A 144,179-nucleotide genomic window follows, 5' to 3' on the forward strand; every position below is an offset into this window, starting at 1 on the left:
TAATGTAAAGAATGTAGTGAGGCTGAGGCTGTAATAAATGCAGAGGCAGCAGCCACTCATCCAAGAAGAAGACATATCTGGTTATATTTGAGGTTTAGACAATGTTCTTTTTCTTATCTAAGTTTAACCATAATTATGAAGTAATCTTACTTCTGTCTTAATCAGAGTGGCCTTGCATGATCGTGTTATTTTGCAAAATTCACACAGTCAAAGTGAGTACCAGCACCTAGCTGTGAGACCCAACTGTCCCCTGCGACACCAACACCTAACCGAGAATGCTAGGGTAGCTGTTGAAGGTGAAGGGGTGGCTTTTCTTTTTCTCAAGCGTTCAGAGTATTAAAAGCATTCCTAATAACCCATATTGCATCATCTCTGCTTTAATGTAATATATATGGTTGAAAATCACACAGGTCTTATTTCTTTTTTGTGCATATGGAAAATGGTAGTATAAAGAACACAACCTGTATTAACCCTAATGTATTAAAGTATATTGCTGAGCAGAGAAACAAGGATTTTGAAAGAAATATTGCACAATTATAAAATAACCACAGATAGAGTCAGTTTGCATGTTTTCTCTGCAAAAAATGGAGAATACTTAATAAAAATAAAACCTTGATAGAAAAATCCAATTTTACATATGAACCTGGTTACTACCTCCAGTTTCATGTGGTTGCTTGTCTGCTGCATATTTTCCCTTCAAAAATCAACAATATCCTCCTCATAAAGGGTAATGTGAATTCTATCTTTTGTAGAAGTTTAGAGTCAAAATTATTGGATGTGTATTTTGCTATAAACTGGTGGCCTGGTTTAAGAAGTTTCTATACATGGATATTATAGTTTGGGGTTACAGTTGAACAATTTAAAAGGCCATTATTAGGGACTTCCCTGGCAGTCCAGTACTTAAGACTCCACAATTCCACTACAGGAAGTACGGGTTTGGTCCCTGGTTGGGAAACTAAGATCTCACATGCCATGCAGCCAAAAAAAAAACCAAAACAAAAAACAGAGGCCATTATTATATGAAGCAAAAAAAAAAAAAAAAAAAAAAAAATCAAAGTGATATTGATATATCAGCAGCCAAAATGTTTCTATTAAAATTCAAATATAGAAGATGGTGGTGTGGGAAGACACGGAGTTAGCATCTCTCCGCAGCTAGGGCACCTGCCGGCCGCTAGTGGAGTACTCTGATGCCCAAGGAGAATGGAGAAACCCCCAAGTGAACCGGTAGGACATGCGGGGACTGAGGGGGGAGGAGAAGTGGAGGCCAGACAGGATCGGCACCCCTGAGGCCGGGGAGATCAGGAGAGGCAGGTGGGAGGGGTCCTCCGGGAGGAGTGGCAGAGGAGAGGAGGGCATTTGCCCTGCCCCCTAGAGCCCAGGAAGCCTGCTGGGCTCCTAGGTGAGGTCCCCTGCCCTCTGAGACAAGGGGTGGGGGGCAAACCGGGGCCCCTCCTGTTCTGTTGAACCTAAGTCCCACCCCCCACAGCCCCCAGGATCTTTTCCAACCCTGTGGGTCCTGAGCATTGGCCTCGCCCACCACCCAAACCTCAACTTTGCTTAGGCTCCGTGCTCCACAGCCAAGGCTTTCCCTCCCCCTTTTCTTTTTTTTCTTTTCCCTCCTCCTCTTTTTTACTATTGTGGTACTGTTGTACCTTCTGGTTGTTGATTCATCTATATTTTTATTTTTATATTATTTCTAACATATGTTAGTTTCCTATTCTAATTTTATTTTTTACTTTGTTATCGTTCTCTTTTTTTTTTTCCCCCCACCCTATGCGGCTTGCAGGATCTTGGTTCATGAGCTGGGGGTCGGGCCGAAGCTCCTTAGGCGGGAGCTGTGATTCCGAACCACTGTACTAACAGAGAACCTCAGACCCCAGGGAATATTCATCAGAGTGAGGTCTCACAGAGGTCCTCATCTCAGCACCAAGACCCAGCTCTACTCAACAGCCAACAAACTCCAGTGTTGGAAGCCTCAGGCCAAACAACCAGTAAGACAGGAACACAATCCCACTCATTAAAAAAAAAAAAAAAAATGAGATGGCAAAAAAATATGTCACAGATGAAGGAGCAAGGTAAAAACCTACAAGACCAAATAAATGAAGAGGAAATAGGCAATCTACCTGAAAAAGAATTCAAAGTAATAATAGTAAAGGTGATCCAGAATCTTGAAAATAAAATGGAGGAATGGATTGAGAAAATACAAGAAGTGTTTAATAAAGATCTAGAAGAACTAAAGAACAAACAAACACAGATGAACAACACAATAACTGAAATTAAAAATACACTAGAAGGAATCAATAATAGAATAACTGAGGCAGAAGAACGAATAAGTGAGCTGGAAGACAAAATGGTGGAAATAACTGCTGAGGAGCAGAATAAAGAAAAAAGAATGAAAAGAACTGAAGACAATCTCAGAGGCCTCTGGGACAACACTAAATGCACCAACATTCGAATTATAGGGGTCCCAGAAGAAGAAGAGAAAAAGAAAGGGTCTGAGAAAATATTTGAAGAGATTATAGTGGAAAACTTCCCTAACATGGGAAAGGAAATAGTCACCGAAATCCAGGAAGCACAGAGAGTCCCATACAGGATAAACCCTAGGAAAAACACACCAAGACACGTATTAATCAACTAACAAAAATTAAATTCAAAGAAAACATATTAAAAACAGCAAGGGAAAAACAAAAAAGAACATACAAAGGAATCCGCATAAGGTTATCAACTGATTTCTCACAGAAACTCTTCAGGCCAGAAACAGTGGCATGATATATTTAAAGTGATGAAAGGGAAAAACCTATAACCAATAACACTATATGCAGCAAGGCTCTCCTTCAGATTTGACAGAGAAATCAAAAGCTTTTCAGACAAGCAAAAGCTAAGAGAATTCAGCACCACCAAACCAACTTTCCAACAAATGCTAAAAAAACTTCTCTAGGCGGGAAACACAAGAGAAGAAAAAGACCCACAAAAACAAACCCAAAACAATTAAGAAAATGGTAATAGGAACATACATATCGATAATAACCTTGAATGTAAATGGATTAAATGCCCCAACCAAAAGACATAGACTGGCTGAATGGATACAAAAACAAGACCCATACATATGCTGTCCACAAGAGACCCACAGACCTAGGGACACATACACACTGATAGAGAAGGGATGGAAAAAGATATTCCATGCAAATGGAAATCAAAAGAAAGCTGGAGTAGCAATACTCGTATCAGATAAAATAGACTTAAAAATAAAGACTGTTACAAGAGATAAGGAGGGACACTACATAATGATCAAAGGATCAATCCAAGAAGAAGATATAACAATTATAAATGTTTATGCACCCAACATAGGAGCACCTCAGTACATAAGGCAAATGTTAACAGCCATAAAAGGGGAAATCGACAGTAACACAATAATAGTAGGGGACTTTAACACTCCACTTACACCAATGGACAGATCATCCAAACAGAAAATAAATAAGGAATCACAAGCTTTAAATGACACAATAGACCAGATAGATTTAATTGATATTTATAGAACATTCCACCCAAAAGTGGCAGAATACACTTTCTTCTCAAGTGCACACAGAACATTCTCCAGGATAGATCACATCTTGGGTCACAAATCAAGCCTCAGAAAACTTAAGAAAATTGAAATCGTATCAAGCATCTTTTCTTACCACAGCGGTATGAGATTGGAAATCAATTACAGGAAAAAAAACTGTAAAAAACACACTAAACAGTGTGCTACTAAATAACCAAGAGATCACTGAAGAAATCAAAGAGGAAATTTAAAAAAATACATAGAAACAAATGACAAACAAAAACACAACAACCCAAAACCTATGGGACTCAGTAAAAGCAGTCCTAAGAGGGAAGTTTTTAGCAGTTCGATCTCACCTCAAGAAACAAGAAAAATCTCAAATAAACAATCTAACCCTACACTTAAAACATCTAGGGAAAGAACAAAGAAAACCCAAAGTCAGTAGAAGGAAAGAAATCATAAATATTCGAGCAGAAATAAATGAAATAGAAACAAAGAAAACAATAGCAAAGATTAATAAACCTATAAGCTGGTTCTTTGAGAAGATAAACAAAATTGATAAACCCTTAGCCAGACTCATCAAGAAAAAAAGGGAGAGGATGTAAATCAATAAAATTAGAAATGAAAAAGGAGAATTCACAACTGACACTGCAGAAATACAAAGGATTACAAGAGACTACTACAAACAATTATATGCCAATAAAACGGACAGCCACAAAGAAAAGGACAAATTCTTGGAAAGGTACAATTTTCCAAGACTGAACCAGGAAGAATTAGAAAATATAAACAGACCTATCACAAGTAATGAAATTGAAATCGTAATTAAAAATCTTCCAACAAACGAAAGTCCAGGACCAGGTGGCTTCACAGGTGAATTCTATCAAACATTTAGAGAAGAGCTAACACCGATCCTTCTCAAACTCTTCCAAAAAATTGCAGAGGGAGGAGCACTCCCAAATTCATTCTACAAAGCCACAATCCCCCTGACACCAAAACCAGAAAAAGATATCACAAAAAAAGAAAATTATAGACCAACATCACTGATGAACATATATGCAAAAATCCTCAACAAAATACTAGCAAACAGAATACAAGAACACATTAGAAGGATCATACACGATGATCAAGTGGGATTTATCCCAGGGATGCAAGGATTGTTCAATACATGCAAATCAATAAATGTGATACACCACATTAACTAAGGAATAAAAACCATTCAATCATCTCAATAGATGCAGGAAAAAGCTTTTGACAAAATTCAACACCCATTTATGATAAAAACTCTCCAGAAAATGGGCATAGAGGGAACCTACCTCAACATAATAAAGGCCATATTGACAAACCCACAGCAAGCATCATACTCAATGGTGAAAAATGGAAAGAATTTCCACTAGGATCAGGAACAAGACAGGGATGTCCACTCTCGCTACTCTTATTCAACATAGTTTGCAAGTCCTAGCCACGGCAATCAGAGAAGAAAAAGAAATAAAAGGAATACAAATTGGAAAAGAAGAAATAAAACTGTCACTGTTTGCAGATGACATAATACTATACATAGAAAATCCTAAAGATGCTACCAGAACACTACTAGAACTAATCAATGAATTCGGTAAGGTTTCAGGATACAAAATTAATGCACAGAAATCTCTGGCATTCCTATACACCAACAATGAAAAATCAGAAAGAGATATTAAGGAAATACTCTCATTTAGAGAAATTAAGGAAATACACCATTCCAACAAAAAGAATAAAATACCTAGGAATAAGCCTTCCTAAGGAGGCAAAAGACTTGTACTCAGAAAACTATAAAACACTGATGAAAGAAATCAAAGATGACATAAACAGATGAAGAAATATACCATGTTCTTGGATTGGAAGAATCAATATTGTGAAAATGACTATACTACCCAAAGCAATCTACAGATTCAATGCAATCCCTATCAAACTACCAATGGCATTCTTCACATAATTAGAACAAAAAATTTTACAATTCATATGGAAACACAAAAGGCCCCGAATAGCCAAAGCAATCTTGAGAAAGAAAAACGGAGTTGGAAGAATCAGCCTCCCCAAATTCAAACTATATCCCAAAGCTACAATAATCAAGACAGTATGGTACTGGCACAAAAACAGAAATATAGATCAATGGTACAGAACAGAAAGCCGAGATAAACCCACACACATATGGGCACCTAATTTATGACAAAGCAGGCAAGAATATACAATGGAGAAAAGACAGCCTCTTCAATAAGTGGTGCTGTGAAAACTAGACAGCTACATGTAAAAGAATGAAATTAGAACACTACCTAACACCATACACAAAAATCAACTCCAAATGGATTGAAGACTTAAATGTAAGACCAGACACTATAAAACTCTTAGAGAAAAACATAGGAAAAACACTCTTTGACATAAACCACAGCAAGATCTTTTTTGACCCACCTCCTAGAGTAACAGAAATAATAAAAACAAAAATAAACAAATGGGACTTAATTAAACTTAAAAGCTTTTGCACAGCAAAGGAAACCATAAACAAGACCAAAAGACAACCCTCAGAATGGGAGAAAATATTTACAAATGAAAAAACAGACAAAGGATTAATCTCCAAAATATTCAAATAGCTCATGGAGCTCAGTATCAAAAAAATAAACAATCCAATTAAAAAATGGGCAGAAGACCTAAATAGACATTTCACCAAGGAAGACATACATATGGCCAAGAGGCACATGAAAAGATGCTCAACATCACTAATCATTAGAGAAATGCAAATCAAAACTACAATGAGGTATCACCTCACACCAGTCAGAATGGCCATTATCAAAAAATCTACAAACAATAAGTGGTGGAAAGGGTGTGGAGAAAAGGGAACCCTCTTGCACTGTTGGTGGGAATGTAAATTGATACAGCCACTATGGAGGACAGTATGGAGGTTCCTTAAAAAACTAAAAATAGAACTACCATATGACCCAGCAATCCCACTACTGGGCATATACCCTGAGAAAACCATAATTCAGAAAGAGTCATGTACCACAATGTTCATTGCAGCTCTATTTACAATAGCCAGGACATGAAAGCAACGTAAGTGTCTATCAACAGATGAATGGATAAAGAAGATGTGGTACATGTATACAATGGAATATTACTCAGGCATAAAAAGGAATGAAATTGAGTTATTTGTAGTGAGGTGGATGGGCCTAGAGTCTGTCGTACCGAGTGAAGGAAGTCAGAAAGAGAAGAACAAATACCATATGCTAACACATATATATGGAATGTAAAAAAATACATGGTACTGATGAACCTAGTTGCAGGGAAGGAATAAAGATATAGAAATAGAGAATGGACTTGAGGGCATGGGGTGGGAGGGGGAACCTGGGGCAAAGTGAGAGTAGCATTGACATATATACACTACAGAATGTAAAATAGATAGTTAGTGGGAAGCAGCAGCATAGCACAGGGAGTTCAGCTCAGTGCTTTGCGGTGACCTAGAGGGGTGGGATAGGGAGGATGGGAAGGAGGCTTAAGAGGGAGGGGATATGGGGACATATGTATGCATATGGCTGATTCACTTTGGTGTACAACAGAAACTAACACAGTATAGTGAAGCAATTATACTCCAATAAAGATCTATTTAAAAAATTCAAATATAGATGCCATTTGAAAATTAGCAAATATATTTCTAATATCATTGTTAAATCCTACTAGTCATGTCCAAAATATGTTTTTAAAATGTACTTCAATAAAATAAATAAATCTGGGATACTGCTCCCCCAAATCAGAAAATCATAGCCTTTAAATTTAACAGCTAAATTGATGATGTCATTCATCTAAAAAATATTTAATTGTAACAGTAATTTACACACACACACACACACACACACACACATACAGAAGAGATAGAGAGCAAAAAAGCATGATGTGACATTTGCAAATTTTCAGCCCCATGTCATGTATCTACCTGCAGACAACACATTTTCTCATGGACAACTTAGGTTATTTAGAGCAAATACTAAACTATTCCTTCTACAACCAAGTTGGTGCATTTTGGGGTTGAATTCAGGTGTGCCCCCCTCTCCCCCCACTCCCGCCCAGGGCTCACGTGAGACTCCAACTTGAGCTTCTACATCTATTTCCTGTCTGTGACTCATGGGTCTCACAGGTCAAGTCCCAATGTCAGGTTCTGCAAAGAACGGATTTTTAGATCTTACCCTCAGCTGGTAGAGTTGACTTTCTCACCTATCACTGTCCTCTTGAATATGCCATGATTCTTACTACCAGATTAAGAGTCTGTATCTCTCTCTGGCACTAAGAATTGCTGTCCTCCTCAAAGTTTAGTACTGTTTTCTATGTCAGATTAAACAGATCTTGAGGCAGATGCATTTAGATGCTTTTTCTGAATTTCTGGTCATTCAAATGATACTTTAGTTTTATATGAAAATTCCAATTTGCTGTATGTTTTTCCCTTAAAATTTTTAGATTTTCTTTTGGTTGGGAATAAGTCATTGACAGTTCAGAGACCTCAGTGTAATTATTAGTTGTATATTTTATTAAGATTGTCAAAGTGAATTTTTAAAAAATAGTATGTGCTTACTAATGAAAATGAGATGCTATTCTCAATTTTTAATGCAAATTCTACACTGAAAGAAAAAAACTACTTTGCCTATTTGAGCCATTACACATATTTCATTGATAAATAATTTTAACAATATAAAAATTACTGAAAATTTAAATATAGACCTCAAATTACAATTAAGAGTTTTCACATATTAAAAGAGAGAGATTTAATTTTCCTTTCTTGTAGTCATCTGATTTTAATACTAACTACCTAGATAACAGTGTGAGTTTAAATCTCATTCTTAACAGTTGAAGCCTGTAGTTTAGTGTTATTTTTCTGATAAAAGCTATTTAAAATAAATTAGTCTGATTTTCAAAACATTAAAACAAATTAATCCTAATATAAAAGTCAGTTGCAAACAATCTGTTTTATAAGAACCTGAATAATACAATAGATTATTTCAAAGCTAGTATATCATACATGATATATAATTGCAGATGTGTTCAAATCTAATAGGACTTTTTCACCTGAACAAACTAAAGTGATATTGAAAAGTATTGAATTTTCTTTATAAAATCATAAATGAAATCCTGGCATATCATGATGTTTAGATAACTGCAACAGAGGCATGTTGACTAACTAAAGTATAAATGAGCTGTAGCATAAAAACTAAATTTATATGTAACAATCTGATCAACCAAAATAGCAATTGTATTTCCCTTTGGGAAAACAAACTAAAAAAGTGCTTCTTCCTCCTGCTTTGTCAATTCCCTGGCTAGGAAACAGATTGAGAGGGAGTTGAAAAGATTTGCTGAGGACCCAATATAACAGGGTGGGATTAAATTCACAGGCAGAACCTGGTATACCAGATGTGGGGATCAAAAAATCAATAGAAAAAGGAACTGTGTCTTAAATTTAATACTCTAACAATTAGAGAATATAGTGAATGAATGATAAAACATTTGCAAAAAAGAAAGTAGATCTGTAGAACCTCAATAGATAAGGCTAATCATTGGCAAAACACTGTGAATTAGAAAAGTAAAAATATATTTTTTTAACCTGGGAAATACACCAAGGTCAGAAATGAAACTTTGTTCTGTTGTCTTTTATCACTTTTTCGTTCATGATTTTTGGCCTATTCACCAATTAAAGGGGTGAGTGGGCAAGGTTTCTGGTATTTTCTGATTTTTTTCTACTATCTGCTTCTTAAAATGCAGTCATATCCACAGGTCTCTGTCCACAGATACTCTGGTGGTAATTTTCTAAAATAATCTCCACTTTCTAGGCTTCATTTATCACTTCCAGTCAAACCATTATCAAATTTGTATTTCAAAACTTGACCTTTAGTTCTTGTTCCCCAATGCCTGATAAGCATCTCCCACAGGGTATCTTAAAGACACCTCAAACTTAATACATCATCCACTAAGTTTTCTAATTTTTGAAAGTTTTTAGATGTTCTTAAAAATAAAAATAAAGATATAAGAAAAAGAAGAATAATATCCATCTTTCCACCAGCTGATTTAATCTCTACTAACAATGTGGTATAATTGCTACTAGTTTTATTTTTTTCTATTGTAAAGCAAAACTACTCAATTGTTTTTGCAAAAATGGTATATACTTACGGTAAAAATTTCAAACATTACCAAAAATGCAGGAGGACGAAAGTGAAATATCAGACCAAATCCCATGACCCAAATTAGAAAGTATCATTGCAGAGAACTTGTATTGATTCAAAATTTACCACAGTTTTTAACACGGCTACGTTTTACCTGCCTCAATATTTAAATTCATCTTTTATTTGTGTAAATGTGGTGGTCAAGTAGGTAATCTCCCACTTCATCCCAAGGAAGAACTCAAGCATGCTATGTTTACTGAGTTTGTTCATTCTATTCCTGAATGGCCTGTATTCTGGTGATAAACTTCTCAAGGCATTCTTGCTCTCAGATTTTGTAGACATTCTTCCAATGTCTTTTGACATTCATTATGCTCTTTGCTTCTTTTTTTTTTTTAAAAAAAAGAGAAATGAGACCAGTCTGATGCATTTCACCTATGTAATAATTTGCTTTTCTACCTGTATTACCAAATTATTTTTTTCTTTCTTCCATCTTTGAAAAATAATTTTGCTGTATTGGAATATGTCTAAGTTTTATTAAATTCATTAGAACATGGGACAATTTTTGATATTCAGTTCCTTCTTCATTTTCTTAAAATGCATTTGATTTTCCATTTTGTGTCTCTGCACTCTGAAAATGTATCCCTTTATTTGTTTGAAATTTTTTTTTTTAATGTTTTTGCAACAATTGCCAACATCTTAAGCCTTTCCACTATGACAGTGATTTGATTTTTAGTAGTACCTTGTCTCTTTCTTGTTCTTACTAGCTGTAAAGTTCAAATTGGAGTTGTGCCAATTCTGGTTATCCTAGGTCTGAAATACCCTTTTTATCTCATTCTGTTGTTTAATCATTTAGTGTTTGAGCCCTTATTTTTCTAAATTATATTCTTATTATGCTGATTTATATACAAGAAACAATTGTGAGAAATTTTTTCTTCCTTGAACTGACTTCTTGGACTTTGGGATACTATGCTTCTTTCTGTTATTTTGTCTGTTTTAACAGTTTTCTTTTTCATTTATTGGCATATGATATTTCCTTTACTGTATGCTATTATTTTTGTAGGCTTACTTTTTTAGTCCAGTTCTACCCAACACTGACATTTGCTTTCATGACTGCATGAGAATTCTTGTCATTCTTCCCATTGTATGTGAGGACAGATTGTTTTGTTTTCCCCTGTGAGCTCTAGTGTGAGGGCTGAGTATGGCCTAGAGAGGATGCTGAGAGGACAGAGAAATTGCAGCTGAGTAGATAAAGCTGGAGTCTATTTAAAAATAAATGGGCTATGCTCTTTTTTCTGAGAGTTTTAAAAATATCTGTACCAAACTTCACTCCCCATAAGTGTCAGGGACAAAGAAGGGAAAACAATTTTTATGTGATCCCAATGATTTACTCAGTTTAAGAATAGCCCTGGAAGGTTTACTTTGTTCAGAAAGAGTCATCTCCGTCATGTGTTTTTCCCCAGCCTACCTACTTATTCCCAGCAGCTGTTTCCACTAATTCTCAAACAAAAAAAAGAAAAACAAATGATTTGTTATTCAGTTTGCTTCTCCCCAGATTTGAAAGTATTTATAAGGATTCTTAGGGTATTGTGAACTCAACTCTGTGGTACCAAGGGGTGGAGTACTGTGCTTGTCTTCTAAGAATCTTCTATTACTTTGAGATTCAGTGTTTAAAAGTAGAAGACATGAGAGCATACTTTGTCCTTTTCTTGGTAACCACTTGAAGTGTTTTATTTAGTTTTGATTCTTCCTATGTTTAGCTTATTTTTATTGGGTTATTTAGGAAAGTCAAATTCTAAGACAGTTTCAAACAAGCTTCCCAAACAGTTTGAATTCCCAAACTTTAATTATCACTATTTATTCCAAAACTTTTTCATTTGTGTTTTTATAGCTAACCTAAGGGTACCATGGGCTTTCCAGTCACAAAAGTTAAAAACTTTGCAGTTCTTTTTGATTCCTTTTCTCATTCTTCTGCAACATAAAATCAGCAATCAAGGTACATCAACTCTATGCCTGAAAATATGTATGACACTTTTCCTTTTTTGCCTCTGAATTACATGTTCTTAGTTCAATCCCACATTCCTTCTATAATAGACTAGTAGGCAAACCACTTAATTGGAATTTTAGCCACTAATCCCCATAACATTTCAAAATAACAGAAACAAGCTTTTACTGATACCAACTATGCAAAATACATTTTACTTATCTCTCTTACCCTCAAATATTTTGGGGTTTTCATTTTATTATAAACATCTACCAAATGACACAGCTAGCTAACCAGGGACAGAAGCAGGATTGGAACTCACGTCTAACAGAATCCATTCCTGTGCCCATTCTACTATTCTAGATATTTTTCTGTTTTCTTCATCTAATTGCCAAGCTAATATATGTAGTGTATGCTTTCCACTTTCAGACAGTTAAGATGATAACAAGTTCATTATATAGACTTCCCTGGTGGCGAAGTGGTTAAGAATCTGCCTGCCAATGCAGGGGACACAGGTTCAAGCCCTGGTCGGGGAAGATCCCACATGCTGTGGAGCAACTAAGCCCATGTGCCACAACTACTGAGCCCATGTGCCACAACTACTGAAGCCCACGCGCCTAGAGCCTGCCCTCCATGAGAAGCCACTGCAGTGAGAAGCCTGTGCACTGCAACAAAGTGTAGCCCCTGCTTGCTGCAACTAGAGAAAGCCCATGTGCAGCAATGAAGACCCAACGCAGCCAAAAATAAATAAATAAATTTATAAATTTATTAAAAATATATATTATAAATCTAAAAGGGCATTATGGACAATTTTTTTTTGAAAAACAGCCTTCCCTATTAGATGAAATCTCAATAAAAAATAATAATCTTGGGGCTTCCCTGGTGGCGCAGTGGTTGAGAGTCTGCCTGTTAATGCAGAGGACATGGGTTCAAGCTCTGGTCTGGGAAGATCCCACGTGCCGCGGAGCAACTGGGCCCGTGGGCCACAACTGCTGAGCCTGCGCGTCTGGAGCCTGTGCTGTGCAACAGGAGAGGCCACGATAGTGAGAGGCCAGCGCACTGCGATGAAGAGTGGCCCCCACTTGCCACAACTAGAGAAAGCCCTCGCACAGAAACAAAGACCCAACACAGCCAAAAATAAATAAATAAATAAATAATTTTAAAAAAAGCATAATAATCTTGCTATATTTGCTTCCTGACTTTATTACCAAAAGCTACTGATAACAAATTGCATTAGAACATAAATAAGGAATAACTACATTTGTTTATTAGAAAATTATTAATATTGAGAAGACCTAATTATTCAGGAATAAAAATAAAATAAAGGAAAGGGAAATTGTCCCTTTTCCTACAACTAAATACTCCCATTGAAAATCAAATTAATGGGTCATCTAAGTGTCATAGCTCACGGAACACTTCCTCTGACCTGTTTCTTCCACTCCTTCCAGTGACTAGTAATTCTATGAACCAATAAAATAGGCCATTTTCATTATAATTTTCTAAAGTATGGTTGAGGCATTTCACGATTTTCATCTAATATCATTTTAATTTGGTATAAATGTTTTCTCATGAGTAAAGGATCTAAAATTCCATGCTTTAGAGTTGCATGTTGTCTAGTGGCCCAGTGGAGTTTGAATTTATTGTACATTCTAATTTTTTTTATTGATGTATCGTTGACCTACAGAATTGTGTTAGTTTCAGGTGTACAGCACAGTGATTCATAGGCTTTTTTTTGCAGATTATATTCCATTATACATTATTACAAGATATTGTGTATGATTTCCTGTGCTATACAGTAAATCCTTGCTGGTTATCTATTTTATGTACAGTAGTTTTTATCTGTTAATCCCATATTCCTAATTTATCCCTCCCCCCATCCCCCACTGGTAAACGGGAAGTCTGTTTTCTATGTCTGTGAGTCTGTTTCTGTTTTGTATATAGATTCATTTGTATTATTTTTTAGATTCCACATATAAGTGATATCATATAGTATCTGTCTTTCTCTGTCTGACATTTCACTAACCATTATACTCTCTAGGTCCATCCATGTCGCTGCAAATGACAATATTTCATTCTGTTTAATATTCCATTGTATATATACATACCACATCTTCTTAAGCCAATTGTCTCTTGATGGGCACGTGGATTGCTTCCATGTCTTGACTATTATAAATAGTGCTGTTATGAACACTGGGGTGCATGTATGTTTTCAAATTTAAGTTTTCTTTTTTTCCAGATATACCCAGGAGTGGATTTGCTGGATCATATGATAGTTATATTTTTAGTTTTTTTAAAGAACCTCAATATTCTTTTCCATAGTGGCTGCACAAATTTACATTGCCACCAGCAGTGTACAATGGTTACCTTTTCTCCACACCCTCTCCAACATTTATTATTTGTAGACTTTTTGATAATAGCCATTCTGACTGGTGTGGGGTGATATCTCATTGTGGTTTTGATTTGCATTTCTCTAATAATAGTGATGTTGAGCATCTTTTCATGTGCCTGTTTCTATCTATATGTCTTCTTCGGAAAAATGTCTATTTAGGTCTTATGCCCATTTTTGATTGGTTTGTTTTTTTGATATTGAGTTGTATGAGCTGTTTTTATATTTTGGATATTAACCCCTTGTTGGTTGTATCTTTTGCAGATATTTTCTCCCATTCAGCAGGTTGTCTTTTCATTTTGTAGATGGTTTCCTTTACTGTGCAAAAGCTTTTATGTTTGATTAGGTCCCATTTGTTTATTTTTGCTTTTATTTCTTTTGCCTTGGGAAACTGATCTAAGGAAATATTTCTTTGATTTATGTTAAAGACTATTTCGCCTATGTGCTCTTCTAAGAGTTTCATGGTCTCGTGTCTTACGTTTAGGTCTTTAAATCATTTTGAGTTTATTTTTGCGTATGGTGTGAGGGAATGTTCTAATTTCGTTGATATGTATGTGGCTGTCCAGCTTTCCCAACACCACTTGTTGAAGAGACTCTTTTCTCCATTGTATATTTTTGCCTCCTTCGTCTTAGATTAATTGGCGGTAAGTGCCTGGGTTTATTTCTGGGCTCTCTCTTCTGTTTCATTGATCTATGTGTCTGTTTTTGTGCCAGTACCACTCTGTTTTGATTACTGTAGCTTTTTAATCAAATGGAGTTTGATTTCACTGTACATCCTAATTTTAAATTTTCTTTCTTTGAAATTATAAATCTACATGTCAGCCAGAGTTGGATGTCATATATGTGTTAGCAAAGTGTTCCATGACTCACTAGGTATACTAAATACTTTTTTTGTTTTTTAAAATGAGTAGCAGTGACTTCTTGCCCTTTGAAGAGCTATAACTCTCTTGGAAGGTAAGTATTATGATAAACTTCTAAATCAGCTTTGTGGTAATAATAAACTAACTTTGCTGTAGATACTGACTTTCAATATCAAATTTCTATCACTGAAATACAAACTGACCATTATTAGATAGCTGAGGAAGGAAAATAAGAAAATAAGTTTTACTCAGTACCCAGTATACGGCAAAAAATATATTCTCAATTTTACATGTACAATCTCATTTAATTCTAAAAAATTTAAAAAGTCCTGTAGAGTCATACAGTATTCCAACTTTAAAGCTGTGGCTGGCTGTAGAAGCTCTCTGAGAATATTAGAAAATAATGCAACTACTACATGATGGAGCGAGCATTGTAACTTAGCCCTAAAGGACTCCAAAGTACATGTTATCTCCACTACTCATTCCCACATTAATGTGGTATAAACAAGCCTTCATCTCCCCACTAGACAGTCATCTCCTATAGATGTGCAAGAACTTTACTGCACTCTAGAGTTTAGCAAAAGCACACAGGGAAAGCACAACACAACACAAAGGCACAAAAACACTCTTCTCAGAATGTTGTATCCATTCAACAAAAGTTTGCTAATTGCCAAATTTAGCTTTGAAAGTATGAATAATTGTTCCTTACTTTATTTTTTATTTTATTTTTTTTAACATCTTTATTGGAGTATAATTGCTTTACAATGGTGTGTTAGCTTCTGCTTTATAACAAAGTGAATCAGTTATACATATACATATGTTCCCATATCTCTTCCCTCTTGCATCTCCTTCCCTCCCACCCTCCCTATCCCACCCCTCTAGGTGGTCACAAAGCACCGAGCTGATCTCCCTGTGCTATGCGGCTGCTTCCCACTAGCTATCTATTTTACGTTTGGTAGTGTATATATGTCCATGCCACTCTCTCACTTTGTCACAGCTTACCCTTCCCCCTCCCCATATCCTCAAGTCCATTCTCTAGTAGGTCTGTGTCTTTATTCCCGTCTTGCCCCTATGTTCTTCATGACCTTTTTTTTTTTCCCTTAGATTCCATATATATGTGTTAGCATATGGTATTTCTTTTTCTCTTTCTGACTTACTTCACTCTGTATGACAGACTCTAGGTCCATCCACCTCACTACAAATAACTCAATTCTTTTTATGGCTGAGTAATATTCCATTGTATATATGTGCCACATCTTCTTTATACATTCATCTGTTGATGGACACTTAGGTTGCTTCCATGTTCTGGCTATTGTAAATAGAGCTGCAATGAACATTTTGGTACATGACTCTTTTCGAATTATGGTTTTCTCAGGGCATATGCCCAGTAGTGGGATTGCTGGGTCGTATGGTAGTTCTATTTTTAGTTTTTTAAAGAACCTCCATACTGTTCTCCATAGTGACTGTATCAATTTACATTCCTACCAAGAGTGCAAGAGTGTTCCCTTTTCTCCACACCCTCTCCAGCATTTATTGTTTGTAGATTTTTTTGATGATGGCCATTCTGACCGGTGTGAGATGATATCTCATTGTAGTTTTGATTTGCATTTCTCCAGTGGAACGGTGCCAGTCCCCTAACTTTGAAATAATATTTACTGCATCTCAGATATACTGAATAAGATGAGTGGTTCATGATAACAGGATTTCCAAGCAGCTGCTTTATGGTGGGCAGAAGAAATCAAATAACTGTATACTGATCCATGACATGAAGCAATGAAGCATTGCTGCTGACTGTTAGCAATTGACAACAATCAATCAGTATGACAAGCAGCAATTAAAAACAAGGTAGCTATAATTGAGGAAATGTGTCAACCAGCTTATAAGTGAAAGGGCAGAGGCACAAATAGTGACAAGATCTAAAAACACTGGGTCTTTTCATTACTCAAAGGGCAGACTTCATAACTACACTCTGTAATGACCCTTCCAAGTAATGTCTTTTCTTATTGTCCAAGTATCATCCAAGTAAAAAATATGGATATATGTAGAGTTATACATAATTAGTGTGCAAAGCTGTGTTTACAAGCAACATCCTGTGGGCTTACCCTTCATTCTTTTAAAACAATACTAAAAACAAGGGTGCTATGGTATGAAATGGTTCAAACAATTTTGTATAGCATTTGTGCAGCATGAAAAATTGGATCTCTCAAGAATGCAGGATGCTTTTTATAAGGAACTGTGCATTTTCAGTCACAGTAATAGGAAAATTGTGAACTGTGTTTGGTGATGCATTTGAAAAGGAAGTCTGTAACATGTTTTTATGCTGTGTCAGTTTTATTGTTTAGTTTATAAGAAAGTTAAGAGAGGTAAAGATAATTTTAGTAGCAAAAGTAATTATAGGTTATTTTAGTATTTTTTCTGTTTGGAGACAAGTTCATGTGAAATTAAAATATTCATATATTAAGGAATCAGTTTTATGTGTTGTTCTTCTTTTACCATTATACACAGGTAAGACAGGATGGTGTGAAGCACATTATGACTTTTAGCCACCTTGACTTTACTGTTTTTATGACTGGGTTATATAATAAGGAAAGGGAGAGTTAATCTTAACCACATGTCAACTAGTTGCTTTATATAAGAGCAGATATATGTAGGAATTTTTAATAAAATGGAATATTTTCAAACCCTGATATGTACTGTTGATATATAATTTAGAAGGTCAAGACACTCTCAGTATCTATGTGCTTTTACTTATTTGCAAAGATAATTATGTGCCGATTCAATATGCACATGTTTGGAGTAGTTTGACTGTGTTGAGCATCATTTTAGACAATGGAATGCACTTGCAAGTTATCTGAATGGCATTAGTAGATGATCTGTGGCCATTGATCATTAAAAAATAAAATAAGTCTTTAGAAACAATTAGGTTAAGCCAAGATATGACCCAGATTTTCTATATCTGATTCATGGCATTCTGCCCATTCTGCTTCACTGTATGATTTGTTCCTTGATAAATATTTGAAAAACTTTTACAGAGTAAAACAAACAACCACAGATTTGAAATTAGGACGTGTAGATTTTATTCTTTAAGAAGAGAATTAGAATGAAGCCATTAAGTTCATCCATCATGGACGCAGGAAATGTGCCAATGGAAAACCACATTGTACCATGACTGCACAGTAATGTTTTGAGTTATAAAATTTTCCTGAAAATGGAAGCGAATGAAACCACTCAAACTGTGGATGGTCCAAGACATGCAGCCCCAAAAGAATCAGTACCCCTAAATCATGGGCAGAGGATACAAACTATTCTTTATGGCTTTTTTCAACTGTTGCTGCTTGAAAACAGAGATGGTAAGCAAAATGTATTCTCAGTAATAAAGTTACCAAAAATTGAAAGGCTAAACTAGGAGTAAAAGTAAAAAAGACAACAACAAAAAATTCCTGTGCTTTTATTTTCTTCTATCTTGATTGGCAATAATTTTCCAAGATGAAAAGATGAGAGAAAAAAAAAAAGAAAAATATATGTACATTTTTCCAACTTGCCACTCTTCCATAAGAGAAAATATTTGAAAAATAATTATTTCATTAATCAAGTAAAAGGTAATGACATTAAATCTTGCTCAATTAATATACCCTATAGACAGTTAAATCTTAAATATCTGATGAATTTGGTGGTGGGTAATCTGCATGATTCAAACAATTATTGATGAGTTATTGTTAAATTTTTACAAGTTTTCTAATCAATGTTTAGACCCTGACTAAAAACAATTAATCCTTATTCATCTTCCTCTTTCTAAATTCACTGCACACATGCTCAATTTTAACTTTTATTTTTCCCATGTTTCCCTGTTTTTGTAAATACCAGTCACTAGGGTGATGGAGAAGTTGAGAGCCTTTACTTTAAATCACGTAAAGGCCATGTCAAAAGGTCATCAGAAATGCGAAATACAGACACACTCTGAAACACTGAACACTGTACTGCTAACCTGCTCTGATAGACACATCAGAAAATATCTTATAAATGCTAATGGCATTCCAGAACAAAAGACTGTCACTTCTTTCTTTGAAAAGTAGCTGTCTAGCTTATCTGTCTTTCCTCACCCTCACAATTACCTTCATAACAGTAGAAGATATACAATATGAATTGAAAGGCACATTCATGTTTATGCAAAAGAAAAAAGTGAATTTATAAAAATGAATATAATGACGTAAATGAGTAAAAAATGCCTATATGCAGCATGAAGCTCTAAGAAATATGAAGTGAACTAAGTAGTCCAAAGTTTTCCAAAGATGTGTAGTTCTTATCCAGAAGCAAAAACAGACCATTTATTTTGGAAACACTATAAATTTTTAAATAAATGACAGCCACAAAACCCAGATTTACTAATCTTTCAAAAAGGTCTCCTTTGGCTAGTCATTTGTACGGGTGCAAGTGCGAGAAATAAGGACTGTCAGCCAGCATAAGGTAATGAAAGGGGAAGGGGCACATTTTATCCAGGGAAGAGATGTCTGAGCATCATAATCCATGTGAACAGTGTGAATATCATTCAAAAAAATATCTATTACTTTGTGTGAGACTTAATTTTACAGGGTGCCTTGATATCTGGTGAAACATTATTCTGTGTGGGTGTTTTAGATGAGATTAATCTTTGAATAGGTAAACTAAGTGAAGCATATTGCTCTCCCTAAGGTGTGTGGGCCTTATCCAATCAGTTGAAGGCCTGAATAGAATAACTGGCTGACCTTCCTATGAGTGATAGAAAACTCCTGCTACCTGACTGCCTTGAGCTAAGACATTGGTTTTTTTCCTGCTTTTTGTCTTAAACTGTAGCATCAGCTCTTGGGTCTCAAATCTGCCAAGTCCATAACTGCATGAGCCAATTCCTTATAATACATCCCTCTTGCACATGCATGCGATATATATATTGAGAGAGAGAGTTGGAGAGATATACATATATAAAGATATAAATGTATATACTGAGAGACATCACTGATTATTGATATACAGAGAGGTCATTGACGGCAAGTGATCATTGGTATGATTAACAAATACATAAACTGCCAGGGTACTTAAAAAAGGAAGTGAGTTAGTCTCCCTAATATGGACACTCAAACATACCTCTTACTGCATCATAAAGAATTCCTTCAGCAGGCAGTTTTGATGCAAACCTGGAAAACTTACCAATGTAGAGACAGTAATATGAAAGAAGTGGCAAGTTAGCACAAAGCTTTTGCAATAGCTCTGCTCTTACCATATTTATTTATAGCTGGTTCACCTTCTCTTATCCCAACCTTGTGGAGCCTTGAGTAAGGGGCTTTGTTTATTCTAGTCAATGGCTCTCTATTACAAGTCTAGACAATTTTTATTGGAGTAGCTCAAGGACTTCCTTACTCTGAGTAGGAGTCAGGCTAACCATAAAAGACCACAGATGTCCTGGTACTTCAAAAACTACACATAAATGAATGAGATTCATGTAGTTTACTTCCCCCAAAAGGCAAACTATAACAATTTAGATTTGTATGACAAATAATATACTAAAGCATATATGGCATTGAGACTACAGTTGTCTCATGTGAACTGAAAATAACTAAAAATTATCTCATAGAAATCTATAGAAGCAACAAATAAATATCAAATTACTTTAACAATACGACCCAGCAATCCCACTACTGGGCATATACCCTGAGAAAACCATAATTCGAAAAGAGTCATGTACCAAAATGTTCATTGCAGCTCTATTTACAATAGCCAGGACATGGAAGCAACCTAAGTGTCCATCAACAGATGAACGGATAAAGAAGATGTGGCACATATATACAATGGAATATTACTCAGCCATAAAAAGAAACGAAATGGAGTTATTTGTAGTGAGGTGGATGGACCTAGAGTCTGTCATACAGAGTGAAGTAAGTCAGAAAGAGAAAAACAAATACCGTATGCTAATACATATATATGGAATCTAAAAAAAAAATGGTCATGAAGAACCTAGGGACAAGATGGGAATAAAGACACAGGCCTACTATAGAACAGACTTGAGGATACGGGGAGGGGGAAGGGTAAGCTGGGACAAAGTGAGAGAGTGGCATGGACATATATACACTACCAAACGTAAAATAGATAGCTAGTGGGAAGCAGCGCATAGCACAGGGAGATCAGCTCGGTGCTTTGTGACCACCTAGAGGGGTGGGATAGGGAGGGTTGGAGGGAGGGAGACGCAAGAGGGAAGAGATATGGGGACATATGTATATGTATAACTGATTCACTTTGTTATAAAGCTGAAACTAACACACCATTGTAAAGCAATTATACTCCAAAAAAGATGTTAAAAAAATATATTGAATGAACTACCATAGGGATGTGACACTGGAAAATACTAATACTTGACCCTTTCATATTTAAGAAATAAAAACCTTTATTTTATGGATATTGACATACTGATTCTAAAGTTTATATAGAAAGGCATAAGATCCAGAATATTTAATACAATATTGAAGGAGAAGAATGAAGTTGGAGGACAGACACTACCCAACTTCAAGACTTATTGTAAAGATAAAGCAATTAAGGCAGTGTAGTATAGGCAAAGGAATAGACAAATAGAACAATAGAACAGAATAGGGAATTCAGAAATAGACCCACATAAATATAATCAACTGACCTTTGACAAAAGAGCAAAGGCAATACAATGGAGCAAAGACAGTGTCCTCAACAAATTATACTGGAATAAATAGACATCCAAATGCAAGAAAAAAAAAATGACTCTTGACATAGACCTAACACCCTTAACAAAAATTAATTGAAAATGGATCATAGACTTAAATGTAAAATGCAAATCTATAAAACCCCTAGAAGATAACATAGGAGAAAACTTCTATGGCCTTAGGTATGGTGATGACTTTTTAGATACAACATCAAAGACAAAAGCCATGAAAGAAATAATTGGTAAACTGGACTTCCCTAAAATTAGAAACTTCTGCTCTATGAAAGACAATGTCAAGGAAATAAGACAAGCAACAGACTGGGAGAAAATATTTGGAAAAGATACATCTGATAAAGGACTGTTATCCAATATGTACAAAGAACTCTTAAAACTCAACATTAAGAAAACAAACAACCTGATTTTAAAATGAGTCAAAAACTTTAATGGATGACTCATCAAAGAAGATATACAGATGGCAAATAAGTATATGAAAAGATGCTCTACATTATATATCATCAGGGAAATGAAATCAAAATAACAATGAGATACCACTACACACCTATTAGGATGGCCAATTCCAGAACACCAACAATACCAAATGCTGGTGAGGATGTGAATCAACATCATACATGATACACTGCTGGTAGGAATGCACAATGGTACAGCCACAGTGGAAGATAGTTTGATAGTTTCTTACAAAATAAACGTACTCTTACCATACAATCCAGCAATCACACTCCTTGATATTTACCCAAGGGAGTTGAACCTGTATGTCCACACAGAAACCTGTACATGGATGTTTATAGCAGCTTTATTCACAATTACCAAAACTTGGAAGCAACCAGGATATCCTTCAGTAGGTGAAAGAATAAACTCTGGTAGATCCAGATGATGGACTATTATTCAGCACTAAAAAGAAATAAGCTATCAGGCCATGAAAAGACATGGAGGAATCTTAAATGCATATTACTAAGTGGAAGAAACCCATCAGAATAGGATACATATTGTTTGATTCCAACTATATGACATCTGTAAAGGGCAAAACTGTGGAGACAGTAAAAAGATTGGGGGGAATGGGGATGAATAGGCAGAGCACAGAGGATTCTTAGGGCAGTGAAAATGCTCTAAAGGATATTACAATGATGGATATATGTCATTATACATTTTCCAAACCCATAGAATGCACAACACCTAGAGCGACCCCTAAGGTAAGCTATGAACTTGGATTATGATGTGTCAACGTAGGTTAATCCTTAGTAAAAAATGTACCTTTCTGGTGAATGATGTTGATAATGGGCAAGGCTATGCCGGTGGGGTATGGGTTAGGGGTGTATAAGAAATCAGTGTATTTTCCACTTAATTTTGTTGTAAAACTAAAACTGCTCCAAAAAATAAATTAAAAAAAATAACTTTTAAAGCTTCCTAAATAATGGCAATAAAAACTGATTACTTTATCACATATAGTCTTTGAAAATAATTGTTTATCAAATGAAAATAAATTTAAATGAAAATAAAATAAAATGTTAAGATGATATTTACACATTCTTAAGTTTATACAAAAATCATAAATTTGGGGACCCTGTACACTATTTCTAAAATATTTTCACTCATTGTCTATCCCTTTATGCAATACTATATGATACTCTTCCTGAAACACCTCAAAGGCCTAAGCATTGAATCTACAACAAAGGAAAGACAATCAGTATTTCCTTAGAGTTGGCTTTTTATATGTTCTGATTTTGTTTGTTATCTGTCATATGGATTGTAAAACCCAAGGGATCCTACTACCTGGAAAAAACTGTGTTTTCTCCAAGATTTAAAGAATTATGGGTAGTGTACCTACAACATGAGGACTAATCTAGAAATATTTTCCTAAGATCTATGATGCACCAAGAGAAATGCTGAATATTTGTTATGTTTATATTGCTCCTTAGATAAGACTACATACAAACATGTTCCAAAATCCTTATTTGACTGATGTGCAAAATTTGCTGAGTACAGTATTTTGCTTATTGATTTACAGAACAAATTTTTTCCTGCTAGGTGTTGGATATTGCTCTCAGTACTTTCTAGAAGGAAAGGCAGAAAATAACCAGGTAAATATATATCATGCTGCTAGGTGTGGTAGAGGGAGAGGGAGCCATAAGGTAAAGGGATAGGGAGAGACATTAGGGTGTCTTTTATGCAGTAATCAGGGAAGATCATCTTTGGTGGTGACATTGAAAGGTACTGAGAGAGTGAGTGGAAACAGAATTTCAAACAAATGCCTTGAGGTGAAAACAATTTGGTACTCTGGGGCTCACAGGTTTTCCACCAGTTTTCTTTAAACAAGATGCAAAAGAAACTCAACTTATTAAACAGGTATAGGAGAATAGCTAGGATGCAGCAAAGGAGTACATTGTCAGCCGTTGCTTGACTATTTTTTCATTTGCATGTTAAGGGGCTCCCTTGTCTAGAGAATTATCTTTTTTGATGACCAGATGGATAAATTATAGATTCTCATCTGTCAAAAGAAATCCCATGGTCAAAAGAAATTCCAAAGTCCAGTTGGTTCTCACAGCAGCACAGCAGGTTTGTGTGTGTGTGTGAATGTGTTTGTGTTTTGCCTCAAACCTCACTTGCCTAGTTACCAAATCCAGCCTTCCTCTAGTCCAGTCCTTAGGGTATAAGGGTGTATGTTCTCATGTGCTAAGTGCCTTTTCTTTCTGACTTCCACCTGAATTGGCATACTCTGCCCATCTCCCCAAATACCGTAGGTTTTGTGATCATCCCCAAGTCTGGGCAGGAACCAACATGGTTCTTCACCGCACCAAGGTCTTCCCAGCTCTCATTACCCTTCAATCTGATGCTCAACAAGAACAATTAGCACTAAACACAGACGTTAAAGACTCTTTTGAGATCTTATTTGTATTACAAATAAGTAGAGCTTCCTTGTATTCTCATATTTTCAGAGGTTTGGCCCTGTTTTACTTTCATTTGCCATTGATTTCAGCTCCATCTCCTTACAATGTGAATACCAATCCACAACTATAAACTTCCACTCAATATTGTCCTCCTTCCCATCATTAATCTGCATTTCAATGAGCGTCAAAACTGTTGACAGATTCCACTTTATGCCATTCCCATAAGAAGGGTCTTCTGAGACAAAGCCAGTCAGGCTAGCTGTCCTGGAATGACCTATCCAGATAAAAGACCGGGAGTGAAGTAGATAGAGTGAGAACAAAAACTTCCCTGGCAAAAAAAAAAAAAAAAAAAAAAAACTTCCCTGGCCCACCCTATGTAAACTTTTATCCCTACCACAACACTTCTACTTTCCTTCCTTTCTTTCTTTCTTTTCTCTCCTTAATCTCTACTGCACATTTCCTCCCTCTGGCATCTTCCTCTTCTCTCCTATTCTCTTCCTTTTCCCTCTCTCTCTTTTGCCCATTCTTTGTCTCTCTCTTTCTCACTCTCTTTCATCTGCCTTCCCCACTAGATTGTAGATTCCCAAGAGAAAGGATTTTTTTTAATGTGTTTCTTCCCCTCTGTCATATCTCCAGAGTCTAGAACAGCACCTGACTCAATGAATAAATGAATAAATTTATAGAATGAATGAATTAAAGACCATCTAGAAGTCCTATCAGGTGACTGCACAGCCAGGCTATGCAGGGTGGTCCCTCTGCTACCTGGAAAGCTTGTCCTTGTTTGTTGAAGTTGTGATTCAATGGCAATAATGTTTTCTAGGCAAAAGCTTTCCCTGAGCATGGCTATCTCTTTAGATCTCTGATATTCCCAATACATTGCAGTGTGGGTTGTTTAAAACTCAGTGAATGGAAAACTATAAATACTTTAAGGTGCCCCTCCTTATCTGAAATGGTAAAATTTAGTTGCCCATGGCAAAAACTGTCTGAGTTCATCCACCCAGATGAGCCTTTCCTCCTTGAAGATAGCCTTTTATATGCTCCATGTATGGAGACATGGTCTCACCTAAGAACAGCTTTCTGAAGGAGAAGCTGTAGAGACAGATCTTACAGACAATTCTGACAAGATGCATTCATCATTATTGTTTATATGAATGAGGTGATCACCTGTGTTCACTGAAACAAAACTAGGTCTATGATTATAGCAGCTCTTCTGGGGGCAAGTACTCAGCAACTTCAGTTTTTCTAGACTGTGGAATTCTTCTCACCTTCCAAAGTGAGGGCATTTATTGGTATGGCTAAAAGATGCCCTTCAGCTCCCCTGGTGGAAAACTAGTATATGGAAGGGAGGATACACTTAGTTACTATGCTTAAAATTGAGACAAACATTTATTTTCAATTTAAATAGATCCAGTGGCTTAAGGCAAAAACTTAGGGTTTATCTTCAGTTATTACCTTTTCCCCACTTCCTCCTCAGCAAGTCCTGTCTGTCTGTCTGTCTATCTATCTACCTATCTATCTATCTATCTATCTATCTATCTATCTATCTATCTATCATCTATCTATATCTATCATTTATATACTTTTCGCTATATTTGCTGGTATCAGCCACATCTTCTCTCATATTACAATACCACTTCATATAAGAGTGACTATTCACATAGAAATCAGGTAAGTCAGATCTGACAATACCTCTCACACCACCCTCCTTCATATTCACCACCATCCAGTTCAATGGTCATCATTCAGTTTTTTGAACATCTTAAGTAATATTTCAACCCAACTGAAATTCTTCTTCCTGACCCCTTTATATGCTTCAGTTTTAAACTCCAGGCTAATATTTGTGAGACCCAAGACTGAATTACAATAAGGCCCTTACCCTGGAGTTAACCAAACTGTGAAGTTAAGGGCACGGTCCTTCAGACCACAAAGTCTTCCCAAGACTACTGACCCCAGCTGTAAGAAGTAAGGGTTCAACTACAAAGTTAAAGAGTCCATATAAGATCACTCTAATTTCTGACACCAACTTCAAGTTTTGTTGTTTCTCCAAACCACCCTCAGTTTTACTAATTTGCTAATAAGTCTTACAAAACTCAACTCATTGAGACTATTATACTCACATTTACATTTATTACAGGGAAAGGATACATTAAAGTTAGCTGTGGAAAGACACATAGGGAAGAATCCAGGGGGTTCCAAATGGAAGTTTTCATTGTCCTCAAGACGTATTACTCTCCTGGCATGGATGACAATATCCATGGAACACTGCCAATCTGGGAAGTTCACTTGAAGCAAGATGTCCAGAGATTTTATTGAGGTCTCATTACAAAAGCAGAATTGATTGATTGATTGAGCATGTGATGAACTCAGTCTCCAGCATTCCCTCTCCTGGAGGTGGGGCTGATATCACTTGGCCCAAAGCCCTCACCTTAAATCATATGGTTGGTCTTTCTGGTGTGGTCACCTCTCACTCTCAGGCTATTGGGTGTGGCTGGCTGCACCCCAGTCAGATCTAAGAATGGTGATGATGATTAGAAATAAAGAGGTTTTCAGTCAGGGAAATGTTAACTGAGGAGATACCCTTAAGGGTGTACCTATATAATGATCCCAGGAACAATCTGCAAGATTATTTGAGAGTAGGATACACAAGGTAGTTAGAGCTGGGGTTATGGGTAAAAAAATAGTTCCCAGTGCTCCAAAATACCACCAAGCACAGTAGAAATGGCAGAATATGGCAATACTAAAGTTTCCAGCATTTTCATGTTTTATAGAGTACAAAATTTAATTTATTGTTGCATGTAGGCAATTTCTTTGAGATAAGACTACCATAATGGACTTTTACTTAGACAAAGTTCAGCAGCTACCATTTACCGGAACTGCAAGGTTTAGAGACACAGAAGTCTCAAGGAGTTGGCAGAATGTTGTTTTGAAAGTGAGGCATATAGGTAAACTGAATTGTATTTGAAAAAAACATGGGCTATAATTAGAGGTAAAAGGTGCTGGTAGAAGCAATGACATGATAAGTACTACAAATGTGGCTCCTTAAGTTGGATTTCCCTGCTTTGGTTAGAGGGGTAACAGACAGATGTTGACATAGTCTCTAGTGCCGGTTTCACAGGCATGAACACTGTGCAGTTTTATTCATGTACCAAATCACAATTTATCTTTTCTAGAATATTTACATTGTCTAAATATTTTTACTATAATAAAATTTTACAAAATTTTACTATAACACTGATGGCACCACAGATGAAGATGCTGTGTATATATAAATTTATATTCATATATCTATTTTCTTAGGACACATTTATAGTTTACTCACTTAATGAAAGAATGTGTATTGGCTTAACACTTTCTTGTGCTCCTGGATAGAATGTAAATTGGTACTGTTATTTTAAGTACAATATGGTCAGTATGTCCAAAACATAGTACCAAGTTTTTACATCAGGCCATGATACTCTTCTTAACCAGCCAAGAATTTAACAGTCTGATAACATTTCACTTCAACATTTATAAATGTTAACATATAATACTCAAAGTTATAAACTTTTCATTTTTCCAAATTTTTTATCACTTTTATTTCATTCTTTTTTTTTCTTTATAAATTTATTTTCTTTCTTTATTTATTTTTGGCTTCATTGGGTCTTCGCTGCCTCGTGCAGGCTTTTCTTCCGTTGCAGAGAGTGGGGGTCACTACTTGTTGCCGTGCGAGGGCCTCTCACCGCAGTGGCTTCTCCCGTTGTGGAGCACGGGCTCTAGGCACACAGGCTTCAGTAGTTGTGGCACGCGGGATCTAGGGCGCAGGCTCAGTAGTTGTGGCACACGGGCTTAGTTGCTCCGCGGCATGTGGAATCTTCCTGGACCAGGGCTTGAACCCCTGTCCCCTGCATTGGCAGGTGGATTCTTAACCACTGCGCCACCAGGGAAGCCCCTATTTCATTCTTATAATTGGAATGTCTTTGGTTACTAAAAGGTTTTTCTCTCTTTATACATATAATGGATATTTGTATTTCTTCCTTTTTTATTGAAGCATAATTTATATATAACGCTGTATTAATTTCAAATCTACAGCATAATGATTAGATATTTGTATATATTATAAAATGACCACGAAAAATGTCTCATTAACATCCATTCTCTTATGCAGTTACAAATTTTCTTTTCTTGTGATGAGGACTCTGAAGACCTACTCTCCTAGCAACTTTCAAATATACAATATAGTATTATTAACCATAGTCACCATGTGGTACATTACATCCCCATTGCTTATTTATTTTATAACTGGAGTTTGTACTTTTTGACCACCTTCATCCATTTCATACCACCCCCTCCAGTCCCACAACCACCAATCTGTTCTCTGTGTTTATAAGCTTGGTTTTTGTTTTGGTGGGTTTGGGGGGTTTTGTTTGTTTTTTAGATTCCACATATAAGTGAGATTATACAGTATTTGTCTTTCTCTGTCTGACTTATTTCACTTCGCATAACGCCCACAACATTCATCCATGTTGCTTCAAATAGCAAGATTTCATTCTTTTTTATGACTAAATAGTATTCCATTGTGTATGTTTGTATATATACCACATCTTCTTTATCCATTCATCCATTGATGGACACTTAGATTGCTTCCACATCTTCACTATTTTAAATAACATTGCAATGAACATGGGGGGATGCATGTATTTTTCGAATTAGTATTTTCATTTTCTTTGGATAAACACCCAGAATTGATGGATCATATGGTAGTTCTATTTTTAACTTTCTGAGGAATTGCTATACTGTTTTCCATAGTGGCTGCACCAATTTACATTACCCTCAAGAGTGCACAAGTGTTTCTTGTTCTCCACACCCTCTCCAACACTTGTTATTTTTCATCTTTTTAATAACAGAAATTCTAAAAGGTGTGAGGTGATATCTTACAGGGATTTTAATTTGCATTTCCCTGATTTTGAACATCTTTTCATATATCTGCTGGCCGTCTGTATGTCTTCTTTGGAAAAATGTCTATTCAGATTCTTTGCCTATTTTTTTTTTTTAATTGGATTGGTTTTTTTTGCAATTGGATTGTAAGTGTTCTTTATATTTTTTGATATTAAACTCTTATCAGATATAGGATTTTAAATAAATTTTTTGTCCCATTCAGCCAGTAGGTTGCCTTTTCATTTTATTGATGATTTCCTTTGTTGTGATAAAGCTTTTTAGTTTGATGTGGTCCCACTTGTTTATTTTTACTTTTTTAAAAAATTTATTTTATTGAAGTATAGTTGATTTGCAATGTTGTGTTAATTTATGCTGCACAGCAAAGTGATTCAGTTATACATATATATATATTCTTCTTCATATTCTTTTCCATTATGGTTTATCACAGATATTTAATATAGTTCCCTGTGCTATACAGTAGGATGTTGTTGTTTATCTATCTTGTATATAATAGTTTACTTCTGCTAATCCCTACTTTTGCTTTTGCTGCCTTTGCTTTTGGTGTCAGATTAAAAAAAAAATCATCACCAAGTTTACTGCCTATATTTATCTTCTGGGAGTTTTATGATTTAAGGTTTTATATTAAAGTCTTTAATAGGTCTTTAACCCATTGTGAGTGAATTTTTGTATCTGGTATAAGATAGTAGTTTAGTTTCATTCCTTTGCATGTGGCTGTCCAGTTTTCCCAACACTGTCCTTTCCTCTTTGTATATTCTTGGCTCATTTGTTAAAAATTAATTGAACATATTTGCATGGGTTTATTTCTGGAAACTCAATTCTGTTCCACTGATCTATGTACCTATATATTTCTTCTGTTTTGAAATGCTTGTTCTTTCTCTGGTCAAATTTTGTATTGAGATATATGGTTTTGCTCATCATGTTGTATACTTTTATTTATTTAATGTTAGAGTTACATGCTCTAAACTATGTTTCTGTTTGTTATTTGTCTTTAACTTTAATATTTATGTATGTTTCAATACCATAATGTAAAATTCGTAGCTATTCAGGAATATCAATTACCAACACCTCCAGCTTAAAATTTCTTTTGTTGATACTTAGAAAAAAATTTTTTTATACTTCTCAAGTATTCACTTGTATTTACTTTTGGTTTTATATTTCTATGCTTTGTATTTAACTCTTCAACTCTTCTGGAATTTATTTTTGTGATGATGTGACATAGAAATTTGAATTCATTTTTTTCTTCAAAATTTACCATATTTCTTGAACCACCTGAAGAATACTTAATATTCTGCAATTGTTTGAAAATCACTTTTTATTAATAATAAAATTTTAAGTACATATGGTATAAATAAACCTTGGGCTCCTCATAACACAATCTCTTTTCCAAGGTACCACTGTTAAAACCAGAAACCTAATGAGCAATATAGAGCTTTACTCTAAGTCTCCTCAAGGAGATTTGTCTCATGTAGTCTCATTAAGTATCCTATTTATTTAATAGTTCTCATATTATCTAAATGTTTAACTTCAATGTAGATGCTTAAATTTCTCTTTGATATTTTCCCATCATTCCCTGCTCTTTACAGAATATCATTCATCTGCCTGAAGAGAGTTTTGGACAATCAACCTTCCTTTTCTATTTGTCAAAGGATGCATATAGGACCTACCAGAAGAAGTAAATCATTACTTGCTCTCAAAAACTTCCTTCTAAAAAATAACATAGATAATAAACATCTTTTCTTTGGTGCATATAATTGCTAACATTGTTTTCTGAGATTATTCTTTGCTTTCATTGATCTTGTACCTGTAGCATGTCATAATTTTTAGAGCTTTACAATTATTTGGTGAACCATACTGTGCCAGTTCTCTCATTATTCTACTGCTTAAATTGTTTTATAATTGTCACTTGTTCGTTGTTGCAAATGGGTTTTGGAATATTTGCTTGAGGTTAATAAAGATCCATTTGGAGTTTCAGAGAAATCATACTAAATTAATTAATACACAAAGTTAAAATAATTGTGTATCTTTTTAATAATTTTCTTCCAATACATGTCCATGCTATAGCTTTCTTTTGAGTTTAATCTTATTTTAAAGTCATAAATAAAATGGAAATAGAATTGATGAAGAAGATAAAAATTGACTAAGACAAAAAGTTTATAATTCTGAGCATTTTACATTGCCATTTCTATGATTTGAAGCAGAATGTGATGTGATAGTTACCTTCACAGCCTGGTAAGAGAAATTGTTTTCTTTGTTCAGTCCATGCACACTGCTATTATTCAACTTAGAATAGTGACTTAGTTTTAAATCACCTTTGCTCAGTAAGACAATAATTAACCTCTCCCCAAATAATTCTCACCTTCATATTTCTGTAAAATCTGTAAAATTTGTCCTGTAAAATCAGTAATAATATTCCCACTTTTATTTCTGATTTAGTTATTTTTGTCTTCTATTTTTCTTAGCCAATCTTGATAAAGGTTTGCCAATTCTGTTGATATTTTCAAAGAACTAAATCTTGGTTTTATTGATTTTCTTTTTTTTTAATTTTTAAATATTATAATTTACTGACATTAATTTCCTAGTTATGACAAATGTAACAGGGTTACGTAAGTTGTTAACATCAAGGGAAACCGGGTGAAGTGTACACACGAACTCTGTGTACCATTTTGCTACATTTTGGTAAGTCTAAAATTATTCCAAAATATAAAGTTCATTTTATTTTATTTTTTATTTTTTAAATTAATTTTTGTTAGAGTATAGTTGTTTTACAATATTGTGTTAGTTTCTACTGTACAGCAAAATGAATTAGCTATACATATACATATATCCCCTCTTTTTGGGATTTCCTTCCCATTTAGGTCACCACAGTGCATTAAGTAGAGTTCCCTGTGCTCTACAGTATGTTCTCATTAGTTATCTATTTTATACATAGTATCAGTAGTGTATACGTGCCAATCCCAATCTCCCAATTCCTCCCACCCCACCCCTTTCCCCCTTGGTATCCATACATTTGTTCTCTACATCTGTGTCTATTTCTGCTTTGCAAATAAGATCATCTATACCATTTTTCTAGATTCCACATATATGCGTTAATATATTTGATTTTCTCTTTCTGACTTACTTCACTCTGTATGACAGTCTCTAGGTCCATCCACATCTCTACAAATGATCCAATTTCATTCCTTTTTATGGCTAAGTAATATTCCATTGTATATATGTACCACATCTTCTTTATCCATTCTTCTGTCGATGGACATTTAGGTTGTTTCCATGTCCTGTCTACTGTAAATAGTGCCGCTATGAACATTGGGGTGCATGTGTGTTTTTGAATTATGGTTTTCTCTGGGTATATGTCCAGGAGTGCAATTGCTGAGTCATAGGGTAGTTCTATTTTTAGTTTTTTAAGGATTGGTTTTATTGATTCTCTTTATTGTTTTTCTGTTTTCTACGTTATTTACCTCTGAACTGATCTTTATTATTTCCTTCCTCTGGTAGATCTGGCTTAGTTTGTTCTTTCTTTACTTCCTTAAGGTGTAAACTTAAGTTGCTGATTTATCTTTCTTCTTTCTTAATGTAAATGTTTATAGGTATAAATTTCCCTCCTAACATTGTTTTCACTGAATCCCATAAATTTTGTATGTTGTATTTTCCTTTTCACTTATCTCAATATATTTTCTAGCTTCCCTCATGCCTCCTTCTTTGATTCATTGGTTGTTTAAGAATGTGTTGTTTAATTTCCACATATACGTGAATTTCCCAGTCTTCTGCTGTTAATTTCTAGTTCCATTCCACTGTGATCAAAAAAGATATTTTATATGATTTCAATCTTTTTAAATTTATTAAGACATTTTGTGGCCTAATATGATTTATCCTGGAAAATATTCCATATGCTCTTTTCCTTCTTTCTTAACCCCTCTAGTCCCCTTTCTTTTATTACTTTTAAGATGTAATTAAGGCTATAATCTTTATTTATTGCATTTCTTCTTTTAAAAGGAAAAAAATAACATATATACATGTTATTTTCAAGTATATTTTTCTAGGCTGTAGTTTTCAAAATATTCTTAAAAGTATGGCCAAATAATTTTTTTAGTGATGCATTCTCCTGCCAGAGCTCCACTTGTTTTTAAGGAATTGCTGAAGAGGTATTAATGACTAGGTCCACTTGAAAAATAAGCAATCTAAATTTTCAAGTCAGAAAAATATGTTAAGTTCACAACACCTAAATGTACTGATTATGCTTTTGTTGCAAGCAAATAGATCTCCAGGCATAATTTCATTGTGTCTCTAACCTCTATTATTTCAAGTGAGGTAAAACTAAATAAAGTACACTGTAAGAAAAAAAGTAAGCACTATGACTCAGTCTTGAATCAGAGTTCATAAGTAAATTATAAAGATGTATTAATCAGCTAAATATAAGGGGAACTTCAAGTGTTTTAAATTTTATATCATGATAATTAAATACATTTTTTTTCCCCCAAAAGTGCCTTTAGTTGCTTTTATGGAATTTTACAGACATTGCTAAAATTTCTTTTCAGTAGCAATTTATATTTTCTACCACTAGGCAAATAGAAAGGCTTAGGGTTTTCATGTCTCTAGTTTTATTATTTACATATTGTACCTGCATATTTTACTCATGAATACTGAAGTGTTCAAAAAGAAATATGCAAAATAGAACTTTTGATGACAATTGATTTTGTTTGAAAAGATCACATGCCATAATCCCTTAGGTAACCTCTCAGTGAAAGGCCAAAACAATACAAGATTCTGATGCTGTGTTGTATCAGAATTCAACACTTATTTTTAAAACATGCTACATTATCCTTTTCTTTGTGGTATTCAAAATCACTGTAAATTCCCCTGCAAGTATTTATAAAAATATTTGATCATTAGAATTCAGTTCACATAGCAACAACTTTGTAAAAGAAAGTGATAGAAAATTGGGTTCAACTGAACAATTGTAGTAGGCATAATGGTATCTCCTTATCATTATCCCTATACTTCCCTATTTTCTAGCACATAAAATATAATCTTTACTTGAATTTTCCATAGGTAGACACAGCTATTAAATATTCTCTGTGTATTTATCACCATCTATCTAACTGGTTATATAAATTATACTTGAAAAGACACAAATTTACTTTTAATATGTATCTATTGATTTCATACATCATATTTATAATTAAATTGTCATCCAACTGAGGCAGGGACACAGAAAAAAATGAAACAGCTTAATGAGCTTTCTCTAAGCCATTGCCCACCAGCTTAAAAAGCAGTTCAGTCTTGTATACATGAAGGAAATACTTCTTTAGACCTACTATAAACTATGGATTTACAGTTATAATTAATTTTCTCATTGACTTTTCTATTGTACTAATGACCCTGCTGTGATTCAGGATCTGCTTTTAGATGTACTTTCATCTGACATTTTTCAAAGTATATTTGCATATCTTAATTCAATTACATTAAAATTATTTTAAATCTAAACTACATCTTTTAGTTCCTTTTTTCCCCTTCTAATCTGAATCATTCGGCCCTTGTTTATATAAAAATCCATGCTGACTTTTTCATTTTTTCCTTGTTTATGATTTGAGAACCAACTTTGATCCACCTAATTAAAACTTCTATAAAGGACAAAACAGAAAATGACTGCCAGGAGGTAGTCTAAAGTTATTTGAAATGATTTGAACATCAATGCTCTAACTTTCCACAGCACCCTCAAGTGTTTGCAGACCCAAGTAAACAAATTGCATGATCTTTCCCAACTATAGTTAGTATTCAGTTATACTATACTCCGGTGTCTTAGTGAGCCTACCTGACATACTGCCATTCTAAGATGTTAGCAAAAATAATTCAGATGATAGGCTGTCTGTAGGTAAATATTGTTAGGATGGGTAAATATTGTTATGATGGAACAAAGGACTTTAAAAGAAAGTAAACAAGATAAAAGAGATTGCCGTCTTTACTACTATTTAGAAAAGAAAAAGGAAAAGGAGTAAAGGTAAGTGGAGAAATGTAGGCTAACATAAACAACAAATAAAGGAATAGAGCTAAGTCCCAGAAGGATGTTGATAGAAATGAAAATAGGGATTTAAAAAAAATGTAAATCTCGAGCTATTGCTTAATCTTCCTGTCCATGTATAGCTTATTTCCTTCTATGAAACAAGTTCTGCAGTATTGCTGAGTGAATAAGCCAAATGTAAATGAGATTATTGAAGCACATACAGAGCCTAAGAGGTGAGAAAATGTTATGCTAATAATCAAAGAGGTCTCTGAAGGTCTGGGGAGAAAAGTACATAAGGGCCAAGATGGAGTTATCCATTTGGTCTCTGGGGTTTGTTAGAAATTACACTAATATTTTAAAAAATCGGATTCCTAATACTTTTTAAAATGTCTGTTTACATGAAGTGAATAACATGTTTTTCTATGATAGCATTTCATAGATAGTGTAATTCTTTAGACCTATAATAAATATTTATTATATCCATTATATCAAACAGGCATATCCCTGCTATTAGACATTTAGAAACATTTAATTTGGTGAATTTTTAATGCAAGCGTGAAGAAATTGTTGAAAAGTTGGTTCTAAAATAACAACCATTTCACAGTGTTAAATATACATTGAATTATGGGGTAGTGAATATCTAAACCTTCCTAAGACATAATATAGTTGTGGATTTATTTTGTATTGGGAAATGCTTTTTTATTTGGATAACAAATGTAGTGAAATGTACATGTAGAGATACACACATATTTTATTCAGTTTATGTCAGTCAAAATTCTGATAGTTTTAATTTTGGGTATACCTTGGCTTTGTGTATCATTTCTTAACTTAATAACAATTATAGTAATCGCTCCACAGTTTACATTCATAAAATACAAACACTAGATAAAAAATAGGTGATGCATTCATTTGAACTTCCTTAATCATTAAAGTGGATCAACTGCATAGATAATATAATCTATTCAAGTTTGAACATTCATTTTAATTCAGGTTTAAACATTCTCATGTCTAATGGCCATATTACATATAAGAAATTTATTATGAAAAAAATACATGAAAACCTGGAATTATCAACTCAGTGAAGTATGCTTTATTTTCGCCTTGCTAAAGAACACAACAAAAACATTATCATTAAAAAGCAATACACTTTTGTTCCATAAATCAGTGTTTCTCACGTAACCAATTGTGCTGTTTATTTTCTTCCTTCATATTTGAACTACAAATTCTAGCTTGTGTCAGTTAGTAAGCAACAAGTCATAATTCTATATTTTTTAACTTCTTTAACTTAATCCCAAAACACACTTCTGATCCTACACAATTGACCAAAGACTTAACTACTCTGTGAATGCTTATCCTTAAGGAATGAAATTTGAAAAATTTCTGGGCAACTAAAGTAAAGGAAGTAATCAAGATAACCTTTATCTTATCACAGAAGTTTTTTATTATATAAGAAATAATATTTGTACAATTTAAACCCACATTCATATATATATATATTCATGAATTAAAATAGATAAGAAAATTCAATTTGATCTAAAAATATCATTCTATCAGGATCTTTAGAAAATTATACAGATGACTATTATTTTGTATAACATAGAGATTTAGAAATTACTTCCTTCTTACACAGTCAATTGTCAGAAGTCATATTGTATATGTGTGATTTTGTTTTTTCCTAGAAGCAGATGTTAAGATTAAAAAAACTTGAATGCAAATAATTATTTTGGAGTACAAATGTCACTGGTGGAGACGTGAGAAAACCAGAGGAAAAAAAGGCAGTCATAAAAGGTGCATTTCTGTCATGGCAGGCTAATGGAATTTAATCCACTGGGGAAACTCTAAAAACTGGTATAAAATCACACTTTAAAATTCTCTCACTTAAGAGGAGAGGCAGTTGTGTATTTATTCCTCAACTCCCAGAATGATGTGAATCCCCTGATCATTCCCAGAACTAAGAGTGCACAGAGAACAAACAGCCTTCTGTGCTTCCAGAAAGTGTCCTGAGGTACCAGGATGCGGAGATTGACATTTGGAGACTAGTCATAATATAGGGAACTACTTGCGGTATTGGGAAGGGCATGGCAATAAATGTCTTCACTTTACATTGTTCAGGTCTTCCTCAGGCCCTACATTAAACGCACAGTTCTATTAATGTCACTGCTTCTTAGAGGTTGGTCACGATTTTTTTTTAAAAAAAACAACAACAAAAAACAACAAATTACAAGATGATGGTAAGGAGCCCTGCTGCTGTAATTGGTCCTGAGGCTGACCACAGCTGATATTCTTTATATTCCTCTTCTACTTCTCAAACTAGATTTCTCACAACTTGAGTCAGCACTTCAGCTAGCCAAGAGTGCTTGTCCAGTGTGATAAATCATACTTTCATGCCTGAGAATTCTGATACTTTGGTTACCATATCTTTGTCAGATTGTGTTTCCTGCAATTGCCATGTAAGGTTTTGACTCAATAAGAGCACTAAGAGGTACCCTAAGGAATCTCCTTAACTCCAGACATACTTCTCCCTGTCCCATTACACAGCAGCCACCCCACTTCCTCATGATAAACGTGGTCAGTTATCCCTGCCAGTATAGTAACTCTCTTTCTGTTCCTTGTTTTACTGGCATGAGGGACTCAACATAACTTAGTTGGATCAATAATTTCAAGTTTAGTGGAATCCTTTATATGTTCTTGTGTAAACATGTCCCTTCCCTCAGAACCAGGACCTCTAGTGCAGAGGCCAAAAGTTGCTCAATGAGGAAAAGTTAATCAATTGTGTCCCTGAGAGCAATGGTGAAAGGGCACTCAGACAAAGGTATTCTATCTATCAGGAATATTAAGAGTATTAGGTTCACAGAATTTCTTGGAACTGTACTTATTGTTGCATCATCTTCACCATATTGTTGATTGCTTTTCTAAGGCACTGTTCATAATCTTATTACAATAAATCAATTTGTTAGCCCATGAGTAGACTTGCTGGCCAAGCCACTGCAGACAGACAAGGAAAACACTTAGCCACACCCATGTCAAAGCAAAAATTGCATCAGGCAAAGTTAAGCAGGACAAAAAGAGCTTATTCAAGACTATTACAACAGGGAAGGAGACTGAATTCAACTCCACTGAAACAAAAGATGGGAAAGATTTCAAGCATTGGGATGAGCTAGTGGAAAAGTATTGGAGGACTTTGGGGGTGGGGTTGATCAATGGTATGTGTCCAACACATTGAGCTTTTCCTGAGTTTGCAAAGTTTTTTCTCTTTAATTAGGCTATTTGTGTTTGCTAAGTGTTGCCTCGGAAAGTTAGGCTCCTACCTTCCCTCAGAGACTAGGAAATAGGGGTGTTATCTCCTTTGATGTTTACATTTCAAAGAGATGGTTTCCAGGTCCTTGAGAAAGACATTTCCTGAGCTATAAAACTGGCAAGAGGTTAGAAGCAGATTTGCATACATTTCAAAGGAACAGAACAAGAATTTACAGTTGAAAGTTTCTGAAGTAAATGCTCTACGAAAAGCCAGGTCAGTGGTCTGTAGTTAGAAAAAACTTGTCCAAAGCTTCATTAAACTGAGGAGAAGTTTAAAGTCATCTTGGTTACCCAGAATATGTATCAATCCAGCACGGGGATAATTATTTACCCTTCCAGGATGGAAAGGATCCAATGTAATCAGTCTATCCTATGGTGGCTAGCTAAGCTGCTCAAAGGATGATGCCTTACCAAGGGTTTAACTTTAGTCCCTATTGCTAATTGGTTGAGCACTCAGCAGTCACCTATTATAGGTTCAGTGAGAGGGAGTTCTTATTGTTGGGTCCTGGCATATCACCAAGCCTGCTATTATGGCTATTCCTTTCATTATAACCAAGTGTTAAGCACTAGGATGACTAAGGACAGAACATTTTTGTTGTTTTCTATTTTGCTGTTGTTATTTGTTTTTTGGCTCTATTATTTGGTATTTTAGCAAATGTTACAATCAATAAACATGTGATATATCTTTGCTCATTTATGCAGGCCTATCTATAGAACTAAGTTTTACCTGAGTTGTTTGGTAAATTATGCTTATACTAATAATTTTGTAGATAATTTTGATCAATTAATTTTATTAAGCTAATTTTAGGGATGGAGGTGTTTCAAAACTGATGACAGTTGCTTTAAGGGCTATGTTTTTATTCTGTTCACTTTGACACCTGGGGAATAGATTTTTCCAAGTCCCAACTCAATATATACAGAACCTCCCCACTCTTGGCATTCCTGGACTCCTAGGATTTGTATCAGAGTTAGCAACAGAGTTTAATTAATTAATTAAATAATAACACAATAGAAATACATGCACATGTGTGACGACTTCATGGTCAAGGATTTTTTTTTTTAATGTTTTGCAACTTTCTTCATAGTAGTCTAAACTCAGAATAACCCAAATGTCCATAAGCAGTTGAAGGGATATGTAAATTTGGGGATATTAATAAATAGCCATGAAAATATATGAACTAAAGTAAAACCACTCAAAGATGGGGATGGGTCACACAAACATTATGTCAAGTAACTGAAGTCAGACTCATGTAAGTACATGCTACATCATTCTATGAAGATAAAGTACAAAGCAGCCAAAACTACTGTATTGTGTTAGAATTCAGGATAGTGTTATTTTAGAGAAAGAAACAGGGGGTTGTAATTGGAGGGGGACATGAAAGGGACTTTTAGAATGTTGGAAAAGTCCTGTTCTTGAACTGTTTGTGATTACAGAGGCATTTGTGAAAAAAATCCTGAAGCTGTACGACTGTGTTCTATATACCTTACTGTCTGTATGTTACGACTCACAATAAAAAATAAAAAGAACAAAACAATTAAGATCTCACAGTTGTGCATGAAAATTATTATATCCCAAAACATAATTAAACTTTTCTCAGTACTTTGTAAAAATTTTACTTTGTAAAAACAACAAAAAAAAATTGTTTTACTTGAATTTTTCTTTGTTCACCAAAAAGAACATATTATATTGTTATAGGATAAAATGAAGGGGTATGAAAATGTTTTCCTGATATATTAACTTTTATTAAATGTTCTTTTTGATACTTTAATTTCTTTTTACTGGTCACTGAGGTCTTTATATTTTGCACACAAAAACCACTAAGGATCTTGCCTGTGGACACCTCAGAGATTGCACTGTAGATTCTCATGGCTCCAGACAGTTGGTGGAAAGAAAGATGAGAAAAACTATGATTTGGGTCAATGACATGATTACAGAGCTAAGGTTTCCAACAGGGTTTCAGATGGTCCACTTGGCTTCTGAAGCAGTTTTAAGGAAGCAGTGAGAGAACATCACAGGGATAACAGAAGGGCATTAACTACCAGAAGCCCCTACATGTATCAACTGAGACCTTGAACTATCTATGCAAACATCAGAAGCAGGGTTCTAGCCAGCCAACTAGTGATTGAAAGGCTCAGGTGCTCACCTGCACAGAACTTACTTGGCTACCTGGTTTCTGAACTACTTGCTAGCAGATTTAGCCTTGCTGCCCAGTTCTTCTTCAATTATGAGGATCTGGTTGTAGTTGGCCAAGCACTGGGTTAGGCAAGGTGTACCAGTCTTGATCTGCCCAGTGCAGGGCTCCACCACCAGGTAAGCAATGAAGATAACTTCGGTTATGAGTTATAAGACACCATGATGCCCCACCCATCGGACTGAGCCAGTTTGCACACCTGAAGAGAATTGGCCATGGAGCCGATCTGGTACACTTTGAGCAGAAGGCAGTTGCATGATTTCTCACCCACGGCCTTGGAAATGCGCTTCAGGCTGGTCACTGAGAGATTGTCCCCCCCACCACCTGGATTCCTGTACTAGCAGTGAACTTCTGCCAAGCTTTCCAGTCATCTTGGTCAAAGAGATCTTTAATAGACACCAATGGGTAGTCCTTGATGAAGGAATTGAACAGGTCGAACAACTGGTCAGGTGTGGCGTACCTGCTGAGATCATTGGGAGACTTGAAGTCCAGGTCATACTTCCCTGACCTGAAGAATTCAGAGGCAGCCAAGTCCATGCCAATGACAACCTCATCGGTGTAGCCAGCTGTCCTGATCTCATTCTTCAGCAACTCCAGAGCTTCTTTATTCTTCAGGAGCAAACCAGCCTTCATCCCCCACATTGGTGGCATCTTTCCCATATTTCTTCTTGATGACATTCTTTAGGTTGTGGTAAACCTCCTCTCCAATGTGCATGGCTTCCCTGAAGTTTGCTTCACCAACAGGGAGGATCAGAGTTTCTTGCATGGCCAGCTTGTTGCCAGCATGAGAACCACTGTCGATCACACTGAAGGCTGGAATGGACAAGATGACTTCAGAGTTGTCAGCCAAGTCAGCAATTTGGAGGTACAGGGGCACCCTTTATAAAAAACCTGGCCTTACAGACAGCCAGGGTCCCTCCCAAAATGAAGTTAGTACTACATTTAGATTTATTTTCCATTTCATCCATCTCTATCATCCATTTGTCAGTCTTCTACTTGTTCCACATGCTCAGTTTACATAATTCCTCTGATCTACAAATATAATGCATTTACCTAAAATTTTTAACTGGTAATTGTAGTGGATTGAATAGTGTCCTCCCAAGATTCATGTCTAACCAGAACCCCAAAATGTAACCTCATTTGGAAATAGGGTTTTTGCAGATGTAATTATATAAGATGGAGTCCTACTGGATTAGGCTGGGATCTAAATCCAGTGACTGATGTCCTTATAAGAAGAGAGGACACATCAAAAGAGACATACAGAGGGAAGAAGGCTATGTGAGGACAAAGGCAGAGATTGAGGTGATGCAGTTACAAGCGAAGGAATGCCAAGGGTCGCAGGGTCCACCAGAAGCTAGGAGGAGGCAAGGAAGGATTTTTTCCTAAAGCCGTCAGAGGAAACATGGTCCTACTGACACCTTGATATTGAATTTCTAGCTTCCAGGGCTGTGAAAAAATAAATGCCTGAGGTTTTAAGTCACCAAGCTTAAGGTTTTAGAGAGTAATGCTTCCACAAAGGAATTTAGCAGTAATTTTATTAAAATCAGAAGTTGTAATTTTCATCTGACTATCCAGATCCCCTCACACCACTGCAGAAAAATTTATTGTATTGGTAAATTACCGATCTTAATTTCAAAATAAAATAAAGTATGCTTCTATCCTATCGCGGCAGGGAAAATTATGTCTAGATTTTAAGACGTGGTTCGTGACTTTTAGTTTCAAATTTGCTGTGTATTTACATAATCAATTCACAGAGTTCCCAAGAAAGAAAAAAATGAAACAAAACAAAACATTATGTTGTTCCATATTCAAGTTAATTCAAGTCCTTCTCCAATTCAAGTTAAAGGATTCACATAATTATAGGACATGAGGTAAATTAATGCATGGAATAAAGATGCAATGATATGCAACTGAGGTTTTGTTTGTTGAAGTCTTTAATTCATTTGTTGGAAAGGGCTGAAATGGTTACCTTTGGACCAGATAAGTGCCATCCAAACTTTATTATATAAAAAACAGAAAAAAAGAGATAGGAACGTATAGGATTAGAAAATTGAAATTAGACTGAAAAAATTCTATAATAAGCTATAAAGTTACATGTGCACATACATTAAATGTGCTGTTTGAATTCTGCAGCCCATCAATTCACTGAAATTCTTGATCTGAAGAATAGCCTTGTTACATGTTCTACAAATGAATACAAGAAAAACAACTATCCTTACTCATTCTAACATAACAAAATTCCTTCTAACTCATTTTGATTATAGTCTGTCCCTCATTTTTAATTACTCTATTTTCAAAATCAAGTACAAATAAAACACCAACAGCAAAAAAGAAAATTGTCACTTTTCTACCTTTCCACCTCCTTAGTACTTTAGTATGCTAAATCGTCACTTTTTATACTTGGAGATTATGTTCAGATGCTGGTTTTCAGAACATGCACATTCTTTTGAAATACACCCCACAGATAATTTCTTCAGTAGTATAGACCAAGAGTATTACCTACATGAATTTTCATAAAGTTTACAGAACAAATTAGTATTTAGTCTAACGAGTAAAAAAACAAATCACAATTTTGAGCTCAACAAATGTTCAAAGGTTTTATGTCCAAACTCAACTTTATTGTTCATGTGATCTATTTAATGTGAATAAAAATCACCTTAGTTAAAGATTATATATGTTTAGATAATTTTTCCAGAATCAATAGTCTAGTTTGTTTAAATACAAATACAAACTTCTTTATTCTTAATGAGCCTTTCCAATTTTCTGAGTATTTTAAAGCTTTCATAGGTGAAATTACTAGTGGCTGAACTAAAAGGGAATTTTAAAATTTCAGCCTATTCCAAAGAGGAAAAAGGAATATGGTGAATCCTGTTTTGTCTCAGAAAAATGAACCAGCCCTCTAAGGGAACTAATTTGGAATCAAGGAGAAAGGAAATTCACACAACAAAGAGAATCCATTTTAATTATCTGTGTGAAAGTAAAAATTGTTTGCATATGAATTACTGACTCTATAAGAAACTGATAAGTTTGAATAACATATTATGACATACACTTTATGGTGAACTCTATTTCAATATTACCCATATCCGTATTTATTGTCTTCTAAAATTTATCTTGCCTTTATTTATAGCCGACATATTTAATGTCTCTATTGTTCATGCTTGGCTTCTTATTTTACTATAAAATAAAAAGAGTGCCCTAGACAAAATATGGTAATATAAAGAGACAAAACTCCTGATTGCTGACTCTATTCAGGAAACCCTGCTCATTTAATACCCAAAGTTCTGAATTACATTATCAATCATATTCTCCCACCTTATACATGAACTACCACATGAACCAAACAGAACAACATAAATATCACATACAGGTTTTTAATTATCAGATAAACTTCACAGGAAAGTGTATACTATTTTTGAAAGTTTTATTTATTTTGTCAAAAACAGGTTCCATGTTTAGATATTTGGCATCAACTTGATCATATTGAGATCACTTCTTCTTTAGCTATTGAACATGAGGAAAAAATAAGTTTCTAAACATTATCAAGTTGATGCAAATATTACAATTTACAAAGTTTCCTCATATAATCCTTGTTATAGTATAGTTAAGATAATCAGTATCAACAACTGAACTGGCAAGGTTAGAGATTAAGAAGACCAAGCTACACAAAGAACACAAAAAGTCTGTAATTTTTTGACAGCCTATAGAACAGGAGAAATTATTTGCAAATGATGCAGCTGACAAGGGGTTAATCTCCAAAATATACAAACAGCTCATTCAACTTAATATCAAAAAACAAACAAACCAATCAAAAAATGGGCAGAAGACCTAAATAGATATTTTTCCAAAAAAGATATATAGATCGCTAAGAGGCACATGAAAAGATGTTCAACATTGCTAATTACGAGAGAAATGCAAATCAAAACTACGAGGTATCACCTCACACCGGTTAGAATGGCATCATAAAAAGTTTACAAATAATTAATGCTGAAGAGAGTGTGTAGAAAAGGGAACCTTCCTACACTGTTGGTTGGAATGTAAATTGGTGCAGCCCCTATGGAGAAGAGTATAGAAGTTCCTTAAAAAACTAAAAATAGAGTTACCATATGATCCAACAATCCCATTCCTGGTTATATACCCAGAAAAAAAAAACAAACCCTAATTTGAAAAGATATATGTACCTTAATGTTCATTGCAGCACTATTTATAATAGCCAAGACATGGAAACAACCAAGTGGCCATCAACAGATGACTGGCTTAAAAAGATGTGAAATGGAATATTACTCAGCCATAAAAAAGAATGAAATATTGTCATTTGCAGCAACATGGGTGGACCTAGAGAATATAATGATTAGTAAAATAAGTCAAAGACAAATACTATATGGTATCACTTATATGTGGAATATAAGAAATAACACAAATGAATCTATATACAAAATAGAAACAGACTCACAGACATAGAAAACAAACTTATTGTTACTAAAGGGGAGAGGGAGGGAGGGAGGGAGGGACAAATTAGGAGTATGCAATTAGCAGATACAAACTACTATATATAGCTAAGCAACAAGAATTTATTGTACAGCACAGGAAACTATATTCAATATCTTGTAATAACTTATAATGGAATATAATCTGGAAAAATAACTGAATCTCTTTGATGTACACCTGAAACTAACACAATATCATAAATCAACTATACTTCAATTTAAAAAAATCTTTCTGTGGTAGAGCATACAGTAACTTAATTATATTGTACAATTTTGTATAACTGAGTTATTGAAGTGTACTTTGAATTTTTTATAGTTTCTGATGGGGAATTATGAACCTAAATATTGGCTTGTGTTGCTTAACCAACACCCATTCACCTAAATGAAACAAATCTCTAATTGGCTGGTGATCACGGCTCACTAAGAAACAACTTTGATAAAAGAAAACAGGTTTCCCCCAATAATTACCTGAAACTCTTATAGGACAGTGATCAAGAAAATGTCTCTTTCGACAGATTATTATGCTGAAGAAGAAAAGCATTTCTATATAAGGTGATCATTGTACAAGGGTAAAGGATAATCAGATTCGATTATTTTATCTATTATCTGTTTATCTGTAAATTCTAAATGTTAATAGCTATTCAAGGCCTAATATAGGGTGGACTGGCTATAAATTAGACAAGATGTCTAACAAGTCAATATAACATCAATGTTATAAAATGCTTATAAGGATCCCATTGGAGGAATGTTTCCCAGTATCTTCAGATAATCAGTCACAACCTTCAGAGTATCACTCACATTAAAATCACTTTAAAAAATCTTTTATATTGGCCCATAGATATTCTAAACTTTTATACAGAATCTCCCTCACTCAAAGAAATATCACTCTCTCAATCCCTTGCAACTCATTTCACCACCGCACACAGAAAAGGAACACTAGTTTAGTAGAACAAATGAGAAGGTGAATGAATGAATAACTGAATATCAAAAGGTAGTTGTCAGTATAAAATTGCCTTTATGTAACTCATATTTCAACAATTTTGGGCCTCATTTCCTTTGTTCCTAATTTATTAAAGATTTTTAGGAGAGAAATCTCTACATCAAGTTAGTGGCATATGACATACAGCACTTAAGTTAATATAAATGTGCTATCACATTAAATATATATATGTATGTATATGTGTATATATATATATATATATATATATATATATATATATATATATACACACACACATATATATATGTTTTGTTCCTGTGGTATCTCCTAGCTTGGCTATGAAAAATAATTATGCCTGTGAATTTAATGTATAATTATCCAGTGCATGTTTACGGTAAAGGATGTTGTGAAGAAGACAGAAAGAAACAAACAAAAATGGAAGGAAGGACAAGAGGAAAAAAAAACTAGAAAAAAGAAAAGACAGAAAGGGAGATGAAAGAGAGAGAAAGAATTTGAACATTGTATATGAGCAGATTAAAGAACATTTAATAAGACCTTTGAAGTCCCAGAGAAAAGCCCAGTTTTTGAGATTGGATTGGATACATCGCATAACAGAGATAGAACTTGCCCATGTGTGGTCTACCTACCCCATCACCCAACCCACACACCTTTAATTAAAACCTACAGTCACCAAAAACAAAAACAAAAAACCCTACGGTCAGCATGTCTGCTTTAATATTCAGGGCTTGCCTTGCATCCTCCCATTTAAGGGAAAATCCTTCTGGGGAAACATGCCTGCCTAGTGACAAACAAAATCCACCTCAGTTATCTATAAATTAGAACTGTTACCCAGAAATTAACGATTTTAAAGAAAAATCAATATTATCTAAAGTGAAATTTCAAGAAAAATGATTTGGAAAATTGTTAAAAAGAAGTAGGTAATTTAGTGATAGAAGATATTTTAAGATAATTTTAAAAACTAAATCTCTAAACCTCCTCTGAGATATTGAGTTAACTCTTTAAAAAATTAACAGGCTAATATTTTTAAAATGAGCCAATAAGAAGGAATACTTAGATGTATTAGAACAATTTTTAGAGGGAAAAAGAAGAACTGGAAGAAAAGGTTAAGAATATTCCCAAAATATATATACGTATGTAAATAGAAAAAAAAAGTTGAGACATGGCCAATGAATATAGGGGTTCCAATTTTCATGTAAAAGGAGTTTGAGATTACCAGAGAGATAATGGAAGAGGGAAATAAAGCCTCAGAGAAGGATTTCCAAATGCAGGAGAAAATCAGAAGTCTTTAAATTGAAAGGCACAAGTGAGTAGTAGGAGAGTGAAAAGTGCTACATATGTAGATATGTATGAACAGGCTTTGAGAAAACCAAGGATCAAAAAAAGTTCACTAAAGTAATAAGCAAGGAAGACTGATTATTTAAAAAGAATGAGAACTGAATTTGTGTAGGATCTCCACAGAGACTCTGAATACTCTAAGACACAGGGATAACGATTTAAAATTACTAAGGAATGTAGTTTGAATACAAATTTTTTAAGTATCTAAATATTAACCATATGAAGCAGAGAAATGATTTTAGACATGAAAATTTCAAAGTATTTATTTCCTCTGTATCTTTCTGAGGAAAATAATTGAGAATGTAATTCTATTTTTTTTCTTTTTAAATCCAAGTAAAAGGGAAGATATGGACTCCATAAAAAAGAAAACATTACTGAAAAGGTGCAATTTAAATACAAATCAAATAGTAAGAAAGAAATATTTTGAGCAAGTGATATAATAAAAGAAAATGAAATCCATTCATTTACATATTATACTTGGAATATTACTAAGTAAGTGGTACAAATTTGGTTTTGTAAAATTAGATTTTCTTCTTTTTTCAAGTCCATTCACAATACTTGTTTCCGTAACATCCAATAATCAGTAAATCATAACATTAAATATCTGAGATTTTGGATTTTAATCTTTAGAATCTTCCCACAGAATAATAACTGCAAATTTACATTCAGGTTAGAGTAGAATATAATGTTATAAATCCTGATAAGTAAAAAAAATAATAATGATATGGTGTCAGAGGTTGGGATATTTATGTATAAAAAGGTTATATGGAAAGAAACTTAATAACTCTATACCCTGTATCATGTAATTTAAAATTATAAGGCTAACCAAAAAATAACCACACCTTTCTGAAATATTTGTAAGAGGGAAGAGGAAATCAGTTGGGAGGTTGTATAAGTGTTCTAAGCATTCCATCTTTCAGAGCAGGGTGTCAATGGTTGCTGCCTAATTAGGTAAATCAAGAAATGGAAGTATAAATCTATGTATCTGCAAATATTCTTACAGATTGCATTCCATCTTATTTAAGCAGGAAAGGATTTCTTAAAGAATTTTAGACATCTCAGAGCATTTTCAGGAGTGCCTGATAGTCGGTCCTGGGTACTTCACAGCTTGGAACAAAGCAGCCAGATGCATGGAATCTAGGAAACAACTAGCCACAGGGCAGGATTTCTCCAGCTCAGACAATGATGCCTGTGTCACCCGTCCCTCTGCATATGTGACTCTCAGGACTAGCTGCCCCATGAATGCCACACAGCTGCCCTAGAATAACCCCTGTATGCTCCTTAAAACAAGTGTATAGCTGCCACCCGGTTTTGCTCATTTCCTCATCCAAGTTTAATAAGGAAGCATCTCATCAGTAAAAATGTCAGTCATATGCTTGCATTCTGGAAACAAGTGAGTCTCGGAAATGTAGAATGCTAACCGTTTAGATAGGTTACTGTAATTCTTTTTTTCTTAAAACGTAGAAATTTATTCTCATCGTTAGAGGCCAGAAGTCCAAAATCAAGGTATCAGTAGGGTTGTGCTCCTCCTAGAGGATCCAGAGGAGGATCCTTCTTTTTTCTGGTGGCCCCAGGCACTCTTATAAACACAGCACTCAAATCTCTGCCTCCACTGTTTTCCTTTTTAGAAATTTTAAACGTTTTTAAAAACATTTCTAGAAGTTATTATAGAGATGAACAGTACATAGAATTGTTCCCTAATATCTTTTTTTCCCAGCATTATTGAGATTATTGACATATAGCATATGTAAGTGTAAGGGGTACAATGTGATGATTTGATTCATTTATATAGGGCAAATGATCACCACAATAAACTGTTAACACATCAATTTCACTCTCTTGCATAATTACCATTTTCAGTGTAATTCTAATAGGTGTGATTATAAATTAATTTCCGAAATATTTACGATTTCACTTAGGTAATTATATGAAAAAATATTTTCCTCAGAATTTTATGTTTACTATATTTTACTATATGTAGGTGTGAATCAGAATGAAGGAAAGCTCATTTAAAATGGAGTCATGGGCTTCCCTGGTGGCGCAGTGGTTAAGAATCCGCCTGCCAATGCAGGGTACATGGGTTTGGGCCCTAGTCCGGGAAGATCCCACATGCCGCGGAGCAACTATACCTGTGTGCCACAACTACTGAACCTGTGCTCTAGAGCCCACGAGCCACAACTACTGAAGCCTGCGAGCCACAACTACTTAAGTCCGCGTGCCTAAAGCCCGTGCTCTGCAGCAAGAGAAGCCAACGCAATGAGAAGCCCGCGCACCGTGATGAAGAGTAGCCCCTGCTCACCGCAACTAGAGAAAGCCCGTGTGCAGCAACGAAGACCCAACGCCGGCAAAAATAAATAAAAATAAAATAAATAAATTAAATTTATTGAAAAAAAATAACGTGGAGTCAGGAGGTCAGAAGGGGAAGCCCTCAGGCACTACCATTTCACATCAGTGACAGACCCCAACAGGAAGACGTTAATTATAGACCCTAACAGTAAGAATTCTCCTTGCCCAGCATCAAGTCCAGCCAGCGGGAAGTGCCACACCATCTTACTTTTAATAAGTAAGAACTTTGAACTCATACTTTTAATAAGTGAACTTTGTTTCAATACAACCCCTCCCAATTTCCTCTTTTTTCTTTATAAAGTAGCCTTCCTCTTCTTTGCTTGTTAGACTTGTCATTGGCTCTTGCTATAGCTTGCTTGTCCTGAATTGCAATTTCCTCCCGAAAAAATCCATTTTGCTGGTAAAATAACTGGCTGTTTTATTTTAAAGGCCAAAATAATAATAATAATAATAATAATAATACAGTGTTCTGGAGATTTTTCTAATGAAAATAATATATATTAATCAACAAACTAATACTGACATCTCCTCAAATTAATAACAATAACTGTAACTACAATTTCCTGAGTACCTATCTATGCAAAGTATTTTTTTCTTTACCTGCCCTTGTTTAATTCTCACATCAACTCTCAGATCTAGGCACAATTAGTATCACATTATAAAGAAAAAATAGAAACTCTTAAAACTTAACAAAGTTTTCATATAGTAAACCCAGACAAAAAACGGCAGAAATGTGACTGGAATCTAGATTCCAATATCCATGATAGTAAATACAATCCTCCTAAATTCAAACACAAAATCATAACGAGATTGCTGAGAATCCAGTATGTATAAGAGGTCTTTTTGAATTAAGAAATCATATTGCTCTCATCTAAAAGGTCTAATTTGGGGGTGAAATCTTAGCACAAACACACAAAAAATTAAGAATATACTTCTCCATAATAATCATGCTACTGTATCTAGGGTATTTAATCTTTTCTTGGTTGTTAAATTAGACTTTCAATTAGGCATGAGCATATATTGATGACATGCTGATTATTCATAAGGCCAGTGTCTCAGCTGGATAAACTAAGAGGGATTCAGCTATGATTCAGATGTATCTTGGCATGTTTGGTGAGCCACTGGAATTGATTACCAAGGCTATGCTTATACAAGAGATCTAGAAGTCTCCTTTGAGAGTGCTCTTTCTAAGGAAGATGAGAATCAAGGCAAATAAGTATTGCTTAAGAAAAATAGCACTAGGTAAGAAATATAATTTTTAAAATGTGTATTTTGTATTATCAAGTTTTTGCCTGCCCTTCATTTTCCCAAAAGATCTTGTGCAAGAAATCTAGGAAAAGGGTATGATAAACGTGAAAAGAAAAAAAATATATAAACTTTTCACTGAATTATCTGTAAAGTATTGCAACCACAGTGCCTCAATCACTCTTCTGACACCCACATAAAGAACTGCTTGAATGAGATAAATAAAAATTTTTCCATTTCTGTAGGCAGCCATTTGAGAAACCAAGACTCATGGGGTGAATATCTGGAAAGATAAGACTCAGTGATAGCAGGATGGATAGTCAAGCTGTGTCATCTTGTTTTAAGAATAGGGAACAGAATCTAGGCTTACCACTTGCTAAGCAGAATAGGAGGCAATATTGCTGTAGCCAGAGCAAAAAATAAGACAACAGTTCCCTCTTAATTGTGATAAAAGATTTAATACTTGAATACTCAGGTTCCATGTGACAGTCTTAAAAAGATCAAATTTATAAACATACACTGAGAGATTCCTACATCAGGGCACTGAATTTGTCAGAGGTAAGAGTTAATCCAATTGTGTGGGTTAAGATGAAGTGTACCAAATTCTTTTTGTTCAATAGTGACTATATTTTTTTTAACAGCCAAACTTGGATATTCTGGAAAAACACAGTTGCACAATCAACATTTACTTTATATTGCTTTGGCAAATACTCTGCACTTTTTATTTAAATATGAGATTTCTTTTTTTCTTTCTTTTAACCACTTCAAATAGAGACTTTTGGGAAAGGCAGGGATAAGTAAAAAAACACTAGAAAATTTCTTATGTTACTTATTTTTAACCAGTTCACTTACTGGTTAAAAGAGCAGATGATAACTAAAAAGTCAAAGGAAAAGAAAATGATGGTTCATAAAAATACAGGTGTCTTCATTTGAATGCAATTGTTAGAAACGTGGAAGTTTAATAACCCCACAGATGGTCCTCTAATTGAGCACATTTGTGGTATTTAAAACCAACCAATGTTGATAATAAAAAGAATGGAATTACTCCATATTAAGAAAATAAAGTTTTTATCACCAAGTCTTTATCTTGTTAAACTCTCATTAAGCTCTGAGTGACCTTTTCTTTGTATAATTTATTTTTTCACACCACTCATTTTTTACACAAGTGTTTACTTCTTACGTATGCGTAAGTATTGTGCTAGGTGATACTTTTGAAAGAACAAGACACAAACCTACCTGCAAGTTGCTCATTATCTTATTTGGGTGCTACAGTGTCAGCTAAGTGTTTCCCAATAACTACATTGTCCAGCAAGAATTATATTCCTCTTTTTTTATTAATAAAAATAATTTTAATTTAGAACATGTGTGCCCATATAAAGAAATTTGCTGGTGCTTTAAAAAGAGATAAGCATATTGCCCTTTTGTCCTCTTTCCTTTCCCTCCTCCTTCCTAGTTAGTAAGAAGATGGGATGACAAGAACTAGAATAACAATGTATTGGAAGCCATGTTGAAAAGGGCAGCAAAACAATATAAAAGGAGTTCAGATGCCACACCCAGTCAAGTTGCTATATTGGCCCAAAATTCTACATGAAAGGAACTAAAATTTTGTTATTTTGCATCCCCTGTTATATTGGAGACTTATGAAAAACTGACCTGTATTTTAACACATGTAGAGATTATATAAATCAATAATTCTTAACTTTGTTAAGCTTAAACATGTTTATAATAAAATTTTATAATTTCCACTTAATATTCTGAAACTAAATTCACAGATAATTAACTTATGAGCACTTAATTTTAAAATATATTTTATAAATTGAATTATAATGTAAGGATAATAGCAAGAAAGGTGATTTATTTATTTAAAATGCATTTCAAAATGTAAAATTTGAGCAAGAAAAAATGCAGTGGTTCAATGCTTACATATACATATAATAATTTAAGGCTAGTAGAGTTGCTCCATACAAGAGGTACAGAAAGGAAGGTAGAAAGGAAAAGGGAAGAAGGAAGGAAGGAGGGAAAGAAGGAAGGAAGCAAAGAAGGAAGGAAGAAAGGAAGGAAGGAAGGGAAGGAAGGAAGGAGGGAGGGAGGAGAGAAGGGAGGGAGAAGTGAGCAAAAAAATAAAATAAAATAAATAAAAAATAATAAAACAAAAACCTGTAGGAAAGTTTGAGGCATGCATCTGTGTCAGTATTGGATTATATTTGGAAAGCAAGGAAAGTGAAAAATAATAAATAATTTCAATATGTAATTTACATAACATGGATTTATCATTCTTGGATAAAAACAAAAAATATGTAGTATGAAAACTGTATTAAATATTTTAAAACAAATTCTATTAATGAATTTCAATATAATCACAACTTCTCATGAGTTGCTGCTAATTTAACATTCTTAAATTTTCTTAAAAAATAATTCTGTTGACAATCTTCTGAAATCTCCTGTTACATATTTGCAGTTGCTTTTGTTACAGTAAGTACACTATCAACATAAAATTATTTTCAAATAAATATGTAGCTGCAAATGTATATGTAATTTATATGTATATGTAATTCTTTACAAAGAAATAAGCATGAAAGTCCTAACTGGACCCAAAAGATTTTATAGCTCAACTCATTATATCATTCTTATGCCATAAAGTCATCTTCTAGATCAATGAATTCTTCCTCCAAATTCTTGGTTAGCACATTCCACATTCACTTCAGATAAATTCAATATTGCAAGTTCATGCTGACTTAGAATCATAATTAATTTTTGACAGCAACCAAATAATAGCAATATGTTTCCAAATCATTTTGTTTAAATACATCTGCATCAAATTTCAACCAGTATGGGAAACTTTAAAAATTCTCATGAGTAAGGCTACTTTTATATTAGGTACAGTTTTTAGTAATTCCTTCATCATTCCCTACACTTTAGTGAGATATACCTCATTTCCATGTAGCCTAAGACAGACTTCTTTTAACTTTGCATATATATCTGAAAAAATTATCATACCATTTGCTGTATTTTAATGTCAAGTTTTAATTTTTCACTGAATAAAAAAAATCTACAATGGTGAAAAATATTTTTTAAAAGTTTCTTTTAAGGGTCACTGTAGCTCAATGTGCAAGTAAAAGGTTACCAAATAATCTATCATTCCAGAAATTACTATATATTTTACACTGATTATTAGTATACATTATTATACATTATGCATTAATAGCTCAGTAACTTCATTGAATTTTTAAGTCTTTTTCAAAGTTCTTGGCAACTAAGTGCTGTTGATGAATAATGCAATAAATTGCTAAAACACCTGGTGCTTCTTTTTTAAGTTGGCTGTAAACCTGTGTTACCCACTAACCCAAGTTAGTGTTCCATCTGTTGTACAAGCGGTGTCATTTGAAAAGGGAATATTTTTTCCTGTGAACTGATTTTTAAGGTTTCAAATGTTAACAAACTCTGTGTATTACAGTCTGGTATTCTAAATGACATCTCCTCTATTATTTTTTCATTCCTTTTGAATTGTGCATATGGTAACTTCAGTTTATTATATACTTCATTCATTTTTGCTTTCTCATTGATTTACATGAAAACAGTATTTTTGTTCAATGAAAAGATGTAAATTATTACATTTGAACTATCATCACAATACAAATAACTTCACATATAGCTGGTAAGATAAATTTTTCTCTAATATTGCATAGTTCGTCATATTTTGTATTATTTGTACTTTATATAAGAAAAAAAAGAAACTTCGATCATTCTGGATTTAAAATTTTTTAAATATCCTAACGACAGCACAATACTTTCCAAAAATGTCTTTAAATTTCAGAATTGTGTGGTTAATGTGTTTCTTTTTAAAATTTGCATTTATTCTTGATATTTCTGTTGTTTAATTAGAAAAAAAATGTCAGTAGATTAAATGTACCCAAGATGTTCATTTTGGAATGAAGTGATAAAACCCAACAAAAATTCAACTGAATCATGTAGACAATTTTTCTTTATATTTATCATTTTAAAATAAGATCTAAAATCACCATTATGGTACCAGTGCAATCACAGACTGATACAAGTGTACCAGTGCAGGGACCGTATTGATGACTCATAGATCATAAATTGTATTACCAAGGATGAGATGACTTTTCAAAATGTTAAACAATTCCTGGTTAACTTCCAAACAAAGCAAAGTTCAGTCTCCCCAAAATTTACCCAGTACTTACTTTTGATGTACATGAGAGCTGTGTAAAATCTATTTTGTATTTATGTGTACAATGGAAGGGGATTCTAGGCCCTATTTAAAGTAGACACCTTATCCCAGTCACTCTCTATCAAATAACCCTGTTTATTTTTCCTACATCACTTTATAAACTCTGATCATATATTTTTATTTTGTCCCCCTAGTCATCCATTATCTATTTTCCTCCCTCCCTCCACACACATACATAACGGCTTCACACACATAGCATGCACCCTTATACACACACATAATCTGAATTTGCACTTTCTTAAAGAGGGGAAACCTTGTCTGCCTTCCTCATTGCTCCATCTCCAAGACTTAGCCTGACACATTGTAGGCACTCAGTTAATATCTATTAAGTAAACACATATTTTATATTTTGATCCTTTTTATTTGAGTTAAATGTATTGCTCTCCTAAGTGAATTCCATGTCATAGCTTAAGACACAAAGTAACTATGACAAGATTAGAACAACTCAAGTGGAACACTGCTGTGGTGTGATTAGCAGTAGCCATGTTTTACATGGTTATTTTAATGTTAACTACCAAAAGAAGTTTTACATCAGAAGATAGTTTTTAAATTTTAATTTCTAAACTAAAAGTGAAATGAGCTGATTCTAAAAACTGTACAACATGTTATCCACTTACAAACTTTAAAAAATTGACATTTTTAGTCTCTCATGTAAGAAACAAGAAACAAAAACACTGCATTCAGAATGAGCCAAGGTATACTTTCGCAGGAATGTTGAATCATAGTTTGCCTAAGGAATACCAGAATTGCTCACATTTGCATATTTAGATTAATAGTACATTTCTAAAAGGTTTGCACTGTAATTGGAACTTAAGTAACATTTGTAAAGTGTTATCTGTCAGAGTCTGAAGAGACCCAAAGAGAATGTATGTCATTATGCAAAATTACTAATTAAGTACAAGTAATTTAGCAGATAATTTACATGTTCATTATATAATAGAAATTATTTAGTTTTAGGGGTTCTCTTTGTATTTCTAAAATAATCTTGACCCAAGGGATCACAGACTGTTAAGAAGAAGTATAAATTATAGAATGAGACATATGTTGAACTGACTCATAGAGCTTTTGTTGTAGCTAATGATTCCTCTAACAGTAATTGCATAAGGGAAAACATTCTCTTTTTAAGTAAATAATGTTCATTACCTCTTAAATCTACTGTCACTTGACAACATTAACGTGGAAAAATTTTTACCTTCTTGATTAGCTCTCCAAGGATATCCAGCAGCTTTAAATTAATATTGATCAAACAGAAACCATCATATCCATCAAAATGTTCTTACAAATATGGATACATGGGAAAAAGTATTTTAATAGATTCTGGAAAGAAGAACACTTACTCTCCTGAAATATACTGTAAATATATTGCAAATTATTAATATGAGGAAATTGTGTTCGAATGGGGGATTTATTTTGTGGCTATCGATAAGCACTATCTCTATTGATAAATCTCAAATACTTCAATATTAAAGATTTGTATTATAGTCAAATAGCGACCATATTGTGTTAGTAATTGTTACTTGAACACTGTAACTCTGGGAGGAAAAGAAAACAACCTGTCTTCCTAAACTGACCTTTTTCATCCAAGTTGTCTGAAAGCTCTATGAGGGTAGGAATTCTATTTCTTCACAGATTTAGTACCAATAACTGAAGGCACATTTTAATTTAGGTGACAATTCCCTCAAGTTCTTTCTGTTTTCTTTTGTTTTAATTTATTGTTGGCTTTTAAATAACTTTTTAAAAATTTAGTATTTATTTTATATTATTTTCTAATTGTTATTGATATAACTTAATGCTATTCACTTTCCTCTGATAACCACTTTAGTTGCATCCCAGATTCTGATGTCCTGCTAAAATTTTGAGGCATGTTGCAGTTTGATTCCTATTTCCAGTTTCATCCAAGAGTTAACATTGTGTGTTTCTAGGTAGAAGAATTTTATGTTTTTCAATTTTGTTATGTATTTCTAGTTTTATTGAAAAGAGTTCAGAAAATGTTCTATATTTTATTTCTATTTGGGGAATATATTAAGATTTCTTCTGTGGCATAAAAATGGTCAATTTTCATGAACATTTTCTTTGCACTTAAAGAAGTGTAGTATCTCTAGGTTAAGATTTCAATATATAAGGTCTAAGTTATTGATGATAAATGTTCAGTACTTCAATGTCTTTACAAAGTTTGCTCATGTGATCTGCCTTGGATCAAGAGATGTGTTCAATTATATTTTTATCCATTGTTTTTGCTTATTTCTTCTTGCCACTGCTGTAATTGCTGTTTAATAAGAATCATTTTATTGTTTGCATAAAATTAATGACTGCTACAGTTTCACTAAGCAATATTGTTTTTAACTTTAAAAAACTGTAATTTTATTATTTTATACTGTCTTTTTGGTCTAAGTTTTACCTTTTCAGATATCAAGATTTTAACCTCTACTTTTTTTTAATTGTGTTTGAGAAATGCATATTGGCGTATCCTTTTATTTTCATCACTTTTGAAGGTTTTTTGTTTTTAGGTTTGTCTCTTGTATAGAGCATAATTTTTAGCTAATAGAAATATTTTCTTTCTATTGGTGATTTAAGCTCATTTACTTATTGCTATAATTAATATATATAGCCTCTAATCTCATATTTTAAAGTCTTATTCATATATAGGTATATCAATATGTGGTCATTTATTCTCTCATCATATATTTTAATATTTAGAAAACCTTGCAATTCTAGATTAATGGTTACCTTTGTACTAAAGTTTTTAGAATATTCTTAGTCTTCCCACTTTTTAATTCAGTCCATTGTTTCCCTCTATGAACAATATTAAATTTAACTAGCAACATTTTCTTCCTTCTCTCCCTTTCCCTCCAGATCCAAATTGAAGTAATGTCTTTTACTCCCAGTTAATACTTATAGGCACTTAGTGAGCTGATTCTACTTTCATATAATCTCTCAATTTTCTAAACCACTTTTGCTTTATATAAAATGTCAGAGCATTTAACTTTCACATACTTTATCATCTTCCAGTTTCAAGTTGATATCCTCAGTTGTTTTCATCTTCTAAAGATAATTTTCTAGTAGATTTCCTCAGGAAAAACTTTGGAAACAATATTCCTTGCGTTCTGTCATATTATTAAAATCTGCCCATGGCCTTTACACCAGAAGTTCAATTTGGATAGATATAATACCTTTTAATTATACTTTCTTTCCTTAGAATCTTACATAGATTTCTGGAATAAAACATTACTGTTGAAAAGTCTGATGTCAATTTGATTTCTTTATAAGTGATTTGAACTTTTTGTCTGAAAGCTCAAAGAATGTTTTTCCTTTTGCTCTGAAGTACAATAATTTTGCTAGAATATTTCGAGGTGTTAGGTTTCAACCACTCTAGGTTGATTTTACCAGGTACCAGGTATATATGTGTGTGTATATTATATAGTGTTGAATGTATTTTTCCCTTTTGACATTATCTACATACTTATTCATTATTGTTTCCCTTCCAGCAGCTTAAATTTCATCTCCATATTTTTTTCTTTAGAGTTCACTAATTTCTAACATGATCAGATATCTTTTTATATTATCTTGTCTAATATAATTTCTAGATTTTTCTAAAGTTGATTGATGCTGTTTTTCACAGTTCCTAACATTTTCTCTAAACCTTTAACTGATTTTGCAAGAGTAAGGTAAAATTTTTATCTGTTTTTTGTGTATGTTTCTTGGGCATGCTTTCATTGTAAGAATGTTATCCTGTTTACTCCTATTAATGGCTGAATTCCCCGCCCCACCTACCCATTTATATGTTCAAGTCCTAACCTTCAGTACATCAGAATGCTACTGTAGGGTCTTTAAGGTTAATTGAGGTCACTAGGGTGGGCCTTAATCCAATATGACTCATATTCTTATAAGAAGAAGAGATTAGGATGCAGAGACAGAGGGAAGACGAGTAAAGGCTCAGAAAGAAGATGGTCATGTACAAGCCAAGGACAGAGGTCTCAGAAGAAATCAACCCTGCTGGCAACTTGATCTCAAACTTCTAGCCCTCAGAACTATGAGGAAATAAATTTCTGTTTAAGCTACCCAGTCTGTGGTACTTTGTATGGCAGCCATAGCCAAATAATACAATTGTTCTCTTTATTTTTTCCAAGAAAGTTATTGTATGGGACTAAATTTTACCTTCATTTATTTGTCACAGAAGACGGGTTTTCCTACTCTATTTTAATGGGAGAATTGGTCAGAATAGCCTTCCTATTTTCACGGTTATAAAGCTCCTTGTTGTATTGCCATGGAGAAAAATATTTTTAATTTTCTTAAGTTTTTTGACATCTTCCTCCACTGCAGTCCTCCATGATTTTTATGCTTTTCTTTCTTTTGCTCTAGCGTCCCTATCTTACTCCATTTAGATTCCACACACAAGAGTTTCTCCTCAGTGCGTGACTTTGGTCAGAAAGGAAGATCTTATTGTTGACTTTCAAGAGTCATAGGGTCTAGACTGCCTCAGAACTGCTTCTTTTCAGTAGTCCTCTCCACTCAATTGTCAATCAAAACCTGTTACCACCCACCCCCCTCTACCTAAAAGACTCAGTTGCCTTTCTTTTGGGTTTAAAAAAATGTCATGTGAAGTACAGACATAAATATTTTCACTTTCCCTACTTCAAAGCTATCAGAATGTTCTTTATTGTCTCTTAAATTTTTCTACATAGATGCTGATAACAGAGGTGCCTAGTTGCTAAAGAATAATAATTACTACATTTTTGTTGGATGTTAAAGGAGACTGAAAAACTATGCTGCAACAATCATCTTGCTGTCAGACTGAAGTGTGCCTGTTTGGTTACTTTAATTAATGTTCCCAAACCCAGTGAAGAATAAAAATACAATAGTGGATCCCTCTCACACATTTGTAAGGTTATCACGGAAGGGGCTATACTTATCAGTACCTTGAAAATATATTTTCTTCCCTAATTTCTATCTTCTACATAATTCTAACTTCCTATTCATTCAATTTACTGCATTAGCAACATAATTGATCCACTTCCCTACATATTGCCCTTTTTTGTTTTTATTCCCTCTTGTACCTTAGCAAGATTGTGCACCCCTAGCAGGTACTACAAGACTAAAGCTTAATTGATTATGGAACATATATTAGAATCAGTGAATCCCAAGATCAGATTATTACTCCATTGTATTTCAGTGATGTGAACTTCTTATTCAGTGAAAATACCAATATGTTTACTTTTGGTTTAATTTGTTTTATAAATTCTCTACCTTGACTTCTATATGTATTTTTTCGTGCCTCTCAGGATTTGCATCTCATTACCATCTGTACCTTCTGTATGCACACTTCAATGCACCGAGATATGATTGGTTCAGCCAGTCACCACCCGAATAAAAGATATATATTTGGATAGATCTCTTCTGTTTGCGCGCTGTTTCTGGATCTGTTTCCCATCATTGTTTAGTAGCTGTGGCCAACATAATACGTCCATGTGTTTAACACTTGGCCACATACAGGAAACTGCCCATTGCTTTATTCAGAAGGGAGGTGAGGGAGCAAAAAGTACTTATTTTAAACAATGTTGACGTTCTCTGATCCTCAGAACATACTAAAAGTTATAGTGATAGTTTACATTGCTCCTTTCATACCCATGCCCTTTCTAGGATAAAATACAAGTACTTGTGGGTTTGTGGGATTCCTAAAGAAATAAGGTTCAATAATTAAAAGGTTAAGTAAATATGTGCAATGTCAGCTTTGGTACACTCAAGTTGTTATTGTTTTCCTTTGTTTGGTTGTGATGTCACCGAAATGACAGTACAGTTTTCTGAGAAAGAATTAATAAAATGGGACTCCCTTGAGCAATTTGGAAGAAGATGATGGTAATCCTAGGCTGCAGAGTAATATGCAAAGAAAATACCTTAAGAACATATATCAAATAAGAGAAAAAGGATCAAATAGAAAACTGCAAATGTAAAATGGTCTTAACTGCAATCTCTTTCCAAATTAATCCAGATTCCTGAAGAATACAAAGCTCTATGCAAAGTTGTTTAAGCTAAGGGGAAATTTCTGCTACTGGTGTATTTTGGAGAGAAACATGTGATGAATAGCGACCTAGAATCCTCAGGTAATCTCATGGCCACAACTTGAAGAGGCAAATTAGAAAAAGAATAGCAGCTTGTTTAAGCTATGTTTTTAATACTAACTTTAAAATTTATATACTTAAGTATGTTACTTGTTAAATATTGGCACATTAGAAACTACAAATGCATTAACTTGTATTTTTTTCCGTTGACATAATTGAGTAGAGAGAAAAATCAGTATCCCATAGATAAATGATTAAAATCTATATTATGGTTCATATAAATAGATAATCATTTATGTATGGCAAGGATGTTGGATAGCAAGTCATTATGTTAAAAGTAAATATATTTCTATTTTTTTTTAGAATAACAAAAATATTTTACTAAAACATAGTAAAAATAAGAAATAACAACAAAACATTTTATAACAACAAAAATATCATACAGCTAGGACTAAGAAAGATATGCAAGACTTCTACACAAAAGCTATGTAATATTATTTAAAAAATTAAGGAGCACAAATAAAGGGATATCCATTTTCATGGGTTAGAAGACTATACTGTAAGGATTTCAGCTCAGAATCAATATGATCACAATAATTTCCCAAAAAGAATATGTGTGTATATATGTGTGTGTACACATGTGCACAAATATATGCATGAAATTCTAAAAGTTGCTTTTTTTCATTTGTATGAATATTCAGATAGCTAAGAATAATCAAGATAATCTTTAGTAAAAAGATGAAAAGATTTGTTCTATCTGATATAAAGATTATAAAGTAATAAAGACTATATGACACTGGTAAACGATAGACAACTAGACTAATGGAATAGAAATCCAGAGACTGACTTGGTAAAACAAATATGGGCATCTGATTTATGACAATATAGCACTTCAGAGTAATGCAGGGAAATGTCTATACTTTTCCCTAAATAGCAGTATTGAATCTGCTGGATGTCTAAATGGAAAAAAAAAAAAGATCACTTCCGAATTCACATCATAATGAAAAATCCAGGTAGATTGTATATCTAATATAAAAGATTAAGTTTTTAGATATCAACAGAAAGACAAGTCATAATCTGGGTTCTCACCCGTCTAACCCATGATCTGTTTACTGTCTCCATAGTTTTGTTTCTTAGAGTTGGAATCATACCGTGTGCAACTTTTTCAGATTGGTCTATTTTACTTAGTTATGGGCATTTAAGATGCCGCCATGTTTTTTATGGCTTGAAAGCTCATTTCTTTTTCACACTGAATAATGTTCCATTGTCTAGATGTACCATAGTTTATTTATCCATTCACCTGCTGAGGGACATCTTGGTTGTTTTCAAGTTTTGGCAATTATGAATAAAGGTGCAATAAATGTCCATGTGCAGGTTTTTGTGTGGACACAGGTTTTCAATTTATTTGGGTAAATACCAAACAAAGTGCAATTGGCGAATGTGATAAAAAGTATGTTTAGTTTTGTAAGAAACTGCCAAGCAGTCTTCCAAACTGGCTGTCCCATTTTGCAGTCCTACCAGCAATGAATGAAAGTTCTTGTTACTCCATATCATCATGAGTATTTGGTATTGTTAGTATTTTGGATATTGACCATTCTAATAGGTATGCATTGGTATCTCCTTGTTTTAGTATGCAATTCTCTAGTGACGTATGAGGTTGAACATCTTTTCATGTGCTTACTTGCCCTCTGAAATCTTCTTTGCTGAGGTGTCCATTAAGGTATTTTGCCCATTTTTTAAATCAGATTGTTTATTTTTTTGTTGTTGAATTTTATTTTGGATATCAGATATATCTTTCACAAATATTTTCTCCAAGTGTGTGGACTGTCTTCTCATTCTGTTGAAATTGTCTTTGACAGAACAGAGACATTTAATTTGTATAAAGCCCAGTGTGTCAACTATTTCTTTCATGGATCATGACGTTAGAGTTGTATCTAAAAAGACATCACCATACCCAAGATCATCAGATCATCTATAGACTTTCTCCTATGTCATCTTCTAGGAGTTTTAGAGTTTTGCATTTTACATTTGGGTCTATGATCCATTTTGAGTTAATTTTTGTGAAAGGTATAAGATCTGTGTCTAGGTTCACTTTTGTGCATTTGGATGTCTGGTTGTTGCAGCACCCTTTTTTTAAAAAAATTATTTATTTATTTTTAGCTGCGTTGGGTCTTCGTTGCTGTGTGCAGGCTTTCTCCAGTTGCGGCAAGCAGGGGCCACTGTTTGTTGCGGTGCACGGGTTTCTCATTGAGGTGGCTTCTTCTGTTGAGGAGCACGGGCTCTAGCAGCGCAGGCTTCAGTAGTTATGGCGCATGGGCTTAGTTGCTCTGCGGCATGTGGGATCCTCCCAGAGCAGGGATCGAACCTGTGTCCCCTGCATTGGCAGGCGGATTCCTAACCACTGAGCCACTAGGGAGGTCCAGCACCCTTTCTTGAAAAGACTATCTTTTCTCTGTTTTATTGCCTTTGCTCCTTTATCAAAAAGTCAGTTGGCTGTATTTATATGGATCTATTTCTGGGATCTCTATTCCATTCTATTGATCTATTTGTCTATACTTTCACCAATACCACAGTCTTGATTACTACAGCTTAATAGTAAGTCTTGAAGTTGAATAGCATCTGTCCTCCAACTTTGTTCTTCAATATTATGTTGACAATTCTGGGTTTTTGCCTCACCATGTAAACTTTAGAATCAGTTTGTCAATATCCACAAAATAACCTGCCAGGATTTTGATTGGGATTGCATTGAATCTACAGATAAAATTGTGAAAAACTGACATCTTGACGATATTGAGTCTTTCTATTCATGGACATGGAATATCTCTCCATTCATTTAGTTCATCTTTGATTTCTTTCATCAGAGTTTATAATTTTCCTCATATAGATCTTGTACATATTTTGTTAGATTTATACTTAAGTGAATCATTTTTGGGGTTACCAATGTAAATAATATTGTGTTTTAATTTAAAATTCCACTTGTTCACTGCTGGCATGTAAGAAATTGATTGACTTTTCTATATTAACTTTCTATCCTACAACCTTGCTATAACTGCTTACTAGTTCCAAGAATTTTGTTGTCAGTTCCTTCAGGTTTTCTACATAGATGATCATATACTCTATGAAGAAAGATAATTTTATTTCTTCTATCCAAATCTGTAAACATTTTTTCCCTTTTCTTGTCCATATGATAGTGCTATTTTTAATTTTTTGAGGAAATTCCATACTGTTTTCAATAATGGCCATACCAATTTGCCTTCCCCCGAGTAGGGCACAAGGGTTCCCTTTTCTCCACATTGTCACCAACCCTTGCTATGTCTTGTCTTTTTCACAATATCCATTCTAACAGATGTGAGGTGATATCACACATTGGTTTTGATCTGCATTTCCCTGATGATAAGTGATGTTGAGCATCTTTTCCTGTACCTGTTGACCATCTGCATGTCCTCTTTAAAAAAAAATCTATTCAGATCTTCTGCCTATTTTTAAATCAGATTGTTTGGTTTTTTGCTGCCGAGTTGTATGACTTCTTTATATATTTTGGATATTAACCCTTTATAAGATATATGATTCGCAAGATTTGTCCCATTCTGTAGGTTGCCTTTTCATTTTGTGGATGGTTACCTTTGCTGTGAAAAAGCTTTAATTATATCTGATATGAATTTTATGAATTTCTTAGTCATTATTGCTTCCTGTTATTTTCTCTCTTTCTTCTCCTTCTGGTATTCCCAGTACTCATATATTACACCTTTTGTCTTGTCCTACACTTCTTGGATATTCTATGTTTTTCAGGTTATTTTTTTCACTTTAGACTTTTGGAAATTTTTATTGACATGTCCTCAAGGTCAGAGTTGTTTTTCCTCAACCATGTCTACTCTACTACTGAGCCCAAAGGCGTTATTCATTTCTGTTACAGTATTTTTGATTTCTTGCATTTCTTTTTGATTCCTATGATTTCTGTCTCTCTGCTTACATTACCTATTTAATCTTGCATTACTCATCTGTTCTTGCACGTTGTCTACTTTTTCCATTAACACTCTTACCAGATTAATCACTGTTGTTTTTAAATCATAGTTTGAAAATTCCAACATTCCTGCCACATCTGGGTCTGGTTCTTATGCTTGTTTTGCTTCTTCAAACTGTGTAATTTGCCTTGTAGTATGTCTTATAACATTTGCTGAAAGGTGGACATGATGTACTCTGTAAAAAGAATTGCAGTGGGAAGGTGTGGGAGGTGAAGTGTTCCATAGTCCTATGATTAGACCTCAGTCTTTTAGTAAGCTTGTGCCCCTGGGCTGTTTTTAATTTTTCACTCTCATAGGTGGTGCAGGATGTCTAGATGGGGCTGGAGTTGGCTATTTTCCTTCCCCCATGTCAGTTAGGCTCTACTAATACCTCAAAATGTTAGACTCTTACAAAACTGTTTCTTTTTAGGTCAGGCCTTGTTAAATATAGAGCAGAATGCTCTATTTCAAAGTTACATTTCCCCTCCCCCGGATGGACGCATGATGGGATTTTCCTCTGATTTTCACTGTGAAAATCTGATAAAACTCCTGAAGGTAAAACATACAAAAATGTACCCTCTGCCCCCACACAGGGACTGGGTCCCCCTGAGGTTTTTATCTCTCAGGCATGTCCAAACTGAGCCTCCAGCAATTTTTCAATTACTTTTCAGGTTTTCCTGCAGTTCAGGTTTTCTGCACAAGTTTCTGCTTGTAGGTTTCTGCTCCAGTATCTGTGTTTCTCTGTATCTCTGTCTCTCCAATTTTAGGGGAAGCAGTTTGCTTTGTAACCTTAATCCTCTGATGGATATAAGAACAGTTGTTGATTTTTCCGTATGCTCAACTTTTGACTTGTTGTTCTAATGGACTGGCAACTTCTGATACTTTTATATGCCAGACTGGAACCTCTCAGACGTTTTTAGTAGAGTCTTGTACCCACCGCTCATTTACGGTGTGCTTTGCAGCTAATTTCTGGTACCTGGGCATGGTTGAGAATTACTATTAGGCGATGAAGCAAACATGTAGCCAATGACTTGGGCCAGAGAAATACAAAGGTCCAGACTGTGTAATTTTAGTCCAGAACTCCCAGACTTAGTCTGGGACTGCATATAACTTTCCTTAAAATTTTCCTTCTCCATACTGCTTCTTCATTCTCCTAATAATATCTCCTTGGAATACTTTCCCAGTGAATCCCTCGCTCCTGAATCCTTGCCCTAGGCATCTAAGAAATTCTAAAAAAATAAAATGCTTTATCAGATTTTGGAATATCTCCATCTATCCTTAGTTTTTTATGAAGCTTTTATATGTGAATGAATGTTAAATTATTTCAGATGCTTTTTCTGCATCTATTGAAATAATCATTAAAGTTTCTTTTTCTGTTAATGTAGTAAAAGTGATTATTTTATTGATGTGTGTGTATATATATATATATATATATATATTTCAGATTCTTTTCCATTGTAGGTTATTACAAGATATTGAAATAGTTTCCTGTTCTATATAGTAAATCCTTGTTGTTTATACATTTTATATATAGTAGTGTGTATCTGTCACTCTCATACTCCTAATTCATTCCCCCCTTTCCCCTTTGGTAACCATAAGTTTGCTTTCTATGTCTGTGAGTCTGTTTCTGTTTTGTTAATAAATTTATTTGTATTATTTTTTGGTTTCCACGCGTAAGTGATATCATATAACATTTGTCTTTCTCTGTCTTACATCACTTAGTATGATATTCTCTAGGTCCATCCATGTTGCTGCAGATGGCAATATTTCATTCTTTTTTATGGCTAATAGACCAGTGTATATATGTACCACATCTTCTTTATCCATTCATCTGTTGGTGGACACTTAGGTTGCTTCCATGTCTTGGCTATTATAAATAGTGCTGCTATGAACATTGGGGTGCATGTATCTTTTTGAATTAGAGTTTTTGTCTTTTCCAGATAAATGCCCAGGACTGGGATTGCTGGATCATATGTTAGCTCTATTTTCAGATTTTTAAGGAACTTCCATACTATTTTCCATAGTGGCTGCAACAGTGTAGGAGACTTCCCTTTCCCCACATCCTCTCCAAGAGTGAAATTGATTTTAAATGTTAAACAAGATTTCCCTTCTGGAAGAAGCACGGACTTGATGTTTTATATATATTCTTACAATTATTGCTGGATTAAATTAACTAAAATTTTATTTAATGTTTTTGTCCTTACGCTGATGAGTTAATGTGCCCAGTAGTTTTTATCCAGGTCACGTTTGGGTGTCAAGGTTATGTTGTTTTCATAAAATGAGTTAAGAGATGTACCCATTTTTGTCCTTTTGAAAAGATTTTTTTTAATTGGAATTGCTTTTTAAATATTTTTTAACATTCACCAGCCATCTAGCACTTGGATGTTCTCCTTAAGAAAGATCTAATCATATTGATTCATTTATCTTACTATTTGTGAGATTATTAATATTTCCAAATTCTTATTATGCCAGTTTCAGTGAGTTATTTTAATCAGTTTTAAAATTTTATCTAAATTTCAAATTTATTGTCATAAATTTGTTTATAATATCCACTTATAAAGGTTGTAATGTCTACAAACTATGTGGTGAAATCTTCTCTTTCATTCCCAATATTAGTTATTTGTGCTTCTTACCACTTTAAAAAATCAGTTTTATTAGGTAGTTTATTAAATTCATTAGTTTAAAATTTTTTGAGATCCCTTTTATTGTATTTGTCCTTATTTCTTTAATTTCTGTTCTATATTTTCTTCTACTTCATTCTAATTTCTGTTCACTTTTCAATTTCTAGAGAAGGGTACTTAGCATATTCGTTTCAGCTTTTTTTTCTTTTCTATACATTTTTAAGACTATAAATTAATCACAAAGCATACTTGTGTTCTCACAAGGTTTGATATACTGCATACTGATTATTATTCAATTCAGAATATTTTCTAATTTCTATTGTAATTTTAGATCATATTTCACGATTTCTGGATCTCTAATAATGTTCTAATTATATTTCGTTGTTGATCTGCATTTTAATTGCACAATGGTCAACAGATATATTCAATGTGATTTTAGTTCTTTGAAAACATTTGTAAGTAGGTTTATAGTTCCTTATGTGGTCAACTGTTGAAAATTTTCTACTTGAACTTGAAACTAAAATGAGTTCTGAAGTTGTTTTCTATTGTTTCTACATATGACAATTAGGTCCATTTGTGTTACGGACACAATATTCTTACTGATATTTTTCTTGCTTATTCCATATGTTTCTACTAGACAGAAGAGCAACAAGAAAATAGATGACTTCAACAACACTATATACCAACTAGACCTAAAAGACATCTATAGAGCACTATACCCAACAATGCAGAGTACACATTCTTTTACAGTGCACATGGAACATTCCCTAGGATAGATCATATGTTAGCCATAAAGCAAGTCTCAATAAATTTAAAAGTATTGAAATAACACAAAGTATGTTTGCTAAGCACAATGAAATGATACTAGAAATCAATATCAGAACAGTATTTGGGAAGTTCACAAATATATGGAAGTTAAAAAAAAATACAGCTCCTAAATAATCAATGGATCAAGGAAGAAATCAAAAGTGAAATTAGAAAATAATTTGAGATCAATGAAAAATGAAAACACAACATAACAAAACCTATTTATTGTACCTAAAACAATGCCTAGGGAAAATGTCTAACCATAGATGCCTATGTTAAAAAAAGAAGAAAGATTTCAAATGAATAACTTATCTTTCCACCTTAAGAAATTAGAAATAGAAGAGCACAATAAACCCAAATCAAGCAATAAGGAGGAAATAGTAAAGATTAAAGCAGAAATAAGCAAAACACAGTAAAAAGAAAAGAATTGAAAAATAATATGGAAAATTAATGAAACCAAAATTTGACTCTTATAAGAGCTAACATTTCTAAAGAAAAAGAGAATATACCATTGTCTATGAGTACACATGAGTACTAAAAATATATATTCTCACAAAAATTTGTAAACCAAAGTCACAGCAAAATTATTCATAAAGTCAGGAAGTGGAAACAACATAAGTGTACAACAAACGATGAATGGATAAAAAGAATGTGGCATATCCCCACAAATAGATATTATTCAGGCATAAAAAGGCATTAAGTACTGATACATGCTGCAACATGGACAAAACTGTAAAACATTAAGCTAGACAAAGGAACCTAAACACAAAAGGTAACATATTGTATTACAGCATTTATAAAAAATGTCCAAAACAGGCAAATCCTTAAGGACATAAATCTGAGTATGGTTGCCAGGCACTGGGAGGAGAAGAAAACGGGAGTAACTGCTCATGGGTGTACGGATTTTCTTTTTGAAGTGACAAAAATATTCTGAATCAGATAATGGTTATGTCTCACAACCTTCTGAATATACTACAAACTACTGAATTGCACACTTGAAAATGGTTACTTTTATGGTATGTGATTTACAACTCAATCTAAAAGGGCATCTATGATGATTTTCTAAGCTGCATTGTTCATTATAGCCCCAATATGGAAGCAACCTAAATGTCCATTAATGGTAAAAGGATAAATAATTTGTAGTATAGTCACACCATAGAATAGTATATGATAACAATGAACACATTACTACTGCACTAAATAGTATGAATGAATCTCACTAAAATATCTTGAGTGAAAGTGACACAAGAAGATGCATGCTTTATGAATCGATTTGAAAACAGTTCAAGGTACCTAACATTAATCTGTAGAGTTTAAAGTCAAGATAGAGGTTACATTTGAGTAAGTGTGATAAGAAAGTGATCCGGAGGGAGGAAGAGTGGTGTAGGTAATGTTCTGTTTCTTGACTTGAGTGGTAGTTACAGAAATATAATTATTTTTATATTATTCTTCACATTATATGCTCAAAATTTCTACATTTGTATATTTAATACAAATTTCAACTAAAAAAATTACTAAATAAAAATCCGTCAATATGTAGATTTTCCCTAATCGTTTTTGCCCATACTTTCTTAGTTCTATGCTGCTTCTATATGACCACTTCCCGAACTGATCCCTAATAATAGATTTTGTTTAGATGCAATGATTTGCTACTGAATGTTGTTTCTCTACCCAATACTTAATCTTTTTAAGGACTTACGACTTGCTTTACTTGTTCTCTTACTAAGGCAGGGCAGTTTCCATCACGTGCTCCTGCTAGAATAATATCAGATTGCCCACTAAGAAATATATCCAATCTATGCCTTAAAACATGGAAAAGCATAGGTAGGGAGGAGAATGAGTTGTTACTTAAAATAGTAATGATGATGATGATGATAATAATAATATTTAAAAATAACACTCTAAATGTTTGAAGATGAGCCTCCTTGACCTTTTGTAAATGCTTGCTTTTTATCTCCCTACAGCGCTATGCCATGTAGTCTAATTTCAAAAAGGTACTGCTGCCTCTGTAGTGTAAGAGCCCTTGGAAAGCCTTTCTTAACACTTGTAAGAAAGAAATAAAAAAGAAAAGAAAACAATACCTCTATTTTGAAAAGATCTCTTACTTATTTTTATCTGGCAATAAATCCCCCCATCATTTTTTTTTCATAAACCAGTGGGAAGATTCTTTTACCCCTTTCAATAGCATACAATCTGATAAAAAGTTAAAGTTTTCAGTGAGGCAGGGATTAGGTAAAGGAGTTGAAATAAGAACAGTTTACTTCTAGCACACTGACCAAGGGAAATTGTAGCATAAGAACTGGACTAAAAGATGCACAAGGGCCAAAAAAATGCAGGTCTCTTAGGCCATGGTAAAGATTTACATCTGACTTTAAAAGTAATGGATAGCTATGGGAGGTTTTGAAGCAGAATAACATGATCAAATTTGCATTTGCAATATATTTTGGTTAAAATAAAAATAAATATTAAAATAAAAATGAGCTTACCATTCAATCTCAGTGCCAATCGCTCTTTACCAATTATAATCTATAAAATATAAATGTCACTTATTATAAGTACTATGTAGGAAGTATAACTGAATAGAGTAGTGGATAATACTAGATTTTCATTTCTAACACCTCCCTTGGTAATTCAATAAAATAATGATGTGTCAAAGTATCTCTAAGATTTGGCTTGCATTCAAATTGAGGCACTTTTTGATTAACAAAGATTCGCTGGCATTACTATTATAAAGGCTTACTTTAACTTGAAGGAACTAGAATTGGCAATATGTCAAAATTGTGGTGCATTGGTATGCCAGTGGCACATGTACAAAGATGAAATGGAATGTAAATCAAAATTGTGATTCACTACAGACTGTCAGATATGGTTTCCTAAGATAAGAAAATCCCATTGGAAATACCGATTAAAAAAACTCACACACACAACAGAATGAATCATAACCAATAGTTCACTCTATGCAAAAAATAAAATTTAATAATAACATCCACCATTTCAGTGACATTGCCTTTGGAACTCAAATGTGCTGTTAGTATTTGGCAGAACTTCAAACTGGGGATTTTTTTAATATCTAAGGTGATGTAAATATAGATGGGTTAACAAATTCTGATGTGATAGTGTATAAACTGGCAATATCTTTCAGAAGTTAAGTGTCTTCTCTACTATGGCAAAGAAAGCTACTAAGAGGATCATTTTTCTTCTCTTGCTGATGGGTTCAACTGTGTCATTCAGGGGAACCTCAATATAGTTCAAAGCATTCTGTGAACTCTAAGACAAGACATGACCACGAGACAAAAACAACAGTAGCTATAAATATTTCCTCTGAACAAACTTGCAAAATAATCAGAGCCTAACAGATTCAAATATGAGCATATTTGTAACTCGGAATTTAGTACATCTGTTTTTTGTTCCTTTGTTTATGTTGCATGGTTAAAATGTGTGATGGTAATACCACATTTGTATAATACAGAAAAAAATAAACTGAAAAGTTTAGGTAAGTCCAATTTTATTAATTCTTAGAATTTTAATGTACTAAAGGACCTAATATAAATCTTTTAGTAAAGAAAATGAGTACCCATTAATTTATGTTTGTGGTTACATTAGTTTTATATAATGGGGCCATTTTGTAGGCACCTAACTTTTTAGATGTTTTCTCATAATTTATCTATTACATTGTCAGTAGAAACTATTTTTAAAAAATTCTTTATACAGAATATCACACTAGTTGGTGATATACATAGTAAATTCCTTCCCTATAGTGGTACGATTCTAAAATATTATCTAACATGCGTGAAAACATACTTGGTTTAGATTACTTTAAAATAGAACTCAAGGAACTAATACCTTATTAAATGTAGATTTATTTTGAAACATACTTGATCATTTGTAATCTGTTGATAATTATTTTTGGTGGAAACCCATTGGGGTGACTAAATTGAATCTGACCATTTCAGTAGAATTTTCAGGAGATGCCTAATTTATACCTAATAAAGCATGACATGTAAAATCACAAGTCCCATTACTAAACAAAAATGAATTCAATTTTATACAGAATATATTGCACAATTTATTCCCTATGATTGTACAACATGAGGGCGAGGAAAATCACCAGTTTGACTCAAGTGTTAAAAACGATTTGTAGGGAGGAATTTTAAGAGCTATTTGTAAGCTAACATTAAAAGAAGAAAGAAAATATCCATTAAGTACTGAAATTAAAAATTAGATATAAATGATGAAAAATATCCAGGGTTTAGTGGATGCATACTCCTACACCCATTCCTACTCAGGTTCCTTCCAACCATAAGCCAATTCTGCACAAAAAGTTGACTCCTTTCTCAATTCTAGTGGCAGATCTTGTTGAATATACATACCTATAATGGACAATGAGAACTGAGGGGGAAAGTTGTTAAAAGGTTTCTAGGAAAGGTATTACCTTCTGAATGTTGCTGTGTCTCAGTGCGATGACAGGAATTCCTGTAACCATCTTGAAAACCTGATGATGAAGCTAAGACACAGAGGGTGAAGAGCCATGAGACTCCAGCAGAACTGATGTAGAAGTTCTGATATACCTCGCCTGAAGATACCTTAATTCTGAATATTGTGTTAAATACAGTTTCCTTTTCTAGGTAAGGTGGATTTCCTATTCCTTGAAGCCAAACATATTCTGAGGATATTTAATTTGTTTTACTTTCTAAAATGTATATTTAAAACATCTCTTCTATCTACTGTTTTATTATTTACTTTAAAAAAATTACATTATGAGGCACAGTTTCCAAATATAATACAAGTAAGCTAATACTAAAACCTCAAAATAGTGGCTAAATTTTACTTTAAAAATCAAATTCAAAAGTATCTTTAATGTAGTGAATTCTCATGAAAACTTGGTCTGTATTAGAGGTTCTTTTCAATCATGGTTCCATAATTATGAGTAACTTAAAAAAGAAATACTAGTTCATATGGGACTTGGTCTTTTAAAACATGAAATATGAGGATCTTCATTTAAAAACGCAAGTTGTTTTCAATTTACTCCTACGAGAAACCGACTGCTAGAAAATTAGAAAAACTTAAAAAGTAAATAAATAAAAATCATTTTGGACATGAAAATTTTGGACACCATTGAAAGATTTTGACTTTATTTGATCTTTTCTCAGTGGATTTATACAAATATTAAGAACATGAAAATACCAATACTAAAACCACTTTAAAAAGCTTATTTTTACCAACTATAAATTTCCACTTAAAAATTTAAAAATAAAAATTTAAAAGGCACGTTTCTATTCAATTGGCTGTACATGCAAGCAGGCAATGTGTGTGGGGAGAGAGAAGGCAGAGCAGAAGCAGTGACTCAAGGCATCTCTATGTAAATTAGCTTTTACTGGAATGCTTATCAGAAAGTGAAGATTCTTTTTATTTATCAAGGCACTTGGACATAAAAAGAGTGAAGTTTCTTGAATTCCTGAACCTCTACTGCCAACTAAGATGACTTGATAGTATCACACACATACAAAATTTAGAATAAGTAAAATTTAAATAATCAAGAAAATCTACATGATCATATCTTTTTGTAAACTGACAGTCATTTCTTAAGGTAAATATTAAAAATAAGCAATTTTTACTAAAATGGCATATTATTGTGTCATTATAAAGCTATAGCTACAATTCAGCTAAACATCTGGTATTATGTCCTATTAAATCCCCGTGCATGTGCGAAGAGAATGAACTCAGTTCCCTGATATTATCTTGATAATCCATTTACAAGCATTGTGAAATATTGTTCAAATATTTGAACATTTTGATAGAGTGGATTATCCAGAAAGAGATGTCAAGGCTTGACACACCTACTACACTTCCCAGTCCTGCTTCCTGGCACCCTTTCTTAAAAGCTCTCTGATTTGGAGGTAAATACTTCTCAACACAGTAATTCAGAGAGCCAATGAGTTATAGTTGACATATGGATTTCAAATAGACTCTTACAGTAGATCAGTATTTACCAAGGCATGTTAATAGAATTGAAAAGCGAGACACTTTAAAAATATTTAGTATAGGCTGTGTATAAGATATTGTATACACAAAATTTAAGTACTGAGAATATGAAACTCTGAAAATAATAGAAGACAATACAGATGAATTGTGTGTGTGTATGGGGCGGTTGTATATTTGAGGTGTTCAAAGTGTTCTGAAACATACCATTAAAGCCACCAAAGTATAAGATTGAAAATTTTGAGATTAGAAATTTAACTTTGGAATGACCCTCAAAACTATAAACAAGATGGGAGTATCAGGGAAAAAAAACCCCAAAACTAACAAATCCATATAGATAAAAACCACCCCAACAGGAAAATAGACTAAAGTTATGAAAATAGACTAAGATCATTTTCAAAAATATGAAAATACAAATGTCCAGTAAATACAAGAAATGCTGCTTAACTTTTGAGGTAATAAAAAAGTAAAATAAATAACCATGAAATATTTTGTTTTTACATGTCATGTTGAATCAGACAACAACTTAAACAAAATCCTTTGTTCTTAGAGTATATGGAAATGAGCAATCCTCCATACTCATAACAGAAATGTTAAGTGGCACAAATCTCTGAACAGCATTTGGGCAATTTAAATATTAAACATTAATTCCAATGAATCATACATTTTCTGAAGAAAATAATTATATACATCAGTGTATAAGAGTTTGCAAAGGGTGTTTATCTCCAAGTTGTTTATCATAGAGGAAAAAAAAAAGGGAGGAAACAGTCTAGCAACCTATACATTTATCAAGAGGAAATTGTTATATTATGGTACGAATGTTAAAGGAAAGATAAAAGTCATTAAAATTATAGTGCAAATAATTATTTGTGGTCATGGAAGTTGACTATGGCGTACTGTCAAATTAAGAAAGCAGTTTCAAACAAGGTTTATAGCATGATTCCATTTTTGTTAAATCATGTGTATAAGTATAGAGAAAAATTGGGGAGGAGATGCAAGAAATTGTAACAGAAGATCTGTCTGCATAATAGGATTATGTGTTGCTGTAATTTTTTCATTGTCCATAATTTTTTCATTGTCTAAAGAGATTTTAAATTTAGAAAATGTGCAATGAATATACATATAGTTCATATAAAAATAAACAGAAACAGATTTTCTCATTCTTTCATAGCTAAATTATTGCCACGGAAATATTTTAATATTTCTTTTGTACTGGTAATATATGAAACAGAAGACTTGAATGTATGGTTACAGGAAACAATGAAGCAGAGTAAAAAAAAATAAAACAACAACAACAAAACTATTTTCTAGACACCTTTGGTATGAGAGAATCAGAATTTTAAAAGTAATTTCTTAAATGTAAATAAATAACTCTTGCATCTATTTCCAAAGTGGATTTCAAACAGCACACAGTAAAAGTCAGTATAATAAAACCCTTTTCAAAAAGTATAGAGGAGTTGAGTAATATAGAGGAAAAGCAGGAGAGAAGAAAAGATCTGGGAATGGGACTGAAATAAAAATCATGATGGAAAGCAGGCTAAGTGATGTAACTTCAATTTATCAGAAAATCAATTAGTGAACTGCTGATCAATCAAGGTTAAAAGTGAGCCTTCATGGGTTACATGACTCTTAAGGTCTAATAAAAGGAGATGTGGAGTTCATAAACAAACTTTTACTGTTCTGAACCCTGAGACAGTATCACTACATGTTACAACATATAACAGAGATTAGAAAACACAGTTGTTAAACAGAATGTCTATGTTTTCTATATATGACTTTTATAACGTTGGTACCTGGTTCAAAACTTAAGGCATAATTTTATGCTGTATACGTATGAAGAGAATTAAGACTAGGCCAACTTTTTGACCTGAAATGATACAGGCTTATAACTTAAGGAATGTGGAAGTTAAGGTTTTACTATTCAAGTCACAATTTTGATAACCAGCAAGCACCTGGATTATGTCAACCAATGTAAAGAACAGTAAAATATCCTATAAAGCAAGTTTGTAGGCAACATTAAAAAACTCCATCATTAATTTCAGCCATCAGAAAAACACCATTTCAGGATATAAATTGAAAGGAAATTCAACTATTTCCTAGTATTTTAAACATTAATTCAAAATAAAATTAGATATTGAGTTTGTAGTACCAAGTTTTAAACTTTGGTTTCTTTAAAAAAAAAAATGAGAAATTAGAAAATTTCTGTTTGTAAAAATAAATTACTTTGCAATCCTCGGGTATAAGAACTACTTTGGGCATATTTTCATGGAAGAAATTAAAGCTAGCAATATTATTAAAATAAGAAAAAGTATGCAATAAATGCAAATAATTACCACACTTCAGTTGGTTCAAAATGCAGTAAAAATATATCTAATTATACTTATTGCTATGAGCACTACATCAAAATCAGAAAAATATACCATATTATAATTAGATGGTGTGCCTCTATAAAAGGAACCGAGGTTCTAAGATTCACTTATTTTTCCTCCAAAGAAAAATAAATAGCTTTGTATACAAAACCTTCGATCAATAATGTTTACTAAACTAAGCAGCCATCAGCTGGGATTTGAAATTTACTGAGGACGATTCAGGCAGAGATCACTAACATCCCCCAAGCTGCTACAAACACTGGCTGGTGCATTAAGTTTTCCTCTCCTAGGGCCTCTGGGCCAGGGCGATGTTGAGCGGCTTGGAGCCCAAGATGCGGCCATTCATCTCAGTCATTGCTTTAGTGGCCTCCTCAGGAGAGGAGAAGCAGATCAAGCCAAACCCTTTGCTTCGCCCTTCTTCCTGCATTACCTTAACTCTGCTAATCGATCCAAATGAAGAAAATTCCCTCCGTAGCTTTTCATCATCAATGGTCTCATCCAGGTTCTTAATATAGAGCTTTGCCCCCCGGCACCGCCGAAATCTTTCCTGTTTCAGCTGCTCAAACATTTGCTTTAACTCAGCCTGTCGCTCTGCTTTCTTTTGTGCCCGGCCTACAAAAAGCAGTTGTCCATTTATGTCCTTTCCATTCATTTCTTCAACAGCCTTTTTGGCAGCCTCGTGGCTATCAAAACTCACAAAGCCAAAGCCTTTGGATTTCCCACTGGAATCTGTCATCACCTTAACACTCAGGGTTTTTCCATATTTGCTGAAAACTTCCCTCAGTCTCTCATCATCCATGTCATCTCCGAAGTTTTTGATGTAAACATTGGTGAACTCACTGGCTTTGTTTTGGAGCTCGGCTTCCCGATCTTTGCGGCTTTTGAATCTGCCAACAAACAGCCTGCAGTCCTTAAGCAGCGCCCCATTCATCTCCTGGATGGCCCTGTCGGCGGCAATCTGGTTCTGAAAGTGCACGAACGCATAGCCCCTGGAGCCGTGATCATCACTCATCACCTTGGAGGACAGGATCTTCCCAAAAGACGAAAAGTGTTCATAAAGGGTTTTGTTATCAATGGATTTGTCCAGATTCTTGATGAACACGTTCCCAATTCCAGATTTCCTCAAGTAGGCGTCACGCTGAGACCACATGAGACGGATGGCTTTGCCCTTTATCGGGTCAAAGTTCATGGTGTCCAGGGCCTTCTGGGCATCCGCCAGCTGCAGAAAGTTCACGTAGGCATAGCCCAGGGAGCGGCGGGTGACCAGGTCCCTGCAGATGCGGATGGACAGCACGGGCCCTACGGCGCTGAACTTCTTGAACAGCAGGTCCTCGGTGACGTCCGCGTGGAGGTCACCCACGTACAGGGAGGCCTGGCGGAACTTGGCTGCTACATGCATCTCCTGGCTCCTCACCACCACAAGCCGGTCCCCAAGGAGCTCCTGGAGTGATTTCTGCAGGAGGGTGGCCCGGGCTCATGCGTGGTGGCCCCCGAGTCAGCGCTCTGAGGCCAGGCGATGCGGTTCATTCGTGTACAGCTCCCCAGGCTCGGGCAGCACCCTCAGTCAAAAGCCCCTCAGCAACCAGTCCGGCCAACCCTGGAAGGGGGCGACAGAACCTTGAAATCTCAAAGAAAGATTCCTAGGTCAAGCCGGTCCTTCCCGGCCACTTGGTGAGGAATCTTCAAGTGGCGGGCTGGCCCTGCATCTCAGCGTTCTCCACAGCCATTCCCCGCTCGCTGGTTTCTGAATAAAAATAGGCCTCGCTCAGGCCGGTTTAAAGTTACAGCCGCCGGGGGAAAGAATTCCACAAGTGGCGTCTGAGGCGGCGGCCCGGGACGCGGCGCGCGGGCGGCTGGCGCGGGGCCCCGCAGCCCCGAACCGCCCGGGACCGGGTCGTGCAGGCGCCGCCGGCCGGGCGCGGCCGGGGGCTCCGCGGGCTGCGCGTGCCCTGACCAACCCCGGCCGCTCTCTTCTCTGCAGACCCCGCGCTGCGCCCTGGGCAGGTCGGGGGTGGGGTGGGGGTGGGGGGCTGGGGAAGCGGACGGACCGACCGACGGACGGCCGCGGCCCGGTGGGCGGCGGCCGAGCAGGGGCTGGGGGCTCACCCGGGCTGCGGCCGGCGGGGGGCGGGCGGGAAGCCCGGAACTCGCGCGCTCAACTTCCCGCGCACTCGCTGCCAAGGGGGATGTTTTCTTTTTAATATTTTTGGAGAATGTTTTTCTTCCCCCCGCCCCTCTCGCTCACTTCCCACCCCCCTCGGACAGCTCAGCCGAGGAGCGGGAGGCGGTGACCGGGGTGGAGAAAGGCAGCCTAGGGGAGTGGCCCTAATAAACCCACCCGCCCGCAGGCCCTGGCGTAAGTCTGACTGCAGGAGCTTAGCCAAGTGTGGATCAGGGCTTGTCACTTTCTAGCTTCAAGCCCTCCAGTGGCTTTCCTCGCCTCTTGGATAGGCTCCAACCTCCGCACCTTGTTCTTCAAAGTTCTGCAGGATTCCTGCCATGTTCCAGCCTCAACTGCCCCTTGGATCCCCTTCCTAAACTCCATGACACGCTCGCCTTTTGTTCAGGACCAACTTGACACAACTGTGTTCCTCAGCAATCACTTTTGATGCTCTTTCCAAATACAGGTTTTCCCTATACAACTTCTGAAAAAGTTTACGTTTCGCTCTTAGAGGCCTCGTATTTTCGTAGCATTTGTCTAATTAAAATATATTGTGTTACATTCCATGACAGTAGGGACCATGCCCATTTTATTTCTCCGCTGACTTAACTCAGGGACTTGTAGAAACGAGATGCTCAGTATTTGTTGAAAGAATCCACTGCGTGGAAGAGATGAGATATTTAACTTGAGGTTGGTTTTCATGCCCAGAGAAATGGAAATAGTGTCCCTTACCTCAGAGAGTATTGTAAAGATTAAATGAATTAGTAGATTTGGAAATGTCTAACCTAATATCTGGCACAGGATAGGTTTTGATTAACATCGGTTTCATTTCCTCTAGCATTAAATAAATTCCTTAACATCATTCCTATAAAACCTTAAATTTGAATCATCATGCATCTTACGGAATGTAACCTGCAAAACTGAATTGCATGGATCAGTTTATATAAGGCTAATTTAGTGTTTTTCAAACTTTAATGGACATAGAAATCCAGAAGGGATCTTGCTTGAAAGCAGATTCTGATTCAGTCATTTGGAATCAGAATGAACTGGAAACTCTACACTTCCCAAAAAGCTCCTGAGTGATGCAGATTCTGTTGGTCTCTGAACTACGCTCTGAGTAACAAGACTACGGCTGAATGAGTGAGTGAGTCCCCAGAGTGGCATCTTTTCTAATGTAAGGACTAGAAAAAATATATTTCTCTTTCAGAAGATAATGATATTCTAACAAAATTCATTCTCAGTGATACATTAAAAACACACATACACACAACTAAGCTAGAGGGTGATTTTCACTATAAAATCCAAATTGCTTTTAACCTATCCGATGTTGAATAATGGTTTTATGATTACTCCTAACTTCATCCTGATTAATGATTCTTATTTGTGAAATTTATTCTGCTATGTGTTGCTCCTGTAGGATCAATTGTTCAAATAAATAATCTTTTCTTCGACCACATCCTCTAGGCTGCAATTAAAAAAGAAAAAAGGACCGCTGACCTAGTTGGTGAATACCATCAGTGGATTTCAGCACATACTTTAAAGATTCAGACACTGGGGCTTCCCTGGTGGTGCAGTGGTTGAGAGTCTGCCTGCCAATGCGGGGGACATGGGTTCGAGCCCTGGTCTGGGAAGATCCCACATGCCGCGGAGCAACTAGGCCCGTGAGCCACAATTGCTGAGCCTGCGCGTCTGGAGCCTGTGCTCCGAAACAAGAGAGGCCGCGATAGTGAGAGGCCCGCGCACCACGATGAAGAGTGGCCCCCACTTGCCGCAACTAGAGAAAGCCCTCGCACAGAAATGAAGACCCAACACAGCCATAAATAAATAAATAAAAAAAAAAGAAAAGAAAGTTCCTAAGTGTGCATTTCCTAAGAATTTTGTTGAGACCTTTTATTTCTAGGAAAAATGCTGAAGATCACATTAGTTCTTTGTACAACAATAATTCAGCTATAGCAAGATACCAAAATATTTCAAAAACCCATGGACTTTCCATTTTACTTTAGTGTGATCATCACTAAACATTTTGTGAGAAGTGAAGAAGAGTTTCCAGATTCAGAATTTAGTCCTATATTCTTGTCTCTAATCAACTTGCAGGCAACAGGTACAAACCTCAATTTGTTAAATGACCACCAGTCGTGCTTCTTCCTATTTGTACTACTCATTATACTGCTTTCATTTTTATATTTTAATAAAGTAAGCATTTTTAAGCATCTATGATTCTTTCCTCTCTTTAATTCTCTAAATCTCATCGTTTTGTCAGTTGCGTTGATTCAATAATTTCTTAATTTGGGATGTCTTTTACATTTCCCCTTTCTTTCTGTTCCCATTACCACTGCTTTTGTCTCATTTCCTTGTGTATTATTGCATGAGTTTTACTCATTTATCTTCTTTTGTCTATATGCCAGTCTGTTTTTATGGCAGTCCATTGTGCATTTTGCTGCTAGAATAATCTTACTAACAATTCTTTCATAAGATTTCAGTAAAAAAATTACAAATGACTACCATAACTTTACAATATCAATTCTATCCTAGCTACATATATCTTCTGTCAAGCTAATTCATCATTTGTTTTATATGTACATGCAGTTAATTCTTTTAAAAATATCCTTTCCCTATTATTATCCAAATTCTATCATCCTTGAGCCCTGTTTTCACCAGTATTTTTTCCTCTTAATAGTCCAGCTGACACCGATTACTTTTCCTTTACAGAAACAATTTATTTAATGTATGCATTGTGTATTTGTACTTAATTTTGGCATGAGTTCATTGGCTTTGACGGACCTCGACTTAAAATTGATACCGCCTACATTAACTGTCTTCTGCTTTCCTTAGCCAATCGTTACAGCTTTGTGTATTGCTGACTTGAGTGTCTTCTTAATTCCTCAAATATTCTGAAAATATTTCAATTAAGTGCCAATATTTTGCCTCATTTTGAAATAAGTTGTAAGTTTGCCCATCTTATGTTATTTAGCTCAATCAGCATTCAAAGTACAAGTTTGTTGTGTGGGTGTCTCACAGAATTAAGAGGAAATAAGATGCGGTTTTGCTTAAATGGCAGGAAAAATGTTTGTCAGTGTTTCTATTCACTGATATTGATGTTAATGGAGGTCAGTGCTTACCTTAGTATATATTATGAAGAAATGAGTAAATAGCTATTTTGAGTATGAGGATGCATTTTAAAAAAGAAATCTCTTGTACTAATTAGACCAAAGCAGTTTCTGATGTCTACTTGAATCATTGCTCTGATGTAGTCAACTATTAATAAAATTTTCCCTATTTTTGTTCAAAATGGGCTTTATTATCTTAATAGAAAGTAATAACATGAATGAAACTTGCTTTTATTATGTTTCGAAAGTGCTATGTTCAATTATTTACTCCAAAGTGTAATATTGCATCTTTTAGACTGTTTCAATTTTATTTGACAATTATGGTCTCTTTTCAGTTGTAATTGTTTCCTGATTTTTTTTTTTTTACCAAAATATAGTGTTAATTTCATTAGAATGAGGTATATGATTTACATATCAGAGTTACACTTCTCCATTCAGAGCATATAGAAATGTCGCAAAAAGTAATGTTTGATTACTAGTAGATCTTGATCAAAAGTTCAAATCAATCCAAAATATCATTCACCAGTAAAAATATAGGCATCATAGAAATAAAACTGAATAAGAAACAGCATCTTTCCTCGAAAGTCTCAAGGCTCTTACTAGAAAAATAACTGAAACAACAACGTTAAAACAATGTAAAATCAATAATCTAAGAATAAATAAGATAGAAATTTAGCAAAGAAGATACATGAATAGTTTTACCTATGAGGACCAAAAAAGCTTTTGCAGAGAAGATGGTACTAAAGAAGGCCAAGCCCTCTTTTTGTGAACTCTGGGGAAGTTTAGGGATAAGTAATGTTGGTATCAACCAGTATCCATTTAATATTGCTCGAATATAAAGTGTGAAGAAGAAAGTGGCAGGAACTGAGATGAGAACAAGACAAGGGCAATAGGCCAGAGTGCCTTACATGCTAGGCTATGTTATGGACTTTGTTCTAAAGGAAAGCTATTGGAATAATACATTTATATTTTATTACATTTATATTACATTTCAGAACTGTAAAGTGAAGATAATGTGAAAGACATGGAATCCTGGAAACATGAAGCAGGGATAATGTAAAGATGTATAATCATGAACCATCCTGAGTATGAAAAAGCATTTTTTAAAAAAAATTAATTAATTTATTTATTTATTTTTGGCTGTGGTGGGTCTTTGTTTCTGTGCGAGGGCTTTCTCTAGTTGTGGCAAGCAGGGGCCACTCTTCATCGCGGTGCACAGGCCTCTCACTATCGCGGCCTCTCCCGTTGCGGAGCACAGGCTCCAGACACGCAGGCTCAGTAATTGTGGCTCAAGGGCCCAGTTGCTCCGCAGCATGTGGGATCTTCCGGGACCAGGGCTCAAACCCGTCTCCCCCGCATTGGCAGGCAGACTCTCAACCACTGCACCACCAGGGAAGCCCCTGAAAAAGCATTTTAAAATAAAAATCTCTTGGGAATTCGCTGGTGGTCCAGTGGCTAGGACTCGGCGCTTTCACTGATGTAGCCCAGGTTCAATCCCTGGTGAGGGAACTAAGATCCCACAAGCTGTGCACCCTAAAATAAAATAAGTCTCTCATACCAATGAGACCAAAGTGCTTCTTAAGTCTGCTGGAATCGTTGTTCTGTTGTAGTCAACTATTAGTAAAATAGTTCTAGGCATTGAAGTTATGGTGGTTAAGACATGATTCGTGGTGAAAAACATTTGTTTAAAGTTACAATCTGATTGCCCTTAGATGGCTGCCCAGAGGTCCTTCATTTTGTCATTTTGCCCTCTCTATTTCACTTGTACCCTCTCTCCTTGCTCCAGAGCTCTGACTTCATCTTACTGTTTGACCCATGTTGCCAAAACCAGGAAAGCTGCTAACCCTGTATTCTTAGTTTCTTCAGTTAGTTTTTACCAAGCAATCAGACTCCTCTATCACCAGGGATTATCACCCCTCATAACACAAATCCATTGTATTATTATGCCGAAATCTCCTCAACCCTACCAGGGTAGTTAAGGAAGGACAGAGGGAGTGAAGGAGTTTGAGAATCCCCTTCTTGGCCAGCTATCTTTGTCTTGATGGAACCCATGTGCCATTGTAAAAGAGAATGTTATTGGCTCTAACCTTGATGAAGAGGGAGGGATTGAGGGTTACCATCTTTCTCTTGTAACCAGGGAAGATCTAGCATCTTCCATGGAGATGTTCATCTCATTCCTGGTCATTCACACAGGGATGATTTTCTGACACCCAAGTGGGGAGCAGTTGTCTACTTTGGACAGAGATATTTTCCTGCTCATCATTTTAGTCTCTACTTGTCTACACTGCAGCCATTAGCATTAGTCAGCCAAATTCCTACCTATAGAAAACAGTGTCCCAGGTTCCACAGTCTTAACCTCAAAAGTTTCTGCATTATGATCCATGGGAGTCAATGCAGAAGAGAAAGTGGTTCAAGACTGGGTCACTGGGAATTGATCCTTTAGGTGTTAATGATTTCTCCTTCTCATGCTCCTTTACCCCCTCATGCATTTCTCTGAAGGGGAGCTTTATTAAATAATGTGCGCAGGCTGAAATCAGTTTAGCGTGGCTTATTACCTCCCCCATTCTCTTGCCAGGCCTGTGTCTGTAATTAGGTAGAAAAGTTTCATGAAGCAACTACTTTTCTGCTTGGTTCCAGGTTCTGGCTACAGATGGCAAATTCCAGATACCTGAAACGGTCTTCTAGATATAAAGTCTTTTTCCTATAGTTTGCTAACTTCTGTCTGTAAAATCTTTTCTTCAGGTAGAAACTCCTGAGATCTTATCTCAGTCTGTAGCTGCATTTTCTGGTGCTTGCTTTCATGCCAAACTGCAGGAAGCACTAGTCAGTTAGGGGCTTAGGAACTGTTCTGTTTACTTGCTATGTGAAAACCTCCTTATCAATCTGCATTGCCATGTATATAAATATGGATTCACTTGTTCTCTTTTATTATCTGTCACTCCCCACAACACACACACACAAGCCACAACACCGCCACCACCACCACCATTATCTTTAAAGTAAAAATTCCATGAAGGCAAAATTGTGTCTAAATGAGTCACCACCATATTCTCAATGCCTTTAATAAGAGCTCGAATGCAGTGGGTTCTCAACACTTAAGTTTTGAATGTTGGCAGACAATTCTTTATAGGTCACTCACATTTCTACACGTCTTATAAGTAGAGGCACTGAGTGTCTTTGTTCTGGACTATGGTTTAAATGATGTTTATATAGCAAACATCCTTGGAAGATATTATGTTTCTCTCTGAAGCAAAGTGCAGGTTTATTCACAGCCTTACAAGGTAGAGATACTTTCTATGGAGCACAAAGCAGGCATGCTTTCTGCCCATTGTTAAAGATTCAGATTTTCTAAGTCCTGGGTTACTCTCCCCTTATGCAACCCACTCTGGGTGCAGGTGCTGCCCGGATGTCCACGCACCACCCTGTGGGAATTTGGGCTTGGGGAACTGTCACAAGGAAATGCTAATATGCTGGCTACCGCTGTCACTGTGAGGAATAAAGTCTTTGTCTCTAACCCACGAGCATCCATAAAACTGTGGTAAGCTAACTTCTTAGATTACAAGTAGGGTAAAATCTGAGACCTTCATAGATCTTGACAGTTTTGGTGATGAGAATGGGATCCTAACATAGACCTAGCTCTCTGGAAAGGAAGCTAATGGCCACACAGGCAGATAAATGAGATTTATCCGTAGCAAAAATGTAGACCAAATAATATCATTTATGGGGCAAAAAAATGGCTCTTCAGTTTATTGCCTGTTAATTTGGAGGAAGTGGGGAGGTGGTCTCAGGCTAAGGATAGGGGAGTAGATACAAGGTCATCTGCCCAAATGGCACCCTGCTTGTTGCTGACTCTCCTCTGGGAAAGGCAATTTTCTCACTATTCTGACAGGCAGCCTCCGGTCCATCCCACTGAAACAACTAAGACTGACCCAGGATAGGCAGACTGTTCTAACACTTTCCAACCACAGTTACAGACACTTGTACATTCACTGAATGTGAAAAGCAGGGCATTTATGACCCCTATAGGCATTAACAAGCCAAATCAATAGCACTTCAGCGAGTTCTCATGGTAGATGATGCTGGGGTAGAGTATGTAAGGCTCGTAAAGAAAAAGCAGCAACAGCTGTGCCACCTCCTGGCCCAGGTGCTCTTGGGGTCTATCATGCCAGCCTTAGAATCATTTGAAGACAAGAGTAAAGGGTCTCCAGTAACCTGTCTGTTTGTTTTTCAGTGGGTACTGACTACTAGAAAACAGCTTTGGCCCACTTAGGGAGATTTTCCCGAGATAGAAGCACTATTGTGGGAATCTACAGATGAGTAATTAACTAGTATTCATGCTTTTACTGTCCTGATTGGATTTGAGGAACACGACCCACTGGAAAATAAATCACCGATCCAAAGAAATTTGTGGAATTCTTGAAGTAACCTCCACTACTCTGGAAAAATTCCCTAACCCCTATATTAAAACAAGATGAAACCGTAAGGATATTATGACAATGGAGCAGAAAATGCCTCCGATTAAGATGAACTGCTTTAAAACTTGCTGCTCTATGAGTCAAGCTAGCTTGGCTAAAGCACACAAACCAAGCATACCCAACAGCAAGTACTTTGGCTGTGGTCACTGAATATGTCCTCCAAGGCTGAATGACATTGTGTCAGTCATTAGGAATATAATACTTAATAAGGACCTTTGAGCAGGCTGAAAATATTGGAAATTCATTTATTTGAATCCCAAGCTACCATCATACCACTTAAACCTGATGATAAAGGTGAGCCTAATTTTAAAGGTAAGGAGTAGTTTTCCTTGTGTACATCCCCTGATCCTTTTCTCCACCTCTACCTCCACCTCAGACATTTTAATGAGAAAGAGAATTAGTGATTGGGCCAAAGTTTCCCTGTCCCCAGAGAGAAACCAGATTCAAGCATGCTGGGGCATTTCAGGGAACGGAAAGAGTCAAATTTCAATGGCTTTGTTGGATACTGATGCTCAAGTCACAATCCTACCTAGGCTCTTGGAAGGAGGGAGTGCCCAAATCCAACTAACGGGGTTTGGGCATAGTTCACAGTAGGGAAGAGAAGCTAAATGGACCTTGTGGGTGAGTCCTTTGGCACAATGCAACATACTGTTTTGGTTGATTTTACAACTGAATTTGTACTAGGAATTTATATGTTAGGTGCTTGTACATTCCTACAAATTGGCAGATTAAAAACAACCCTCTTTGGGGTACTGTATTATGGACATAAATAGCTGTTCCTTATCAAAACATCTAGGTCCCTCATGTAAATGCCCATGTTAAGAGTCATTCACTCATAAGGTTGACAGTAACCAAGCTGCTAATTGAATGTTTAGCACTCAGAGTGTCACCATTGTGGCCTGAATCCATCATCATGGCCTACATTTCATGACTATGTTTCTGAGGTGGAAAAAGGTCACATTACATTGAGTCCTGCCCATTCCCAGCAAAACCTCTGTTGGGGACCCCCTATTGGAGTAATCAGTACAGCCTCACCACCACTGACACACGTTCAGGTTACAATGCCGCTGTTCAAGTTCGGTCTGTACCACTGTGTGCCTTGAAGTTAAACTGTTGTATTTTTTGGCTTTTTGAACCAAGAATACTTACAGTCTGATAGTGGAATACCTTTATCATGAAAGCCACTCAACAACAGGCTGATAATCAAGGTATTCAATTGATTTTCCATACTCTGCACTATCCACAGACATCAGGTATTATAAGGGATTAGAACATCCTCAAAATTCAACTCAAAATGATTCTGTCTCTTCCTCTACAACTCTAGGTCCACACATTTTAGTCAGAGAGTTTAATCACTGAACGCATGTGGCTGTCCCCAGCAAGTGATCATCTCATCTGGCCACTTCCTGGGTAACGATCGGGATCAAGAAGGTGGGTTACATAGACTTATTATGAATAGCTCCATTCTACCCTGTCCATTCTTGACCATAGTGCTTTTGCTTTCCCCGAATGTCATCACCAAGCCAGACTGGTTAATATACCCTCTAAGAAGTAGCCTGGCCAAATGAGGCTCAAGAGACTCAAACTCTATTCTAATTCACCACCTGCATACTCTTCCTAGATTGTTATATTCCTAGGTCAGAAGGACAATGACCATCTGTCAGTAGTACACTACTACTACTATTAGTATTCAGTAGTCAGTACTCACCAAGTCCCTCTGTTGTGGTCCATGCCAACCAGAATAGGACACATATGGATGTTTTAAGTTTAATAAAAATGTCCTTGTCTCTTATGAACCTGGCCCCTATGGATGAAAGGTTTGGGTACAAGTAGCTGATAATTAAGAAAAGGCTGAAGTCATAGCTCCTGAAATGGGACACAGCAATTTTATGGCAAAGAAGGGAGAGTAACACCTAAGCCCCCAGAGAATATCTCAGACTCTGGGAGATACTGTGAGGGGAGGAACATTTATGATCTTTGTCTTCAGAATCATTACATCCTTGCTCACGAAGAAAACCACCCTGGGGTTTTGCTTACAAGCAGTGGAGAGTGCTCTAAATTTAACTGACTTCCATTTCCTATTGCATGGCTCCGACCATGATTCGAATGCCATTCTGCTTAAACTCACTGTAAAGTCTATTGAAAACAACAGGGGATGCATGGCCTTGGCTCCTGTACTTCCCATACAAAACAACAGCAGTTGTGGGCAACACCTCAGATGTTGTCACTTCCCCCCTTTCCATAGCTCTTATTCAGTCGTTTCATGCAATAGATGAATACCACCCCGCTGTGGGCACAGACAAAAAGAATAGGTTGGATTGACTGCTGTCAAACAGTCCCTCAGAAAACATTCTTTCCAGGGAACCAGGTGGATCTAAGGAATTGTACTTCTGTTTAGAAGCCAAGCATTAACGTGCCTCTGCCCTGAAAACATGGTAGTTTGCACCTCAGGAATGGCCATAAGAGACTTTCAAGTGTTGGAGGAAATACCACCAGTAAATCATGTAGCTGTCAAACGACTGTGGAGACTTCTCCCAAATGAAGCAAATCATGATCCTCCCAAATAGGTAACTAATTTGTTATTTATGTGCAACCTGTGGATAATTATCCCCATAATGTGAGTCATCCAATTAGAAATGGTGGTACAAAATGTGTTCCTGACTTATCTGAAGTGACTGATAACAGTATCTTGGCCCTGGAAGACATTCAGGTCAGATTCAACTGATTGTCCAAGTTTGATACTGATAACACAATTACCCAGATTTTGTCCTTGCAAGTCAAGGCAATTTCTGTGTAATCACAAAACCATCTACTGTACCTGGATTAGAACTTTAGACAAGGTGGAAAGGTCAATATAGAAAAATAAGAAGAAAGTCATTCTCCATCTAAGATAGAGCCTGATGGTTTATAAGAGCTGTTCATGTGGTTGCATCTAGAACCCTGGTGTACATGGCTAAGAGTGATTCTACAGGTTTACGTCACCTTACTGCTTGGAGTGCTGTTGGTAGTAGCCTTAATACGAACAATACATATGAGACAAATTGAGTGGATTCGCTCCCAGCCTCTGATGGTTAGAGTGACCAAAACAGTGGGATATTCACCAGAAAGTGCCAGAATACAAAATGGTATAGAACTAAGAGGTAGATATTGATAGGGAAAAACTCTCCATGGATCTTTTGTGTTTCTGCATAAATTGCGAGGAGAAGCACTGACGGCGATTTCTCCAGACTGTCCTTTCTAGGATGTTTATAGAGTGAACAGCCTTGGAAGCTAGATATGGTGTCTATCCAAAGCAAAAACCAAGCATTCTTGGTATAGCTTATAGAAGATTTCCTTTCCCTAAGCCCAACATTTAATGCAACCTACTTAATATTTAGGGATCACCTTACTCTATTCATAGGACACTTTGGGAATTGTGCTTAGGGAACCAGCAGGAGAAATGATTATACTCTGGCTGCTGCTATTGCTCTGAGTGATTAAGTTCTTTGTGTCTGACTCAGGAGTTTCATGTCTTCTATCAGCATCCATGAAACCGTGGGATACTAACTTAGTAGTTAAAGTAGGGTAAAATATCAAAGTCTTCACAAACCTTGACATTGAGAAGGTAACTGAATGAGTTATGGATAGTTTCTGTCATGTATGGGGCAGGGGCAGAATTCTCATGACTCTGGAGGAAGATCACTGGTATATCTCTGCGTCCTCATACTGCACTCAGTACCACCTCTCCATCGCCACCGGCAAAGTGGTGATGCCCGTAAGTGCAATCGGTAAGACTGGAAGCTGTCTGGTGTGCAGCCGTTAGTCCCTCTTTCTTTTGTCGGTTCTCTATTTTGCAAGTTTCAGTGGGTTTCCTTAGCCCCCTTTGTTCCCAATGCCCTTATCAAAATTAGCTTTAGACACAATATTGAAAACAACTTGGGTTGAGAACACATTTTGGGCATTTTCTACTCCATCAAAAACTTACTTTAGAGCACTTTAACCTGTCTAGCACAATCTGAGAGAAAGCCTCTAAAGTCTCCATAATCTTCTTGTTTTTCAGTCTCTGTTCATGTTGGTCTCTGAAGCCAAGCACCTGCTACATGTGCCCTGGATTTCTACAATCTGAGGACACTGTGGAGAGTCTGGGTTGCTTATTCTATTTCCTTTCTAAGACTGAAAGCCTGGTTCCTTGGTGCGTGGGGCACAATCCATCTTTCGATTAACTCTACCATGGCCTACATGCTGTTTCTTTCTTTCTCCAGGAATGAGACACTGAAATATCCTTAGTGGAGTCTTGGCATTATTCACCATAGGCTTCCTTTCCTAATATTTCATGCAGAAAATTCTCTATATGCATCATCCTAATAAACTTATGTAAAAAGGCATAGTGTTGGCTGGCTTTCTAGATAGAAAACCTACACTTCTACAGCTGTCCTAGTGCTAAGATCACTGTCTAAATGATCCTACAGCTGTCTTAGTGCTAAGATATCTGTCTCCTTCAGATTCCTCTCTTCCAAAGAGGGTCATAGGATTATATCTTCTCAGACTATATTTACAACTAATACTATGCACCATTTTTCTAATGGTTTCTAACAACTGTAATTTGATTCAGGTAGTTAGTTACCGCACCAGAGTTCAACAATCCCGAGGGAGAGACCCCACAAATGCAAGCTGGCCATTGTATTTTTTTTTTTTTTTTTTTGAAATTCACGTTCTTTTATTTATTTATTTATGACTGTGTTGAGTCTTCGCTTCTGTGCGAGGGCTCTCTCCAGTTGCGGCAAGTGGGGACCACTCTTCATCGCGGTGCGCGGGCCTCTCACCATTGCGGCCTCTCTTGTTGCGGAGCACAGGCTCCAGACGCGCAGGCTCAGTAATTGTGGCTCACAGGCCCAGTTGCTCCGTGGCATGTGGGATCTTCCCAGACCAGGGCTCGAACCCGTGTCCCCTGCATTGGCAGGCAGATTCTCAACCACTGCGCCACCAGGGAAGCCCCTGGCCATTGTATTTTACACAGTCTACTACTGTGTGCAAGTCCAGGACATTAAACAGGAAGGACTCAGCCTTGTCTACAGCCAATCATAATCATCTTCAGACACACAGAGTCAGTCTCAGATGGCAAATCAGAAGTCCTTTTTTCACTGATATGTCTTTCTTATTCCATATCTCATTCTTTCTATTTCCTCAGGATCCCTGGTTTATACTGTATCATTTCTTGTGGTCAAGGGCAGCAAAACCTATTGACCCTAGATCCTGATATTCTTCCAAGAAGAGGACATATAAAACAACACACATTTTTTTCCATGCTGATGTTGATTGCCTCTTTATGTCATAATATTTTTGAAGTAACATAATGTGCTTTCATTCTTAAAGACCCTGCTCCACCAGAGGTGAAGGATGGGAAGAACAAGGGCCTAAAGGGACAGACACCCGAGCCAGCCACTTAGTCATCTGAGTGATTACTGATGAGGGCCTGAATTAAGATTCTAAATAGTTTAGAGTTGATATATATGCAAGAGGTGAAACTGATGTGTAATCTGAATTATAATTTTTCCTAAAATTACTCTTAAAAATTCTTAGTATTTAACTAATAGGAGCAAATATCTGTTGTACATCATCTATATTCTAGACACTGTACATATTTACATAAGGTAATGAGCACAGAGTAAGAGCTCAACCAACAGTTTCTATTTTTAAGAAATTATTGTTTTACTATTATCAGTTTTACATATTATTGCCTATTCATTTCTGACAACAGTCCTAAAGGGGAGCTAAATGTCCCAGTGTTTTAGATCTGGATATCAGACACAGAAATTTTAAGTTGTCCAAGTAATTGAAATATAAAAAAGTGAGGATTTTAATCTATGTCTCTCTAATTTCCAAACTCATGTTCTTTCCATTGCATAAATTGCATTAACTTTAAATATAATTTTTGATGTCTCTGTAAACATGCTTGTGTCTAATTTTTTTTTTTAATTGAGATTGAAACCTTATACAAGCCTGTGTCCCAGTCTTTTAAAGTAAAAGGCTTTAGCGTTAGTCTCCCAGGCCTCCCCTGAGTCTTAAAAGGCTGACTCAAGAGTTAATAATTAGAAATGTGAAGATGTAGAAACACAGAATAGCTGTTGGTAACAATTTCGACTCTAAACCAGTCACACAGCAGTTACTGAGCTGCCAGTTCCCTGAAAGATACAGATAAAGGCCGGACACACATTCCTAAGTTGTTTTTATAGGAAGAAGACCCACTCCAGGTGAAAACTGCTGACCTCAAGCACGTAAACACCAGACCAGTTGAAACCAGAAGATTGTTGATTCTGGAGACCTCACCTTGATGTTAACCAATCTGAGAATTGTACATGAGCTGATCACACACCCTTCAGCCCCCTCCCTCACAGTGCCTTTAAAAGCCCTTTGCCTGCAACAAGATGTTAAGATGATTCTTAAAGACACTCGTCCACCATCTTCTCACTTAGCTGATGTGGCTTTCTTGAATAAAGTTGCTTTTCTTGCCTCAACACCTTGTCACTCAACTTATTGGCCTGTCGTGCACCGAGTAGCCAAACCTGGGTTCGGCAACAAGATCTAACATATAACACTGTGTGAATTTATGATGTACAACATGTTGATTCGATACATTTATATATTGCATTATGATCACCCCCATAGTGTAGCTACCACATCTATCATGTTACATGATTATCCTTTCTTTTTGTGGTGAGAACACAGTTAAGATCTATTCTCTTAGCAACTTTGAAATTTACAAAACAGTGTTGTTGAGTGTAATCTCTACACTGTGCATCTCTAATATTTTTTTAACAATAACTAATCTACCCTAGCAGGCATTTTGATTTCAGAAGCAAATAAAAACAAAGCTTCAAGAAATGTGCAGTTTCCATCATCACTCTGATTTGTATTCCCACTTGCTGACTCAATCCAGTAGCCATTTAGAACATCCTGTCTTCATTCTCTGTTCCTTTATTCCTCGTATTTCTTAATTTACCTTCTCCTTACATCTTGCTACCACATTTTCTGCTCAGCTAGTTCAACAATTTGCAAGACTATATTGTGTGAGTTCCTAATAGTGTGTCAAGGAGACATTGGAGACAAATGCATCAACAGGCCATGGGTGAGGTGTTGGGGGATTCTGGGGAGATGTGCCATTTTCATGGACAGGACTCGGAGCTAATAAAGCTCTCAGGGATCTCCTTGACCCTCTGGAATTTTCATACCGACACAGCTGAAATCCTCTTCAGCTCTTCTGTTCCCAGAAGAGATATAAGCTTATTTTACTTTTATTTTATTTCTACCTGGAGTCCAAACTGGTTTTATTTATTTGTTTATTTATATCTATTTATTTTTATTGAGATATAATTGACATATAACATATCAGTTTCAAGTGTACAACATAATGATTAGACATTTGTATGTATACACTGAGGAGTGAGCACCAAAATAAATCTAGTTACCATCCATTACCATACATGGTTACAAATTCTTTTTTTCTTGCCATGAGAAATTTTTGGAGACAGGCTAATTTTAGATGAACCACAAGCAGTCCACTACTCAGAAAAGTTTCAGAGACGATTCAAAAGGAAAAAGGATGAGAGGAAAGAACGATTTTGAAAAACAAAAATGGCTATATTCCAGAAATACAATAAACATACCAGGAATTCTATTAGGTCAGCCTGAGAAAATAGGCTGTTTCTCTGGTAATGTAAGGCTAATACTAGTAATCTTTATGAATTTTTCTGGGACTGATTTTTTCCATTTGTGAAAGGGAAATTGTTACACATGTATGAAAGCAAAGTTATCGATATAATAATGAAAACCAACAATTACTGAGTGCTTACTATGAGCCATAGTCTACCATAGCATATTACATGAATTAGCCCATTTAATTTTTATAAAACAGTATGTGGTAGATACTATGGTTAGCTCCATTTAAAGATGAAGATGGCAAGGCACAGAGAGTTTTAATTACTTGCCTAGGGTCATAGGGATACAAATCTTGACAGCCTGACTCTATGGTCAGTTCTATTCTTGGCTTTATTGATGAGTCAACCTTTCACTTCAGACGCTGCCAAAAGGCCCTTCTGAAGGCTGTTTCTGGACAGGTTGTGGGGTGATGGTGTTCACTCCGTCTGGCAGTTCTCCTTTACATTTTAGCCAGTATTCGTCAACAGGCTTTGATGCAGACACCCACTTAATTTACCCACCTACTCTCCACTCAGTAACTCTTTAATCCTCTGCCCTCCTTTACCTGACTTGGCTGTTCCTCCACACACTGGTGAGTGTGAGGCTGTCCCATGCCCTGAAGACACCAGTAGTCCTCTCTACACCCTCCACCTTCTGTCTACCTCGCTCTCTTCCAGCCCACCGTACTTTGCTCACTATTCTCTTAGTTTCAGTCTTACCAACATTATCCTCATCCCCATTCCACGTATAAAACTCAAATTAGGCCAGGCAGATATTCAGCCCCTCGCACAGTGCAGGAAGACTTAGATACACAATTTCTGTTGATAGACATTCTAACCTGTGACAACTTTTTATTGAATTTTTTATGTCATGTGCATTTTAAAATGTTTTCAGCAACTCTCCATCTATTCTTTCACTGATATAATTTGTCTTTAAAATCATTTCAACCTCTTACTTTTTCGCTAGTAAAGCACAATTTATTTTCTCTCCCTTTATGAATTATTAGTAGGTATGTTTTGTTTTATTGATACTTTAATATTTTTAAGGCCATTAAAGTGTTTATTTTGAATGGTGTTTATTTCCATTCACTTCACACACACACAAAAAGGCATTTCTGGATCATAGACTTACCCTCATCCTGTATGCTGCAGTCCCATTTTTGGTGAAGATGTAAAACTCTTTCAGTAATTTAATTCCCAAAGAGAAATTCTCTAGTAGTTCTTAGCATATTTCTCTTTGCTAACAACATCAACATTACCTTTCCTTCCTCTGTCTGTGAACCATATTTTATGTCTTATCTAAGTGATATCAAGTGTTTTCTGTAATGACAATTCATGTGGCTCTTACAAGACTCACAAGTGCTACAAAAAAGCACTGTTTTGGAAATAACAGTCTAATTATTGTAGTTGATATTTGCCCTTTCTTTAGCACTAAATAGTGATGAAATTGTTTTTTTTATTTTTCCTCTTAGAAATATTAAATAATTTTCATGGCTTATTTATCAGTGAGACTAGAACAAGCTAAAAATAGTGCTCATCATACGACATATTTAGAGGAACAAGAAATCTTAGCTTGGAAAATAGGAGATTTGTGGAGAATCTTATAATCATTTTGAGAAACTGAGTTTCAACTTAATCTCTTTGTGTTAGCAGGAGGGACTGGTAACAGTTATATGAGGATCATTTTAGCATAATTTGAAAAATTACTAAAAATCAGAGGAATTTAAAAATGAAAATTGGTTGTTTTTTTGTGGTAACAAGTTTAAGTACTCAAGCAGAACCTGTATAAACACAACAGAAGTACGACAAAGGGAATTCCTTTATGGAAGGCTGGAATAAATCATTTTAGACTTACTCTTACTTTATTATTTATGGTGTATTCTATAATTTTATGGAGGCATAACATGAAAAAATTAGAATCAATGCTCAAGGTATGTAAAAATTTAACTAAACTCTCTACAGGAATGTTTCATTGCTACTGGATGTTTTAAATGGTTAACAGTAGAAAGTACTTTTAAAAGACTGTTAAGTAATCAGTACATGTTGTTTGTTGTTGATTCCACGATATGTTTTTTTCTGTTTATAGTCTTTTCAGTAAAGATGAACTATATAGATGCATAGTCATAGGAATATTTTCTTTCAAAGATTGATAAAAGCAATAGCATTAATAACTATGATTAAACTTAAACATGGCAGCAAAAATTTATTTCCACTGTTTTCTTCACTTTCAGATATACCAGAGAGGAATGCCAGTATTTATAATTCTCAGAACTTGTATTTAAGTATCTTCAGATTACTTGAGTATATATTCTTCTTGATTTTTGCAAGGGCAATTAGTATAATTCTCTCAAGTATAGACTCTGGGTTTAGAATAGTAAAACGCTTTACAAATGTATATGCATATATTTTTATGCATGGCTGTTTATATGTTATATTTAGCTATATCTTTGTGTTTACATTTTTTACATTGAAGAGAGTGAAAAAAAAGGAAATGCACAAGTGTATCTGAATGTCAAATCCTCTTTTATTTGAGGATGTGCTATTTCAGGTGATTTTTAATACATATGTAAAGTGGTAGTAATCAGTTCAGAAATGCTTTCAACAAACGTTTGGTATTTGCTAAGCATTGTATTAAATTCTGGGGGAGAAATTATGCTAGATACAGTTCTTACTTACAGGTGCATACAGCTTAGTGGAAGGAGGGAAACAGACATATAAATATCTAAATAAATGAGTTACAGTAAAACATTAACATGTATTTCTTCATTATTAGTACTTATCACTCATTCCCAAATGGTAGTAGATATTTCCATTTGTTTTCACCTATTGTAATCACATCCAATGCTTAATTGAGTGATCTTGATAAAGTAAATGTCTAAGAAATATTGTTGATTAAATGAACAGCTAAGTTATAAACACAGTAACTTGGTATTCAGCATGTCTGAGAAACAGTATTAACAAATAAAAATAAATAAGGATATAGTTTTGATTGGTTAATATATTGCAAATCTGTGGGTAAGAACAGGTTCCTAAAGGATAACACAGCCATGAAAGAATAACAAAGAGCTTTTGGGAGAAGATGGCGGAAGAGTAAGACGCGGAGATCACCTTCCTTCCCACAAATACAGTAGAAATACATCTACACGTGGAACTGCTCCTACAGAACACCCACTGAACGCTGGCAGAAAACGTCTGACCTCCCAAAAGGCAAGAAACTCCCCCCGTCCTTGGGTAGGGTAAAAGAAAAAAGAAATAACAGAGACAAAAGAATAGGGACGGCACCTGCACCAGTGGGAGGGAGCTGTGAAGGAGGAAAGATTTCCACGCACTAGGAAGCCCCTTCGTGGGCAGAGACTGCGGGTGGCAGAGGGGGGGAAGCTTCGGAGACACGGAGGAGAGCGCAGCCACACGGGTGCGGAGGGCAAAGCGGAGAGATTCCCGCACAGAGGCTCGGCGCCGAGCAGCACTCAGCAGCCCGAGAGGCTTGTCTGCTCCCCCGCCGGGGTGGGCGGGGCTGGGAACTGAGGCTCGGGCTTTGGTCGGATCGCAGGGAGAGGACTGGGGTTGGCGGCGTGAACACAGCCTGAAGGGGTTAGCGCACCACAGCTAGCCGGGAGGGAGTCTGGGAAAAAGTCTGCAGCTACCGAAGAGGCAAGAGACTTTTTCTTCCCTCTTTGTTTCCTGGTGCGTGAGGAGAGGGGATTCAGAGCGCCGCCTAAACGAGCTCCAGAGACGGGCGTGAGCCGCGGCTATCAGCGCGGACCTCACAGCAACAGGGGCTCAGAGGAAAAAACGGAGAGACTCCCGCACAGAGGATCGGCGCCGAGCAGCGCTCGGCAGCCCAAGAGGCTTGTCTGCTCCCCCACCGGGGTGGGCGGGGCTGGGAGCTGAGGCTCAGCTTTGGTCAGATCCAAGGGAGAGGACTGGGGTTGGCGGCGTGAGCACAGCCTGAAGGGGTTAGCGCACCACAGCTGGCTGGGAGGGAGACCGGGAAAAAGTCTGCAGCTGTCGAAGAGGCAAGAGACTTTTTCTTGCCTCTTTGTTTCACGGCGTGCAAGGAGAGGGGATTCAGAGCGCCGCCTAAACGAACTCCAGAGACGGGCGCGAGCCGCGGCGATCAGCGCGGACCCCAGAGACGGGCGTGAGACGCTGGGGCTGCTGCTGCCGCCACCAAGAAAGCCTGTGTGTGAGCACAGGTCACTCTCCACAACGCCCCTCCCGGGAGCCGGTGCAGCCCGCCACTGCCAGGGTCCGGTGATCCCAGGACAACTTCCCTGGGAGAACGCACTGCGCGCCTCAGGCTGGTGCAACGGCACGCCGGCCTCTGCCGCCGCAGGCTCGCCCCACCTCCTCTGTACCCCTCCCTCCCCGCAGCCTGGGTGAGCCAGAGCCCCCAAAGCAGCTGCTCCTTTAACCCCATCCTGTCTGGGTGGGGAATAGACGCCCTCAGGCGACCTACACGCAGAGGCGGGTCCAAATCCAAAGCTGAACCCCAGGAGCTGTGCGAACAGAGAAGAGAAGGGGAAATTCTCCAAGCAGCCTCAGAAGCAGCGGATTAAAACTCCACAAACAACTTGATGTGCCTGCATCTGTTGAATACCTGAATAGACAACGAATCATCCCAAATTCAGGAGGTGGACTTTCGGAGCAGGATATATTAATTTTTCCCCTTTTCCTTTTTTTTGTGAGTGTATATGTACATGCTTCTGGGTGAGATTTTGTCTGTATAGCTCTGCTTTATAATAGCTTTATTTTACTTCACTATATTATAGCCTCTTTTTTTCTTTCTTTCTATTTTTTCTCCCTTTTACTCTGAGCTGTGTGGACGAAAGGCTCTTGGTGCTCCAGCCAGGCATCAGGGCCGTGCCTCTGAGGTGGGAGAGCCAACTTCAGGACACTGGTCCACAAGAGACCTCCCAGCTCCACGTAATACCAAACGGCAAAAATCTCTCAGAGATCTCCATCTCAACATCAAGACCCAGCTTCACTCAACGACCAGCAAGCTACAGTGCTGAACACCCTATGCCAAACAACTAGCCAGACAGGAACACAGCCCCATCCATTAGCAGAGAGGCTGCCTAAAATCATAATAAGGCCACAGACACCCCAAAATACACCACCAGACGTGGACGTGCCCACCAGAAAGCCAAGATCCAGCCTCATCCACCAGAACTCAGGCACTAGTTCCCTCCACCAGGAAGCCTACACAACCCACTGAACCAACCTTAGCCACTGGGGACAGATACCAAAAACAACGGGAACTACGAACCTGCAGCCTGTGAAAAGGAGACCCCAAACACAGTAAGATAAGCAAAATGAGACGACAGAAAAACACACAGCAGATGAAGGAACAGGGTCAAAACACACCAGACTTAACAAATGAAGAGGAAATAGGTAGTCTACCTGAAAAAGAATTCAGAATAATGATAGTAAGGATGATCCAAAATCTTAGAAATAGAATAGACAAAATGCAAGAAACATTTAACAAGGACATAGAAGAACTAAAGAGGAACCAAGCAATGATGAAAAACACAATAAATGAAATTAAAAATACTCTAGATGGGATCAATAGCAGAATAACTGAGGCAGAAGAAAAGATAAGTGACCTGGAAGATAAAATGGTGGAAATAACTACTGCAGAGCAGGATAAAGAAAAAAGAATGAAAAGAACTGAGGACAGTCTCAGAGACCTCTGGGACAACATTAAACGCACCAACATTCGAATTATAGGGGTCCCAGAAGAAGAAGAGAAAAAGAAAGGGACTGAGAAAATATTTGAAGAGATTATATTTGAAAACTTCCCTAATATGGGAAAGGAAATAGTTAATCAAGTCCTGGAAGCACAGAGAGTCCCATACAGGATAAACCCAAGGAGAAACACGCCAAGACACATATTAATCAAACTGTCAAAAATTAAATATAAGGAAAACATATTAAAGGCAGCAAGGGAAAAACAACAAATAACACACAAGGGAATCCCCATAAGGTTAACATCTGATATTTCAGCAGAAACTCTGCAAGCCAGAAGGGAGTGGCAGGATATACTTAAAGTGATGAAGGAGAAAAACCTACAACCAAGATTACTCTACCCAGCAAGGATCTCATTCAGATGTGATGGAGAAATTAAAATCTTTACAGACAAGCAAAAGCTGAGAGAGTTCAGCACCACCAAACCAGCTTTACAACAAATGTTAAAGGAACTTCTCTAGGCAAGAAACACAAGAGAAGGAAAACACCTACAATAACAAACCCAAAACATTTAAGAAAATGGGAATAGGAACATACATATCGATAATTACCTTGAATGTAAATGGACTAAATGCTCCCACCAAAAGACACAGGCTGGCTGAATGGATACAAAAACAAGACCCATATATATGCTGTCTACAAGAGACCCACTTCAGACCTAGAGACACATACAGACTGAAAGTGAGGGGATGGAAAAAGATATTCCATGCAAATGGAAATCAAAAGAAAGCTGGAGTAGCAATTCTCATATCAGACAAAATAGACTTTAAAATAAAGACTATTACAAGAGACAAAGAAGGACACTATGTAATGATGAAGGGATCGATCCAAGAGGAAGGTATAACAATTGTAAATATTTATGCACCCAACATAGGAGCACCTCAATACATAAGGCAAATACTAACAGCCATAAAAGGGGAAATCGACAGCAACACAATCATAGTAGGGGACTTTAACACCCCACTTTCACCAATGGACAGATCATCCAAAATGAAAATAAATAAGGAAACACAAGCTTTAAATGATACATTAAACAAGATGGACTTAATTGATATTTATAGGACATTCCACCCAAAAACAACAGAATACACATTTTTCTCAAGTGCTCATGGAACATTCCCCAGGATAGATCATATCTTGGGTCACAAATCAAGCCTTGGTAAATTTAAGAAAATTGAAATCGTATCAAGTATCTTTTCCGACCACAACGCTATGAGACTAGATATCAATTACAGGAAAAGATCTGTAAAAAATACAAACACATGGAGGCTATACAATACACTACTTAATAACGAAGTGATCACTGAAGAAATCAAAGGGGAAATCAAAAAATACCTAGAAACAAATGACAATGGAGACACGACGACCCAAAACCTATGGGACGCAGCAAAAGCAGTGCTAAGAGGGAAGTTTATAGCAATACAAGCCTACCTCAAGAAACAGGAAACATCTCGAATAAACAACCTAACCTTGCAGCTAAAGCAATTAGAGAAAGAAGAACAAAAAAACCCCAAAGCCAGCAGAAGGAAAGAAATTATAAAGATCAGGTCAGAAATAAATGAAAAAGAAATGAAGGAAACAATAGCAAAAATCAATGAAACTAAAAGCTGGGTTCTTTGAGAAGATAAACAAAATTGATAAACCATTAGCCAGACTCATCAAGAGAAAAAGGGAGAAGACTCAAATCAATAGAATTAGAAATGAAAAAGGAGAAGTAACCACTGACACTGCAGAAATACAAAAGATCATGAGAGATTACTACAAGCAACTCTATGCCAATAAAATGGACAACCTGCAAGAAATGGACAGATTCTTAGAAATGCACAAACTGCTGAGACTGAACCAGGAAGAAATAGAAAATATGAACAGACCAATCACAAGCACTGAAATTGAAACTGTGATTAAAAACCTTCCAACAAACAAAAGCCCAGGACCAGATGGCTTCACAGGTGAATTCTATCAAACATTTAGAGAAGAGCTAACACCTATCCTTCTCAAACTCTTCCAAAATATTGCAGAGGGAGGAACACTCCCAAACTCATTCTACGAGGCCACCATCACCCTGATACCAAAACCAGACAAAGATGTCACAAAGAAAGAAAACTACAGGCCAATATCACTGATGAACATAGATGCAAAAATCCTCAACAAAATACTAGCAAACAGAATCCAACAGCACATTAAAAGGATCATACACCATGATCAAGTGGGGTTTATCCCAGGAATGCAAGGATTCTTCAATATATGCAAATCAATCAATGTGATACACCATATTAACAAATTGAAGGAGAAAAACCATATGATCATCTCAATAGATGCAGAGAAAGCTTTTGACAAAATTCAACACCCATTTATGATAAAAGCCCTGCAGAAAGTAGGCATAGAGGGAACTTTCCTCAACATAATAAAGGCCATATATGACAAACCCACAGCCAACATTGTCCTCAATGGTGAAAAACTGAAACCATTTCCACTAAGATCAGGAACAAGACAAGGTTGCCCACTCTCACCACTATTATTCAACATAGTTTTGGAAGTGTTAGCCACAGCAATCAGAGAAGACAAAGAAATAAAAGGAATCCAAATCGGAAAAGAAGAAGTAAAGCTGTCACTATTTGCAGATGACATGATACTATACATAGAGAATCCTAAAGATGCTACCAGAAAACTCCTAGAGCTAATCAATGAATTTGGTAAAGTAGCAGGATACAAAATTAATGCACAGAAATCTCTTGCATTTCTATGCACTACTGACGAAAAATCTGAAAGTGAAATTAAGAAAACACTCCCGTTTACCATTGCAACAAAAAGAATAAAATATCTAGGAATAAACCTACCTAAGGAGACAAAAGACCTGTATGCAGAAAATTATAAGACACTGATGAAAGAAATTAAAGATGATACAAATAGATGGAGAGATATACCATGTTCTTGGATTGGAAGAATCAACATTGTGAAAATGACTCTACTACCCAAAGCAATCTACAGATTCAATGCAATCCCTATCAAACTACCACTGGCATTTTTCCCAGAACGAGAACAAAAAATTTCACAATTTGTATGGAAACACAAAAGACCCCGAATAGCCAAAGCAATCTTGAGAACGAAAAATGGAGCTGGGGGAATCAGGCTCCCTGACTTCAGACTATATTACAAAGCTACAGTAATCAAGACAGTTTGGTACTGGCACAAAAACAGAAATATAGATCAATGGAACAGGATAGAAAGCCCAGAGATAAACCCACACACATATGGTCACCTTATTTTTAATAAAGGAGGCAAGAATATACAGTGGAGAAAAGACAGCCTCTTCAATAAGTGGTGCTGGGCAAATTGGACAGGTACATGTAAAAGTATGAAATTAGAACACTCCCTGACACCATGTACAAAAATAAACTCAAAATGGATTAAAGACCTAAGTGTAAGGCCAGACACTATCAAACTCTTAGAGGAAAACATAGGCAGAACACTCTATGACATACATCACAGCAAGATTCTTTTTGACCCAGCTCCCAGAGAAATGGAAATAAGAATACAAATAAACAAATGGGACCTAATGAAACTTAAAAGCTTTTGCACAGCAAAGGAAACCATAAACAAGACCAAAAGACAACCATCAGAATGGGAGAAAATATTTGCAAATGAAGCAACTGACAAAGGATTAATCTCCAAGATTTACAAGCAGCTCATGCAGCTCAATAACAAAAAAACAAACAACCCAATCCAAAAATGGGCAGAAGACCTAAATAGACATTTCTCCAAAGAAGATATACAGATTGCCAACAGACACATGAAAGAATGCTCAACATCATTAATCATTAGAGAAATGCAAATCAAAACTACAATGAAATATCATCTCACACCGATCAGAATGGCCATCATCAAAAAATCTAGAAAGAATAAATGCTGGAGAGGGTGTGGAGGAAAGGGAACACTCTTGCACTGTTGGTGGGAATGTAAATTGATACAGCCACTATGGAGAACAGTATGGAGGTTCCTTAAAAAACTACAAATAGAACTACCCTACGACCCAGCAATCCCACTACTGGGCATATACCCTCAGAAAACCATAGTTCAAAAAGAGTCATTTACCACAATGTTCATTGCAGCTCTATTTACAATCGCCAGGACATGGAAGCAACCTAAATGTCCATTGACAGATGAATGGATAAAGAAGATGTGGCACATATATACAATGGAATATTACTCAGCCATAAAAAGAAATGAAATGGAGGTATTTGTAATGAGGTGGATGGAGTTAGAGTCTGTCATACAGAGTGAAGTAAGTCAGAAAGAGAAAAACAAATACAGTATGCTAACACATATATACGGAATCTAAGGAAAAAAAAAAAAAAAAGCCATGAAGAACCTAGTGGCAAGACAGGAATAAAGACACAGACCTACTAGAGAATGGACTTGAGGATATGGGGAAGGGGTGGGGTGAGATGTGACAGGGTAAGAGAGTGTCATGGACATATATACACTACCAAATGTAAAACAGATAGCTAGTGGGAAGCAGCCACATAGCACAGGGAGATCAGCTTGGTGCTTTGTGACCACCTAGAGGGGTGGGATGGGGAGGGTGGGAGGGAGGGAGATGCAAGAGGGAAGAGATATGGGAACATATTGTATGTGTATAACTGATTCACTTTGTTATAAAGCAGAAGCTAACACACCATTGTAAGGCAATTATACTTCAATAAAGATGTTTAAAAAAAAAAAAAAGAATAACAGAGAAACTAGGGATTTTTCATTGAATTAACATTGAGCTAACTGAATTTAACACTGAGCTAGCTTCATCAATATAAGTCTGTTCGGCTACTCTTCTAATTAGTGAGTGAGGACTTGGATTTCATTGGAAAAGGAGAGGGAGAAAAGTGAGTGAAGAAAACAATGGTACTTTGAGGTTGAAATGACCTTGAGGGACCAGGGTGACCTATGGAGATTTCATGGAAGCTACAACTATTGGGACATAGTCAAGAGACCAAGGAGATGGGAAAACTGAGTGAGAAATATTGATTTGGTCGGGAAGGAATAGAGTACCATTATTCATCCTTTTAGTCTTAAAAGATTTTCAGTTCAAATACCCATCTCATAGAATAAATAATGTCTTTCTTCTTCCCTCATGTTTAATGAAAATGGTAAGAAAATACAGACACTGGTTTTGTCCTTGTTCATCTAGCATTGATTATTCTAATAATCACTGAAAAAGGCTCCTATGTGGCCAGAAGATTTTTGGAAAACTTAAGTTGCAGAGCATAATATTGTATATTAGAATGGTACAGCCAGTAAAAAGAGAACAACCCTTATCTTGAGCTACATCAAGGGCCCTTGTTTTAAATAGAGAAATTAATATTATGAGTAAACCCACCAAATACGAACACAAAGAAACACAAATACATTAGTATATCTGTCACTCAAACCTGGATATTAAGATAGAAAATAGGCCTCTTACTGGGGACTTTGGGGAAAGAAAGAAGATCAAATTGTAACATGAAGTCCATTCCCTTCTCTTGCTTCCAGGAAAAAATATTCTCAAGGTTTTTGGCATTCTCCCTCAGGGAGGATTTGCCTGGGAAAAGTTGCTATCATAACATTCATGCCCAGAATAATTTGGCTATGCTTGATCACCTGTAAATCTCCAGAACCTAATCTAATGCGAGAAAAAAATGGAGTTAAATTTCCAAGTATCTTTGAAAAGCAAAATGCATTATGCCATCCACTATGGCTACACTATGTCACTACGGTTCAATTAACTCAATAGTCCTTTCTCCTGATGTGAGAAGGGTCTGTTTCACATCAGTTTCTTTCTTTATGGTTTTCCATCAAAAACAGGGGTTTTAATTAATATTAACTCAAAAGGTTTCTATTATATAAAATGTAAGAAATTATTAATTAATTTAAAATTTCTTATAGTTAGTTCCTTTGTACAAGGTTTTTAGTTTTGTTTTTCTACCGTGATAATTGCACTTCATAAATAAACTTGACACATGCTGCCTTTTATTCATCTACCAAGGCAAAAAAAATCCAAATCAAAACCTGAAGACAAATTTTAGGTATCTGGCAAGTGGATTCACTAATAGTGTCAGAAACATTGTTTTACTTTGCAAACTAAAAACCTTTTCCATCGACAAGTCTCAACTTCACAGAAAAAAATGTTCAAAACCAGTCATATGTACCAGCTGTCTTCACTTCCACTCTGTCAATTCTCTCCTCAAAACTTTTCACTACAAAAAAGCTTTATTCAAGGGCTTCATACTTCCATTATACAAATCCTGTGATCACTTTTCAATTTTACTTTTCCTCAGTCTCTCAGTAGCATTTCATATAATATTTATAATTCCTCCTATCCCAGTCTCTTTGCTGGCTTCTTCTTGTCTGACTTCTAATAGAAAATCTGTGTAAACTCGTTTGTTCGTAATTTAAGAAATATGACCAGATAAGCAAAAAATATATATTAAATGAAATTAAAAGTGAAACTAAAAAATTAAAATCCATGAGTATGTATTTGTATCAGCCAGTAGGTCAGATTATTCTCCAGTAATAAATTATCCAAAATATCCATTACAAATCATCTGTCTCACATTGTCCAGGCCAAGCTGACACGACATTGCCAATTACTTCAACAGAGGGAAAATGGACCACTGCTCATACTTCATTGGCCAAAGCAGGTAATATAGCCCCATATGTGTTCCAGGGTAGAAATATATAATCGTCTACCAGGGAGACATAGTAACTTTAGTGAACAGTAATAAAATCTCCCACAATATATAAGTGAACGAACAAACAAACAAAACCAATGTAATTCACTTGCAACCAGTAGAGATTATTATAACAATTTTTTTCTGAAACTTGGTAATTAAAATATCAAGAACATTTCTGCCTTTTAGGATAACCCATAAATTATCTTCTTTGACGGGAAAACTTTATAGAAAAATACCTGCTAATAAATATAGAAGAATACATGCCTTTGAATAACAGATTCAGGGAAGGAACAGATTCAGATTCAGGGAAGGATTAGCAATAAACACGAAAGTGATCAGGTGAAGTTTTGGGAAATAATATATGCTTGGTACCAAAGTAAGACCTCACACATCACTCACTAAATTCCAAGTGAAACACTGAAACTTTACATTGGAGAGGTCTGGATCCTAGTGTGATTAATCGTAACACTGATAGTGGGACAACCAACAGTATTCTCCTGTTGTGATACAAAATGAACAGAGATCATCACCCATGAAATATTCACGCACAACATGTTTAACCCGATCCAATTAAGTTTCGAGATTTAACTTTTAGTTTACGAGAATAAAGGTTTAGAGGACACCACAAGGAAACACTTAGATAAATCCAGTGATGGGTATTTTTATAAGAAAACTGGCCTGGTATTTTCAAAGAGTTAATGTCACTTTAAAAAAAAAAGAAAGGTACAGGGATTTTTCCACATTAACAGAGACAAAGGAGACATGCATCTGCTTACATTATGTGCATCTTGGTTTGATCCTCATTAGAATTAAACAGCTATAAAATATTATTTTGGAGACAACTGAGATCTTGAATATAGATTGGTATCAATGATATTATGGGATTATTGTTCATTTTCTTTTATAATTTGTGATAAGTCAATATTCTGATTATTAAAACAGGCACATATTGAAGTATTTATGAGTGAAGTTACATGTTTGTAACTAGCTTTCAGATGGTTCAAAATTAAAAAACAAGGCAAAATAACTCTAATTTAAGTGGTAGGTACATGGATATTCATTGTACTATTTTATTACTTTTATATATAAACTTTTTCCCAATAAAATGTAGAGAACAAACTACAGTGAGATTTCATTTCTCCTCATAATATTTGCAGAGCTTTGAAAATATGATCTTGCCCAGTGGTGGTAAGAGTATGGCTATCAAGGAGTTTTGTACATTAATGGTTGGATTATTAAGTTTAATTGAAGAGTTACTTATCAAAATCTAGCAAAAAACTGTATTATAAGAGTGTTCATTTCTGCTTAATTTATAATATAAAGTAATTGGAAATAACTAAAAGGATGTTTGAATGCATCATGATATACCCACACGATAGATAAGGAAAAAATACACATTATTGTTAAGTGAAAAAAAGTGCATTGCAGATCCATATCTCCTTTGTGATACTAGGTAGGGGGGAGAGTTAGTATAAATCTATGAATGTAATTCTGAGAATGGAGGTCTAGAAAGAAAACAGATTTTTTTAAAAATTTATTTTAAACCTTTTTATGTTCTTGGAAAAAATTAGAAACATGAACAAGTAACTATTATCAAGTACAATTTTACAATAATAAAAATGATCAAGACACATATGTCTACCCAAGTGTTGAAACTGTAAATGACCTTAGAGATTCTCTTCAATTAATTATTTTTTTAATTTAAAACAGAACAAAATGATAATAACAATAAAACTTGAAGCCGTATTTATATGCCTAACAATACATGGTTGAGGCGGTTTTTTGCAGAACCAGGACAAGAGCCCAGGCCCCGTGATGCCATGGTTTTCTTGTGGCATGTCAAGTCCCACCTGTATGTTACCTAATTTCATGGTTAACGACAAAATAAAGTTCAAGGTAGAAGGCTTGGTCAACATCACTTAAAAAACAATGAACATTCTGATTTGGAACAGGCCTACTAAAAGAAATAATGTTTGTTGCAATATGATATTTTAGAACGTCTACTTAGTAACCAAGTAAAATTTTATTTTTTAAGTTGAATGACATTTTAAAAGTTCTTAGGTTTGATTTTAAATAAGTAAAGGTTAAATGTGTTTTTAAAGTATTTTCCCCCAAATGCCCTGGAATATGACATACTCACACACTGAAGGGATTTTAAAATATAATTTTCTCCATTCCAACACGCAAACTATACTTAGTTGATTAGAACATCATCCTGCTGTGTGTGAGGGTAGGGGTGGGGAGCTATCATCCCCTCCTCCATGTTTCATTATTTTAGAGAGCAGGGGGCTTAAACTACATTCCTCAGGAGGGTCTATATCAGCCGGGATGTTCTCTATTCCTCTTCCCCACAATCCCTCGTTCCTTTTTATGGAAAGAAATATTATTGATTTGATTGTGAAATTGGTGAAAACTGACATCCACTTACACATACCCCATGTAGTGTGTATACCTATGGAGAGTGATTTATTTATTTTTTTAAAGGTAGGAAAGATTTTTTTTATTTTTTAATTTTTTTAATTTTTAATTTTTTAACATCTTTATTGGAGTATAATTGCTCTATAAAGGTGTATTAGTTTCTGCTGTGTAACAAAGTGAATCAGCTATACGTATACATATATCCCCATATCTCCTCCCTCTTGCGTCTCCCTCCCATCCTCCCTACCCCAACCCTCTAGGTGGTCACAAAGCACCGAGCTGATCTCCCTGTGCTATGTGGCTGCTTCCCACTAGCTATCTATTTTACATTTGGTAGTGTATATATGTCCATGCCACTCTCTCACTTCGTCCCAGCTTACCTCTCCCACTCCCCATGTGATTTATTTTTAATTGAACTATAGTTGATTTACAATGTTATATTAGTTTCAGGTGTACAATATAGTGATTCAATATTTTTATAGATTATACTCCATCTAAAGTTATTACAAAATAATGGCTATATTTCCCTGTGCTGTAAGTACAACCTTGTTGCTTATCTATTTTATCTGTAATAGTTTGTGTCTCTGAATCCCATACTCCTATCTTGTCCCATGCCCCCTGGCCCCGCCCTGCTTTCCTCTTCCCACTGGTAACCACTAGTTTGTTCTCTATATCTGTGAGTCTGCTTCTTTTTTGATTCATACGTTTGTTTGTTTTTTTTTAGGTTCCACATATACATTATAACAGAGTATTTGTCTTTCTCTGACTTATTGCACTAAGCATAATCCTCTCTAGGTCCATCCACTTGTTGCAAATGAATTTGTAATTTATCTAAACAGCAGAAACAAACAGTGGACTGTTTCTTACCCTCCAGGTCTACCAGAAATTCTCTGCATCTCACTCTATGAAGCCTGCTAGGATTCTGCCAGGCCCAGCCAGGCCTCTTTTCCTCTCCTCTGCTTTCTGCTCTGTTACATTTATTAGCTGCTGCAATCCTCCGTGCGGCTGTTCAGGTAAATGTCTGCAACTCAGATCCAATTTTTGTAGCAAGAGAATTCTATAATTTAGACTCCATTGGATTTGGTGGATGGGGGTTTGAGGGGGTAAATAGAAGAAAGCTTCATTTTTCTCTGGAATCCAAACTGCATTCCCCAGTCTCCATATAATAGGCCACCCTTGTATTTTGAGGCTGTTGTTCTTTTATATGGTGTGTTAATAACATTGAAACTGTGTTTTGTTCAACAGTCCAGCCTAGTATACATTTTTAGTTTGTGAGAAACCTAAGGTGAGAAGGGGAACCAATTCTGCACCCAACTGGAATAGTCATATAATACTGACTGCACATATCTGAATCTTCACTCTTCATTTATTTTCCTCCATCCTGAATATTTAGAAAACAAGCTTTAGAACCTAGTATTCATTAATTGAATGAGGAATATAATAACATTGAGAGAGTAATTTTTAACTATTAAAAGTTTAAAAATGTATTCTGAAGATGGCATTTTGATTTGTTGGATGGAAGGAGGGGGTAAAAGGCAGGTACTATTCAATACATTCTGGGTAATAGTGAAGCAGGACTCTTCATTTTCAGAACTGTACCTACTTTTTTCTTTGCTTTATTTTGTATCCAAAGGGGAAAAAAAAGCAAGCCAGAAAACAGGATATCCTTACAATTTGAACTTCAAATATTTACATAGTCTAATATTATTCTAGGCTAGCTTAAAATGTAGAAATGCTTTTAAAACACCAAAAAGTTATTGGTTTTATTCCTTTTATGCTAAGGTAATGGTCAGACTGTAAGAGCTGAAGTTGGCAAGCAAGTTGTATGGGACTGGTATAGCTGTTTCAGGTAACAAGCTTTCTAGGTTAATTGGAGTCTGGAGGTAATATCCTCAGACTATACTAAAAAGAGGGAAAAGCTCAAGGAATACTAAAGTTTAATCAAATGACTGGCCTATATCTAGCAAACCATATAGGACCAAATACCATGAATTATTATGTGCTCACCTTATCCTTAGGTTTATGGGCTTTCTTTTTACGTTTCCTCCCTTTAAACTCCTTTATATTTTAATGTAACTTTCTGAAAATATTTTATGCATTTTTAAAACCACATCACATCTTTTGTAGAATGATGAAATATGTTTCCAGTTTTAAAGAGTTTAGCTTACTTTTAGATGAGCTTTTTATGCTTTAAATAATCAAACTAGTACTTCAAAATTCAACAAACTTTACTTTGCAAAACTGCTTAAGTACTCACCATTGAAACATTTTTCTTTAGAATTGATAATTTTATAGGTGCCTACATTTGATATATTCAGCAGTATGGATGGAATTTTGGAGCGGTATAGAAAATATTTATTTTAGTATGCAAATAGTGCCAGTTACTCAAGTAATAGTATACTTATTTTCAACTTTTAAAGTGGTTTCAGTGATATTTTCACTTAAGGTTTTATTTAGCAGTATTTTCCCATAAAGAGGAAAAGAATAAAATAGATTAATTTGAATATCACCAAACCATGCTAGCTTCTTTGTAAAATAATTTATTTGCATTAGATAAAAATCCTGGTTGTAACATAGTTGATAGAGAATTATAGTAGATAAAAGAAGCCAGAGAATTTTGTTTTATAAGAAGTCTGTTATAAAATTCCCTTTACTGGAAGATGTTAAATCAGAGTTTCAGAAACATAACTCTCTGAATTTATTTTTTCATTTATCTTCCATAGAAATACTTCAATAATATGTGAATTTTCAAGATACCCCAGAATGAAGATCAACATTTAAACCACTCTTCCTACAAATTTAATACCAATGCAATTTGATATTTGACCTTTGTTTTCATGGCTGGAGCATTTGTCTCCATGCAACCTGCCACCTTTGAGTAACTGGATTAAAGTCTTTGAACTAAGTTAAATACCTTATTTGGAGCCAAACTACTCTAAAAATTTTAGAATTTCCAAGGAAATATTGTTACTGTGTCACTAATGTTTGAAAAAATCTCCATAATATGAAAATTTTGAAAACAAAGTCTTCACTAAATATGCCCTTTGAATAATTTTACATAGATGCAGTAACAATTCTTTGGAGAACAGTCTCTATAGAGTTGAGGCTCAGACCTCTGAGGATATGGTGCTATCCAACCGTTGGTTAAGTGGTAATTCTTATAAATGCCAATATGATAATTCAGTTTTTCCCTTTATTTATCAGTGTACTATTGACCACGTCCTCTTCACACTTTTAAATTTTGGCACACTTTGTTATTCTTGTTTCTTTTTATGGATATCTTTATTAGCTTAAATGTAATTCTTTGACATCCATTCAAAACTGAGAGGGCATGATGGGGCTGATTCTGGGAGTAAAAAAATAAGTTCAGGGCTGCATCCTGATTGCTACTGCAGGGACCACACTGAGAGGCAGTGGGAAGAAGAAAGGCTCTTCTTCCTTCTTCATGCTTCCACTCTGAGGGGCTTACACTGGTGAGATCTAACAGAAAGTCAGTGCTCACCATAACCCAGCAAATAAAGACAATGCTAAATAACTGCCCTAGGCCACCCCCTGCTATTCAGTGTCCACACGCAGCCTTGTGAGTATATTTATACCTCCACCCAATAACAGCTTCATGCTTCTAACATGATGCGATGACTCACTGACAAATGAAGACCCTGTCACCCTCAAAAGACATAAAGGTCTCCACCTCTGTGTGATGTTAATTCAGTCATAAGCCCAATAGATTTTTACAAGACTCCTGGAGGAGTGCCACTGGCTTTCACATTAAACCTATGTTGAAGTTTAATATCAGAGTAAAGCTGTGGTGAACCACTGGTGGTGACCCACGTCTGATAAGTATTTTTCTACCTATCTGTTCACCCTGCTTTCTCTTATTCTCGCCCTCCATTGCTCTCTCACTCTTTTAACTTTCTCACTCTCTGGTTCTCTTTTCTATTGGAAAATCTTCAGGAATTGATGAAAACAAGTTGAGGGAAGAGACATAGAGAGTCCATGTCTATATCAGATAATGAAAAAAAAAAGTTGACAAAATCTACAGACTTTGTTAGAAACATTAGACCCAATATCAGGAATTCAACAACAAATTCCTTAACATTTTAGCCATCTTGTAGGTATCTGACATACATACGTACATATATATATATTTTTTTTTTTTTTTTCCTTTGGTAAAAAACATATTAAGTGAATAAATTTCTAATTATATTATCATTTTATTTCTTGATTATCAGGCAGGGTATAATTGATGAACATACTAGAATTATAAAGGAAAAACAAGAAACAGTAAATAAATAATACCTACGTTTCTACAACTTTACAGTTGAATCACTGAGTTTTTGAGAAAACTGAATAGCATAATATATATAAAATGAGAGATTCTCCTTCAAACCAGAAGACGCATTACATATAACTACTACACTCTTAAAAAGTTATACTGAAGTCATAGAAAATACATAAAGAAGAAATAAGTAAATAAATAAAACTATGAAGCATTGAAAAATAAGAAAATACAAAAAAGTTTTGAGAAACTCCCAGAAGAAGGCAGATGGTAGTTGATCTAATTACATTAATTAGTTTTTATAATGAATAATGTTTATATAATTATAATACTATAAATGCTATTTATCAATGTTTAATTTTTAGAAGTAACATATAGAAAAACCCTGATAAACTTAATTATAGCTAGAGAACAGAATATAAATGTTATGACCTAAATTTAAAAGGTAAAAAGAAAATAATACAACTGACACACATAGAGAAAGAAGGACTATTAATTATCCAAATGTTCTCCTTTATATTTGAGGATCTATAACTCTAACATTTATATAAGTCAGGACATGGATATAAAAGAATGGTATTTAAACAAATTAAAGATAACCATTTAAAAAACAAGAATAACAAAGTGTGCCAGAATAAAAAATAAGAGGAGGAGGAAGGCAGTCAATAATACACTGATAAATAAAGGGAACAACTGCAGTATCACATTTGCACTTCTAAGAATTACCACTTCATTAAAAGGAAGTGTTTAATTTGGAACAATTTGTCACCTATTCTTTGTCTTCTAAACTTTGACATGTTTGACAGATACAGCAGATTATTTAGCAGAATCCTCAATTTGAATTTGTTTGATATATTCTCATATTTGGATTCAGGTTGCATTTTTGGCAGGATTTACTAGACTTGTATTATGTCATCATTTCAGAAAGCACAAAATGTCAGATTTGTGCACAAACTGTGGCAATATTAATGATGTTAATTTTCATCACTTAGTGTGATACATGTCAGGTGTCTCCACTGTCAAATTACTCTTTTCCCACTGTAATTAATTAGTAATGTGTGTGGGTGTGGGGATACTTTGAGACTCTGCATTGCAGATTAGATAGTAACAGTGTAACAACTTTAAATTTGGGGATTTTGATAGTTGCATTGTATCTTATATACGAGAATATGCTTGTTCTTAGAAAATACATTGTGAAATAGTGAGAAGTAAAGGAGTACGATACCCCCAACTTAATCCCAAATAGTTCAGAAAAAAATAATATGTGTATGAACAAATAGATTCATAGAGACAAAAACAAAATTAATGTTGCAAAGTGTGAGAATTAGTGAATCTGGATGAAGGGCATCTGGCTTTTTGGACTATTCCTGCATTTGTATGAAAATAAACAGAATAAAAAATTATTAAAATAAATAATGCTTACTCTAAGATTTGGACTATGCACTGAGGATGAGAACAGGAAAATTAGCTCTTCATTATCTCTTACTATATGCACTAATTCTTCTCCATAAGCAAAATGATTTAATAATAAAAAAATTTAGCATTTAGCACAATAGTTAGCACATAGTGAGGACTTAAGAGTATGGTAGTGATTAAAGGGAGAACACAAGGAAACACTTGCTGTTCACGTTTACTAGATGGAGACTTAAGGTTGTGATTTCAACAGTAATGGTTGCCCTGGATAGAACTGTTACTCTCAGTCCGTCTGATCTACTGCAAACCTTCTAGCTGATATGCCACAGGCTACAGGGCAGGAATGTAAAGACACTATTGTTGGTGTATTACAACGACCTGTGGAGGATCTGAAAGAGAGTGCCAGGAAAGGTACAAATCGGTGACAAAGGGCTGATATTCCAAAATCAATTCCTCTAGGTTTCTTTCAGGTACTTGAAGATGATATGCCAAATGTACTTTCACATTTGTTTCTTTTTTGAAGTGTGTGCTTAATGGATAAAGTTTGGAAAACACAGTACTTTTTAAATGTAAAAATGTTCATTTTCTTACTTCAAGAAAAGGTTATTGAAAATTCATATTTAATAAAGGTAAACATAGAGGGAATTTGATTAAAAGGAGATTTGTCATTCTTAGATCCTGTATCTATTGTACACTAGACTGTAGCACTGGTGGGACAGAAGTAAGACACAAGTGAAACTTAGTATTAATTTGAGATTAATTACCTTTGTTTTATGAAATTCAAAAGGTAAAGCAACAAAAGGAGAGGATAGTTTGTCTAAAAAGAACAGAAACTGTAAAGTTAAGTAAAGTCTCATTAGCTTTTATAAAAATCCATTTGTGTTTTCAGATTGAATTTAGATTTCTGTGAAACTCTTCATACATAGGCATAAAGTAAATAAATTTTTATTGCCTTCTTCAGAAACTTTTAAGAATTGCACACTACTTAAATATTTTCTACCTTAATATGTGACCTGAGGAGCTTTTCCCTTGTCCATGGTAATACTGTCAGTGTTCATAGCACTTTAGGAACCACTTTAGGAATGTTTTCCGGGCTTCAGCATTTGGCTATCTGTTACAGTTGAGTGTTGTTTGAATTTTGTAAATAGTACCAATGTGTTAAATGCTAAATTTAGTGTCTACAGTATGAGTGATAATGACAGAGAATAAAAGCAGATAATATAATTTGAGATAACGAAACACTGTGAAAATATATAAATATCAAGACAATTTCTTGTTTAGCTTATCAGTCAAGACTAAAAACAAAAGAGGAGATCCTAATTTAATTTTTATATAAGTTCTTTGGAATAAATGCATTGTTTTGTAAGTCTCTGCACTGAATTAAGGTTCTCAATAGAATATACAGTAAAACCTAGTGTGAACAAACCACTTTGGACTTTTTATGGTCGTCCCATTAATTCATTTATACATTCAACAACCATATATTACATGCCTACACACAACAGAACCTGGACCAGTGCTGATTAACTTTTATCTATTGCTTTTTTTCTTTATGTCAAACACTGTTTTGGGAGCCTGCTCCTTTACGCACATGGAAACTAGGACTTAGTTAAGTGACTTGTCCAAGGTCACACAGCTAAAAGTGGTATAAAACAGATTTAAAGTTATGCAGTTTGATTCCAGAGTTAAATTCACTGAAACACTACTCTATACTTCTTAGGATTTGATATATTCCCTCAAACTCACTATACTGTGACTGAGAATAAAATTATTAACAGACAATCCTGAAAATAAGCACAATATATACTAGTATGCAAATATGAATAGTTTTTTTTTTTTTCTAGAAGCACAAAGGAAGAAATAAATTAACAGAATAGGGTAGAAGTGAAGAGTACTCAGAGACAGATCTGAGTTCAGTCCTCCATCTACCACTTACTTGATGAGAGATTTTGAGCAACTTAGCAATTCTAAGCCTCAGTTCCATGACCCGTAGAGTGAGAATATTAATAATAATACCTACCACCTGGAACTGTTTTGAAGATTAAATAAAATGATGTACAAGGCCAAAGTATTGGAGGTACTAGTGGATACTTGACTACTTTAGAGGTTGAAAAAATCCAAGACTTAATACCCCTTCTCCAATTAAAAGAGGCAAAAGGAAGAGATGGAGAAGAAAGCGACAACACTGTTAGTGGTAAAGCTGCTGCTGGAGAATACGGCATCTGTTGTGTGCCAGTGGGTCCCTAATACTGACTTCCAGAATGAAACACTCTTAACATCCACATACTGACCTAAAACAAGCAGACTGCCATATATTTCCTCAGCAAAGATGGTTTATTTTGGGTGAACAGAGAATTGCAAATTGAGGTCTGCAACCATGGCTAGCCACATGCAAGTCCCTGCATGGCAAGGGAAGGAGAACACTTTATAGAGGGGAAAAGGAAGTTGGGAGGGCTATAGAGCCCTATGGACTTTTTCACTGGCTGAGTCCTTCTGAGGAAAGAAGAGGAGTCTTTCTTCTTCCTGTTGGGTTCTGCAATACTTGCAGGGCATGACAGCTTCCCTTTCTGGTCTCCCATCTCTATTGAATTGAGGTTTCTGTTCATTAATTTGCACATATCATAGGCAGGGCTGTATATGTGCAGCTCCTCATACCTGGGGAGTTTTCTTACAAAATTTACAGCAGGAAGTGAAACCATATGCTAGCACCTGTGTCCCTGTCCTTTGAAGTAAAAATCTCTTAGCCCTTCCCTGAGTCTCAAAAGACTGGCTTAAGAGTTAATGGTTAGGAAACATGAAGATGGAGAAAGAAAAGAGTAACTGTTGGGCTGGGAAATTGGTTAACAACTTAGACTATAAATCAGCCACATATCATAGTCACTGAACTCCCAGTTTCCTGAAAGATACAGATAAAGGTCTGACACACATTCCTAAGTTGTTTTTATAGGAAGCAGACCCCACCAGATGAAACTGCCAATTGCAAGCACATAGACCCCAGAGGGGTTGAAACCAGAATACTGATGATGCTTGAAATTTCACCTTGATGCCAATCCATCAGAATTGAGCACAAGCTGACCATGCACCGTGCAGCCCCCCTCCCTCATACTGCCTTTAAAACCCTTCCCTGAAAGTCATTGGGAAGTTCAGGTCTTTTGATCATGAGCTTGGACCCCTGCATTCTTTCACCACGACCCAGTGTCGGTAGATTGGCTTTACTGTGCATCATGTGAGCAGACCCAAATCCAGGTTTGGTAACAGAAGGAACAGAGCAGTATGCTTGCTTCTTATAGACAGGTAGCTCACAAAGAAAGGAGAAATGTTCTCCAAGTATGCCTAGTTTATTCCTACTAAATTAACTGTTCAGTAAAGTTACTCATCTCCTTTTGGTAGAAGTGAATGAGCGAAAAGAGAAAGGCTAGAAATGTAAATCTCAGGATGGCACTTAACATGGAAATCAGAGGCAACATGAGTAGAAATTCTAAAGGTATAATTATTCCCATTATTAATGTCTGAAAAAAATCAGTGGAAAAAAATCATAGAATCACAGAAATAAATGGAGTTTAGGTAAGTGTTGAAATAGGATCAGATTAGTGGCTTCGAAAAGAGAAAAAACATTACAGTGTTAAAGAACAATTTGAACCAACGCACTCAGCAGTGAGAGGACCTATTTCAGAATCATCAGAATTTTAAAGCGGTTAGTGGGAAGAAGGGGTTATGAGGAGAAGAAACCGAAGATAATGTAGAAGAGGAAGAGAGGAAGCAGCTTTTGAAGGAAATTTAATTCCATTTCAATGACTTTGGACATTATCAGGTATAAATAGGGAATTAGTCAAAATATTTAATTAGGAGAGAAAAAATTATTCTGTTGTTTCTGTTTTTTTTTTAAAGGAGATTATGCTAAGAAGACTGTAAGATGCAAAGATAGGTAGCACAGGCTTTTTGATACTCCATATGAAAGATGATAGTGAGTCTAGGGATGAATAGGATTCAGGGCAAGTTTTGGGGGGAAATAATGTAGGATTTGGAATTTGATTGGAAAAAGAGGGGGGAGGAAAAGAGAGTTCAATTATTGTTCCTAGGTTTATGACTCCATATATGAAAAATATAAAAAATAGGAGAGCAAAATCGGGTGTAGGAAGGAAGATAGTAAAAATTAGTATGGTAGATTGGAAATAACAAGGACTTAGGACGTACAAAGATGAATTTAATACTAGTGTTGTCCCTGAATATCTGTGTAATTTTGGATTAATTACTCAAATTCTCTGATCCACAGTTTTAACATCTATATAATGGAAGTTAAAAGAATTATCATTCATGTCTTGGCTATTGTAAATAGTGCTGCAATGAACATTGGGATGCATGTATCTTTTTGAATTATGGTTTTCTCTGGATATATGCCCAGAAGTGGGATTGCTGGATCCTATGGTAGCTCTATGTTTAGTTTTTTAAGGAACCTCCATAAATGTCCATCAATGATGAATGGATAAAGAAGAGGTGGTATATATATACAATGGAATATTACTCAGCCATAAAAAAGAATGAAATAATGCCACTTGCAGCAAAATGGATGGATTTAAGAGATTATCATACTAAGTGAAGTAAGTCAGAAAGAAAAAGAATATATATACGTATACGTATAACTGAATCACTTTGCTGTACACCTGAAACTAACACAACATTGTAAATCAACTATATTTCAATATACAATAAAAATTAAAAAAAAGAACCCAACAGGAAAATTATCTTTGAACAAAAAACTACCACTCAGAATATTTTAAAGGATTAGAAACATTACTAGTACCAGGACTCCCTGGTCTGTGCCTTTGGGTATCTTGGCATGATTTAACCTCACTCTGTATTAAAAAAACAGGGGACCTTTATCTGAACTCTAAAGAAATGGTGATACTTATCTAGTTGAAAAGAAGATAAAAACCATAACATTTATCTGAACTCTAAGGAAGCAATGACATGTATCTAATTGAAAAGACGATACAACTTGGATTTATTTACAGAAGTTGAATATATTAACTATTTCTTCAATTTTGGAATTTCATAATCCTCTTGTACTTTTACCTTCCTCCCATTACTAAAACAAGTAGAGGCATTGTGGGTTTGGGATCAGGAATCTTTCTCCCAGGAAAACTATTCATGTTTCCCCCTATTTAGAGGGAAAAGAGCACATTTTTATTAAGATTATTTCAACACTTTTGGACTTCTGCACAAATCACTTGGATTTTAGGTCTGTTAATCAGTCTAGCAGAACTATTTTTGAAATCTTCTGAAATAGGATCTCTGGAGGTGGCACTCCATAGTAGATTAAGGTTGGACAATGTTGCTTTAGACTGAGTACCATACATTTCTTTGAAGATGGAATAATATGTGCATCATTTATACTATCCTCCATAGAGAATAGAAAAAGTAAGTAGAAAAAACTGTAGGGGAAGTAGTTCTCCCTTCTGGTCATGGCAGAACTAACCCTCCCACAGATAATTATAAAATGTGAGCAAACTATTTTTTAAAAGTATTTGAAAGCATGGAGAGTGATGACCAGATAGAAGAACTAGAAGGGTTTTACTCTTGAAGGACAGAAAGTGTAAGCATAATATTTTGAGTTTGCTGCTGTCTGCTAGAAGGCACTCCCCACCCTGCACACATTTCAGGTGGCACAAAAACAGAGGCTTATTGGCACGATGTATTGGAAGACAGATTTCAGAGCTGGAAGATCAGATGGGAAGATAAAGGGAGAATTCTTGAAGAGTGGAAGGCTCAAAGGGATTAAACCCATAAATCTGAATTAAAAATTATCCCCAGTACTGGCATGCCCACTTCACATACATTGGGAAGACCCCAGTGGGCCTTGAATAAAACCATCAACTGGAAGCTGAAAGAACTGAGTGGAGAATTAAGTCCGTTGCCAACTACAGCAGGGAGAAAGTTCAGAGATGGAATCTAACCAAGTTAACTGTTTAATAGGACAAAAATAATTACAATAATTCTTTACAAAAGAATTACACAATCTATAAATTACAAAAGCAGATACAGACAATATATAAATAAATGAGCACGTGAGTAAGATCCAATAATGTTTTATTCACAAAAAATGGGCAGCAGTCCAGATTTGGGCATACTTTGCTTGTCTCTGGTGTAAGTTTCTACCTTAAAGACTTTTTCAGGCAAAAAGCAAGGTAGGAAATAATGAAGGTAAGAGCAAAAATCAATGAAATTTAAAATACCAAAACAACGTAAAATCAATCAATAAAACCAAAAGTTGCTCCTTTGAAAACAATTTTTAAAAATAAGATAAAACTCTAGTTAGACTGATCATGAAATGAAGAGACAGGATACAAAATATCAGTATCAAGAATAAAAGAGATAATATTACTACAGATTCTATAGACATTAAAAGGATGATAAGCAAATAAAATGAACAACTCTATGTCCATAATTTTTACAACTTAGGTGAAAAGGGTGTGGCATGGCCGGTGCCCTGAGTGATCAGCTGGAAGCTTGACACTGAACTGAGCAATGTGGAGGATACTGTGAACATGGACAGGCCCAATTTCAATGGCGTAGAGGGGGCAATTTCTGACTAGGGTAGATTCAAGAGAGAGTTAAAGGAAATGAATTAGAGGGAAAAAATGTAAACTGCTTTTTCATGTTGCTCTATAAGGGTGACATGGAAATAATCCTGTTTCATAGGAATGAGTATGGCCTCATACTTATCATTCCACAATCAAACATGGATTGAATGCAACTCTAAGGCAATCCGTTCATATCATAGAAAAAATTTATGTTTAACCCAACTTCAGGGACGTGTTGTTCCAAGTTTCTGCCCTTATCCCACTTGGCCCGTGTCCTAGTATGTGAGTCTCTATGCACTGCATCAACAGGACTCCCTTACTCTCCGACTTCAAGAACTTGAGTTTAGCCAATGGAAAACACCAATAGGAAATAAGGGTGGGAGGAGGGAGAGGCATTGAGTTATTTATTTTCCCAGCTCAGCATCTCCATCCAGACCTTAAGTTAGCAGAGACTGCATTCCAGGCTGCAGCTCTGGTAAATGGCCTCCTTCTGTAAATATGACTACAGATCCCTCAATTAGTTCAGGTAATTCCTACCTTCTCTTATGATAAGAGGTTGAGGGTTTCCCACTGTAATTCTCAAGCTTTCTTTTAACCTTTCGAAACCTATGTAAATAACCCCTTTATTAAAATATTCTAAATTACTCTATTTGAGTGTGCCTTTTTTTTTTAATTCCAGGAGGAACCTTAATTGAAACAATCTCAGTATTCCTTACTTCTTATTATTCAGGGATAATTTTTACAAAGAATAACCTGGTTAGGTATGTAAAAATGCTTTTATTATGGTAATGTTTAAACATGGAAAATTAATTCATAGTACTTTTTTGTATGCTGAAATTATGTAAAGATTTTCAAGTTATATATTTTCTCACAAAGCAATTTGCCAAGAAAATGTTCTTAGCAAGATACACACAAGTAATTTATTAAACAATTAAACATTCAAAACTAAAAATGTTGTAGGCACTGTGCCAGAAAGGAGCGTACAAAGAGTGAACTTAAACTATATGTCTAAGTGGGGGTTTTAACTTTAGCAATAGTTTCTTTGTGACACTATAAAATAATTTTATGTATAATGGCCATCCTTAAATACAATTTTGCACTTTGCTTCTTTTAGAATTGTTGTAAGAGCTGTTTACAGGCTATATAAAAATTCATCTCATTCTTCAAAATTGAGTTTTTTAAATGGCTGTTATTGCCAAGCATGAATATCCATGTTTTTCACCAGATGTAATTTTAAATTACATTTGGCTCTTTCCAAGTAGCAAAAGCATCCTCAAAAAAATTGTCACCAATGATAATATATTTAAAATGTGCCCTAGGCTTGTATAAAAAGACATAATAGCTTCATAATTAAATATCCGGAGGCTGGAGCTAGACATCACGGAGCAAATCCCAACTCTGCCACTTAGCAGCTAGAAGACCTTGACCAAGGTATGTATGCTCTCGGTGACTTGGTCTCTTCTTCTATAAGTGTGGATAACAGTAGCACCTAAATCATAGGCTTCTCTTATAAATTGAATGAATTTATATTAGTACAGCATTTAGGACACTGCCTAGACATTTTAAATTGTAGATAAATGTTAGCTAAGGGGATTTAAAATGAGTGTTTCTAAAGAGTTATAGCGATGACAACAGCAATAGAATCAAATACAGCAACAGAATATACACTTTCACAGGGGAAACTATTCATTTTGAAGTATAAATTTGTTGTTGTTTTTTTAATTGTCACATGACATTAGTAAAAACTCACAACTCATACGTTGAGAATCCACTGGTATTTTTTTTTTTTGGGGGGGGGATGAGGTACTACTGGCGATTTTTCTTATCAGAAAAATATTGCCTTTAAATGAATCCAAACAACATAAAAGACAGAAACACACGGGTAGTTTTATTTACTTTCCTATATGCTGTTTATGTACTATTTATGTACATATATGCTATACACTATTGGCTGTTAAAGGATATGCCTTACTTGGTTGTTATATTAATATCATCCATTATAATTAATGAGTAAAACTTGAAACACTTTCACCCAGTATTGTGGGAAGCCTTTTATGTAAGAATTGTGTTGATTACTAAGGAACCCATACTTTCCTTTAGATGATTAAAAAGTAAATTTCTGGATTAAGTTAACCTGTCTGAGAGCAGTGAACTTACTTAGGACATTTTACAGGATATCATTCTATATGCTCATTAGGAAAAAAAGGAAAAAATAGAGAACTATCTCAGGGTTTAGTCTGAAAAAAAGATAATTTCTCTTAAGCATCTCGCTTGTTGCTACCTTACAGACACTAAGAATCCTTTAACTGACAGAGATCACTTTTTCACTGATGAGATTTATTTTTGACTCAATGTAAATAAATATTTATTGAAAGCATATTCTCTCTATGAGAATGTCAGCTCGCATTGGGTATGAAATTACTTTTCTATTCTTCACCATCATACAACCAATATTTAGTTTATTGCCTTATGCATGGTAGGTACTCAAATATTTCCAACATGAAAGAATAAAAGACAGAAAAAAGGAGGAAAGTCTTATTCAACCAATGTTACCAAATGGAACTAAATGTTTATTTTTGTTTTGTTTCTGGCGGACGGATTGTTCTGTGTTTTGTTTTATAATGGGAAAATAAGCACTACTTAATAAATACATAAGGGCTATGTGAAGAAATACAATCCTTTACCCTTTTCACATATTAGATATTGTGAACACAGAATACCATGAGGATAAGAGGAGGGAGAGGAGAAAAAAAGAAAAAAAGAAAAGAAAAGAAAAAAAATTAATAACAAATGTTTATGGTGGAGGAAGGAAAACAAAATTTGAAGAGATAACATTTTTCCTCTCTTCTGTGCTAATTCTTTTAAGTTGCAGCTTGCTATATTGGTCACAGAAGGCATATATAAAGGTAGTGTTAAATTATACATATCTGCAAAAATCTTTTTCTTTGTTCAAAAAATTAACTTAATGGAAAATATGTAAAGGTTACAACAATATTTTTGTAAATGTTAAGTGTACTGTATTTTATTTGTTCCTACATACAAAAGAGGGAACAGGAAGTACTATATGAAAGAATCTAAGATGAAAACACAGGATTCTCATTGGAGAGAGGGGGAGGAGGATGAACTCTTTCAGACTCTTCAGAATTAAATGGAAAACTATATTTTCTAGGTAATTAATTCCTGATCTAATTGCCAGGAAAAAGGGTTACAACATTTTTCTCCAGAAAAATTTATACTCTTATGGTGCCGAAATGAGAGGAAATTCTACATGTTTCAACAATTCTAATAAATTTTCATAGCATTTATTTTTTCCCTTAAAATATTCAACCCATTCATAATATCAGCCTAAGAATCTCAAACATTTATTAATTTATTATTCTGGTAATGATAACATTGCTGATGGCTTAAAATTAACATTTAGAAAATGTAATAAACAAAATTTGCATTTAGATGTTAAAATATATAATTAAATTATTATAAGTGTGGAATCTAGAATTCACAAAATATTACGTATTTTTCTGAACATGTTTTACTTATTTTGAGATTTTAGAGAAAAATAAAATAAAAAGCATATAACAAAGAAATAATCAGTCAACTGCAAAAAATTAAATATATTACATAGTAATTTCAATATATATGTGTGTGTCTGTGAATATACATACATATTATATATATATATATGTGTGTATCATATTTTTTTATCCTTACAAATGGTGAGTGCATTTAAGTTTGCCAATATCATGAGCCAGAAATGGCATCTTATATTTTTTTAAGTTTCAATTTCTATTAAGAGTGAAGCTGTATAATTCATTACACTCATGCTTATTAGTCTTTTATGTTTCTTGACTTAATTGTGTGTTCATATCATTTTTCCACTTTTATATTTGGCATTTAAATGATTTTCTTTTCATGTTTAAAAGTACTTTAGTAAAACCAAGGATATTAATATCAAAGATTACCCTTATAAATAATCATAATTAATATTAATTTTACATAATTTTTCTGAACTGTCTACCATTTGCATCAAATTACTCCAGAAATTTAATGGCTTAATATTGTCATTTTATGTTGTCCATAATTTTGTGAGTCAGGAATTCAAGAAGGGCTTGACTGTGTGTTTATCTCTGCCCCACAAAGAATTAGCATGGCACCTGAGGCTTCTTCGCTCACAGCCCTGGCACTTTGATGCTTCCCTCTCTTTACATATGATGTCTCTCTTCCAAAACTTCTCCATAGGCTTGGGCTTTTTTGCAGCATGGCAGTTTCAGGGTAGTCATTTATGATAGCTGACTTTCCCCAGAGCTAACATTTAAGAGCAACTATTGCAAGTTACCTAGACAGAAAACTGGGTCATTCATATATTGCTGGTGGGAATATAAAATGGTAGAGCCACTCTGAAAAACAATTTGGCTGTTTCTGTTTTTTTTAAATAAAACTAAACATGCAATTACCATATGACACAGCACTTGCACTCTTGAGGATTTAACCCAGAGAAATGGAAATTTCTGTTCACATAAAACCTGTGTACAGATGTTTATTATAACTTTATTTTAGTCAATCACTGGAATTAACCCAGACACAATGTGGTCCATCCATACCGTGGAATACTACCCAGCCATAAAAAGGAACAAGCCATTGAAACATGATGTAAAATCTCTGAAGAACCTCCAGGGAGTTATGTTGTTTGAAAAAGTCAATATTAAAAGGTCACATACTGTATGATTTAATCTACATAACTTTCTTAGAATGTTAAATTATAGAAATGGAGAACATATTTGTGATTGCCAGAGGTTAAGGGTTGGGGGAAGGAATTGAGGGAAGTGAATGTAGTTATAAAAAATAACAGGGGTGATCATCATGGTAATGAAACTGTTCTGTACCTTAACTGTAGTGGATACAAAAGCTTGCAGGTGTAATAAAATTACATGGAACTAAAAACACATACATGCAAACAAACCAATACTTGTAAAACTGGGGAAAGCTGAGTAAGATCAGTGGATTGTATCAGTGTCAATATCCCAGTTGCCACACTGAAGGTTAATATACTAAAATCAAAAGAAAGACACTTACAATGGTTTGAAAAAGAAGTTATATCATATTCATAGGTAAAAAATCATATTATAAAGATGGTTATCTCTAAATTGAGGTATAGATTTAATATGATTCTAATCATAATCACAACAGTATATTTTTTCCCACCTGACAACTTTATTCCAAAATTAATTTGGAAGAACAACAAAGGAATTCCTAAAAGGAGAGAAAGAAGGAACAAGCCATTCCAGTTCCACATATAACTACTTATTAAAAAGCTATAGATGTTTAAGGCTAAATGGTACAAAGAAAGGCAAATAAAACAGGGGAACAGAATAAAGATCTAAGAAGCAGACCCACATACTTAAGGAAGATGGCTTTAACAGAGATGTCACTGCAAATCAGTGGAGTAGATGGATTATGCACTAAATACTGATGGATTGATTGTTTACGCAGGTTTTAAAAATTACCTTACCTTGCTTTTACCAAAATTAACTTCAGATGGCTTAATGGATAACACTGATAAATTAAGTCCTTTTCTTCAAAAGACTCATAAAAAATTAAATGAACATCACAGTCTCTGAATATAAACAGATATTTGAAACACAGTTAGTAATCATGAGTTCCGATTTAGAAAATACAAAGAACATGTAAAACAAGCAAGAAAAAGACAAATATTCCAATAGAAGAGTAGACAAAAGACCTGGCAAAGCATTTTATCGAAAATAAAAATTCAAGTGTCTCAGGTGGAAAAAATTCCTGATTATATTAGTTATCAGAAAAAATACAAATTGAAAACAGAATGAGCTAACACTGCTCACTCACAACATTGGTTGGCAAGAATGTTGAACAACAGAAACTCTTATATGCTGCTAGCTGAAGGACAGGTTGCTATGAGCACTTTGGAAAATGTCTGTATTGGTCTTGTAACGTAGAAGACACACAGACTCCATGGTTTGTCATTTCTGCTTTGGGTATAACACCTGCAGGTGTTGTGTTCTTCAATATATTTCCTTCTCAGTGTCTTTGTCACTTGTGTGGCACCGTGGACATTTTCAGATCCTAAACAATGTCTTTTAGTGAAATTTTTGATGCAAGCATGTTATGCTTTTCTTTTGTAATATGAAGAAGGCATGTTTTTGAAAGATTCATTCTCAAGTGGATCATTTTTAAAATAGAGTAAGTATGTTAAGGTGAGAATTAAGAATTCAAATATATTTCCTTAAAACTATCTTGTGCCTAGGAACCACTTGAAAATTCTCACATTTATCCGCGGGGTATTAATTTTCTCTTTTATTTCTGGCTTCTTAAGCATCCCATTTTTTCTCCACCAAGGTGGAGTCAGCTACCTGATCTTTATGTCAGAATCACTGATCCAGGTGTCTCAATTTGGTAGAACCAACCTATCATAATTCCTTAACTACTGCAGAGACTTCTCCACAACCCATACTGGGTAACGCAGTGCCCCTGGGTAGTTATGCAGATTCTTTAAATCTAAAAATGTTCATTTGTGAGATATCCCAAGGTAAAGACTAGGATTCCACGTTGAGTCCATTTGGCCCTCAAATTAAGTCACGTTTTAAAGACCTAATTTTGTCAGCAATAAGGTCCTGCTCTGATCTCCATCTACTCAACTCCTTAGTCTTTCTATCTCAATAGTATTTTAATTCAGCAATGAAAGAAGGTGTTATATATCTGGTTCTCTCAGATCAACATTTTATCCTTAGATATTAACTAACAGAGCTTACTCATTTCTTTCCTAGAGAAAGCACCTTGTGAGTTAAGAAACATTTAAGAAAACTTACAGCACTGTTTTCCTCTCTTCCATGATTTTGGATTGGAATTTATATAGGTGAAGCCACAGCCTCTCCTTGTCCTCATTCTCAAAAACTAATGCTGCCTCTCAAGCAAAATACAAAACACAATTTGTTCCTCAAGATAAAATCAAGTTACTAAAGCTTTGGAACCAAAAGGTCAACAGAAGCTCCACATTTCCCCCCTTTACCAAAATCCATAATGACTATTTTGCACTCTTATTCCATTCTTTTTACCATGCTATTTTTTTTTTGTCCCACTACTTTTTTCTTTACCTAAGAGGAAGGTTTGTCCACCTTTTGAACCCAGAGTGGATGATTTCCTGCTTTTTAATAGATTTATATATTTTTCATTGTTCAGTTTGTTTTTCATTTTCATGGTAATTATATCCAAGATTTCTTCTATTCTTTAAAAAGGAAACTTAAATTTTATTAGTTTTCTTTTTTTAATGCAACTCGTATAACAGATATGTCCTCTCTACCCTGTGAAACCTATATAGATTTGCCTAAAACTGCCTCTTCTGGAGAATTTCATGGACTTCCCTGGATTTCTTTGAATTTATAGAGAATCATGCTCCTTTGGTACACTGTGCCGTCAGGTCTCTTAATCACATGTTATTTTTATTTTGTGGCATGTCATCCCAGAGAAAAAATTCATTCCTTTCACTGGTGTCAGCTGATACATAGATAGAGATATAGAGAGATAGATGATAGACAGTCCCCAGACCATGAGCCACTTAGATTTAAACAAAAATTTAGAGATAACAGAGAATGGTTTCTATGGCAGCATTTCAAACATATTTTCACAGTTTATCCGTTGGCTATTCTATCACTTGAAATTCCCAATGCCTTTTTCTATCTTACTAGGTCTTCACAGATTCTGCGATTTCTCTTCCTTGAGTGTATGCTCTGTTGTAAGAGTGAAGAACAAAATTACTCCTCTTACCTCATACAGCAACTTCCCCCTATTGCTAATGCCGAGATCTTGGGTAGAGGGGAAGTTATCAGCTGCCAAATCCACATTCTACCTCCATCCAATTCTAGAGCGCCCCTCCACCCAAAGAAACAACCAAAAAGGTTAAGAAAAATTATTTCCTGTTGATGAAGTTTTCTCTACTTTGTTGAAATTATAGAAGTAATACTATTAAATTCTAACATATATCTATAAGGATATAAGGGCAAAAGTAAATGCTTCCCTCCTCAGCTTCTTTCTTTCTACCACATTATCACTATCCAGAGTTTATTCCTGTTACCAACGTATTATGTAGGAGTGTTGCATAAATTTTCAGTGCATATGAAGCATTTTGCAAGGTTTTGCTTCAAATATGTATCTTAGACATGCATTTGTATCAGCATTTATAGTATCATGTTTTAACGGGTATGGAATATTACATCACTTAATGAAAAATGACAAAAGTTTGCCATCATCCTGACTATTCCCCGTCCAGGCTCTCTCCATTTTACTGTCTCATTATTTGGCAAAATTCTGTGAATGCCTGGAGGAATTTTCTTTTTTGGAGGCAAGTGGGGGGAGAAGACAATCACGGGATGATGGTATCGGGACTATACTGCAGGATCAAAATTTTTTTCCGAAACACAACAAATGGTACCCATGAATCTTAACTGCTGACCATGAGAGGAGAAATATTGCAATTCCTGGTCATTTCTCGGAAGGTCTCACCTTTCCTTAGGACAGCCTGCTCTCACTTTCTCAAGTAAGACAGCACTCCAACTTTTGAGTCCCAGACTATTTCCCATAATTCTCCATTAATTTCAAAGAAAACATTTGAATGGAAAAAGTAAAAAAAAAAGATGAGAAAATAAACAGAGTTCTGCTGTTCACCAAACTTTGAACATATTATATTATTCAATCCTTACAACACTCTATGTTAGTGTAGCTATATGTGTACCCAATTTATTGCAGGTAGGAAAGTTGGGCTTAAAAAGTTTAAGCAACCTCCCCAAAGTCTCTGCTTGTGCTCTTTTGTGCTACATTGTACCATTTTCTTCCAAAAGACAAGAAAACATCTTCTAAAAGTTAGACCTAAAAATGCCTGAGGTTGTTGCACTGTGTGGTCTGACATTCTTCTAACTGAATAACTCATGGTTGATGAGATTATTGGAGTGATCTGCTCAGATAACTTTCAAGAGTGCTTGTCATGAGAGCTAAGTAATTGATCCTTATTAATTTACTCAATATACCTGATTTTATTTGAGACAGGAAGTGAGGGGAAATGATGGGATTTTATTATCAGCAGATGTTATATAACAAAGACTGTTAATTGTATAGAGAGGGAAATTGAGTCTCAAACGTGTGAAGTGGCATTTGTCCTATAACAGGGTTTATGGCAAAACTCAGATTCCTCTGTGGTCTGGTGATATTCCCTCTGACTACACTGTACCAGTGAACCAGAACATCCACAAATGACCATGAATCTCATGGGATAAATTCCACAGAAAAATGGGCTGCATTAAACAACACTCCAAGATAGAGCTAAATCTGGATAAATCACAAGAAATTCAAGAAAGATAGCCTTCCATGCTCTGCAAAGTTTATTGCTGAAGGGTTAAACTGAAAGGGTTTCAAATGCAAAGGGTTTATTTCAAGTGCACTAGTTTGTTCTCACCTGTCCAGATTTAGTTGCTCTGCTGACCAACTTTGGTTCTAATAGATGAAACTAAACCAGAAGCAACAACTAATGGCAATTGCTTATAAGTGTTCAGGTGCTCAATAGCCTTAAGAATTAAGTTCCATGTTTGATATAGCAAATGAAGTGAAGGAGGAAACAAACAAAAACCAAACAAACAAAGCATATATTTCATTATGGGGAATAACCAAGGAAAATTATTATATTGTAAAAAATAATAGATACTTTAAAAAGAACCTTTCTATCATAATTCAGATGTTTGACCCAGTTTTAATATGTTATTGCAATTTAGGTTTTAAAGTGACTTAAAGTGATTCACATAAAGTGTGGTACAACATGTTATTTTTTTTTCTTACCCTCTGTCTCTGTAAATGTATTTCCAAATTTTTAAAAATAGTGGATGCAGTTTGTGGAAATGATGGTTTTCATGTTGCGTAATATGTTTTCTCTAGTGAAATCTTCCCATAATGCCATGGTAGGCCAGCTTTCTGTTCTGTTTCAACCTCAGAACATGCAGTGTTTTTATGTTGTAGATCAAAAACAAAAGAGAAAACATGGTAGAATTATTTTCCAAGGTGTTATCACAGGCTTATTTCCTCATAATAATGGAGTCCAGGTAGCTGGCAGAAGCATTATAAAATGTCAGCCCTCCAGTGCAGTTGCACATTTTAAATTCAGTAATGTTTCACATCTCTGTATGAAGCTCTATCTTACAGAGGTGGAATCCAAACCACACTTTGTGTTAGAACGGCATTAAAAGTATAAAAAGAGAGGACTCTTTACCTACCCACTGATGTTCTTTCTGCTCCCCACAGAAGTGACAAACGCAGGTTCAAGTCACTGAAAACAAACAATTAGAAATCAAATCAAAGCTTGTTTGGCTTCACAATTGAATGCCGAGATGCAATAGGAATCGTAACAATGCAAAGTAAATAGCCTGCCGAATTCAATGAATACCGCTTAATAACTTTGGACCATAGCAAGACTTGGGTAGAATTAAAAAGTAATGTAAAGCTCCTTGGGTATGTTCCACTGAATTAGTATTCTGAGGCAAGTGCCTACACACCATCCATAATGAGGACTGCTGGCTTCATTTACAGACGCTGCCTACATTAGCTAGCACTAATGTGTAAAAATGTATGGTGTGCTGGTCTATAAAGGCACACCAAGTTTTCATTACGTTTCAGTCAAAAAGTGCTTGTTTTGCAGGATGGAGTCCACGGCAATAAAATGGATTGTGTGTCACTTAAACCAAGTGACATGCTAATCTTCTAGAGGCCTCTGTCCTTAATCTCTACAGGACATGAGTCAGTTTAGGAGTGTGACCTGTTCTCACAGGTATCAACCACTGAGCTCTTTAATGTAAATTCAAAAGCAAAGCTTATCAGTGTGTTTCAGAAATTGCTTCAATGTGGTTGCTGTCTATGAAAAAAAAAATCCTCCCTCTTCCCCCCAATCCATGGGCAACTTCCAAGGTTTTACAGTGCCTGGGAGCACCTTTTAATTATAAAGAAATTGGTTTCGGTGATAGCTGCCCTGTGACCAATTGGATGAGAGGCATTTCTTCTGGCTATTATGAGAGCTAACTTGACTATTGCCCTGTGTAGTTAGACATGATCAAAATATTAAGTAAAGCAGTGTCTCAATCCAGGACTTCAAGACCCAGAAGCCTAAATTCTTAAAAAGTATGCCATAAATAGCCATTTTATAACAAAAGAACAGAATAATAGGATTGGGATCATGGATTCTTTGGTTTGTAGAGGGAATTAAAAAATATGGAAAATCACTTGGATTACTTTACTTATATCTTAAAATCATATGTATTTTATCATGGGAAAGCTAGAAAGCTCAAAGACAGTCTACAAATCTCCTCCTAGGTCTAAAACCTAAATTGGTTTACAATAAAATCTTTAAAACATGAAATCGAACAGAAGTCTCCATCCTATAACCTTTAGCTTTTATTTTCTAAATACCAGGAAGTATACATTTTCTGCTCACATGTTCTAAATAGAATAAAATGCAATCACTACGGCAAGTACTGGTCTGTACTCCAGTATAAGTCTTTCCACAAAAGGATAAGATGCTCACATCTATTATTCTGTCTGGTATTAAATGACACTTTCTTGATAAATGCAAATATAAAATTTTGAAGTAAAATTAGACTCACATAAAAAGATATCATCAGCAGAATAAAATAATCAAATATTCTATCACTTCTGAGATCAAAGCAATAGAAAATAAGTAATGGAATTAAGGGATATGTTTATATAAAGGGATATTTTCTTTAAGTCAGAATTTTAAAAAGCATTTTTTAAATTTAAACTTTCCTTTTAAAAGTTTGTGCAAAATATATTTTCACTGTTAGGATATAAAGTATGCTGAAACAATTTTATTTTTATTTGATAATTTCATATCTGTCACTGACTTGCATTGTTATTATAAAGACCATTTCTCTTAATTATTTACATACAAACACTGAAGCATACTGAGTAGTATCTAGAATTATTCCAAGATAAAGCAGTCACATTTGTCTTTTTAATATATCCTTCATATTAGCTTATATTATTTCCACATTCATAGAGTACATAATGTCTGTGCTGTTGAATAACCTACTGAATATTGTGAGCTTTGGTTAATGAAAATTACATTTACAACAATAAATCAGTTTACTGTTAGCAATAAAATACAGCTTATTTTTAGTTTTTATAAAAAACTGTCCAGCTAAAGTTTTGGAACTATTGCCAAAGGATTAATGCTATCATACCCATAAAACAAATGCATCTTTAAGACACATTTAGGAGGAAATTTTAAAAAAATGATTTTAGAAGAAATATTTCATACAGTTATGAAGGATGTTGATTGTGTCACTAACATAACAATTAAGAAATTTTTAAACACATAGGTCATTATGTCTTATGCAATAAAAGTCTGTGAAAAAAAAGGTATCCATCCTAGGATATTATGGATTACAAAGAGAGAATAGAAAAATACAAGAGCTGGTTACATAAATTTAGCCCCTAATATCATAGGATTAGGATACAGGTACCACTTGTTTAATTTTTGCTAATGAAAGAAAGTAAGATATTCTCTTATAGGAACTGTTGGTGTATTGTTTTCTTGGCTCCTCTATCATAAAGTACATGGATTATAAATGATTCCAAATATTCTAGGGTTAGCCCAAGCTCAGACCAAGGATTTTAATAAAGAAACACATTGGTATCCGAACCTTGGTTCAATAGAAGATTTGACCTCTCAAATAGATTAATTGTTAATTATTAATTACTTGCCAAGTATTAGTCAATTAATTAATTGATATTAATCAATACTAAGGTCATTTTCTTTTCAATATTCCCCTATTACGCAAACTCAAAGAACATGGTGTTAGAATACTTTCTGCTATTATATCTAGCAGTTAAAAACATTTCAAGAAATAAAACTGCAATTACTGCATTACTGAAGCATGAACAGAAGTATATCCAGGAACATTACCTGATATTTTTGGTTAGTGACTTACAGCATAGATGAAAGAAATCAGTGATTCTGATTTAACAGGATGTACGTGAAAAACCATCTTGCAGAATTCCAGAATAACACTGGTCCTTCTATGAACAAACTCTACTAAGGAATCTCTTAGCATTTTATGTTACCATGTTTAATTTCTGACTCAGTATCAATTTATAATTTTTACATAAGTAGACCAAATATATATGTGATGTAGAAATTTTGGGATCATTTTATATTTTAAGACAATGGAAAATTACACAGAGTAAAAACACTTAGAGTCAATATTGAAAATAGGAGATTCTTTAGTTATTCTTCATTACTTTAAATTACAGTAAGTCCGTTTTCTTTATATACCTCCAAGTTATATACAATATAAAACTATAGTAGGTTTAATAGAATATAAGATAAAGACATTTTAACCAAGAAAAAAACACAGAAGAAACTAGAGCATTATTTCCCAGATTCCTCCTGAGGTCAGGTGAAGAGACCCTGAGTAGAAAAACCTTTTCCTGTGGATGTAGTAGGACTTAACTTACCCTGTGAGGGCTGGAAAAAATTGACACGTGTCACCACAGAGGTAGAGAATAATTATTCCTTCCTTTATGCAGCTTCAGAAAGTAAATTAATGTATTTGGCTTATTATAAAAGGAAGAACTGAGCTGAATATGGTTAACAATATCAATGATGTACTTTAAGAAAAGGAAATAGTCACTTAGCATTTAGAACATCAGGCTAAAGGCATTTGGGGGCAGGTTTTACTGCTTTTTTTGCAGTTGAATCTTTGGTAATAATAGTTGATTGAGTCATGCATATAGACAAAAAGTTCATCTTATTTTAGAGTACCTCTTTATATTATCTTACTTTGGACATAAAGTTAAATATTAAAATTATTTAAAATTCCTACTGATGCATTCATTCCTTTTAGAAATTCACACGTAAGTTTACTTGGATGCACACAGTTGAGGAACAACCAATTTGTTTGATAGCTTTGTTAGTGTGAAGATCAAATATGGAAAATATCACTAATACCTAAAATATACTCAAGGTTTACTAATGGCCAGAGACTATGCAAGATATTTGTATGTATAATCTCATTGTAAATCTTAGAATAATTATATGGGGTATATTAATATATCCATATTCCAGAAGAATCAGAAAAGTTAAGAAAGCTGCCAAAATTCACGTTGGTATTCTCTATCAGAGTTATATTTGAATCTATTATCTTTGTCCCTCATGTAGATTCTCAAACACTATGCTGGTGTTACTCACACAGTCCTTTCAAACCTAAAAATCAATGTAATAATTTAAAATAACATGGTGAAGAAATGAAACGTATCAGATGCTAATACTGAAAAGGTCCATGGGGGCTTCCCTGGTGGCGCAGTGGTTAAGAATCTGCCTGCCAACGCAGGGGACACAGGTTCAAGCCCTGGTTCGGGAAGATCCCACATGCCGCAGAGCAACTAAGCCCATGAGCCACAACTACTGAGCCTGCGTGCCACAACTACTGAGGCCCGCGTGCCTAGAGCCCGTCCTCCACAACAAGAGAAGACACAGCAATGAGAAGCCTGTGCGCTGCAACAAACAGTAGCCCCTGCTCACTGCAACTAGAGAAAGCCTGCGTGCAGCAACGAAGACCCAATACAGCCAAAAAAAAAGTTTCATGTAAGTGCTTTTACTTTTATTTCCATTTTCTTTTTTATTATTTACTTCGATATTGTAATATGCCTTAGAATAAGTTGCAGTAAATTTTTTCAGGTTTAAGCATATGTTTTAAACAGTTGTATTTTAAAACATGCATTAGAATTGTTTTATTTAAATACACTTACTCCACACCCCGCCCCCCCCCCATCCCCTCGTTTGTAAACTCTTTAAAACGCAAAATACCTGCTTTTTGCTATAATTTTTTTCTGGAGTAGTTTTTTTTTTTTTCACATTAAACAGAAAAGAATTTTTGAAGTATGCCCTACAATACAAATTTGGACAAATAAAATGAGTTATTTTTAGTTATTCTGTATTTCATTTAGAATGTATTGATGATGATTTCTTTAAAGAAGAAAAAAGTGTTATTTTAAATATATCAATCCAAGAATCTAGAATACTAAAGAGAAGATGGCAATTAAAAGTTTAATAAAGTTTAGATGTAACATTGTTATTTTGCTTTAAGTCCTTAAAAGCCAATAAAGCAGCAAGTCCTTCCTGTTAAGATTGCAATAAAATTCCTCCTTGGCAAATTGGAAAATGTTGCTTCTTTTAAGTAGTTAAAATCTTAGTGTATCAACAAATATATAAGTAAATATGAACTCAAACGTAAGTTCTGTATTGCTGGTGTCGATTTTTGTCCTTATGCAAAATTCCTGAAATCTTTTAAAAATCATTTTTGTATTAAAACTTTTGACCAAATAAATATAAAACATCCTATTGGTACTGACTTTTTTGTTTAAGGATGAAAATGTTTGAGAGAATTGTTTGTTTTTCCTAAGAAGAAATTTGGCATTGACATTTGTCTCTAACATATATCCAGTTCATTTGATTCCTCTGATGTCTTCAAACTGGTGTCCAGCTGTTGGAAAATGTTCTTGGTTTTGTGTGACATTCGCTCACAGATGCCGCTGCTTGATTCTTCCACACCTGTTTGCTCTAACGAGAGTTTGCCAATCTGAGAGAATCAGATTCATGTGGTGCCTGGATATCTAGATGCAAATGCTTAAATTGTACATAATGGAAAAGAGGAAAAAAGTACTTTGAAATAAAGTATATCCTTGCTTTACATATGTCTGGAGTTTAAGAGATACTTAAAATGTGTGAGCACAAAAGAAATACATTTAAAGAAATAAAGAAAAGAAAAAAATAAGGGTTATATACTAAATTAGAATTTCACAGGGGGGAGTTTTTTTTTTTTTGGAAATTGCTTAAAAGAAAAGGTTTTTTTCTTTCTTTAAATAAACAAAAAACAAATACCAATTTAGGAAATAAAGAAGAATATGAGTAAGTAACAAAAACCCAGTCACAACAGAGTAGTGAAGGAAGAGATAGTCATGTCATGATATGGTGTATGTTTATATTTCTTTTCCCTCATGATACTACAGCATTATTCAGGAAAATTACTATGATAACTCAGAAAGCCATCACTCTGTATCACTACCATCAAAAGTGCCATCTTCCTGGATTAGATCCTGGAACAGAAAAAAATATTAGTGGAAAAGGTAGTGAAATCCTAATAAAGTCTGGAGTTTAATAGTAATATACCAAAGTTGCTTTTCTTAGTTTGACACATATACCATGGTGATATAAAATGTTAACAGTAGGGAAAACTAGGTGAGGAATATATGGGAAATTTTTGTAAATCTAAAAGTATCCCAAAGTAACATGTTTATTTAAAAATATATCATATTGTGTTGTATCACAGACGTAGATTTTATCCATTTATTTAGCAGGTATTTATTCAGTGGCTACTGAAGCTAGTCCTTGAGCTTGGCACAAACCGGGCAGTGGGGAATTAAAAACAAGTGACACAACTCAGGAAGTCCTGTTCTCATGGAACTTACAGGCTAATTTGGGAAAAATTTACTAATTGAGTGAAAAAATAAGACATACAATTATAAATTTTAAATATTTTAACAAAACAATGATAAATTTAATAAGGGGAAAAGGTTGCTGAGAGAGAAAATTATAAAACAAATGTCTGTGATTTTTTAAGAGTTTTTGAACTGTGGTAAAATATACATAATATATATTTAGCAAGTGTACAAGTCAGTGTCATTAAATATATTCACTGCTGTGCAACCATCACCAAGAACTTTGCCATCATCCAAACTGGGACTGTATCCATGAAACAATAACTCCCTATCCCCTCCCCAGCCCTTGGTAACCACTTTTCTACTTTCAGTTTCTATGTACCTCATGTAAGTGGAATCATATGGTACTTGTCCTTTCCTGCCTGGCTTATTTTACTCAGCATAATGTTTCCAAAGTTTACCCATGTAGTAGCATGTATCAGAAAATAATTTCTTTCCAAGACAATAATATTCCATTCACACTGTTATCCACCGCTGCTATTTTTAAGCAACACTGAAAGTGGGCAGAGGGAAGGTCATTTGAAGAGTCAGTTAGATACCGAGTGGGGAGCAGGTGTGAAGGGAGCTGGAAGAAAGAGAAATTCTGAAACAGAGGAAACAGGGTGGCACAGAGGCCTGAGGCCAGAAAGAGACTGGCCAGTTTTCAAGACTTGGAAGAGGACACTGTGGTTGGCCACGGAGAGAGAAAAGGAGTTGGGCTTTTAAGATGAGGTGCAGACCTAGGTAGCGGGCAGATCAGACAAGGACATGTACACCACTGCAGTGTGTTCACATTTTATGCTGAAGGAAACACATTGAAGGTTTTTATTTTTTAAGTAAGGACATCCTATGGTTTCAGTTTTTTCATGAGAAAAATAGATATGAATAAGACAGGAATACATGAAGTGAGACACATTAGGAGGCTATCACCACAGTGATCTAAGTATTATTAATACCCTGTATGAGGAGGTGGAGTTTGTGATTTACACATGGGGAACTTGTGCAGAATCTAATGTAATCAATCAGTGGAGGAGGTAGGGAGAGAAAGTTCTCAGGAATCACTTTCAGGCTTCTATTTTTAAGAACAGGATGCACAGCGGCACCATTTATCAATGTGAAAGAATGCGGTTTTGGAAATTTCAAATTGGAATCATTTATTAGATTTGAAAATTCTTATTGTTATCATTAAAGAAAGTCTTTCCTTGACTTCAGAGTTATTTAAAAAGGAAAAACTTTGTAAATTATTTTTTTCGGGTTCCTTTTGCCACTCAATTTACCAACCCTACAGAATATGCATATTATCTTTTTTTTTTTTTTTTTTTTGCTTCTTTTATTCTGGCAGTCATAGACAACTGGAATATTAAAAGAGAAGCAAGCTAACAAAATGCACCTAAAACCTTCTTTTAACAATCATTTTATCCCATAGAGGTATTAAAATTTATTACTGACAATTATCTGGTTAATTTATCCTATGTAATTTGTCCAACCTGGTCACTCAAGCAAAATGTGTACTACCTTTAAAATATATTGCAAAATGACCTGACTCTAGAGAGCTAATTTACTGCATAAATCTGAAATCTTATAATTCACTTCATTTTATAGATTTATTCTCAATTTTATTGTCCTTTACCTTAATATGTTCTTATCTCATGTTATATTTTAGTCATTCCTATTGTTTGGTTGGATTTCTTGAAATCCTTTTTTCCTTGCCCATCTGAATAGAAGTGTCCCAGCAAAGAAAGTCTATTCATCACCCATTGTTAGGATTTTAAAACTGTTGTCACTTGGTCACTTATAATCTTAGCATGCTTGGAATTTTATTGGTTTTATGCCACCTCACAAGCAGCTCCTTCCCTTTGATATTTTACAACATAATTATTTCATCTGGTGATTCTACTTCATGCTTTTCAGCTCCCTGGAATGTATTTCCAAATAAAATGTCTACTTAGGAGCTTGGAGACATTTTAAATAAGCCAAACATACGTTATAGTTCTACTGTGGTGATTCTTCTAGAAAAAGATTTTCTTCATTTGGTAATTTATGTGCCTTGCTGTCATTTTAGAATGGCAAATATTAGAAAAGGCTTAATTGACACTATACCAATATGGTAGCGAGGAGGAATTATTACTTTGACTTTAGGGTTGTGCTTTTTTTCATATTTTTATGGTTACATGAGTCTTTCATGTATTTTATTATGTCTCCCTCCAACTATTCATTAGCCAAGATCAAAATGAAGTTTTTCATGGAAAAACACAGAAGAAAAGGAAAAAGGAAACAGGAAAAGGAAAAGGGGAAGGAAGAAGAAAAAGATAACAAAGAAAAGTTCAATTTTGAAGGGAACTTTACTGAAAGTTGTAGTCATATTAAATTTATTTTTTTCTGGTGATAAACATAATATACAATTCATAATAATATATGATTAGTTTAGAAAATTAGAAAACACAAAAAATTAACACAGCAGAAGGTAATATCACTGGTAATCCTACTAACAAGAAGTAAACATTGTTTCCATATTAATGTATATTCTCCATTATTTTATAAAGAGATCCAACTGATTTTTTAAATCTTCCTTTTTTCCCACTGGGAACAAATTATAAATTAAAAAAGAAATACAAATATTATAAGCTACTTCCAAGCACAGTTTCATCCAGCATAGAAAAATTGTTATTGTTTATATAAGTTTCTGATAAATTTGCATCATAAAGTGTCAGTCTTAATCACTGACAACCTGTGACTCTTTGCATCTACTTTACAAATGAGCTACAAAGACCCATTTTCGGCATTGAGATGACAAGGAAGACCCAATGGAGAGGGAGATTAAGAGGAGGGTGAGGCATGTGGACCTTATGTCTAGACTGAGTGGCTGAGTAGCGTTATTCCTCCTCTGAAAAATCTGCGAAAGGTTATTCAATAAGGATTCGGAAAGTTAGGGCCCACTTAAGGGACAAAAGAAAGATACCTCAATGGATAAAGAGGATTGTGGAAATATACGATATAGTTTTAGATGTACGATATAGTTTTAGAAAAGAACAAAATGCAAGCTACAGATTGACTCTTCTCTGAGGCTTCTTTTAAATATTCCAACATTGGTGACACAATATACATAGGGATAGGAACATTGTACTTGGAGTCAGACAGTCATGGGTCCAAATTTTGACTTTATTTCCTACATCTTTATGAAACGGAGCCTGTCCTTGAACCTCTCCATCTCGGCTCAATTTACTCATCATTAAAAGGAGATTAATATTAAGATCTCCTGTTTGGAGCGTTGTGATTATTGGATGAGATTTGTGCAAACAGTTTAACACCATGAGTGACATATAGTAAATGACAAATGAATGCTACAAATAAATGGTAATCCTAGAGGTATTTTTACACCACTGTTTCTTTTTCCTACTTGAATTGCTATGATACAACCCTCAAAAACAGGTACCATAGATCCTATTCACATTGCTGATACTACATTAAAAATCTGCAGAAATGTTATTTAAGGGTACAAGCTTGAGACTAACAGATAAGTAAGTCCTGGAGAACTAGTGCACAGCACAGAGGTTATACTCAACAATACTCTATTATAAACTTCAAGTTGCTAAGAGGCTAGCTCTTAATTGTTCTTACCACAAAAAAGAAATGGTAATTATATGACATGATAGAGGTTTTAGCTAAGGCTAAAGTAGCACTCATATTGCAATATATAAATGTATCACATCAACACATTTTACACCTTCAACTTAAACAATGACAATTATATCTCAATAAAAATTTTATGAATTTTTAAATTCATATGTGATGTTACAAATGCATAGAGAATGTGCATTTTCCTCTGCCCTACTTTGTAAATTCAGACACTATGCTGTCAGAAGATACTATCTACAATTCTGTGATTGCTCTATAATCCAGGGGTTTGTGGCTCTTTGATGACAAACCTTGTAAAGCCAACTTTATTTTCTTAACTGCCCTTGGGAGGAAACTAACTCACCAGTAGGGAGGCAAGCAGGAATAGGAGAAAAGGCACTGACCATTGAGATGAGAGATCTGGGTTCAAACCTTGTTCTGTCACTTAATAATTATATGAACTCGGTAAATAATCTACCCTGAGACACAGTATCTTGTTTGTGAATGAATGGATTAAATAGATCACTGCCTTGAGCTCTGTCATTCTTTTCTCCATTCCCTGTGCATCTGCTGTTCTCTTTGCAAATAACATAGAACTCACACAGCAAACCTTCACAAACATTAAAGGCTGTCGTTGATTATAAACTGAGGATAGAGATGATAATTGCATAGGTGATAGAAGATAATACTTTATTGAGACACATGAGAGCACAAGGGCAACATTATCAAAGTATCAAAGATAGATCAGTGGGGAAGCTCAATTGCCAGAGCAATGAGATTTGATTTTCAGTTGCCAAAATACAGTGAGAGCTGACAGAAGCCTAGAGCAGAATCTTTAGAACCAAAGGCAGGAGCATCAAATTGGGATGAGCCTGAATGAAAAGCAGATGAAAGCTTGTTATTATCCAACAAAGATATTTCATTTGGGCCTTGATGAAACACACTTGCTTTCCTCTTGTGCTTTATATGCTACTTCCATGACTTCGCTCATTTCAGACCTAGAGTTCTCAACACACTTGTAGCAGCCCTTTCTCAATCGGCTCCAAAGGGATCTACACGAGGTAGGGTGGTGGGAGGTAAAGCCAAATTAATCCAGGACTTTGGACTTGCTGAGCAATTTGCTAAGGAATGCACATTCTGATTGAATCATCACAACAGCCACCACTGCAAATAGTTATCCTCATCCCCTCCATTTCTATAGATGTAAAAACTGAGAGAGAGATTATCCAAGGTCATACAGAAAGTAAGTGACTATGCCTAGATATGAACCTCTGTTTCGAAAATTCCAAATCTCACATCTTTAAATACAATCCACAACTTTGAATTGGTGCCTTGGATGGGTTAGAAACATCCTGAGATACTCTGCTTTTTAGTCAGCCTTGGGGTAGCAGCTGGGACCCTGGGCAGCCTATGCCCCAGTCCAGTTTGCTCCAGCCTCTAAAAACCTCAGTTTCCCCCAGCACATGGTGCTGGCATCATTTTCCATGTGTGCCATGATTTGAAAAAGTTGAGAGGCCCTGTTCCACTATATGACTTGAACAAGTATAGTAAATAGAAAAAGTAAAGATGCTAAAAAACACACTTATGGCTTTCAGTACTTTTTTTTTTTAAACAAGAAATCTGCTTGAGTAAGACATTAAAATGAGAAGGAAAAGTGTACATCTGTAACTTACATTGCTGTTAAAATATGCCAAATCCGTAACTGGGAAGAAGCTTTAGCAACTGGAAGTCTACCCTTTCAGAGGTTCCACAGGACCACAGGAATATGATCAATGGAATACTTTATTTTATTTACATTCTACAGTAACAACTCTAATAACGCTGGCTGTTAACCTACTTATTTCATATCAACCTCCTGATTATGTCCACAACAGTTTAAGATGCAAAGAATGTCTGTCATTTCTGATATATAATTTCAAAGCTTTAAAATCTCTTCATAAGGAAATAAGTTTAAATTTTTCATAAATTCATTAGTGTATTCCATGTTTTCAATTTATTGACATCGGATTACTTATCTACATCCATCCGTATTCCTCCT

The 144,179-nt window shown here is 35.2% G+C and overlaps 1 protein-coding gene and 1 pseudogene across 2 annotated transcripts; both read right to left on the reverse strand.

The window, feature by feature from the left end:
• Positions 1-26,688: 26,688 nt before the first annotated feature.
• On the reverse strand, positions 26,689-62,765 carry LOC309660977 (alpha-enolase pseudogene; annotated as a pseudogene). Its single transcript has one exon. The product of its transcript is annotated as an alpha-enolase pseudogene (transcript).
• An 8-nt stretch (positions 62,766-62,773) lies between these two features.
• PABPC4L (poly(A) binding protein cytoplasmic 4 like) lies at positions 62,774-83,789 on the reverse strand. Its single transcript, XM_082462196.1, has 2 exons — positions 80,555-83,789; positions 62,774-79,409 (listed from the first exon to the last, which is right to left on the reverse strand). The coding sequence occupies exon 2, from the start codon at positions 78,810-78,812 to the stop codon at positions 77,700-77,702; it is 1,113 nt and encodes a 370-aa protein (XP_082318322.1). The 5' UTR covers positions 78,813-79,409; positions 80,555-83,789; the 3' UTR covers positions 62,774-77,699.
• Between the last annotated feature and the right edge of the window lie 60,390 nt (positions 83,790-144,179).

The sequence above is a fragment of the Balaenoptera physalus genome (assembly GCF_965194825.1).
Source record: "Balaenoptera physalus genome assembly, chromosome: 5".
Taxonomy (NCBI): Eukaryota; Metazoa; Chordata; class Mammalia; order Artiodactyla; family Balaenopteridae; genus Balaenoptera; species Balaenoptera physalus.

Bases quoted from the DNA above. Each gene is read 5' to 3' on its own strand.
- PABPC4L (XM_082462196.1), bottom strand. From the start codon at position 78,812: ATGCATGTAGCAGCCAAGTTCCGCCAGGCCTCCCTGTACGTGGGTGAC.